The sequence below is a fragment of the Phyllobates terribilis genome, unplaced genomic scaffold (assembly GCF_046119375.1).
Source record: "Phyllobates terribilis strain yellow unplaced genomic scaffold, ASM4611937v1 Scaffold_5__5_contigs__length_657084704, whole genome shotgun sequence".
Classification (NCBI taxonomy): Eukaryota; Metazoa; Chordata; class Amphibia; order Anura; family Dendrobatidae; genus Phyllobates; species Phyllobates terribilis.
The window spans coordinates 60399066-60543244 of NW_027362765.1; the positions used below are offsets into that span (position 1 = coordinate 60399066).

Consider the following 144179-nt stretch of genomic DNA (forward strand, 5'->3'; position numbering starts at 1 on the left):
TAATGTGCGGATGGTACCCGAGTGTGGAGAAGATGAGACTCTCCTCCACACCCAGGTACCATTAAAAAAAGCTGTAAAAAAAAGAATAAAATAAAAAAATAAATGTATTCTTACCATCTGTCGGCCCGCGCAGCGCTCCCGCTTGGTTCCCGGCACTTGCAGTGAGTTGTAGGACCTGCGGTGACGTCAGAGTCATGTGACGGGTCACGTGACGCTGACGTCGGCAGGTCTTTCAATTCAAAGTTGCCGGCGAGGGAGAACGGAGTGAGCAGGACAGCGCGGGCCATCGGAGGTAAGTATATACACTCTCTCGGTTCACACTATATAAATCCATGCTGTTTGCATGAATTTATATAGTGTGACCTAGTTGTCAAGCACTTTCCAGGTGATACTAAAATCGCCTGGAAAGCGCTTGTCAATCTGCATGCGGAAACGCATGTGAATCTGCATGTGGATCCGCATGTATTCTGCAGGAAAAACGCATGCACAATCTGCATGCGTTTTTTCTGCCAGGGAGATGCAGAAATGATGCAGAAATTTTCTGCTTCATTTCTGCATCGTGTGCACATACCCTCATAGTTATATGTTTGGCAAAATAAAATCCATTGCTGCCATGCAACTGAATAATCAGTCCATGTTCTATCAGCTAGGGATTTTTGAATAAAATAAGGAATCATTCCCAAATTGTGTCCCAAAGATGTTGTGGACATGGTACTCCTTCCATATCTGCATCCGGCACCAGTTTGCGAAATTCTATTAACTGGCGATGACAAAGAATATTAGCGATAAAATTAGTCTTATTGTGCAATAAACCAGCTTTTAACCAAATGTTGTATTTTAAACAATTCAGAACCAGTTTTCTGACAATCCTCGCAACCCATATGTTTTTTGAAGACAAAGTGTTGATGGAAAAAACCGAAGCCTGTTTTTTTAGCAATACCAAAATTCTATTATCCCTCAACAATGGTCCCCAAAAAATCACAGAAAGCAGGACCGAAAAAACTTCAAGTATTGTTAAATTCTTGGTTCTATTATTTAAAACCCAAGAATCAGGCCAAATTTGAGATGACCAATGAGAAGAAACCATAACCCATGGTTTGGTCAATTGAGAAAAATAAAGATAAAGAATCAGAAGAGACAAAAGAGCATTGTCAACAAGACTTACCATTGAAATCCATTAAGAACTCACGCCATATTTGAAGATCATTTTTTATATCAGCTCCCAATCTAATATGAGATCCAGGCGCACTAAAGCCTTTTGTGGCATCATACAAGCGCCTTGAGAAAACTCTTGCCATGGGTATGATCCTTAGAGCAAAATTTAACATACCTGATAAAGATTGAAGCTCCTTTAAAGTAACTTTATCTCTGGAAAGAAAATTGAGAATTATCTTACACATACCCGAGATTTTTTCAGGAGGAAGGCTGCATTCCATGTTTGCAGAATCTATTTTTATACCAAGGAATTCCAAGGATAAGGAAGGATAAACTGTTTTCTCATACGCAATGGGAACGCCAAAATTATCACAAATAGAAATGAACTTGTTAAGTAAATCTAAGCAAACCTGGGATTCTGGAGCACCAATAAATAGAAAATCATCCAGGTAGTGTAGGACACCTCCCTCTTTATATTCGTATTCCACTACCCATTGTAAAAAAGAAGAAAATGATTCAAAGTAAAAACAAGAAAGGGAAAAACCAATGGGTAAGCATTTGTCAAAAAAGAACTCATTATCAAAATAAAAACCCAAAGAATTAAAACCAGAAGGGTTAACAGGAAGCAATCTAAAAGCAGATTTTATGTCAGATTTTGCCATTAAGGCATTCTGACCAAATTTTTTAAGAACCTCCACCGCCATATCAAAAGTATATTTTACAGAGGCTACAGATTTATGAACCTCATCATTTAGAGAAGAGCCCTGAGGGTATGATAAATGGTGGATGAGTCTAAAGGAACCAGATTCCTTTTTAGGGACAATTCCCAGAGGGGAAATTCGAAAATTTTCAAATGGAGGTTAATCAAAAGGACCAGCAATATGGTCTAATTCTAATTCCTTACTTAATTTTACTCTTACCACATCTTTAAAGTGATTAATAGAAGGTAAATTATGAACTATAATACAACCTGAACCCAGGAAAGGGGGATATAAAACCCATTGAGAAAACCTTGTTATAACCAAACCTTACTCTCCAGGTCTGGGTATATTTCTAGCCATGGTAACATTCTTTCCAGATTCACTGGAGTCATGGATTTTAAAATTATTTTCTTTTCCAGAATTCTGCTGTGTCTGAGACTGTTTTCTGAAACATTTACACTGTGTGCAGAATTATTAGGCAAATTAGTAGTTTGATTACTTCGATACTTTTTATACATGTTGTCCTACTCCAAGCTGCATAGGCTTGAGAGCCAACTATCAATTAAGTAAATCTGGTGAAGTGCATCTCTGTAATGAGGAGGGGTGTTGACTAATGACCTCAACACCCTATATAAGGTGTGCTTAATTATTAGGCAACTTCCTTTCCTTTGCCAAAATGGGTCAGAAGAGAGATTTGACAGGCTCTGAAAAGTCCAAAATTGTGAGATGTCTTGCAGAGGGATGCAGCAGTCTTGAAATTTCCAAACTTTTGAAGCGTGATCACCGAACAATCAAGCGTTTCATGACAAATAGCCAACAGGGTCACAAGAAGCGTGTTGGCCAAAAAAGGCACAAAATAACTGCCCATGAATTGAGGAAAATCAAGCGTGAAGCTGCCAAGATGCCATTCGCCACTAGTTTTGCCATAGAACATAGTTGTTGATCAATAATAAAAATAATCCTCTAAAATACAACTTGCCTAATAATTCTGCACACAGTGTAGACATGGGATGTGCACCTCCACAGAAGGAGCATTCATGCTGAAACCTGCAATTTTGAAGCCACTTGCAGGATGTCTCATTGAATGCAAAGCAAATTCCTTTTTTATTTAGATTATTAGCAGTTTGCTTAGAGAAAGAATGTCTTTGCCAGGGGCCCATGAAAACCTGGAGCTGGCCCTGACCCAAAGCATACTGCTAAGCACCACTTGAGTGGTTTAAGGGGAAACGTGTACAGATTGAGAATATGTGGTCAGACTTGAATATTGCTGTTCACCAGAGGAAACCATCTAACTTGAAGGAACTGGAGCAGTTTTGCCTTGAGGAATGGGCAAAAATCCCAGGGCAAGAAGTGGAAAGCTCATAGAGACTTATCCAAAGCAACATGCAGCTGTAATTTGTAAAAGGAGGCTCTACAAAATACTGACTTTAGGGAGAATAGTTATGCACACTAACGTTTTTTTTAATTATTTTGTCCTATTTGTTTGCTTCACAATAAAAAGAAAACCAAATGTTCACAGTTTTAGGCATGTTCTTTACATGAACGGATGCAAAAAAAACCCCTGAAATTCCAGGTTGTGAGGTAGCAAAATATGAAAAATGTCAAGTGGCTGAATACTTTCGCAAGCCACTGTACGCTCCCGTCCTGATATATGGCCCTCATCCTGGGCCCCATACAGGTATATGACCCCCATCCTGGTATATGTCCCCCATCCTGGTATATGTCCCTCATCCTGGTATATTTCCCCATCCTGGTATATGTACTTTCATCCTGGGCCCCACCCTGGTATATGTCCCCATCCTGGTATATGTAAAAGGTATATGGTATATGGCCCCCATCCTGGTATATGGCTCCACTGTTGTTCAATATACAGAAAAACACTCCTACTTACCTTCCCAGTGCTCCCACGCCGTGTGGCATCCATTTCTGAAGCTGGCAACTGACTTTGGCGTGCGATGGGATTGCATGACGACACTGCCATGCGCCCCTGGTCACGTGCATGCCGATATCATCTGCCTGCCTCTGATTGACCGGCAGCGTGTATTTCGGCGCACGGACCAGATGAGTTTGTATGCTGTAATACACTTCAGCTGAATGTGCGTCCGAGGACGCATATCCAGCTGAAGTGGGGTCTGGCGTCGGCGGGCCTCTCATCCGCCGGGCTCGGTCGCAGTGGCTACTGCTGCAACCGCGGTCATCACACCCCTGATTTGAGGACTTTGAGGGGTGCAGTTTTTTAAATAGTGTCACTTTTGAGTATTTTCAGTCACATAGGCCCCTCAAAGTCACTTCAAATGTGATGTGGTCCCCAAAAACATTGGTTTTGTAAATTTTGGTGGAAAAATGAAAAATTGCTGATTAACTTTTAACTCTTTTAACTTCCAAAAATACAAACAAAAATAAATTATGTTTCAAAAATGATGCTGATGTAAAGTAGACATGTGGCAAATGTTATTCATTAACTATTTTGAGTGGTATCTGATCTAAGGTCATAAAAATTCAAAGTTTGAAAATTGCTAAATTTTGATATTTTTGTCAAATTTTCGATATTTTTATAAATAAACACAAATCATATTGACCAAAATGTACCACTACCATGAAGTACAATGTGTCACGAAAAAACATTCTCAGAATTACTGGGATATGTTGGATTGTTCCAGAGTTATTTACTCATTATTTGACACTAGTCAAAATTGTAAAATTTGGCATGGTCAAAAAGGTGAAAACAGGCTTGAGGGTGATGGGGTTAAATAATCCACCTGATTTTGTGGTAATTTTGTTGCTTTTTTTTATTAACTAGTTCTTGTTTTGTTTTAAAAACACAGTGATAGTTTTATATTTTGATTGATATTGTCACAGTCAGTATGTTGGTCATACACTCTGAATCTGGTAATAAGAAAGTCTATGTCTTTACTAGTCTTAATAATCACTTTTTTTATCCTTTTCAATAATCCTTTGGAGCATTCTTCCTTACAAAAAGAGGCATCTTCCTTGACAAATCCATAGAACTCTAGGACAAATGTGTTCATTGTGGTATATTTGTAAAAATAAAGCATCTAAATGGTGAGGCAGTTGTTTTATTAGATACATTTTCAACTTCACTGAATGTCAGTCATGCATTTTGTTTCTCCACTGAAAAACAGTGAAGATTAAGTCTTTTTTAACTTATTTTTAAGATTGTTGTACAAATTCGAATGGCATTCATTATTAGGGACACATCATACTAAGAGAGCAATCACTGGAGAAGGACTTCATGGTCGGAAGAATAGAAGGATCAAGGAGAAGAGGAAGACCAGCAACCTGATGGCTTGATACTATCAAGAGAACGGCAGAGAAGACCCCGGTAGACCTATCTAGGCTTGCATAAGATTGATCTTCCTACAGAGTGTTCATCCATCAAGTCTCTATGGCTCGAGATAGCGAGCTGAAGGTCGTTAAATAATATAATAGTAATATTTTATCAGTATGATTTTGTTCACTGTGATTCCGCCCCCATTTTATCTTTGGCACCACTTTTTCTTTATAAATTATCCTTTTTAATTTCCATGGACATATACACCTGATGAAAGAGCCGGTTCGGCTCCAAAATGCATAGTGTTTATATGTCTGTTCTCTTTTAATAAATTGTCACCACCACTTCGAATTTTACCTCTTTGGTACTGGTTGCGTGATATTCAAACCAGATCTCATGTTCCTACATTGACAATGGTCATGCTCAGCTGCAGTGCCTATCATCAGATCAATTTTTCTTTTTTTATTGGATGTGACACTTAGTGACAGCCTGTTTAATAACACACTGCACTGATAGGCGTTTTATCCCTATTGAAATGTAAAAAAAACCCTTTAGAAATGAACACTTCTATCTGATGGAGAATGACTGAAATTTTCTGTGTTGGGGTCGACCAGCTTAAACATGCAGAGCTTCAATAAAGGATCTGTTCACAGATGATTTACCAGATGACCATCCATTTCTAATAGACTTCAGTATTTAAAAACTAAAATAAAAAACAAATCTAGTCTCTAATCATTTTTTTAAGCCATATAGAAAAGTTGTGAGGACTCCATTTTTTGATCCAGTTAAGACATTTCCATCCCCATTCAAATGAATAGATCCTAGCAGAAGCAAATTATAATGAGTGCAATCTGGGATACCCATGGCCAGATTGTCTTCATTATAGATTTTTTTTCAGCACCAATTGCTGATAGCCATTCGAAGCCATCCTTGGCATATTGCCAGATGCTTTCTTTATGACTCAGCTGGTGTAATTACATAATTTAAAACAGACCCGTCGGCCAGAAGTGGTTTATACCACTTGCTCACTCTTATCACCTACACCTCAAAAACATCTCTAGAATCTGACCTTTTCTTACCTTTCACTCTCCAAAATCTCTTACTGTTGCTCTAATTCATTTTAGCCTGGACTATTGCAACTCTCTATTAATCGGACTCCCTCTTACTAAACTCTCTTCTCTACAATCCATCCTGAATGCAGCCAGGATCATATTTCTGTACGGCTACAACAATGTCTCCAATCTATGCCAGTCATTGCACTGGTTACCCTTCTGCTACAGAGTACAATAAAAACTCCCTCTCACCTACAAAGCTCTTTACAGTTCTGCACCACCATACATCTCCTCCCTCACCTCCCACTGCCGTCTCCAGAACTTCTTTCATGCTGCGCCAGTTCTCTGGAATGAACTAACAAAGTCAACCTGGTTAATTCCCAGTATCCACAGTTTTAAGAGAGGCCTAAAAACACATTTTTTTAAACTTGCGTGTCACCTCACCTCACTAATCTAACTGATTCCATGTTTTCCATTTCAAGAACTTTGTCTATGTATTTTAGAGATACTAGCTGGTGATCGGTTCATGCAGAATTATTTGAATGCCACTATTTATTATACTCATGACTGGACCATACACAACAAGCACTTTTTTACCTTTCGTATCACCCCTATTTCCTCACAGGCTGCATGCTTGGGAGCAGGAGCCTCACTCTTCTTGATATGTGTTGTACTATATGTAACTGTGCAATGTCTTATCTTGTTTGTACAAATTCCCTCTGAATTGTAAAATGCTATAGAAATAAAAAATATTATTGTTTTTTAGGTTAGCCAATAAAGGTATACCCAATACTTTTATCTTTTTTTGGACATGAAATTGTTTACATAGAGTAAAAACATGAAAGGGCATCCTGTGCGTATCGTAAGTGTTAAGAATTGTTCTGATAAACAGGCAGTGCACATTTAAGCAAATTACAGCCAAAACCAACTAAAGTGTCCAAACATACAATTCAATGTTTCTTAGCACGAGTAGGCAAGAACAACAAATGTCCAGTTGCAGTGCCATTGGTGCCAAAGGGACAAATAAATCAAAGACTCAAGCATGGAGTGATCCAATTTTTCCAGCATATGCGAGAAGCGATTCTGTCTGCATGGGCAAATACTTCTGCATTGGAAGTCTATTTCATGACGAATCGTTGCAATTAAAAAGGCCAAAGCAGGTCTAACTAAAAAAGTTCCCAATCACTTTACAGGTGCTTTATTTGAATTCCAATTACTTTTTTGATAACAGATATTTAATGGTATTTGCATACATTTATAATTATCATTTAGTGCTTTAAATTGATCTTCCTTTTTCTTGTAGGACTTGTGACTTTACATAGACTGTAACTAATATATTTTGTTTTTCTCATATAAATTTGCCAAGAACCGTAAATGATTCAAAAAGAAAATGTCTCTCTCTGTGAATTCTCTGATGTGTAACAAGATTAAATGTGTAGGTAAAACTTTCCCTACATTCTGAACACAAAAAATGGCTTCTCCCTTGTGTAAGTTATCAGATGTATAGCAATGCTTGTTTTCCAAATAAAACATATGCCATACATTCAGCATGAGAATGGCTTCTCTCTTGTGTGAATACTCTGATGTCTAATAAGTTTGGATTTCTCTGTAAAACATTTTCCACATTCTGAACATGAAAATGGCTTCTCTCCTGTGTGAATTTTCTGGTGTGTAGTAAGATTTGTTTTGTGATTAAAGCATTTCCCACATTCTGAACATGAAAATGGCTTCTCCCCAGTGTGAATTCTTTGATGTCTAACAAGAGTTGATTTCTCTGTAAAACATTTCTCACATTCTGAGCATGAAAATGTCTTCTCCCCTGTGTGAAGTTTTTCATGTGTAACTAAGACTGATCTGTGTTTAAAACATTTCCCACACACTGAACATGAAAATGGCTTTTCCCCTGTGTGAATTCTCTGATGTTTATCAAGATCAGATTTTGTAGAACAATATTTCCCACAGAATGAACATGAAAATAACTTCTCCCCTGTGTGAAATATCTGATGTGTAACAAGATGTGATTTCACTGTAAAACACTTCCCACATTCTGAACATGAAAATGGCTTCTCGCCAGTGTGAATTCTCAGATGTGTAGCAAGATTTGTTCTTTGAGTAAAACATTTCCCACATTCTGAACATGAAAATGGCTTCTCCCCAGTATGAATTCTTTGATGTTTGGCAAGATCAGATTTTGTAGAACAACATTTCCCACATTCTGAACATGAAAATAGCTTTTTTCTTGTGTGGTCACTTTGATGTTCACCATCCCTTTTGTTACACTGATTTTGCTTAAGAGTCTGTGATGAATCAGTGCATAGAACCTGTTCAAAAGGATTAGATGAAAGATCTTTACTTTGAAGGGCTGTAGGTAGATCTAGGATACTGGCATGGTCTTCATATATATCTGGGGGAATACCATGATCATTTGCTTTAAAATTTGATCGTATCAGATGTTTCTCTGAGCTCATGGTCCAGTAATCTGCCAAAAAAAAAAGAAAATGAATTTTTTTTTTATTTTTCAATAACACTTCCTTGATAATATATTAATTCTAACATAGTATTAAATATAGCTTACAATTGTTGACAATTTGGAATAAAATTATATTTTCAAGTGACAAGGACAGTGATGGCAACAGTAGACCTTCTATCACCACTAGAAATGGATCTTGGCTTGCTTTTTTCTTCTGATTCCTGCCTCATCCCCTTTCTTGTTTAGCCTGTATCAATCTTTTTTCATGTTCTCCTCATAAACTAAAAATACCATCCCTGGGGTGACGTGTTCATTCCCTGCAGCGAAGTCCATATCCCTGTTAAAGGGATTCCTTAGACCCACTGTCTGTTTTAGCCACCATTGAGCTCTCCAAAGTTTGTTTCACTTTACTCGTAAGCATAATCCTAACAGGATAACTGATCAATACCATTAGGATGGACCGGCTGTAAATTGTGTTGGACCAAGTAATTGATTCTTCCAGATTGAGCATGAAGTGGCAAACTTTGGAAGTTTCCTTTAATTCTGCAACTTTAGCACCAGTGCCCGCTATTTAACCCAAGGAAAATTTATCTGATCACTTACCGGGAGATTACAGAAAAATTTTGTATTTTTCCATCATTTTAAGGTTCATCCTCTGCTCTGAACAACAACAAGCTAGACCAGGCTGTCACGGGTGTGTCAGATGTAACAGACAGTCGTTCTGCAGCTGGTTGCAGAAGGTCACTTCGTTTGGCATTTAATCTGTCTTACTTTAGGACCAACCGGCTACCTCCCTCCTGCTCTGATTGACACCCAGGCCTGGATGTTTAAATACTTTCAGTTTGCTGCAGGGAGGGGCCGGTGATATTCACATGTTCCCTTGTGAAGGCTTGGAGTTACTGCAGTCTGCTAACTTCCTCTCTGGTGCTTGGAGGACATTTGGTGTAAACTCTCTGATGTCGGCTCAAGCTAAGTTGCTTCCTCCTGTGTTTGACTCCCTTGTTGTCTTTAGTTGTTAGTGGGGACTAACCAGCACTCATCCCCCCTTCCCTATCCAGGGCCTAGCTCTAGGGAGATACAGGGCTTAGGTTTCCTGTTCGACAATTGGTGAGGAACCAATATAGGGACGGTAGGGGAGACAGGGTGATATTAGATCAGCCTAGGAGGTCTCCCTTCCCCTCATCCCTTTGTATTGCACTTTGTCTTTCCTACACTGTGAGTGACACAGGCCCACTTCTGTCATGAGATCAGATGAGCATCTTGCCTCAGGAGGCGACACTTTCCCTTCCCCTGGGAGCAGAGCCGGACTGACCATTGGGCAAATGTTAAATGACACATTTATTTTTACCTCCCCTTGTTCCCAGAGACATCATTTTTATTTTTTCTGTTGACATAGCTTTATCAGGGCTTGTATTTTTGTGGAACAAGTTGTAGTTTTGTATGTCAGCATTAATTTTACCAAATAATATACTGAAATACATGAAAAAAAATACTACTCAACTCACCTGTGTGATTATCTGTAGGAAACTCCTCTTTGCACTGCTCATTACCCCTCACATATGTCTCTGTAGTATTAATATAGGTCAGATCTTTACCCTGAAACAAATGTTGTAAAAGTCACAGACAGATGGAGAATTCACATCTATGATCAGCTCTAATCCTGCCATCTCCACAGTTCTCATTACACAAGTATAAAACATAATACTGGTGGATAAAACAAGACTGAACATAAGACCATCATAGCCATCATAAGGGAGATATCATAACACCTTCTCTCCATCTACCTGATGATCCTGAGGAACATTGGGATTTTCTTGTTTACAGTCCTGTGGGAGAAGAGGACTGGGACATCTCTCTGGTGTTGTCCTCTTACTGGATAGATCTGGAGGAAACACATACAGGGACTGAATTCATTCTTTACATACAGATAATTATAGGCCGTGTGTATTTAGTCCTGTCTATTACCTGGTGATGTGAGGGGCTGGGGAACCTCCATCATGACGTCCTTGTACAGATCTTTGTGTCCTTCTAAATACTCCCACTCCTCCATGGAGAAATAGACGGTGACATCCTGACACCTTATAGGAACCTGACACATACAATGATACCGTCATCCCCCGATCCCTTCATAGTGTCACTGTATAATGTCCCAGCATTCCCAGCAGTGTCACCTCTCCAGTCAGCAGCTCAATCATCTTGTAGGTGAGTTCTAGGATCTTCTGGTCAGTAATGTCCTCATGTATCAGGAGGTGAGGTCTTCTCCATCCCTTAGACACAGGGGCCTGACAGCGCTCACTAGAGGTCTTCTTCACTACTGTGTAATCCTGGTTATGGAGAGACACATTAATAAATCTCACTACAGTCATTTCCAGAGTCCTCACCTCTCCAGTTCTGTCCATCTGTTATTCCCATAGATAAGAATGATGTAATGTGACCTCTTCAGAATCTCTCACCTCTCCAGTAATCCGGAAGAGGATCTCTAGGGTGAGGTGTAATATCCTCTCTGCCATCTTGTCCCTGTCCCTATCCATCCTTGATGGGTCAATTAGGACAATTCTCTTGTACAGAAGATCTCCACTGAGAGGATCCGATATTGTAGGGACCTGAATGGGGAGAAGATGACGATGTAACATCATAAAGATCCCATGTAAGAAATCTCTGAAGCTTTACATGATCACTACATCCAGCCATGGGCCTCATCCTGCCCCCAGTATATCATACAATACAATACAATTTTATCATATCTAGCTTTCCGCTCCAGATGTCACCTCTCTGCTGACCGGAATCCCAGAGTGTCTATCAGCCATATCCTCCTTCTTCTCAGCACACTTCCTTAAATTCAATGTAGACAAATCTGAACTCATCATCTTTCCTCCGTCTCACGTATCTTCCCTACCAGATCTATCTATCACAATAAATGACATCACGCTTTCCCCTGTACTGGAAGTCCGCTGCCTCAGAGTAACCCTCGTCTCTGCCCTGTCCTTCATACCCCACATCCAAGCTCTCACCTACTGCCGCCTCCAACTCAAAAATATTTTCAGAATCCGTCCTTTCCTCAACCATGAATCTGTGTATGTCAGATCCGTGTATATCAATTTCGAGTAACGAGCACTGGCGCTCATCACTAATAGTGCCATACAGAGATTTATCACATGATATCTCTAATCCAGCACCAAAAATACAGAACAAATCTAAAAGAAGAATCTTATGTCATTTGGAATAGAGTAACACAAATACACCTAAACAGGGTCAGTACTGAGGGGGTTAATGTCCCCTACACCCAGTAATGGGGAATCTCCACATACCTCCACCTGCAGAGCCGCCACCACATATATGGCTGTTCTGTGAGCACAGGACCTGTGATGAGGTCACAGGAGGGGAGGAGTAAGGGGTCACATGATCAGGTATCATAGTGTGTACCATATATGTGGTGGCGGCTCTGCAGGTGGAGGTATGTGGAGATTCCCCATTACTATTAACCCCCTCAGTGCTGCAGTCACATTCCAGGAGACAGAACGTGTTCCCGTCTGTGTCGCTATATCAGGGTCTGTCTGTATTGGATTAGATTGGGTCACTTCCCTCCTGACGTCGCTCGCTGCTCTGTTACTGTACAGTCTCCATTATGGCCATCGCCCGCTCCATGTTGTCACTACCAGGAGATATTAATGTTCTATCATTATCTGTTACTGACGTCCCCGGTTCTGCCGTCCTGATCTCTGTGGATGTTCCCGGCACTTTATAACTTTACGTTTTGTTTTTATTAAATATTTAATAAAGATTCAGATATTCTAGATTTTTCCTTTAGATTTGTTCTGTGTTTTTGGTGCTGAATTGGAGATATTCTGTGATAAATCTCTGTATGTGACTATAATGTGATTGTGTGTTATACCGGGGGCAGGACGGGGCCATGACTGGATGTAGTGATCATGTGAAGCCGGTAACAGCTCCGGAGATTTCTTACATGGGATCTTTATGATGTTACATCGTCATCTTCTCCCCATTCAGGTCCCTACAATATCGGATCCTCTCAGTGGAGATCTTCTATATAAGAGAATTCTCCTGATTGACCATCAAGGATGGATAGAGACAGGGACAAGATGGTGGAAAGGATATTACACCTCACCCTAGAGATCCTCTTCCGGCTTACTGGAGAGGTGAGAGATTCTGATGACGTCACATTACATCATTCTTATCTATAGGAATAACAGATGGACAGAACTGGAGAGGTGAGGACTCTGGAAATGTCTGTAGTGAGATTTATTAATGTGTCTCTCCATAACCAGGATTACACAGTAGTGAAGAAGACCTCTAGTGAACGCTGTCAGGACCCTGTGTCTGAGGGATGGGGAAGATCCCTGAGCCCGATCACGGGGCCTCCACCTCCCCCCCTGATACATGAGGACATCAATGACCAGAAGATCCTAGAACTCACCTACAAGATGATTGAGCTGCTGACTGGAGAGGTGACACTGCTGGGAATGCTGGGACATTATACAGTAACGCTATGAAGGGATCGGGGGGATGACTGTATCATTGTCTTCGGTGCATGATCAGGGTCGAGTCTGGACCTTGCTGGTATGCACGGCTGTAGCAAACTGTCACTTCTGCTGGAGCTGCAGCAGGACCAACTGTCACTTCCCTTGGCGCCCTGGCATTTTGAATCCAAGGCTGGCTTCGTCGCCGTCACCTGACACGGCACACTAGCTAATTCTGTCCCTCCTGAAACTTCTCTCCTCCAGATAAATTCCAAAGGATTTTGTTCAGGCCTGTAAGCCGCATAACATTGCAGCGTTTTATCCCCTGTGCTCCGTTCTCCTATAATGGTAGGATTTGAGCTGATGTAACTTATTTATCTCTCTTTGTCTTTCACAATATTTCTTTCAGGGTGAAGATCTGCCCCATATTAATACTACAGAGACATATGTGAGAGGTGATGAGCGGTGTAAAGAGGAAATTCCTAGAAAATAACCGCACAAGCAAGTACTAACTTTTATATTCTACTTATTCACTGACTTTGTTTTTCTTACATGGATTTTTCTGGCACAACAATCTGATTTGTAAACCATGTAAGAAAAACTTTTTACATTTTTTTAATTAGCATGTTTTCAATAGGCAAAGGTGACATGAAACTTGTTTTCCAAACTGAAAAAAAATCAAAAGGTTTATTTCAATGGAAATGTGTTGGTCACCTCTGGTCAGTGATAAGCTGCAGCAGTCACACTTGTGACTGGAACAAGTACAGAGACCGGCGGGAGCATTTGAAAAAAAATGTAGAAGGATCAATAACTGCATGGTGAGCAGATTATTAAAAAAAAGATAACTAAGGGGCCCTGCGAGTCATCGCTGTGAGTTTTTTTCACCTGATTATGCTAAAACTTAAAAAAAGGCATTTTTATAGTTGAAGAAGGCAAATAAAATTCTGAGGGTATGTCTTGTTTGCCAAGGGTTTCCATATAGATTTTTCTAAAGGTCCAGGCCATTAACGATTGGGATCAATTCAAATCTCTGAAAACCTTGTAGCATTTTTTTGGACTCTCTAATTATTACCGTTAAGTTTATTAGTTAGAAATCTGAGGAAGTCTGTGCCAAATTAAAATAATGTTTCTCATCTGACCCTGTATTAGTCCAGCCTAAGTTAGAGCATTCTTTTTATTGTGACACTGAATGCCTCTAAGTTTGGAGTAGGAGAGGTGTTATCACAAGTTACCCTGTCTCTCACTCAATTTTATCCATGCACCTTCTGTGCATGAATGTTCATGTGCCAAGTGGAATTATGAAATTGGAAATTGAGAATTGTTGGCTACTTGAAAATGAAAAACATATTTATTCACTTATCACTGACCACAAAAACTTTACTTATATAGAATCAGTCAAGAAGCTAAACCTAGGCAAGTTAGATGGGCTTCATTTTACCATTTAGACCTGGTTTTAAAAACAATGTAGTTGATGCTCTATCATGAAGGTATAACTTTGTCTTCTGTTTCTCTAGATTTTGTGGAGAAAATCTATAGCTCATGCATTAGCTCCAGAGAATACTCTTACTCAAAAATTATTTGTTCTAACCCAGTTTCGTCTGCAAGGGACTCCGTACCTTTGTGACGTCACACACATCTCCAGCCCTGCCAGCCACTGTCCAGTATTTTAACCTTTTCTTCTTTGCACTTTGCAAATTGATTCACCTGGTTATTAACAGGTCTAGGTGATTACCCTCATTTATGGTTTCACCTTGTTAATCGCACAGGTTCAGTCAGTAGCACAGCAGTACCTTATTTATTTTTTATGATAGAAAGTTGTCAGTACACACAGAGCATCGCGACTATGCTAGAAATGTGTCAGAACACGCAGAGCACTGCCAGCTATGATAGAAAGGTCAGATCACGCAGAGCATCATCCGCTATGAGAGACATATGTCAGATCATGTAGAGCATCACAGCCATGATAGAAAGGTTTCAGAGCACACAAAGCATCTCAGTTAAGGTGTAAAGACACACAGAGCATGGCAGCTATAGTAGAAATGTGTATGGATGCCCAGAGGATCACAGTTACAATAGAAAGGTGTCAGAACATGCAGAGTTTGGCAGCCCTGAAAGGAAGGTAAATATTAGAGATGAGCGAACACTAAAATTCTCGGATGCTCGTTACTCGAATCGAGCAATTTCTAATGCTCGGATGCTCATTTCGAGTAACGAGTGTAATGAGAGCCAATGGGAAATCCGAGCATTATTCCGGCAGACCCTACAAGGAGGTCTGTGGGGCAGTGAAAATGTTGAAATGGATGGAAAAAGTGCTGAATGAAAGTAGAACAGCATGGGGAAGACCCCTGGATGCATCTCAGACTCCCAGATTGCTGCTGAGAACAATGGTGTCACAATTTTACTTCACTTTAAGGACTGATAATAAAACATTCAAAATTGATGAGAAATTGGAGTTTACAGGAAAAAAAATGTTAAGAAACATTTTTCCTGTAAAATGACTTGTATATAAGGATAAATTTAAAAAGGATTTTAAAAAAATTATAATTTAAGTAAATCAAAATGTAACTTTTTAGAAAACATTTCTGGAAATTTCAGATTAATTTATGAAGGAAGCAAAAAGTGCCAAAAATTAGGTACTCACATACACCCTGTATTAGATGTAAAGGAGGGCCTCATACACATTCTGTTCAAATTGAATTGTCATGTAGTGGAACTCCTAGACTTATAAAGGCTATGCACTAAGTGCAGATCCTGGACAAAATTAGAAGCAGGGTCATGCATACATCCTTGAAGTCACCAACTGTAGTGCCTCAATCAAATATTGTGAACAAAGTGTAGTTGCGGTACTCCTACATACATAAAATCTCTGTACATACTGCAAAGTCTGCCAATAAGTACAAGCAGGGTCATCCATAAACCCTTGAAGGCACTAACTGTAGTGCCTCATAAAAAAATTAAGAAAGTGCAGTTGTGGTACCTCTACACTCATAGAGGCTTCACAGGAAAGGCAGCAGTACATAAAGTCGACCATATGTGCCTACAGCAAACACTTCCCTGTCTCCACCATGAGGACTACTCTCCATCTTCTCCTTCTCATTGTCCATCTCTTCATCCTCGTTTTCCTTCTCAGCCCATCCACATAGGGGACGGGACGAAGCTTGTGTGAGTACTAGCCTCTTTTGAGCTATCAGACAGCTCCTGTTCTCCCTCCTCCACTTCCTCATTGTTACACAATCCGCGCTGAGCACAAGATGAGGCTGGGTAGTATCTCCCTGTCTCGTCTTCCTCCGTCTCCACCTGGTCTGCATGCAAAGCTTCATGTTTCATTGTCAGCAACGACTGTATTAGTAGCCACCGAAGCGGGATCGTTGCGCTGATGATGGCATCATTGCCGCTCACCATCTTTATGGAGTCTTCAACGTCGTGGAGAACCGCACAAACGTCAGACATCCATGCCCACTCTTCAGTTATGTGTGGAGGCTTGACAGCATGTGCATTGTGGAGTTCCAGCGCGTGGTCATGTCGCACACCAGTCAGTCACTTGAATGCGCTGCTGTAGCACTGCCAGAGCGGCGGCATCTGTAGCTGACTTGCGGAAATGGGCGCTGACACAGCGTAACTTGACCATAAGCTCTGGCAAATCTGGATAGGTTTTCAGACAAAGCTGAACTACCAAGTTGAACACGTGGGCCAAGCATGGTATGTATATGAGCTTGCCAAGCTTCACAGCCGTCACCGAGTTATGGCCATTATCACACACAATCGTACCTTTATGGAGGTTCAGCAGTGAGAGACACAGATCTGTCTGGTCTGTTATTCTTTCAATAACTCTGCCGTGGTGTGTGGTTTGTCTCCTAAACAAATTAGTTTCAGCAGAGCCTGTAGCCTCTTCGCTGAGGCAGTGCTGCAGAGCTTTCAGCTAATGTGGACAGCGTGCTCTGAGATACAACATCGGAGATGGAGGATGAGCAGGATGGGGTGCAGGAACTGGTGTTGGAGGTGGAGGAAACCCTGATAGAAGTAGGTACAGAAATCCACGGCATCGGTAGCACATGTGCTGTGCCAGGGTGAGACTCAGCCCCAGCTTCCACGAAGTTCACCCAGTGTGCGGTCAGGAAGAAGTAGCGTCCCTGACCACAAGTGCTTGTACACGTTGTAGCGTCGGCGTCCCTGCCTCCTGCTAGGCAGGGACGCTGTTCCCCTCACCTCTCCGCTCCGTGCCCGGCGTCCTCCTCCCGCTCTGCTGGCAGCGCGCGCTGCTTCCCGGCCACTGTGCTTAGGGCGCGCGCGCGCTCCCCCTCTCTTAAAGGGGCCGCGCGCGCAGTCCTAAGGAGTCCCCAGCCAATGGCCGGAGGACCTCACCATATATAAGGCACCTCCTCCAAAATGGAGGTGCCCGAGCAATGTTGTAGCATAGTTCATCACTCTGCTTCAGCCCTCAGGTCCCGTCTCCAGTTACCTGCCAGTTTCCTGCCAGTTTCCTGTCTGATACCTGCCTGACTCGTGTCTATCTGCTGTTATTCCTGCGGTCCGACAGTCTGCCTACTAGCCCTGCCAGTCTGTCTATGGATCCGGCTGCCCGCTCACCTGGGAGCGCTCACCTGCTACCTGCCTGCTAGCCTACCTGGAGGCTCTGCCGTCACGTGCTGTGACCACCTGCCTGTCCAGAGAATCTTGCCCGCTCACCTGGGAGCGCTCACCTGCTACCTGCCTGCTAGCCTACCTGGAGGCTCTGCCGTCACATGCTGTGACCACCTGCCTGTCCAGAGAATCTTACCCGCTCACCTGGGAGCGCTCACCTGCTACCTGCCCGCTAGCCTACCTGGAGGCTCTGCCGTCGCTTGCTGTGACCACCCGCTTGTCCAGAGACTCTCGCCCGCTCACCTGGGAGCGTCCACCCGCTACCTGCCTGCTTGCCTACCTGGAGGCTCTGCCATCACTTGCTGTGACCACCCGCTTGTCCAGAGACTCTCGCCCGCTCACCTGGGAGCATCCACCCGCTACCTGCCTGCTTGCCTACCTGGAGGCTCAGCCGTCACTTGCCGTGACCACCCGCCTGTCAAGAGACTGCCCCCGTCACTTGCCGTGACCTCCTGCCCTCTTACCCAGAGACTGTCCCCGTCACTTGCCGTGATCTCCTGCCCTCTTACCCAGAGACTGTCCCCGTCACTAGCCGTGACTGCCTGCCCGCCTTCCCTGGGTGTCACCCGCTTCCTTACAAGGACTGCTCCTTTGTATAGTTGCTCTGTGGTTCCACCTCCCAGACCCGTTACAGTTTGCTCGGGCCATGGAACCCGGTGGCACCCAAGCTCCCTCGCTCTCGGACCTATGTCATGAACTGTCCCATCAGAGGTCCCAACAGGAGTCCATCCTGAGTCATCTGCGGAATGTCAACTCTCGCCTGGACACTCTGACTGCTCCACCAGCAACCACCGCTAGTGTCATGACTCGCAGCCTGGCAGCGCCGCTGCCCACCAATACCATGGCATCCTGCCCCGGACCCCGGCTTTCTACACCTCCTCGCTTCGGAGGCGACCCCGCTCAAGGTCGGGGCTTCATAAACCAGTGCACCCTGCACTTTGCACTCCTGTCCCACCAGTTTATCTCCGACCGGGCCAAAGTAGCCTTCATCATGTCCCATCTCACGGGGGAGGCACTGGCTTGGCTAAATCCTCTATGGGAGAGAGGAGACCCCCTGGTGTCCAACCTGCCAGCCTTTCTCACGGCTTTCCGGAAAGTCTTCGACGGACCCGGACGGAAGACCTCATCCGCATCATCTCTGCTACGCCTCCATCAAGGAAATCTCACCGTGGGCCAATATGCCATACGGTTCCGTACCCTTGCTTCGGAGCTGGCCTGGGATAACGACGCCCTGGTGTCTGTCTTTTGGGTGGGTCTGTCCGGCCGTATTAAAGATGAACTCGCCGGTCGGGACATACCTACCACTCTCGACGACTTAATAACTCTTGCCACCCGGATTGACATCCGGTTCCAGGAACGCGCCAAAGAGGTCACCCGTGAGAGGAGGTTTCCACGTCTAGCCCCTTCCTTTCAGAAACCTGTCACTTCTCCCGCTACTCCCCAGGCGCACTCACCCGAGCCTATGCAGGTCGATCACACCAACATGGTCAAGACCCGTCAAGAGTTACGCCGAGCCGAGGGGAGCTGCTTCTACTGTGGCAGTAAGGAGCACCGGATCCGTTCCTGCCCGGAGAGGTCGGGAAACGCCTGTGTCTAGGATCGCTCAGAGAGGTCGTCCTAGACAAGAGTAAACCCTCTCCATCTCTGTTGCTGTCGGTCTCTATCATCTGCGGGGAGAACCGTTATTTTGAACTAGCCCAACTTGACTCTGGAGCTGCCGGAAATCTCATTTCTCAGTCCCTGGTAGAGAAATACCGCATTTCCACCAAACCTCTAGCTGTACCCTTGTCTGTCGCTGCCGTAGATAGGGGCCTCTTACCACATCCCATCCAACTCATCACCGAATCCATAACCCTGCAGGTGGGAATGCTGCACTCAGAGAGCATCTTCTTTCATGTTCTGCCTGGACTCTCTCACGCCCTCTTGCTAGGCCTACCTTGGCTTCAGAAACATGCACCCGTGCTTGATTGGCAGACCGGAGAAGTCCTTCGCTGGGGACAGGACTGCCATAAGACTTGTTTAGTTCCCGTCCATCCTGTCCGTCCTTCTCCTACCCCAGCCAATCTACCTGGTCTTCCGGTTCCCTATTGGTCTTATGCGGACGTCTTTAATAAAAAGGAGGCAGAGACATTACCCCCTCATAGACCATACGACTGCCCAATCGACCTGATGCCCGGCGCTACTTCTCCCCGTGGGCGTATTTACCCTTTGTCCGCTGCTGAGACCCGGTCCATGTCTGAATATATTGAGGAGAATCTGGCCCGGGGATTTATCCGGAAATCGACCTCCCCGGCGGGAGCAGGCTTCTTCTTCGTCAAAAAGAAGGACGGCTCACTCCGTCCCTGTATAGACTATAGAGGCCTTAACCAGATCACGGTGAAGAATAAATACCCCCTTCCGCTCATTCCGTAATTATTTGACCGTCTGAGGGGGGCTAGAATCTTCACCAAGCTGGACCTCCGTGGGGCGTATAACCTGGTCCGTATCCGTCAGGGGGATGAATGGAAGACGGCATTCAACACCCGGGACGGCCACTATGAATATCTGGTAATGTCCTTCGGTCTCTGTAACGCTCCCGCCGTCTTTCAAGAGTTGGTCAATGACATCTTCCGGGATCTTCTCTACTCCGGCGTAGTGGTGTACCTGGACGACATCTTGGTCTTCTCTCCGGATCTTCTCACTCACCGGAGGGATGTTCGTCAGGTCCTGCTCAGGCTCAGGCAGAACCACCTCTATGCTAAATATGAGAAGTGCCTCTTTGAGCAGACCTCACTTCCGTTCTTGGGCTACATAATCTCTCAGACCGGCCTACGAATGGATCCTGAGAAACTGTCTGCCATCCAGAAGTGGCCCCGACCAGAGGGGTTGAAGGCTATTCAGCGGTTCCTGGGCTTCGCCAACTACTACCGCCTCTTCATACCGCACTTCTCTTCCCGGATTGCCCCAATCTCTGCGCTCACCCGTAAGGGCACTAATCCCAGAGAATGGCCGCCCGAAGCAGAGGAAGCCTTTCTTTCCGTAAAACAGGCTTTCTCTTCCGCCCCGGTGCTGCATCGTCCGGACGGCAACAAACAGTTCTTCCTGGAAGTGGACGCCTCCTCCTCTGGAGCCGGAGCGGTACTTACCCAAAAGTCGTCTTCCGGAAGAATGGTAACTTGCGGCTTCTTCTCCAAACTCTTCTCCCCTTCTGAGCGCAATTATTCTATAGGAGACCGAGAGTTATTGGCCATTAAGCTGGCACTGGAGGAGTGGCGTTACCTGCTCGAGGGGGCTCTTCACCCGGTAATTATTTACACGGACCACAAGAACTTGGCTTACCTCCAGAGCGCCCAGAGACTTAACCCGCGCCAAGCCCGGTGGTCCTTGTTTTTTGCCCGCTTTGATTTCGTTCTTCATTTTTGCCCAGCAGACAAAAACATCAAAGCTGACGCCTTGTCCCGATCCTTCCTGGTGTGTGATCTAGAGGAAGAGCCTAAGCACATCATTGATCCCGCCAGAGTAATGCAGGTGGCCCCCGTGAATCTAAATCATCTCCCTCCCGGTAAGACGTTCGTAACAGTACCTGATCGGAAGAAGATCCTACACTGGGGTCACTCGTCTAAGCTAGCTGGCCACGCCGGTCAGAAAAAGACCCTCCAGCTTATTACCCGGCATTACTGGTGGCCTACCCTGCACAAGGACGTAATAGACTTTGTTTCAGCCTGTGTGTCCTGAACCCGCAACAAGGTTCCGAGACATCTGCCAGCCGGTCGCCTCCTTCCTCTTCCAGTACCTGCTGCCCCGTGGCAGCATATAGCTATGGACTTTATAACGGATCTCCCTGTCTCAGCCGGTTGTACGGTCATTTGGGTGGTCGCTGACCGCTTTTCCAAGATGGCTCACTTCATTCCCCTGCCGGGCCTCCCGTCTGCACCCGAGCTGGCTAAAGACTTTATCCGCCACATCTTCCGTCTCCATGGCCTGCCCCTCCACATCGTGTCGGATCGAGGGGTTCAGTTCACCTCACGCTTCTGGAGAGCCACATGTAAACTGCTGGACGTCACCCTGGACTTCTCCTCCGCTTACCACCCACAGTCCAATGGTCAAGTGGAGCGGATCAATCAGATCCTGACCAGTTACCTCCGGCACTTCATTAATGCCCACCATTCGGACTGGGTGGATCTCCTACCAAGGGCCGAGTTCTCTTACAATAATCACGAGAGCGAATCTTCCTCCAAATCCCCGTTTTTTGTAGTCTTCGGTCAGCATCCTCGGATCCCATTTCCCGTCTCCATCTCGGTGGACAATCCGGCTGCGGAATCTCTCGTTAGCGAATTCTCCTCCATTTGGGAGAGTACCCGATCCGCACTCCTTCTGTCGTCCGAGCGGATGAAAAAACACGCTGACAAAAAACGCCTGGATCCTCCACAATTCCGTCCTGGAGATAAAGTCTGGCTCTCGTCCAAGTATGTCCGGCTCAAGATTCCTTCCTACAAGTTAGGGCCTCGGTTCATCGGCCCACTGGAAGCTATCAAACAAATCAACCCAGTGGCCTATAAATTGAAACTCCCGGCCAACTTGCGGATCCCTAACTCCTTCCATGTATCTCTCCTCAAACCCGTGGTACTTAACTCTTTTTCCAAGTCTACAGGTACGCCTCCTGCTCCAGTTTCCGCTGAAAACGAGTTTGAGGTAGAGAACATTCTGGCCACCAAAAGGGTAAGAGGAAAGACCTTTTTTCTAGTGGATTGGAAGGGGTTTGGTCCTGAGGAGAGAACTTGGGAGCCCCGGGAGAACATCCATGCCCCTCTCATCCTTGATAAATTTCTGTCTGGCCTAAAAAAGGGGGGGCCTAAAGGGGGGGGTACTGTAGCGTCGGCGTCCCTGCCTTCTGCTAGGCAGGGACGCTGTTCCCCTCACCTCTCCGCTCCGTGCCCGGCGTCCTCCTCCCGCTCTGCTGGCAGCGCGCGCTGCTTCCCGGCCACTGTGCTTAGGGCGCGCGCGCTCCCCCTCTCTTAAAGGGGCCGCGCGCGCCGTCCTAAGGAGTCCCCGGCCAATGGCCGGAGGACCTCACCATATATAAGGCACCTCCTCCAAAATGGAGGTGCCCGAGCAATGTTGTAGCATAGTTCATCACTCTGCTTCAGCCCTCAGGTCCCGTCTCCAGTTAGCTGCCAGTTTCCTGCCAGTTTCCTGTCTGATACCTGCCTGACTCGTGTCTATCTGCTGTTATTCCTGCGGTCCGACAGTCTGCCTACCAGCCCTGCCAGTCTGTCTATGGATCCGACTGCCCGCTCACCTGGGAGCGCTCACCTGCTACCTGCCTGCTAGCCTACCTGGAGGCTCTGCCGTCACGTGCTGTGACCACCTGCCTGTCCAGAGAATCTTGCCCGCTCACCTGGGAGCTCTCACCTGCTACCTGCCTGCTAGCCTACCTGGAGGCTCTGCCGTCACGTGCTGTGACCACCTGCCTGTCCAGAGAATCTTACCCGCTCACCTGGGAGCGCTCACCTGCTACCTGCCTGCTAGCCTACCTGGAGGCTCTGCCGTCACGTGCTGTGACCACCCGCTTGTCCAGAGACTCTCGCCCGCTCACCTGGGAGCGTCCACCCGCTACCTGCCTGCTTGCCTACCTGGAGGCTCTGCCGTCACTTGCTGTGACCACCCGCTTGTCCAGAGACTCTCGCCCGCTCACCTGGGAGCATCCACCCGCTACCTGCCTGCTTGCCTACCTGGAGGCTCAGCCGTCACTTGCCATGACCACCCGCCTGTCAAGAGACTGCCCCCGTCATTTGCCGTGACCTCCTGCCCTCTTACCCAGAGACTGTCCCCGTCACTTGCCGAGATCTCCTGCCCTCTTACCCAGAGACTGTCCCCGTCACTAGCCGTGACTGCCTGCCCGCCTTCCCTGGGTGTCACCCGCTTCCTTACAAGGACTGCCCCTTTGTATAGTTGCTCTGTGGTTCCACCTCCCAGACCCGTTACACACGTGTCGGCCAATAAATGGACAATCCTAGTAACTGCGTTGAAAAGGGCAAAGGTTATATTTCTGGACATGTGCTGGTACAAGGTGGGGATGCCACAATGGGAAAAATAGTGGCGGCTGGGGACCGAGTACCATGGGACCAAATTTGTACATCTGTAGCAGGACAATTTTTGTTTTTATTTCAAACCAATGAAATTTCACACAAACCAAGCTATACAGTATATGTAGATTGTAAGTCCTCTCTCCTCCTGTATCAGTCGGTGAGTCATTTTTGTTCAGGATTATTGTACTTGTTGTTTGCTATGTATACCCCTTTTCACATCTAAAGCACCATGGAATAAATGGCACGATCATAATAAATAATAATAATGTGAAAATAGTGAATTTTTGAACAACCAAATTTCTACACCTGATTTTTTTTTCAAGCCAATGAAATTTCACACAAACCAAGTTCTAGAGTATGTGACAATAGTCAATTTTTGAACAAACAAATTTCTACACCTGTAGCCAGCCATTTGTTAAACCAAAGAAATTGCACACAAACCAAGTTCTATACGACAACTAACCCACCTTTTTTTTCTCCATTATTTAAATTTTTTTTTTACTGTACAGTTTTCAAGAAATGAAAAATCTTTTACTGAAAAGATTGTTAACTAAAAGAAAACTGTGTGACAAAATATCAATAAATAAAAAAAAAGGCATGATGGTAATAGTCAATTTTTGAACGACCAAATTTCTACACCTGTAGCAGGCCAATTTTTGCTTTTATTTCAAACCAACGAAATTTCAGGTTCTACAGTATATATAAAAATAATCAATTATTGGAACAAAAATATTTTGTGAACTGTACCAGGCCAGGCGTTTTTTAGGTGATGAACCCCAAGGACAGTACGATCTCTTGGGGGTGGTAGTCCCTTCTTGAGCCGCCTCGAGGAGTCTTTCCCAGGTCTATTCATTTCACCAATAGGGTTCGTCCTGCTCCCTTCCTTCTGGGATCACACCCACCGCATACTAGCGATATTGGCACTCCAATTTAAGGAACGTTACTCCGGTTCCAGCTGGCAGCTCTTGCAGCCTTCGAGGCAAGTGTTCCTTATCTACTTCCCGCTGGTTGAACGAGATGTGATGACGCGTCCCAAACTCTTCGATGAACCCCCTTCTCCTCTGCCTGTTGTATTTAACGACCTTCCCGCGGGATACCAACTGTCGGTACCTTGCGGCTAGCGGGCCTGCTGGAAATTCTCCAGCCCTGGTTCGCGTTCTCCTCTATCCCGACCAGTCCGCTCACTAGTTGCTGGTTCCTGGCTCTCCTGTCTACAGTCCGCAAAAGCCCCAGCGGTGAAGGCTGCGGCCTTGGTTCGGACCTTGGTGGTTCTGGGAAAGCGGCTGGTTCCGGACCACAGGCTACTGCCACCTCTGCTGTTACGCAAGCTTGGTCTGGCTCCAATATTCATCAGGTCGCTACCTCTGGAGTCTCGTGTGGGTTTCTGCCATCTTTGTTGCCTTGTCACCCATTAAGCACGTTACACTGTATGGCTTACTAATTCAATCCATACAATTTTTTAATGCTTTTTTGGATTGTTATATACCACCGAAATGTACCAGAGAACACGTTATACTTTATGGACGAGTAATTTAACCCAGCAAAATTTTTACATGCTTTTTTGGATTGTTATAAATCACAAAAATGTACCCCAGACTACGGAATACTGTATAGCTGAGTAATTGAATTTAGAAATATTTTTCAACGCTTTTTTGCAGTTTTACATAACTCTGTAATGTAACAATAACTTCGTTCAACTGTATGGATGACTAATTGAATCCAGAAAAATGTATTTAACGTAAATATTTTGAAAGTGTAGTTGATGTACTCCAACATTCATAAAGGCTGTGCAGAAAGCTAGGAAAAAATAAGGAGGGTCATCCATAGACCCCTGAACGGCAACAACTGGCAGGCCTCCTTCAAATATTTTTAAAGTGTAGTTGCTGTACTCCTACACTCATAAAGGATTTGCACAAAGTCAAAGCCAGGAAAAAATTATAACAAGGGTAATAAAGTAATCCTCTTCAGGTGTCCGCTTCTTCTTCCTCAGTATGCTGAGGGGACTGCCTCCACCTGCTTCAAGAAGCCCGATTCTCAGGTGCTTGGGCTGTAAGTAACCCATCTTCCGGTAGTGCTGGAACCCCCGACATATAAAAATGGGCGACAACCCCGTGTCACCTGCACCATCGCCTGCTCCCGCATAGGAGGTTGGGAACCAGAGGGAGAGTACGATCTCTTGGGGATGGTAGTAGCCCCATCTCGAGCTGGCTCAAGGAGCCTCTCCAGGTTTGTTCATTCCTCAAGTAGGGTTCATCTTGCTCCCTTCCTTATAGTATCACACCCACGGCATACCAGCAATGTTGACCCTCCATATTGAAGAACATGACCCTGGTTACCGCCGGCAACTATGGCAGCCTTCGAGACAAGTGTTCTGTTTCTACTGCCCGATGGTTGAACGAAATGTGATGACGGGTCCCAAACTTTTCAATGGACTCCTTCTCCGCTGTCAGTCATATGTAACGACCACCCACTCGGATGCCAATTGTCGGTACCTTGCGGTTAGAGGGCCCAATAGCATTTCTCCAGCCCTGGATCCTGGCTTTCCCATCCACAGTTCGCAAGAACCCCAATGGTGAAAGCTGCAGCCTGGGTTCGATACTTGGTTCCGGGAAAGCGGGTGAATCCGGACCACAGGCTACTGCCACCTCTGCTGTCGCGCCAGCTTTCTCTGGCTATAATATTTCTCTGGTCACTCCCTCAGGAGTCTCACATAGTTCTGCCATCTTTGTCGCCCACTAAGCACATTACATTGTATGAATGATTAATTGAAAAAAGAAATAAAAAATACGCTTTTTTGGAGTATTATAAATCACAGAAATGTACCCCGGACAACGGAATACTGTATGGTTGAGTAATTTCACCCCGTAAATTTTTTTAACGCTTTTTTAGACTTATATATCACAGAAATGTACCGCAGAACACAGAATACTGTATGGGTGAGTAATTTAATCCAGAAAAAAATTTCAACACTTTTTTGAAGTGTTATATAACAACAAAATGTACCACAAAGCACGTACTACTCGATGGATCACGATATATCCAGTTTTTTCACACACAAAAAGAAAAATGCTGCAGCGATATATCTTGCAAGGGCCTGCAAAGCCCTAATCTCTGCCTACAGACTCTATTCTGCCACTCTCCCTGCTCCTTCAATTCTGTCTCCCTGTCATGGGTGTGTCAGGTTTGACAGACAGTCATACGCGGTCCCGCTGTAGAAGGTCACTGCGCTTGGCCTTGCAAACATCTTCCTGATCCTTTCATTATCTCTCTCTCTCTCTCTCTCTCTCTCTAGGACCCAGCGATGATCCTCACCTTGCTGGCAGATTATACCTTTAGGACCCAGTGGTGATCCTCACCTTCTGCTGATAATTACCACACCCTTCCTTAAATACTATAAGGAGCCTATATAGGGTCCATAGGGGAGTCAGGGTTTGTTGTTTGAGCTGTTTAGGGTTCTACACTCCCTCTTTCCCCACCTGAAGGGCACCCTTCCTTTTTCCTGTCGTTACACGCTGGGTTCTCCCCATACCCAGCGTGACACTCCCTTCCTAGACTAAGTGCAGAGTGTATGTGATACAAACAGCAAAGCAAAGGATTAGCCCTGAGAAGGCCTCTTAGTATGATGGTTCAGCTTCTGCACCAGTATCAACACTACAGGACTCTGATTCATTATACTGTGCACACACAGACCTGGACAAGCAATCTCTCCCTCCAGTACGAACTGTTACAGAGCTGTCTAATGGCATCAGTGTGCCGAGCCTGGTGGCGCCTGTCCTTTTATAATCCCTGATGATGTCATATGGCCAGCCAGCTTCTAACAAGATGGCTACGGCATTACAGTTACTCACAGGCAATCCTCTCATGCTTATTGTCTGTGTAACAGGTGCCAAACATGTGGGGCGGGGATTCGAGTTTGAAATTGAGCACCGCCCAAGGCTCGCTGAGTAACCAGGGCTGTGGAGTCGGAGCCCATTTTGGTGGAGTCGGTATAAAATGGACCGACTCCTAAAATATATAATAAATTGGGTACAGTAGTTCAATGCAGTTTGTGGAGAATATTATTTTCATAAGAATTTGGGAAAGTTATGAAATGTCCTATAAATGTCTGTCCTATTCCTGATCTAAGGGTCTAGACTTTTAGCTGAGATTAATCTGTGCTACAGTAAATTTATCACTTAAACATGAGCCAAGTATGAGGAAGTCGGTGTCATGGACACCTTGTACACGCCTGCCTCCGCTCCGTACACCTCGTACACACCCGCCTCCGCTCCGTACGCCTCGTACGCGCGCGCCTCCACTCCGTACGCCTCGTACGCGCGCGGCTCCGCTCCGTACGCCTCGTACGCGCGCGGCTCCGCTCCGTACGCCTCGTACGCGCGCGGCTCCGCTCCGTACGCCTCGTACGCACGCGGCTCAGCTCCGTACGCCTCGTAAGCACGTGGTTCAGCTCCGTACACCTCGTACGCACGCGGCTCTGCTACATTCACACTGTAAACCCCTCCTGACCCCACACATAACCTTCACCTCATCCAGCACCATGACAACCAGCACAGCAGAGTCCTGCATCCACTGAGGCCCCTAATCATGTGACCCCTGACTCCTCCCCTCCTGTGACCTCATCACAGGTCCTGTGCGCACAGAACAGCCATATATGTGGTGGCGGCTCTGCAGGTGGAGGTATGTGGAGATTCCCCATTACTATTAACCCCCTCAGTGCTGCAGTCACATTACAGGAGACAGAACGTGTTCCCGTCTGTGTCTCTATATCAGGGTCTGTCTGTATTGGATTAGATTGGGTCACTTCCCTCCTGACGTCGCATCTGCTCTGTTACTGTACAGTCTCCATTATGGCCGTCGCCCGCTCCATGTTGTCACTATCAGGAGATATTAATGTTCTATCATTATCTGTTACTGACGTCCCCGATTTCTGTGGGTGACTTTATGAAATATTTATAGGTAGTCTTCCCACAATCACATTATTTTGCACAGAGAACAGTAAATCCATTCTTACTAAGATACAGACCTTTGTCTCTATGTTCTATTTCCCTGTGCATCCATAGTCACATAGCAGAATGTACAGATCTATTCTCATTTTCCAGCAGCACCCTGCTTTTCCTCAGTACTGCAGACCCTACACACACCCCTCTCTCCTGTGTACCCCTGATTAGCCCCACCTCTCTGAGTTATTGGCAACCTAATCTAGGTGTAGAATTCACCTTTGCGCCTCTCTACACTATCTGCTCTTTTACAGTTCTCTGCCTGGGCAATTTTATCTTCTGCCATCTACATCAAAATATCTGCAATGTGGTTTTCTATAATTTTAGCTGATTTCTAGCGAAGCTCAACTCTCCTGTACTATGCAGCTTGTAATAATTGGGCAGTGCATAGCTGAGCTGTTGCCTTCTGCTGAGAGGTCAGTGATGTAAAACTGAAAATGCTGATGCAAATGGCAGAGGAGCAGCATTCGCTATTTCACATCACTGATATATCAGCAGCAGGCAACAAACAGCTCAGCTCTGCACAGCCCACTTATTACAATATTTGTTGACACAGTAGAGTTGAACTCTGCTATAAACAATCTAACAATGATGTAAAAACACACAGGCAGCTATATTGATGTATTGTAGACAGCAAAAAATAAAAGTGGATAGGCAGGTTATTGTACAGGAGCAGAGAGTGTACTGTATAGGTAGAATCAGGGCTGTGGAGTCTGAGTCTGACCATTTTGGTGGCGTTTGAGTCAGTATAAAATGGACCGACTCCGACTGCTAAAATATATAATACATTGGGTGCAGTATGTGCTGTAAATGTTTTCATAACAATTTGGGAAAGTTATGAAATTTCCTATAAATATCTTTTATATTCCTGATCAAAGGATTTAGGCTTTTAGTTTAGATTAATCTATACTGCACTCTATGTACATGCTCAGAAGTGAAGCTCCTCCTACCGGTGCTGTGGAGTGGGAGTCGGAGTCGGTGGTTTGGCTTACCGACTCCACAGCCCTGGGTAGAATAAACTCTCTCAATGCTGGAGGCAAATTAGAGCTACGCTGGCAGGAAGTGAGCATAGAGAGATTGCATGGTCTACCAGGAGCACTGTAGCTACAGCTGGATAGATCCAATGGCAACTGGAGGAGCATAATTTGGGGGTTATGAGTGCAAAACAGATCAGATTTAAAAATGAGTAATATTAGCACAAATGAATAAATAAATGTTTATATTATTATGGGACCACATTGTAATTTTGGGAATAACCCTTTAAGAAAGATTCAGACATTTTTTAATGTTTTTATTTTAGATTTGTTTTGTGTTTTTGATGTTGGATTGAAGATATTAAGTGATAAATATCAATATGTGACTATTATTGGACTGTGTGCTATCACGGGGGCAAGACGGGGCCATGACTGGATGTAGTGATCATGTGAAGCCGGTAACTGCTCCGGAGATTTCTTACGTGGGATCTATACGATGTTACATCAACTTCTTCTCCCCATTCAGGTCCCTATAATATCGGATCCTCTCAGTGGAGATCTTCTATATAAGAATTTTCCTAATTGACCCGTCAAGGATGGCTAGGGAAAGGGACAAGATGGCGGAGAGAATATTACACCTCACCCTAGAAATCCTCTTCCGGATTACTGGAGAGGTGAGAGATTCTGATGACGTCACATTACGTCATTCTTATATATGAGAAAACAGATGGACAGAACTGGAGAGGTGAGGACTCTGGAAATGTCTGTAGTGAGATCTATTAATGTGTCTCTCTATAACCAGGATTACACAGTAGTGAAGAAGACCTCTAGTAAGTGCTGTCAGGCCCCTGTGTCTGAGGGATGGGGAAGACCTCTGAGCCCAATCACAGGGCCTCCACCTCACCCCCTGATACATGAGGACATCAATGAGCAGAAGATCCTAGAACTCACCTACAAGATGATTGAGATGCTGACTGGAGAGGTGACACTGCTGGGAATGCTGGGACATTATACAGTAACACTATGAAGGGATCGGGGGGTTGACTGTATCATTGTATGTGTCAGGTTCCTATACGGTGTCAGGATGTCACAGTCCATTTATCCATGGAGGAGTGGGAATATTTAGAAGGACACAAAGATCTGTACAAGGACGTCATGATGGAGGTTCCCCAGCCCCTCACATCACCAGGTAATAGACAGGACTAAATACACACGGCCTATTATTATCTGTATGTAAAGAATGAATTCAGTCCCTGTATGTGTTTCCTCCAGGTGTATCCAGTGAGAGGGCAACACCAGAGAGATGTCCCCGTCCTCTTTTTCCACAGGACTGTAAACAAGAAGATCCCGATGTTTCTCAGGATTATCAGGTAGATGGAGAGAAGGTGTCATGAGATCTCCTCTATGATGTGTAGAAGGCTGTAAAGGTCTTGAGTTCAGTCTTGTTTTATACACCAGTATTATACATTGAATGGCAAAATTATTAGAGACACTGGCCATACTGGAGCTTCTCTGTTTGGAAATTAGACCTCTGACCCCTTAGTGCATCATAAAATCAAGTGATCCATTTTCTGTGGATCAATGTCAGTCTGAATTCACATTAGAAATGACGCGCCCCTGGGCCTGTGTCGCGCTGCGGTGCGCACGCGGGAGCTTACCCGGAGCCGGATCCGTGGAGGGTTGTAGTCTCGTGGCGGTGACCCGGTCCGTGCCCAGGGAGTCAAACTGGACGGCAGTCTACTAGTAGTAAATAGTTGATGACTACGCCACCCGTTGAGTGCAGCCAGGGAGCTGCTGCTGCGGGGCAGACCGCTGAGGCCGATGGTAGGATTATGCAGCGTGATAGTATAACCCCCAACGGGAGGGGTATGGTCTCAGGGCAGCCGACGTGGATGATGGGGGTAGCAGGAACCACTCAGAGACGGTACGGTGTAGTTCAGGGTCTTTACTGGTGACAATGATAGACCCTCCCGGAGTACTTGCTAGCGAACGGGGCCTGGTCAGTCCTTGAGCAGATGGGATCTCCCCTGGCCAGGCGTAGTTGTAGGCCTCCCAAACTGACTGTACTCTTCTGGCTACCTTGCTAGAAGCTGATGTAAGTAGCCCACGTCCCTGAGTGTACCGTGTGGTGCTCACCCGTATGGCCGGTGACTCGGGGCCTTCTAATGGCTTCCGCTCCACGATGGCGGTGCTGGTCCCACGCGTGTGACCGTGCCTTCGGGCTTCTGGGCCAGAGGACCTGAAATCCCCTGCCTGACGGATTCTGCTGCTGGGTAGGAGTTAGTCCCCACAGCCTCGGACTCCGGGTCCGGAAAGAAGTCTTCTTAGTCAGGGCGAGCTCTGCGGCTGCCAGCCCCTGACTCCTTGTAACTCTGCTGTTTCCTATGCTGCTTCTTGTCTCTACTCCACTTGTCTGACTCACCCTGCCTCAGCCCCGGGTTTATACAGGGGAAGTTCTTCCCCTCCCAAGACTGGGCAGGAGGTGTGGCATGCACAGGATCCCTGACCAAAGGACCTCCCACCTGCTCTCAGACATAACATTACATTACTGTGGAAAACCAGACCCCTGGGGTGCCACATTCCCCCCTAGTGAAATTTAGTACTCCGGGACTAAACACATTTAGAAAAACATAACAAGGCAAAAACATTAATAATACAATAAGAAAACATATAAAGATGGTTACGGCGTGTCCGCAACCGGGTGCAGTCTCTGAAGAGAGCAAGGTGTCAATTTCACCAACACAGGGAGACGTAACCAGGTAGGGGTCTGTCCTACCCCGAGTCCTTAACAGTCTCTAGTCCATCCTGGGTTACGCTCCAACTATGTACAAGGATTCCCGGTAAATCCACCACCAAGGATTCCTAAAAATAACTAGAAACACAACATTATACACAAGCAACAAGACACAGAAAAACATAAATAAAACAATTTATACACTTTAAATTCTCCAGCGTGCGGGTAACTGGCCTCTAGTGGCCCGAGTGGACCTACGGAGCTGACTGTCTGGCCCTGAACTACAGGGTGTAGGAGCTGTCAAGGGTAAACTGGGCAGCTGTCTACCGGCTCTTTGTCTCACTAGGGGTACGGCAGGCTCACTATAAGCAGAGGGTTGATTCTCCTGTTCTGCTTGTGTGGAGTCTTCTGCCTCCTGGACCGGCTGTTCTTCCAGCTCTACCCGTTGCTCCGTAGGTTCTTGGGATGATGGTTGGAGGAAGGTGAGTACGGGTACCACAACTGCACCATTGACTTGAGTCCAAGACTGAGGGAAGTCCCCGAGCACGGTACTAACCATATCTTCCCTTTCTTCCACGGGTCGATGGTCTTCTTGTTCCTCTTCAGGGTTCCTCAGTTGTTCGGGACACTTCTTCAGGTGGTCCCGGGATACAATGGCTGTGGTTTCCCCTCCGTCTTTACTGATGGTACAGACCTTCGGGTTCTCGTGGCTTGAGGGCAGTACGGTGTACGGGTCCTTCTCCCACTGGTCGTCCAACTTGTGGAGCCGTCTCTTCCTCTTCAAGACCTGCTCTCCGGGTACCAGGGGAACAGCGGGAGCATACTGGTTGTAAGTTTTCTCTTGTCTTTCCCTAGCCTGACAGAGACTTCGCTCCACGCTCTCCTGTACTCTCCGGTACTGCTGCTGCCTCTCTGTGTCCCAGTCTGTTTCTGGTGAAGTGTCCTCGGGGGTCAGGACTCCCATTTCCAGGTCAACAGGTAACTTACCAGGTCTTGCCCTCATTAGGTAAGCCGGGGTACAGTTGGTGGAACCTACCGGGATGTGGTTGTATAGGTCCACCAGATCGGGCAACTTTTCAGGCCACAGACTGCGTTCTTCCAGGGGCAACGTTTTTAGAAGATCCATTACCACCTGGTTCATTTTTTCACAAAGTCCATTAGTCTGCGGATGGTAGGGTGTCGTCCTTATCTTCCGGCAGCCATACAGATTGCAGAATTCCTGAAAGACCTCCGCTTCAAAGGCAGGTCCCTGGTCCGTCAGCACTTGGTCCGGGTACCCGTGTGGACGGCAGAAGTGCTGCTGGAAGGCTCTAGCTGCTGTTTGAGCCGTTAAGTCCTTGACGGGGACGACAACCAAGAACCTGGAGTAATGATCCACGATGGTTAACGCGTAGACGTAGCCACTTCTGCTTGGGGTCAGTTTTACATGATCCAAGGCTACCAGTTCCAACGGTTGCCGGGTGACGATGGACTGCAGGGGAGTCTTCTGGCTGGCTCGGTCCTTCCTTCTCAGGTTGCACGGGCCACAATCTCTGCACCACTTCTCGATGGTTCCCCTCATGCCTACCCAGTGGAACTGCTCGCGCAGCAGGAACTCCAGCTTTTTCCACCCAAAGTGTCCAGCTCCGTCGTGGTATGCCTCCATCACCATGGCTGCGTCTCTTCGTGGCACCACTACTTGCCAGAGTAATTCATGCGTCCGGGAGTTAACCATTCTGCGGCACAACTTCCCTTTGTAAAGGAACAGTCGACTCTTCTCTGCCCATAGTTGTTTGGCTTCCTCCGGAGCGTCTGGTTCAAGGCGAGCCTCCGGCCGAGTCAGCATCTCCTTCACCAGTCGGACGGCAGGGTCGCTGTCTTGCGTTTCCGCCCAGTTGTAGTGGGGTAAGGGGTTCAACGTAGCAGCCTGCTTACTCCTTACCCGGTGGGAATACTGGATAGTCCCATGACGGTGGAACGCAGGGAGTTCAACTTCTTCCAGTCCCTCCGGATCTTCTCCTCCGTCCGGCAGGTTGGGCATCCTGGACAGGGCGTCCGCGTTGGTATTGGAGCGTCCTGCCCGGTATTTGATTGTGAACTCGTAGTTGGACAGACGGGCCATCCACCTCTGCTCCAGGGCACCGAGTCTTGCCGTGTCCAGGTGTGTCAACGGGTTGTTATCCGTGTACACGGTGAACCGGGAAGAAGCGAGGTAATGCTTAAAGCGCTCGGTGACTGCCCATACTACGGCCAGGAACTCTAACTTAAATGAGCTGTAATTCTCGGGGTTCCTTTCGGTGGGTCGCAGTTTTCGGCTGGCGTAGGCGATTACTCGTTCCTTCCCCTGCTGGATCTGGGACAGTACGGCTCCTAGCCCGATGTTACTGGCGTCGGTGTAGAGGATAAAGGGCTGGCTATAATCCGGGTACGCCAGGATTTCGTCCCCCGTGAGGGCCATCTTCAGCTGGCGGAAGGACTCTTCTTCCAGCTCCTCCCATTTGAAGGGCGGCTTCTGGTTCTTGGCCTTCTGGGACTGGCCTATCAGGAGGTCCTGCATAGGTGCTGCCTTTTTGGTGAAACTGGGAATAAACCTTCGGTAGTAGCCTACCAACCCGAGGAACTGCCGCACTTCTTTTACGCTGGAGGGGCTTGGCCATTCCTTAATTGCGGTGATCTTATCAGGGTCGGGAGCCACTCCGTCAGCGCTCACCACGTGTCCCAGGTACTGCACCTTTGGTTTCAGGAGGTGACACTTGGAGGGTTTCACCTTTAGGCCGTAACTTGCCAGAGCTTCGAACACTTCCGCCAGGTGTTTCAGGTGGTCCTCATACGTCTTGGAATATACGATGACATCGTCCAGGTACAACAGGACCGTCTCGAAGTTTCTGTGGCCCAGACAACACTCCATTAGTCGTTGGAAGGTTCCCGGTGCGTTGCAGAGTCCGAACGGCATGCAGGTGAACTCGCTAAGTCCCATCGGGGTGGTGAATGCGGTCTTCTCCCGGTCCGCCTCTGCTACAGGAACCTGCCAGTACCCGCTAGTGAGATCCAAGGTAGAGAAGAAGTTAGCAGATCTTAAAGCAGCCAATGACTCCTCTATCCTTGGTAAGGGGTACGCATCCTTGTGTGTGATACGATTGATTTTCCGGTAATCTACACACATCCTCATGGTGTTGTCTTTCTTTCGGACTAAGACTAGTGGAGCTGCCCAGGGGCTACAGCTATCCCTGATCACCCCAGCCTCCTTCATGTCTCTAAGCATCCCCTTGGCGTGTTGGTAGTGTGCAGGGGGTACGGGTCGATACCTCTCTTTTATGGGAGGATGGTCTCCCGTGGGGATGTGGTGTTCTACCCCCTTGACTCGCCCGAAGTCTAACGGGTGTTTACTAAACACTCTCTCGTACTCTTGAACCACCCGATAGACTCCCTGTTTCTGATGTGAGGGAGTGGAGTCAGTACCCAAATGTAGTTGCTGACACCAGTCCTCCTTTGTTTTCTTAGAGCCGTTACCTTCCTCCGGGTGAGATGGAGGCAAGGGTTCCACAGATTGTATAGAATTTTGATTAGTGATATATAATTTGGCTAGCGTGGCATACCGGGGCAGGTACACTTCCCTCTCCCCGATATTTATTATGCGAACGGGCACCCTCCCATGGCGTACATTGACGACCCCCCGTGCTGTCAAAATGGTGGGCCTACTGTCTGAGTAAACTGGTTCTACCATTGCCTGGTAATCTCTACCTCTCAGACCAATAGCTGCCCGGCACCAAATCATCATTTCACTTTTTGGGGGCATGGCAATAGGAAAAGGGTCACACATTCTTACGCTACCAATCTCACCGCCGGAGAGTTCCACTTGTTGCCGTTGCATCAGTGCCCGGATCTCTTTCTGGAGCACCCGCTGCTCGCCGGAGCTGGCATTCTTGGCAACCTGCTGTAAAAGGAAAATCACCTCTGCAAGACAATTTTCAATTACATTAGTTCCTAGAGTTATTTTTGGGTGACTCTCATGTTTATCAATATCTACAATGATCAGTCCCTGTGCGGCCAGTTCGACTCTACCAATTTTGATGGTCACCTCTTTAAATCCGATCTGTGGCACGGGCTGACCATTGCTGGCGATGATACTCAAGTCGTCGTCGGGGTAGCGGGTAATATCCGAGTCATTCCAGTACTGCTTGAAGAGCACGTACGGGATGGTGGTGACCTGTGACCCGGTGTCCAGTAGGGCACTCATGGGAATGCCATCCAGTACCACAGGCAAGACTGGACGTCCTCCCACATATCTGTCGCGCCAGTTCGATGGGCCTGGTGATCTTTTTCCTGGGGGTTGGCCCTCTACCCCAGGTTGTGCCCGTTTAAAGAACAGTACCTTGCCATATGTCCGGGTTGATTGCAGCGGCGGCAGATGGGTCGTCCGTCCTCACTGTATCGGTCACTGGGTCTTCCTCTGGCCGGTGGGGTCCTCCTTGGTCGACGCCACGGGATGTCCTCCGGTCCGGATGCCAGCTGGATCTTCCCTGGGGTGGAAACCTGTAAAGACTGCACAGTTCGGGTTAGCGCAGCAACGCTCTTAGCTAGCTCTTGGACCTGATGGTGTAGGTCTGGAGCCGGGTCATTGTCCAAAGCCTGCGCATCAGCTCCCACAGGCCCTGCTGACAAGGGCGCCGCCTCCTGGTAGTAAGTGGTAGTGGGGCGTCTGTGGGTCACAACGCCACCTGGTGCCGGTTCTCGGAGCACCCGGATGGCTCTGTCCTTGAACTGTGCAAAGTCCAGATGGGGATCCTGTAAGGCCATTGCCCGCAACTGGGTTCGGTGGGCATTGCAATATAAACCCTCTATAAATTGTTCAGTCAACAGCCTGTCCTCGTTTCCCACCCCATCAGGGTCGGTCTGCTTTATGGCCCTCAGGGCCTCTTGTAGGTTTAGTGCATAGTCCCTTATACTCTCATGCGCTCGCTGCTTGCACCCGTAGAATCTAAGCTTAATCTCGGCTGAGGTGCGGGTATCAAAGGTGTCCTTCAGCCGGGTTAGTATCCCTGCGACAGTCTTCCTCCCAGGTGGCCAGGATTTTACTTCCCTTTTGGCTGCCCCTGTTAGTTGGGCCACCAGGATGCTCACTTTTTGCTCTTCTGTGAGGGGGTACACCTGGAAGAGGCTATCCAGCTTTTCTCTAAAGTCATGCAGGGTATGTGACTCCCCTGAGTACTGGGGTAGCCAAGCTGCTCCCGGGATATAGGGCATGGTGAAGGGCATAACTGCAGCAGCGGTAGCGCTGGCGGGGGTTGAGGCAGTGAAGCTCTCCTCCGTATCCGACATCTTCCTCCCCCCTAGTGGACCGTGGCCTACCTTGCGATGATCCTCTTCCGTAGGCCGCGGCTCCGCAGTGGATCGTCAGGGTTGAGGACCTTCCGTCGCGCTCCTGTGACGTCGGCGTCTGCTGGGCTCCTTCCAGGACCTTACGCAACGTCCGGACGTGAGGCGGGGCTTCAGTTCTCGCGCGCTTTCGGAGTCCACGCCCCTCTTCTTCCCGCGCGGCGTCCTCAAGATGGCGTCCAATGGCGGGAAAACTCCACGGATGGCGGGAAGAAGGTCGAAGATGGCGCCGGATGGCGGGAAAACTTCGCGGATGGCGGGAAGAAGGTAGAAGATGGCGCCGGATGGCGGGAAACCTCCACGGATAGCGGGAATCTTCACCACTGGTAAGTTTGAACAGTCTTTGCTTTTCAGGCACGCAGTACCCGGTGGTTGCGGGCACGAAATCCTGCCGACTACGCCAATATTGACGCGCCCCTGGGCCTGTGTCGCGCTGCGGTGCGCACGCGGGAGCTTACCCGGAGCCGGATCCGTGGAGGGTTGTAGTCTCGTGGCGGTGACCCGGTCCGTGCCCAGGGAGTCAAACTGGACGGCAGTCTACTAGTAGTAAATAGTTGATGACTACGCCACCCGTTGAGTGCAGCCAGGGAGCTGCTGCTGCGGGGCAGACCGCTGAGGCCGATGGTAGGATTATGCAGCGTGATAGTATAACCCCCAACGGGAGGGGTATGGTCTCAGGGCAGCCGACGTGGATGATGGGGGTAGCAGGAACCACTCAGAGACGGTACGGTGTAGTTCAGGGTCTTTACTGGTGACAATGATAGACCCTCCCGGAGTACTTGCTAGCGAACGGGGCCTGGTCAGTCCTTGAGCAGATGGGATCTCCCCTGGCCAGGCGTAGTTGTAGGCCTCCCAAACTGACTGTACTCTTCTGGCTACCTTGCTAGAAGCTGATGTAAGTAGCCCACGTCCCTGAGTGTACCGTGTGGTGCTCACCCGTATGGCCGGTGACTCGGGGCCTTCTAATGGCTTCCGCTCCACGATGGCGGTGCTGGTCCCACGCGTGTGACCGTGCCTTCGGGCTTCTGGGCCAGAGGACCTGAAATCCCCTGCCTGACGGATTCTGCTGCTGGGTAGGAGTTAGTCCCCACAGCCTCGGACTCCGGGTCCGGAAAGAAGTCTTCTTAGTCAGGGCGAGCTCTGCGGCTGCCAGCCCCTGACTCCTTGTAACTCTGCTGTTTCCTATGCTGCTTCTTGTCTCTACTCCACTTGTCTGACTCACCCTGCCTCAGCCCCGGGTTTATACAGGGGAAGTTCTTCCCCTCCCAAGACTGGGCAGGAGGTGTGGCATGCACAGGATCCCTGACCAAAGGACCTCCCACCTGCTCTCAGACATAACATTACATTACTGTGGAAAACCAGACCCCTGGGGTGCCACAGAAATATCAAGCAATCAGACCTCTAACAAGACAGGATTATCTGTGCTGGTTCAGGGCCAATATTTCTAAAACTGCCAACCATATGGGGTTTTTACAAACAAAACTGTCAACAGTATACTAGTGATCAAATAAAATGTCCAATGAAAGAGGATCCTGTGGATGTAAACAACTCATTAGAGTTGAATAAATCTACCAGAATTTTTTTAAGGCAGATTTGCTCAATTCAGTGGGGAAATTCTATGCACATCAAATAAATTAATTGCAAATTAAATCAGCCAGAAAAGTGTTAAAAAGAATCTTGTACTCCTCTCCGGAACTCAGCTTGTACCTTTCCTTCTGCCACTGAACCTCCGATTGTCTCTTTTATTCCTTATCTTTCTTCTATCTTTTTCCGTTCCAGACTTTTCTTCATTCACTAGGCCCCATGTCATGCTGTTGGGCACGATAAACATTATTGACATGCCTCACGCCGTCTGCAGTCATTTTGAACATGACCTACGTGACGGCCTGAGACCTAGTGAATGACAGACCTGGCCCAGAAGGAGAATAGGGATAAAAGACAAAAGATACGACCAGAGAACCAGTGGCAGAAGGACAGCTAAGGGGAGGGCTGAGGGAAGGTGAGTATAAATTGTTTTGTTTTTGTTTTTTTTAAATTAACCTCTTCCTTGCCAAAAGCAAATTACAATAAAAATTTGGAATCTAGTGAATCCCATTTTTTTTACATTCAAATTAGATTCTTTTTTGAGATATTCAAATTAGATTCACTCATCTCTATAACTTGATGATAGGAGTCCAGAAAGGTGCACAAGGTTACAAGTTGCATCCAATCAGAATGCCGGTGACCAAGTAATTTGTGTTAAGGATGTGTGAATTTACCAATATTTGTTTTGGGTTCGATTAGTTAGAAAAATTTGATTCAGAATAAATTGAATTGATTGGGCACAAATTGAAATGCTTCAAACTTTCCAATTGACACTCTGAAGTCTCCTAGGACTATATCCAACTCCTTTCCAGCTCTTAAACACTAAGATAGCTTTATTAAAGCCGAAGTGTTATCAACACATTTGAGGGTCGCGCCTCACTAAATTGTCACAGACTGAACTAGAATAAATGATGGTGGTGTTTAACCTTTTACCATCATTGGATGTACTGGTACGCATGATGTGTATGTTGTTGGCTCAGGAGCTGAGCCTGCATAATACCTGGCCGATGATCACTGTTGATATAGCAGATTGGGGCCTGCTGACGAAGTTTGTGCCTGCCATAACGGTGCTCCGGTGCTGTGGCTGGTCTTCACAGATGACAGTGATTTTCTAGGCCTGAAGGGCCTAAAAAAAAACAAGGAAAATTAAAATATACAGTGCCTACAAGTAGTATTCAACCCCCTGCAGATTTAGCTGGTTTGATAAGATGCAAATAAGTTAGAGCCTTCAAACTGCAAACGAGAGTAGGTTTTATGAACAGAAGCATAAATCTTACAAACCAAAAAGTTATGTTGCTCAGTTGAATTTTATTAAATTTTAAACATAAAAGTGTGGGTCAATTATTATACAACCCCTATGTTTAATATTTTGTGGAATAACCCTTGTTTGCAATTACAGCTAATAATTGTCTTTTATAAGACCTGATCAGGCCGGCACAGGTCTGTGGAGTTATCTTGGCCCACTCCTCCATGCAGATCTTCTCCAAGTTATCTAGGTTCTTTGGGTGTCTCATGTGGACTTTATTCTTGAGCTCCTTCCACATGTTTTCAATTGGGTTAAGGTCATGAGACTGACTAGGCCACTCCAACACCTTGACTTTTTCCCTCTTGAACCAGGCCTTGGTTTTCTTGGCTGTGTGCTTTGGGTCGTTGTCTTGTTGGAAGATGAAATTACGACCCATCTTAAGATCCTTGATGGAGGAGCGGAGGTTCTTGGCCAAAATCTCCAGGTAGGCCGTGCTATCCATCTTCCCATGGATGCGGACCAGATGGCCAGGCCCCTTGGCAGAGAAACAGCCCCACAGCATGATGCTGCCACCACCATGCTTGACTGTAGGGATGGTATTCTTGGGGTCGTATGCAATGCCATCCAGTCTCCAAACGTCACGTGTGTGGTTGGCACCAAAGATCTCAATTTTGGTCTCATCAGACCATAGAACCTTGAACCAGTCTGTCTCAGAGTCCTCCAAGTGATCATGAGCAAACTGTAGACGAGCCTTGACATGACGCTTTGAAAGTAAAGGTACCTTACGGGCTCGTCTGGAACGGAGACCATTGCGGTGGAGTACGTTACTTATGGTATTGACTGAAACCAATGTCCCCACTGCCATGAGATCTTCCCGGAGCTCCTTCCTTGTTGTCCTTGGGTTAGCCTTGACTCTTCGGACAAGCCTGACCTCGGCATGGGAGGACACTTTCAAAGGCTGTCCTGGCCGTGGAAGGCTAACAGTAGTTCCATAAGCCTTCCACTTACGGATGATGCTCCCAACAGTGGAGAGAGGTAGGCCCAACTCCTTGGAAAGGGTTTTGTACCCCTTGCCAGCCTTGTGACCCTCCACGATCTTGTCTCTGATGGCCTTGGAATGCTCCTTTGTCTTTCCCATGTTGACCATGTCTGAGTGCTGTTCACAAGTTTGGGGAGGGTCTTAAATAGTCAGAAAAGGCTGGCAAAAGAGATCTTTAATCCACACATGTGAAGCTCATTATTCTTGGTGCCTGAACTACTTCTTAATACTTTAGGGGGACCAAACAGAATTCTTGTGGTTTGAGGGGTTGAATAATAAATGACACTCTGAATTAACTTTTAACGTTTTTAAAAAAAAAAAAAAAAAAAAAAAAAAAATTTGCTGCAGTGCATTTCCCACTTCCAGGCTGATCTACAGTACAAATGTCACAATGCCAAGTTAATTCCGCATGTGTCAACCAGCTAAATCTACAGGGGGTTGAATACTACTTGTAGGCACTGTATATACATACATATAAATTCAAATTACCCTCTTTTTTCTTTATGAGAGATAAAAAAATACACGTCTTATCGCTGCATCCATAAGTCTATACTATCAAAATATAAAATTAATTAACCCAATTGGTAAACACTGTAAAGACAAAAAAAATAAAAAATTGCCAGAATTGCCGATTTTTGAGTGCTGCAACTCTGCTAAACAATGCTGTAAGATGTAATCAAAACATTGTATCTACTCCACAATAGTATCAATAAAAGCATCAGTTAACCACGTGAAAAACAACCTATCACACAGCTCTATCCACTTAAAAATGAAAATGTTACAGGTCTTGGAAAATGGCTGCAGAAAGTAATTTTTTTTATATACCGTACATGCATTTTTTTTCCACTTAAGTATACTAAATTTGTATCATTTAATTTTTTATCTGTAATTCTACTGACCTGGAAAATCATACTGCCATGTGATTTTTACCACCCAATGAATGCAGTAAAAATTAAATCCCCCCCAAAAAACAGTTGCAGAAATGCGTTTTTTTTATCTGCAATTTCACTGCACTTGGGAGATTTTTTTCCCAGTTTTCCAGTAATTAGGATGGTTAAATGAATGTCATTCATTTCAGTTCGTCCTGGAAAAAAACAAGACCTCATTTCCTGCTGGCGATAGTTTCTTGTGGATGTTCAGTCATTCTGCTATAGCTTAAGGTCAGTCAGTGAAATTCCACCTAAAGGTTTATCTTCTTGCTGTTTCTGTTCTCTACCTTCTGTTTCTTTTTAGGAAGTAGGCAGCATATAATCTAACAGTACATACTTTTATTTAGAATTTTGCGGTTTATTTTACTCACTCAGGGATCTTTCATTTTTCCAGCACACTTTCCCTTTTGTAGGTAATTTACACTCTGCACTGCACTCCGGTTCTTTAGGAGGAACGTGAAGGGCTCAACAGCATTTCAGGCAGTTTAGGTCCTAGTTGTCATCTTCTTGTCTGTAGTTAGGGCTATCTCTGTTCACACAGGAACTATTAGGGACTGCGGGTCAGGATCTCTAGTTTGTACAGGAACCGGCAGGGTCAGTTACAGTTTTTAGTTTGTTACCTATTTTCCCTAGTGAGGTGCTCTACTCTAGCATAATAGCGGTATAAAAATGCTTGAAGTTTTACACTGAAGATACTGCAATATTAGGTGTGGCAAAAGCAGAGATTGTACAGGTGTACAACTATTGCTAACTTGTCACAGACTGAACTAGAATTAACTGTTGCTCATTTCTAGTCCTAAAGCACAACTTGATGTGCCTTAGCACAGATGAGATACAGTATATTAGAAGATGAACAGAGAAACAAAAAAGTCAAAAGCAAAGAGTGGAAGACCGCAGCAATTAGATCACTGATTAGTGGGAAACGCTACCTGGTCAGATGGATCTATATTTCTGTAGCACCATGATGAAAGAGCGGGAGGGTCAGAATTTGACACCAGCAGCATCAATCAATTACTCCAATCTCAGGATTGTATAAGTGAAGTAATGGTGTGTGTACTGTTTTCTTGGCACAGCCTGAGTCCTCTGATGTCTGTGGATGGATGTTTGGACCCTAAAGCTTACCTAAACCTTGTGGCCATGCAAATTTATCCCTTGACGGCATCTGTTTACCTTGATAGAAGGACAATGACCATGTCACAAGTCATGGATAGTCATGGATTGTTTCCAGGATTATGACCACAAGTTGTTTCCCTGCTTCCTCTGCCTTCACAGTACCCAGATCATAATCCGATAGAGCATCGATGTAGAATGGGTTGTTCAGAGCTTATCGGCACCTCCATCTAATTTGTGACAGCTGCAAGAAGTTATCTTGGCCTCATGGGACAACTATTTCATCACCTAGTGAAATCTATGATGTCATAAATTGCGGAGTTCTGAAGATCAAAGTAGAATCATAGAATCATGGAATGGTAGAGTTGGAGGGGACCTCCTGGGTCATCTGATCCAACCCCCTGCTCAAAGCAAGATTCACTAAATCATCTCAGACAGACATCTGTCCAGCCTCTGTTTGAAGACGTCCATTGAAGGGGAACTCACCACCTCTCGTGGCAGCCTGTTACACTCATTGATCACCCTAACTGTCAAAAAGCTTTTTCTAATATCTAATCTGTGTCTCCTCCCATTCAGTTTCATCCCATTGCTCCTATTCTTTCCTTGTGCAAATGAGAATAAAGATGATCCTTCTACAATGTGACAGCCCTTGAGTAAATCCAAAGTGCCACATGACTTCTCCATTTGTCTTTAACTTTTACAATATTTTGTTTCAGGGTGAAGATCTGACCCATATTAATAATACAGAGACATATGTGAGGGGTGATGAGTGGTGTAAAGAGGAGATTCTTACAGATAACCACACAGGTGAGTAGTAACCACTAAATGCAGATAATTCACAGGTTCTACAGATGATGTGTTTTTTTAGGGTTTGTTCACACAGGGTTTATTCATTTGGATGTTACTGATAGAAAGATTTGACGTGAGAACAAAAAATACCCTTTTGTTACTCTTTTTTTAACACATTTTAGTGGCAAAGTTTTATTGGGAAAAAAACTGAAATGGTGCTTTTTTTTCACAAATTAAAAAATATGGGGCTGATCTTCATACATTTTCTTTTGGTTGCTCAGACATGTGATTGCTGCAGCTAATCTCTGGCCTCAGCTAAGATGCCTTATTACCAGTGGGGTCAGTGATTGACAGTCACATGTTTGTCTGGAAATGGAAACATGGAGACTGGCGGGGGCACTTAGGCAGCATTGGAAGAAGAGCATTAGGTAAATGATAAGGGGAGTATACTTTATTATATTATTACACACTGGATCATAGTTTTTCCAATCCACAAGGTAAAGTAGTTTTACTCTTAGTATCCAAAATCTTTTTTACCCCAAATTCAGGACCAGGACTAGCAGGCTCTGAGAACTTCAGGAACCATAGGGAAATGATTTATAGTTAGCTGCTTATGATGAAATAAATGAGGATCCATAAAGATGTTGAAATATGCAGCTTGTAGCCCAGCGGTCAGTATGTTACAACCTATTCTGTAGAAAGGACTTTTACAGATACAGTGATACCAATTATGGTTATATTTAATTTCAATGGAGAAAAAAGGAGTTCATTTGAAAAAAATTTAACTTTTTTTTATTTTTAAAAACTTTCTTTTTTTCTTTTTAACTTTTTTAGTCCCCAATTTCATCTGCATGTAGCTGAATTTTGTCACCTTCTCCACCACAATCAAATCTAGGAATTTTTTTTATCCCGCCTGAATTTAATAGTAAGAGATTCGATAAATTAGTGAATAATAGGGGGATGAGGAGACTAACTTGCCTTATGCTTCTAATATGGGCTACATGGTCAGGCATTTAACCATTGATGCCCACCCTGGCATGGGGGACTGGTACAAAAGCTTAACACAGCTAAAAAAGTACTTTCCTATACCAAAACTAACCATTATTTTTCATAGGAATTTTCACTCCACCATGTCAAACACCTTGTTGTGTCTACTGACTGAATACCCGTAAATACTCTCCACAGGCTAATATGGGCCTCTCTTCTGGGTAGAAACCCATTTTGATTACTGTGAATAATTGTACTAATCACTTTCTTTAGCCTTTCTGCAATAACCTTCACCAATATTTTTATGTCTGCATATAAGAATGCAATAGGTCCGTATAACTCCCTTCTAGTGGGTCTTTTCCCTGTTTTAAGATTAGAGAAATAACTCCTGTTGTTGACTTCGGCAAATGACCGTTTACACAGGCTGTATTGAACATTTCCATCGATGGTGCCTGAATTTCCAACTCATATCTTCTGTAGACTTCAGATGTAATTCCATCCAAGCCCACGGTGTAATTATGTAAAAGAGATTTCAATGCTCCTCTAAGTTTTTCAACCAAAATCGAAGCTTCAAATAAGGATTTTTGAGATGTGGATGGTTTAGGACAGGGGGATTCCCTCCAAATATCCAGCAATTACCCTCTCTGATTTCTCTAAAGTAAAGGCATAGGTATTTCCAAAAAACGGTAAATTCTTAATTAATTCTCTATCTTCTAATATACCTCCTCCCCTTTACTCCTTTACTTTTATTATCTCTATGGGCTAACAATCTTGCTGTACTTTACTTCCACATTAATTCCACATTCTCTTGTGTTGGATTATCGCCATATTGTTTACTTTCTGTAAAATCAGCCCTCTTGATCTTGAATATATCTCTTACGCGTAGTCCCAATATTTTTTAACATAAGCCATCTAAGTTATGCCTCAAAACACCCAGACCATGAAGATGTAAGAAGAATCTGTATACTCTGTCCAGAGATCCACAATATTACCTATAATGTCGCCAAAGCTGTCCATGAACGAGAACCAATAGGGTTTAATCCTTTATGGTATTCTGAGTTGCTGCCCTTGCTTGGATTTAGACACAAGGTTCACAATCCAGGTGCAATCCGAGATCCCATTTGTCTTGTATCTAACCTTGGTGACCTGTTTTAGAAAAACATAATTTGCAAGAGACAGGACAATCCTTGACATGGAACCATGCTTCGTGTTAAAGCAAAACAAATCCTTTTATCTGGCTTTTTCTTCCTCCATGTATCTATCCATCCTACTTCAGCACAAAACTTACCTAGCACGGAGATATCCTGACTGAATGGGAAAACTGCAGCATTTTTTTAAATCTGCAACATGTCAATTCGTCAGTGTTTTTGCTGAACATTTCACCCATAGAAAAATATGATCCCTAGATGTCATGGCAACCCATCGACAACCCACGTTGGGTGGTTAGAATAGTGCATCCCTGGGACACATGCTGTAAATGGCGCTGTAACAGATTGACAGTGGCATTGAGAAATGTTAATAGGTACAGGTCGAGCTTCATTCCACAGCCATCATCTGCAGGCAAAGATGCACAAAGACAGAGGGCCAACATGGTAAGGAGTTAAGCATATAGGAGTAAAATTGTATTTATTTCTGTTGGGAGCGGAGTTACCATTCGGGGATTCGCACCTCTTTTGTACATTTTTAGATGCCAGTTGTTTGTTACATGTATTAGGATCTGAAGAAGCAACTGTATGCTTCGGAAATTTGATAATAAAATCCCTTGTGTACATTGAATCTGGTGGAGCTATTCAATTATCTCATTTTGACCCTGATAATTACTAAAGACTGAGTTATGTCATACACAGAAGGTGGACGTATAAACGGGATGAAGCACAATGCAGGTTAGGATCAAGGTCCGGATCAGTTGTACGAGGTCTACTGTGGCAAACTTTGTCCTAGTCAGATGAAAATTTTATTTAAATAGAAATTGTTTAAACATTTTTATACTGAAATGTTATAAAATAAAAAAGAGTAAATATACTTTTAGTAACGTATGTAAAAATCAGTTTTATTCTTTGCAGATGACTGTACCAGGAGCTCAGAGGGACTTCTGATATTTTCCGGTTTTGCTGCCGATGATTATGGTGTCACACCAGATACATATGCAGAAAATGCCATTATCCCAGATATAGCTCCATCTTTGCACAGCAAAAGTCTGTCCTCTGATTCTTTTCAACAGCTCCTATCTTCATCACAAATTGTTAAGGAAAAGAACAATTACAGAAAGGATGATGAACATCAAAGAGCTCACAAAAGAAAGAAGTCATACACATGTTCAGAATGTCTGAAATGTTTTACAAGGAAATCCACTCTTATTACACATGAAAGAACTCACACCGGGGAGAAGCCATTTTCATGTTCAGAATGTGGGAAATGTTTTACTGAGAAATCTAAACTTGTTCAACATCAGAGAATTCACACAGGGGAGAAGCCATTTTCATGTTCATTTTGTGGGAAATGTTTTACAAGGAAATCTACTCTTATAACACATGAGAGAAGTCACACGGGGGAGAAGCCATTTTCATGTACAGAATGTGGGAAATGTTTTACAGCTAAAGACAAACTTCTTAAACATCAGAGAATTCACACATGGGAGAAGTCATTTTCATGTTCAGAATGTGCTAAAAGTTTTCAGAGAAATCCAAACTTGTTATAGTTTCATAGTTTTAGGCTATGTTCCCACAAAAAGAATTTGGTGTTTTTTTTTTACACTGCGTTCTTTTGCTGCACAAAAAAAAAATACAGTGACTTACAGTTTTAGATCAAACCTTAGTGATCCATATGGCTTTATTGTGTCATAAAGAAAGTTATAAATCAAAGTTGTACCACTCAGTATTATTCCAAACCAAAGGGAACCAAGTAGTCAGTCATGGACACTTAAAGATATTGGTACAAAAATATATCCTTTATTGAACATAGTCAACATACGAACAATAAGATAAAAACAGATGCCTCTTGTGTGAGGAACGCTATAGAGTACAGACCCAGTACAAGAAATAATGGTGACCAGATATCTAAATATCAGGAATTGATAACCCACCAAATAATACTAATCAAGAGATGATTCAACTCAACAAAAAATTAATTGTGCTTCTGAAGTGCATGTGCATATCTGAAAAAGAGGACTACAATCCAGTTAAATAATATATCTTGCTTACGGATCAATCAATATAAGTAGAATACAATGCTAAACTGCTTGTGCATAATGACATTCGCAAAGTCTACTCAATCTGGCCCATGGCTGCTGGAATAAACTGGAGTATTACTCTTATGTGATTTCCCATGTCGCTACCACTACATTTAAAGACAGCACAAGTTATATAAGAGCAAGAGATCATCAATTAGATAGAAGGTAGGTAAGAAAATCTAATCTGTTTAGAAACTTGCTTACATAATACACTGTATTATGATACTTATATTGATTGATTCATAAGCAAGACATTATCTAATTGGATTGTATTCCCCTTTTTCTCCTTTTCTGATATGCCGTTACACTTTATCAGCACAATTAATTTCTTGTTGAGTTGAATCATCTCTTGATTAGTATTATTTGGTGGGTTATCAATTCCTGATATTTAGATATCTGGTCACCATTACTTCTTGTACTGGGTCTGTATCCTATAGCGTCCTTCACACAAGAGGCATCTGTTTTTATCTTATTGTTCGTATGTTGACTCTATGTTCAATAAAGGATATATTTTTGTACCAATATCTTTAATTGTCCATGACTGACTACCTAGTTCCCTTTGGTTTGGAATAATACTGAGTGGTACAGCTTTGATTTAAAAGAAAAAAAAATTTGGTGCAGCGTAAACTGACCTGCAATGCGTTTTTGAAGTCCACAAATTGTCAATTTCTCTTGCAGTAAATATGCGTTAAATTGCAGATTTTCCCATTAAACATGAATGAGATGAGGAAAATCAGCAGGTAAAAAATGCACGTTTTTAGCGTGTTTCTACAACGGAAATGCATGTTAACTGCACATGACTTTATCAATAAGGTTTTATCAAAGCTAAAGTAATGGGAAGTATCCAGTTTTTAAAAAAAAAAAAAAAAAACTGTGACATCAAAAAAGAGCGAAAACCACAGCAGAAAAAATGTGATAAAAATGCATGTGATAAAACGCAAATAACCTAATTTATCTAATAGATGTACAAAATCTGCAACATCACAAACTCACTAAATACTCCTCATGGGAACTTAGTCTTAATGTTGAAAGAAGACACAAGTTCAATATATAATCTAACATGTTTTTCCAGAGGAAGGTAAAAACCCCATGGGGCAGACACTAATAGCTCCATATTAGGGGAAAAATTCCTTCCCAACTCCATACTGCAATTAGACTAGTTCCCTGGATCAACGTCCCATCACGGGATCTAGTACTCAAACTGTAATAATATATTTTTCAAGAATTGCATCCAGGACCTCCTTGCACTTTTGTAGTGAATGAACCATTACAGCACCATGTGGCAGAGAGTTCCATAGTCTAACTGCTCTTACAGGAATTAATCGCCTTCTGTGATGATAAGTCTTCTTAACTATAGATGTAGACCGCGCCCCTTGTCCCCATTGCAGGACTAGGTGTAAAAAGGATTGCTAGAAAGATCTCTGTACTGTCTCTTCATATATTTGTACATTGTAATAAGATCATCCCTAAGCTTTCATTTTTCTAAAATGAATAACCCCAAGTTTGATAACCTATCTTAGTATTGTAGTCCACCCATTCCCTTAATAACTTTGGTCGCTCTTCTCTGCACAAGCTCTAGTTCAGCTATGTCCTCCTTTTACATTGGAGCCCAAAACTACACACTATTCGAAGTGTGGCCGCACTAGAGGCAAAACTATGTTCTTGTCATGAGCATCTCTGCTTCTTTTAATGCATCCCATTATTTTATTTGTCTTGGCAGCAGCTGCCTGGCACTGGTCACTAAAGTTGAGTTTACTGTCCACCAATAACCCAAGTCTTTTTCAGTGACAGTATTACCATTTAATACGTGATTATACATTTCATTTCCTCTGCCCAAGTCCATGACCTTATATTTATCTGGATGAAAGTTCAATTTTCATTTTTTAGCCTAAGATTCCAGCCTACACAACTCCCTCTTTAACACAAGCCTACAGATAAATTGGTTCAGTCAAAGAAGCAGTTGAACACAACTGATTTTGGGGTGCTGTAAATGACACTTAAATTTGCTTTAATTTTCAAGATACAGGGGTAGTAATTTATGACAGTCTTTGATTCAACTTTAGGGGAAGACTGCATCTTCATTATTGCATCAACAGTATGACATCATCAGGCGTGTATTGAGTCATCAGTACTGCATCATTTCAGAGTGACCAATAGAAACCTGCCATGTCAGCCCCGATGATGCAATCATAATTAAAAAAAGGTCATTAATAAATATATATATGTGAAAGAAGAGATCCCAATTCTGACCCCTGGGATCGAGTAACTGTTTTAGGATTCTCTTGTCTAAATACTGTAGAGAAGGTATTTAGTAGATTGGAGTTCCTGGTCTACAATTTCACCCAAATTATTTTTGAATAGGCCAACAATATCATTTTTAAGTTTCTTACTGTTTATGTAGTTGAATATTTTTGGATTATTTTTACTATCTTTGGCAATGAGGCTCCCTGTCTTAGTATTTGCTACCATAATTTTTTTTATACAATTTATTTTTTCTAGAATTTAATGCCTCGTCACTACCCTCTTGCTTTGTTTTTCTCTAAATGCTTCCTTTTTTTTGTCTTTTATTGTGCAACTTACAACTCTGTTTATCACTAGTGACTTTCTTCTATTTCTAGCTTGTCTATTTCCATAGGGTATATATTGTGAACATGTTCTATTCAGGATGTTTATAAAAGTGTCCCTTTACTTTGGAGGATCTTGTCCCAGTTTATGGCACTAAGATCATCCCTTAGCCATTAGAAATTTGCTTTCCTGAAGTTTAGTGCCCTTGTAGTCCCTCTACTGTACATTTTATTAAAGATATATGTGAAAACATTATTTTGTGAACACTATTACTTAAAGTCAACCTGTCATCAGAATATTACAAATCTAACTAATAGCATGTGAGTAGAGAGCCTTTAATCCTTATTAAATCCATACCTAGGGGAGTAATGATTGTTAAATGTAAACAAGGTCATAAGGGAGTTACCTACCACCATATCTATACAAGAGAGAGACTGGTATGTTGAAGAGGCACAAGAGAAAATCTTTTGATTAGAAGCGCTCACCTTCAAATGTCTATCAGGCCGAAGTCATTGACCAGGCAACTAAAGGGAGAAAGAGTATCCTCCCCTGTCGGGAACTTAACTCCTTAAAGGAGTTAAGTGTTATTAAAGTCGCCCATAATAATAAGAGGGATATTTGGCCACTCTGCTAGTTTCACTAGTATTTTCTTGAGCGGAATATTAGATTCTGAGGGGACATATACCACAATAGTAATGCATTCAAAATAGGACAATACGCAGCGGACCCCAACAAACCTGCCCCCTTCATCTCTAAATGTGTTTATGCGTTTGAAGGGAATACTCTACTATAATAGAAGACTGACTCCTTGAGCATAGTTAGAAAACACAGAATGAAGGCTATATCTCATCCAGGATTCTACAGTATGTAACAGGCTAAGGGAATCCTTGGTCAAGTGTGTTTCTTGCAGCCCTATGATAGCAGGGTTAATCTTTCTAATGAGGTCAAAAATTGCTTGCCTTTGGTGCCATCTTTAAGGTCCCGGATATTCCATGTCATGAATTTTATCGTTGGACCCATACTCTTGTGCCTGAGATAATTTTCAGTATTCCAACAAATATGTCGTATTTCAGGATTATTTTCCTAAACCAGAACAGAGTATTAACACATGTGTAGACTAAGAAAACCCAGCACCGTAACCCTGCCCCAAAACCTTCCCCGCACCCTAACCGACATAAACCTACCCTTAATTGTAAGGCATGGGGCTCAAACACAAATAGAACCATCTGTTATGCTCTCTTTCTGTAAGAACACCGAAAACTATTTTCCCGTGTGCAAGTGGCACGGGAACATAGCCCACTCCACTACTGCAAGGAAAAAGAACAAGATGCATGCACAGAAACTGAACTACAAATTTAAAACAAGAGTTCTTGGGTGGTTAAGATGACCCAGGCTCGGATCGAGCGTCTCAGTGATCCATTTTGCACCCCGATGGCTGAGTACATATATATTCTTCCATGGGCCCCTTCTAGCTCAGGCCTGACCAGCTCTTATCTCCTGTTGGATCTGATGTTCATGAGTGTCCAACCATGTAAGGGCATCCTTAGGGGTCTCAAAAAATGTAGTAGTACCTAAGGCAACCACTCTCAGCTTGGCATGATACATCATGGAATATTGTGGGCCCAATGCTCTCATTCTCCTTTTAATGTTCAGGAACATGACTCTTTTGCGCTGAAGAGCCACTGAAAAGTGATTATGATTAAGATTATGGAGATAGTGTCCTGAATGAAACCCACCTGACTGGCCAGTGTATCACGAGTGGTGTAGCACTTAATGACTGCATTGAGAACGTCCAGTAAGGGTATGTGCACACGATCAGTGTTCACTGCGGATTGGACACAGCGCAATCCGCAGTGACCAGATGTTACAGCATAGTGGATGGGATTTATACAAATCCCATGCCCACTATGTGTCTGTGGCACACCCGCGGAAACTGACATGCGGCACGTCTTTCCAGACCGCAGCATGTCAATTTCTCCTGTGGGTCTGCATGCGGGCTTTCCCCATAGACCTAATCTCTACGGGAAAGCCCGCTTGTGAAAAAAAAAAAAACAGCCGCCGCTCATTTGCATAATGAGCGGAAGCCGGAGGCGGCTCGTCAGCAGGCTAGGGGCCGCAGTCTGCTCCGGATCGTGTGAACGTAGCCTTAGGAAGGAAAGTCTCCCAAAGATGCATTTACAATAGTGCCTTTCCCCCTCCCCCCATTAGAAAACCTCCCTGCTTCGGGGAACCCTGTGACATGGGGGCTATTTCGAGACCACCATTTTCCTACTCCATAGCTAGGGCTGTTACCTGTTCCTGTTGGGAACATGTGTACGGACCCCTGAGTGTTCACTGCTGACCTCTGGCTCCAAGGTGCTGAACTTTGTGTCTTGTGTGCAAACTGTACTAGTCTGGCAGCCACCTGCCCACCGATATCCCGCTGTCGCTTTGCACGTGATGAACGTTTTTCTTTCAGAAGTACAGGCACTGCCGCTCCTTCTTCCCTGCCAGATCTTTTACTGCGGGTCATTTCGCCCCTTCAGCCAGAAATCAGCTCCCCTCGCACAAACCCCCCTGGCCTGACCAGGTAATCCTCCAGCCCAATATGGATATAGTGCCTGAGGTGAAGGACATTTTAAGAACGGCACAACTGCTGAAACATGGTGCCAAGTCTATTCACAGGGGTGGAAAGCAGAAAACAACCACCACACACTCACCCACTTCTTCTACAGGCTGATCAATTATTGGCTCTCTCCTTGCTCTCGGACAGAGGTGTTCTGGGCCCCAGTCCCCCTCCAGCATGTGCAATCACTGATCCTGCTTAATAGCCGTGTTGCCCACAGCTTCAGTGGTGTTCCTTCTTCCTGACCGTGATGAAAGCAGAAGGGCTGGCGGACCACAGATCCTAGTCCTGTAGACGCAAAACACTATGGGGGCACAGATGGATGTTGCGGTGAGCCTGTTCGCAACCCTCCTCTCCTTCTCTCAGCCGCTATCTTCCTACCGGTGTAAGGAGGGCTATATGATTATGCAGAGCGCCGGGGCAGATTTCCTACCCTAATGACAGCTTTACTTGGCCCAGCAGAGTCCTCTCACTCTTGGGAAGGCACAGCCTGGTGGAGAGATCGATAAACGCAGAGTTTCTAGTGGATTTTGAAATCAGGATGATGAGAGCTCTGCTCCACTGTGACCGCTCAGCTCTATGGCATGGCCAACAGGTCCAGATGGCTTCTGGTAAAAGTGATGAGGTCTAGCATCCAACATGCAGAAGTTAGGATTCTTTACTAGAGGATTCCAGGATAGTGGATTTCTGAGTTAGTTATAGGTGGCGGATTCAGATGAATTGACATAAATATTGTGATCTGAAAAAATAATATACCCCAGGTACCTGATTCTTGTAGACAATTGATAAGCCAGCCTGTATCTCAGAGGCGGCTGAGAGTCTGATGGCAATGCCTCTGAGGGACACTTGACTGTGAGAAACTCATGTCATGTACCTTATTCTGACTCCATAACTGGGCTGCAAGTGTGAGGCTCTTTAGACAGGGCTTCTATGAATGTCTGTATTGAACCAGAACTCACACAAAGAACTTTGTCACACAGTGTCCACTCCGCTGCAGAGACATGTATAGAGATTCCAGGACAGCTTTATTCTCAGGATGAATTCTTGTATTATGCACAAAATATCAGCAGGCGACGAGATGATTCTCAACCAGAGATGTACAAAGGATGAACATTAGAAAATGGTGTCCGACTCAATACTAACTACAAGAAGGGAATGGTTACATGCATCAGAACCAGATGGGACAATCTTCAAGACGCAAAATGATTGCATAGCAGTATAACAACAATAATACAATACTGATTTGATCCTGAAATACTTCTTAGGCCACAGCCCCACTATCAGTATTCGATCAGTATTTTTTCTCAGGAGTGGGAGCCAAAACCAGGAGTGGGTGATAAATGCAGAATTGCTGCACTTGTTTCTATTATACCTTTTCTCTGATTGTTCCTCACCTGGTTTTGTCTCCCACTCCTGTGAAAAAATACTGACCGAATACTGACCAAATACTGATAGTGGGGCTGTGGCCTTAGTTAAAAAAAATTTGGAAACAGATTTATGATCACCTGCTTCTCTGAGATGATTGAAGTCCTAGGAATGTCTGCCTCTTATCACCCTTGTGGGAGTCTCATAGATGGAGACTGTGTGTTGCAGTCTCTGCAGGTTGCAATCGTTCACAATTGCTTTATTCTCTTAGGTACTGATCAGAGGTGTATTTTTTTTTTTTTATTTGAACACACACAGTGTTACAGCTGTAATAGAGAGCTGTCAGGACATGCAGAGCATCACAGCTTGTTGCATAAAGATGTGCAGCTGACGAAAGGTCAGAGTGTCCATGACCATGATGACCACTGTCCACATCATCTACAAAGTACAAGTGAGCAACAGAACCAACCAAGGAGCAATGGAAAAAGCTGACTGGTCTGATAAATCAGTTGGGCGGTCACTCACCTGGAGGCACAGGATCCCCCCTATCAACAGTGCTCATGTCAGCAGAACAACCAGGTAACATATACATACCACATAATATAGTGATAGAGGTACACACAGCTCCGCTCCGTACACCTCGAACACACGTAGCTCCGCTCTTCACACGTCAAACGCACGTGGCTCCGCTCCGTGCACCTTGTATGCACGCGGCTCCGCTCCGTACACCTCGTACGCACGCGGCACCGCTCCGTACACCCGCGGCTCAGCTCCGTACACACGCGGCTCCTCTCCGCACACCTCGTACACACGCGGCTCCGCTCCGTGCACCTCGTGCGCACGCGGCTCCGCTCCGTACACCTCGAACACACGTGGCACCGCTCTTCACACGTCAAACGCACGTGGCTCCGCTCCGTGACCTTGTACGCACGTGGCTCCGCTCCGTACACCTTGTAAGCACGCGGCTCCGCTCCGTACACCTCGTACGCACGCGGCACCGCTCCGTACACCCGCGGCTCAGCTCCGTACACACGCGGCTCCTCTCCGCACACCTCGTACGCACGCGGCTCCGCTCCGTGCATCTCGTACGCACGCGGCTCCGCTCCGTACACCTCGTGCGCACGCGGCTCCGCTCCGTGTATCTCGTACGCACGCGGCTCCGCTCCGTTCGCCTCGTACACACTAGGCTCCGCTCCGTACACCTCGTACACACGCGGCTCCGCTCCGTGCACCTCGAACGCACGCGGCTCCGCTCCGTGCATCTCGTACACACGCGGCTCCGCTCCGTACACCTCGTACACACGCGGCTCTGCTACATCCACACTGTAAACCCCTCCTGACCCCACACATAACCTTCACCTCATCGAGCACCATGACAACCAGCACAGCAGAGTCCTGCATCCACTGAGGCCCCTGATCATGTGACCCCTGACTCCTCCCCTCCTGTGACCTCATCACAGGTCCTGTGCGCACAGAACAGCCATATATGTGGTGGCGGCTCTGCAGGTGGAGGTATGTGGAGATTCCCCATTACTATTAACCCCCTCAGTGCTGCGGTCACATTCCAGGAGACAGAACGTGTTCCCGTCTGTGTCGCTATATCAGGGTCTGTCTGTATTGGATTAGATTGGGTCACTTCCTTAACCCCTTTATGACCAGGCCAAATTTTTTAAATTTGACCAGTGTCACTTTATGAGGTAATAACTCTTGAACGCTTCATCGGACCCCAATGGTTCTCATATTGTTTTTTTCGTGATAGTGGTAAAATTGGTTCAATATGACTTGCGTTTATTTGTGAAAATTCCAGAATTTTTTATGCCCTTTAAACCGGGACGTACTAAACTGCATATTGGGATGATGGGATGATGGGCTGCAATGCTAGACTCGACCACTAGATGGCAGCACATTTTTCAAATGCAGACCAGGAAATGACTTCTGGCCTTGATACTGGATTAGAAGAAGCCGCAGTTTTTAACTCTTGACCTGTAATATAGAAAGAAATCAGAGGGAATTCAATGGAAATACTTAAATGAATCAGAACATCCACACGGCTGGATTAAAGTTTAATAATAGAACCAGGGAAAAAAGATTGGAACTATTTGGGATTATGTGTAGAATATCGGGGTTACACACGCCTGGTGATATATCTCATCAACATCTCATAGGAATATAGGTATAATTATTGTTCTGTATGGGGATTATGGCTAAAATATAACAAATACACATGCCCAGGAACATATTTCATCTACTTCTGATAGGACTATGGGTATAACTATTGTTCTGTATGGGGATTATGGCTAAAATATAACAAATACACATGCCCAGGAACATATTTCATCTACTTCTGATAGGAATATGGGTATAACTATTGTTCTGTATGGGGATTATGGGTGAAATATCACAAATACACATGCCCAGGAACATACTTCATCTACTTCTGATAGGAATATGGGTATAACTATTGTTCTGTATGGGGATTATGGGTGAAATATCACAAATACACATGCCCAGGAACATACTTCATCTACTTCTCATAAGAATATATGTATAACTATTGTTCTGTATGGGGATTATGGATGAAATATCACAAATACACATGCCCAGGAACATATTTCATCTACTTCTGATAGGAATATGGGTATAACTATTGTTTTGTATGGGGATTATGGGTGAAATATCACAAATACACATGCCCAGGAACATACTTTATCTACTTCTCATAGGAATATGGGTATAACTATTGTTCTGTATGGGAATTATGGGTGAAATATCACAAATGCACATGCCCAGGAACATATTTCATCTACTTCTGATAGGAATATGGGTATAACTATTGTTCTGTATGGGGATTATGGGTGAAATATCACAAATACACATGCCCAGGAACATATTTCATCTACATTCAATAGGAATATGGGTATAACTATTGTTCTGTATGGGGATTATGGGTGAAATATCACAAATACACATGCCCAGGAACATACTTCATCTACTTCTCATAGGAATATGGGTATAACTATTGTTCTGTATGGGGATTATGGGTGAAATATCACAAATACACATGCCCAGGAACATACTTCATCTACTTCTCATAGGAATATGGGTATAACTATTGTTCTGTATGGGGATTATGGGTGAAATATCACAAATACACATGCCCAGTAACATATTTTATCATTTATATATATATACAGTACAGACCAAAAGTTTGGACACACCTTCTCATTTAAAGATTTTTCTGTATTTTCATGACTATGAGAATTGTACATTCACACTGAAGGCATCAAAACTATGAATTAACACATGTGGAATTATATACTTAACAAAAAAGTGTGAAACAACTGAAAATATGTCTTATATTCTAGGTTCTTCAAAGTAGCCACCTTTTGCTTTGATGACTGCTTTGCACACTCTTGGCATTCTCTTGATGAGCTTCAAGTGGTAGTCACCGGAAATGGTTTTCACTTCACAGGTGTGCCCTGTCAGTTTTAATAAGTGGGATTTCTTGCCTTATAAATGGGGTTGGGACCATCAGTTGTGTTGTGCAGAAGTCTGGTGGATACACAGCTGATAGTCCTACTGAATAGACTGTTAGAATTTGTATTATGGCAAGAAAAAAGCAGCTAAGTAATGAAAAACGAGTGGCCATCATTACTTTAAGAAATGAAGGTCAGTCAGTGCGAAAAATTGGTAAAACTTTGAAAGTGTCCCCAAGTGCAGTTGCAAAAACCATCAAGCGCTACAAAGAAACTGGCTCACATGTGGACCGCCCCAGGAAAGGAAGACCAAGAGTCACCTCTGCTTCTGAGGATAAGTTTATCGGAGTCACCAGCCTCAGAAATCGCAGGTAACAGCAGTTCAGATTAGAGACCAGGTCAATGCCACACAGAGTTCTAGCAGCAGACACATCTCTACAACAACTGTTAAGAGGAGACTTTGTGCAGCAGGCCTTCATGGTAAAATAGCTGCTAGGAAACCACTGCTAAGGACAGGCAACAAGCAGAAGAGACTTGTTTGGGCTAAAGAACACAAGGAATGGACATTAGACCAGTGGAAATCTGTGCTATGGTCTGATGAGTCCAAATTTGAGATCTTTGGTTCCAACCACCGTGTCTTTGTGCGACGCAGAAAAGGTGAATGGATGGACTCTACATGCCTGGTTCCCACCGTGAAGCATGGAGGAGGTGGTGTGATGGTGTGGGGGTGCTTTGCTGGTGACACTGTTGGGGATTTATTCAAAATTGAAGGCATACTGAACCAGCATGGATACCACAGCATCTTGCAGCGGCATGCTATTCCATCCTGTTTGCGTTTAGTTGGACCATCATTTATTTTTCAAAAGGACAATGACCCCAAACACACCTCCAGGCTGTATAATGGCTATTTGACCAAGAAGGAGAGTAATGGGGTGCTACGCCAGATGACCTGGCCTACACAGTCACCAGACCTGAACCCAATCGAGATGGTTTGGGGTGAGCTGGACCGCAGAGTGAAGGCAAAAGGGCCAACAAGTGCTAAGCATCTCTGGGAACTCCTTCAAGATTGTTGGAAGACCATTTCCGGTGACTACCTCTTGAAGCTCATCAAGAGAATGCCAAGAGTGTGCAAAGCAGTCATCAAAGCAAAAGGTGGCTACTTTGAAGAACTTAGAATATAAGACATATTTTCAGTTGTTTCACACTTTTTGCTAAGTATATAATTCCACATGTGTTAATTCATAGTTTTGATGCCTTCAGTGTGAATGTACAATTTTCATAGTCAAGAAAATACCGAAAAATCTTTAAATGAGAAGGTGTGTCCAAACTTTTGGTCTGTACTGTATATCCCAAATAGTCATGCCCAATACCACATTTGATGAATTTCCCATAATAATATGCATATAATTATTCACCTACATGGTAATTCAATGTGAAATATTGTATTTACAGAGGCCAAATAATTTTGCAGCTTTTGTTTGAAAAAATATCTTTAAAAACTTGTGGGCACCTAAGCTCCATAATAAATGAATACCTATATGTACATTTATATTACAGCGTCAAATAGGCTAAGTAACTTCCTTTTAAAGCTTCGCAATTATGCATTCAATGGCACTGTAATAAGTCAGTATAGGCTGTTTATTGTCTCTATATGACGGCTTTTCATTAATATTGCGAAAACAGTTTGAACTATTAATTTGGAAATATCAGCATTGATTTCCTGGGCATATGCAGTGTTTATACGCTCAACGATGCTGAAACAGGCCTGTAAAGACTGGTTTAACAAAGTTTTTGCTTTTTTTTTTTCAAGATTGTGAAAACTGTCTGAAGCATTGACTTGAAAATAGCTTTTGTGACTTTATTGATATATTTTGTGGTTGTACGTCAATGTTGCTGAAATAAGCAAATAAAGGCTGATTTAAGAGACTTTTGACTGTTTATCTTCAGTACTGAAAAAATGGCTTAAAGCTGACCTGTCATCACATTCAATGCCACCAAGCCGCAGCTATGGTGGCATAGCTGACAGTTCCAGCAGTGTGGACAGCCCTCTATCCGCCTCCCTGGTGCCTCCTCACTAAAATATTAGACTTTAATCCCCTCGGCGGGCACCACTGGAAGCATGAAGTGTCTGTATCAGTCCGATAGTGCAGATTTGTTCACACTCCATCTACAATGCACTGCGTCATCAGTAGTGTTGAGCCACCCCCGTAGTGTTCGAGTTCGGTTCGGTTCGGTTCGTCGAACACCCTTGTGTTCGCCGAACTGTTCGTCGAACACCGTTAAAACCAATGGCAGGCAAACAAAAACACATAGAAACACATAGAAAACACCTTCAAAGGTGTCCAAAAGCTGACAAACTGCTCAGAAGACATAACTAACACATGGAAAAAGTGACAAGTACATCTAGTCATGCGAAAAGAAAAGAGGTGGAGGAGTAAAAGGAGGAGGAGACACAGATATAGTCATTTCATGCCCTTCTAAAATCCAAAAAGTGAGAAGCCGACACGGCCAGTCCGTTCCTGCCCGTGCCACCTCTGTGTCGCCGGGTTTGTGCCAGAGCCGCGGTGGACCCTGACGGCCAGCCCCCATCTCCCAATACTGGTGCCTGTCCGCTGGTGGGTCGAGCGAGCCCCCCTGTGGTGGAGGCAGCTCTAAGCTTTTTAATTTAAATTGTCCCTCTAATTTGAATGAATACACTTTAAATCCTTTTACAAGGATCTATTGAAGGGCAAGTCTCATGCCAGCAGCCGCGTAATTCCAGCTCCAGTAGCGTCCACTAAAGCTGCTGCAGTTAAAAAGCTTTTATAAGGATTGAGCTCGGCTGTCCACCGCAAGGAGTCCTACCGCCAGGCCCAGCCCCTATGCCTTGGGGTGCCTCCTCATGCTCTTCACTGAGTATCCCGTGGTCCCGAAGCATTTCCTTTGAAAAAATTAAGTGTCCAAACTACAGGTGGTGTAGCTTGCTTAACAGCCGGGATAATCCGCTGACTAGCAGACACTGCTACTAGGCACAAAGTATTTCCTGGGCTAAATGCAGTTAAAAATTTGTAATTAGATACTCTCGTTGGATGCTGAGAAAGCATTCCATAGAGTCTCCTGGCACGCCATATATTATTCTCTTAAAAAGCTTGGGGTAGGGGTCTAGGGGACCCTTTTATAGCCAAAATCACGGCCCTGTATCGCAATACGTCACCTAGGCTGATGATAAATGGAACTGTAGCACCCCGAGGGCTCGGTTGCTACAGAGTAATTGCACCTCACCCAGAGGTGTGATATCTCACTCTCAGGTAAGGATGGAGTGTGGATCAGGACCCGACACCTGCATGCATTACACCACATTGCCGTGGGGCAGAGCGACCAATATGCCCCTGAGATGGGCACGACAGTCCTTTTCCTTGGCTGGAGTGGGGGGAGGGAACACTGAGGAAGGGGAAGCCTGTAGTGCAGGAGCAGGGAGGAAGCAGTTCCTGGGTGCATTGAGAAGGGAGTATAAAAGGTGGGCACCATCTTAGTTCAGTGCAGAGAAGTCTGAGCAGAAGTGACAGGGAGCAGGGGCTCTGCATGAGCTCTGCTCCGGAGGCGGGCCTAGTAAGAGAGGCCCAGGCCTGGAAGAGGGAGAAGGAAGGAAGAGGAGCGGAGAAGGCTCCAGGAACGAGGAACGAAGGGATCCCAGGGGTGCGGTCGGGCGAGTCGCCACCGCACGCCCGAATCCACCTGCGTGGAGAGGTCAGGCCAAAGGGGGAGACCGTTCCCTGAAACTAGTGGAGGCGGGAAACGACCCTCAGCTAGAAACCGGAGGCTGTGACATTTTATGTGGCGCAGCCCCTCGCTACACCCGCTAGGAGGGCAGCACATAGGGTCAGGGAAACTGGCGCCAAGTTTACCAAGAGGAGGCCCGAGGCAGCCGGACAGATGGGTTGGTAAGAAAGGCCAGACAAAGGACACACAAAGGGGGTCCTGTGAAGCACTCCAAAGTTATCTGGGAGTTGTCTGAGCCCCTCACCTGGTGAGCACAGTATGACGTGGGCAGCCGTTACCTGCAGAAGTGGTCTGGATAATAAGAACTGTGAGTAAAGGCCCTGGACTGCATCACTGACTCCGTGTCGTTACTGCTGCTGCCCTGCACCATCACCCCCATCCTCCGCATGCACTGCCCTGAGGCTATACTCCTCCCGTGGGGAGTTATGCTACGCTCTGCTGCACCCACAACACCAGCCTCAGCGGTCTGCCCTGCAGCAGCGGTTCACTCTGACCGCAATCCACGGGTGGCGTAGTCGGACATTTAAACATCAAAACCACATAAATAGTTCCGCTACTGGTTTGACCGCCCTGAGCCACGGAACCGGGTCGCCACCACGGAGACTACAACCACCAGCATCCACCAAAAAGGGTCCGGCTCCGGATGTCCCAAGGCCCAGGGGGCGCGTCAGAACATTTTCATCACCTTTCATAATCACCAATGGGACAAGGCAGGGATGTCCTCTGTCCCCTCTCTTATACATCCTAGTGACAGAGCACCTGCTCTCATCAATTCGCCATAACCCCAATATTAGGTGGATTGAGGTGGGAGGCACCGAGTACAAGTGCTCTCTATTTGCTGATGATGTCCTAGTATATATCACTCAATCACATATATCCATCCCTGCTGTTATGGCTGAAATAGATCACTTTGTTACATGGTCAAATTTTAAAATCAATACAGCGAAGTCTGAGGCCCTTGATGTCTCCCTCCCCAAATCCATACAGGATTCCATCCAGTCCAACTTTCCCTTTGCCTGGCCAGGGTATCAAATTCTTAGGAATTCCTATTCATAGAGACCTCTCCCGTCTATGTTATCTTAATTTTGGGCCCTTTATTGAACAACTCCATACAGACCACGGTTGGCAAGTTAGAACTGTAAGATTCACTACGTGAACCACTGGTGTTTTGTGGAAAAGCACATGTACACTGTGTTCCAAATTATTATGCAAAAAGTGTTTAGGAGTGATAAGGGAAGAATTTGTTTGTCAGTTAAACTCATTGATGGTGATGTGTGTCAGGGCTCTTTATATCACTGTAAGCAATTGCAGACACCTGTGCTAATTAGTTTGGCAGGTGTGTCCAATGAACCGCAAGACTACTTAAGAAGGTTGTCCCACATTATTAAGCAGCCTACATTTTCTGCCAAAATGGGAAAGAAAAAGGATGTGTCGGCTGCTGAGAAGCAACAAATTGTGGAGTGTTTAGGTCAAGGCATGACTACAATCAACATTGTGCGATGATCAGGATGAAGTGTCTTGGCAATCAAGAAGTATGTAGCTGATTCACAGTACACACGTGTGCGTGCTGATAAGGGCAAATTGAGGACTCTTTCCTACAGGCAATTACGTCAGGTTAAAAGAGCAGCGGCAAAAAAGCCTTGTCATAGCAGCAGACAAGTTTTTGAAGCTGCTGGTGCCTCCAAAGTCCCCCGAACAACAAGATGCAGGGTCCTTCAGAGGTTTGCAGCTGTGCGCACGCCATCCTGTCGACCTCCTCTATCCACTGCACACAAGCAGAAACGGCTCCAGTGGGCCAAACAATACATGAAGACTGACTTCAAAACTGTTTTGTTCACGGATGAGTGCCGTGCAACGCTCGATGGTTCAGATGGATGGAGTGGAGGATGGCTGGTTGATGGACACCCCACGCAAACACGGCTACAGCGCCAACAAGGAGGAGGTGGAGTAATGTTTTGGGCTGGAATCATGGGGAGAGAGATTGTCGGCCCCTTTAGGATCCCTGAAGGGGTAAAGATGAACTCCATAATGTATGTGGAGTTTCTCAAACAGCACTTCCTGCCATGGTTCAAGAAGAAGAACCGTGTATTCCACAGCAACATCATTTTCATGCATGATAATGCACCGTCTCATGCTGCACATAACACATCTGCATCTCTGGCTGATATGGGCATAAAAGGGGACAAACTTATGGTGTGACCCCCATGCTCCCCTGACCTCTACCCCATTCAGAACCTCTGGAGCATCATCAAAAGAAGTGTCTATGATGGCGGGAGGCAGTTCACATCTAAGCAACAGCTCTGGGAGGGTATTCTGTCCTCATGCAAAACAATTGAAGCAGAAACCATCCAAAACCTGACAAATTCAATGGATGAGAGAGTTCAGAAGCTCCTTTCGAACAAGGGGTCCTATGTGCAAATGTAACATAACCTAGAATAAAGTTTTGAGTTGAAAACTGTTTGATTTCAGTTTCTAATAACCTGCTAATGCTTATAATTTCAAAAATGACCATTTTTTTGGTCTTTATTAAAATGAAAAGGTTGATCGAAGAGTGTGGGGGATCTAAGAGTGTGGCAACCCAGTAGTCAGGATTACTTCGAATTCTGACAATCTGAGGGTCATGTTGCAGATAGTGCAGCAAGAAGGCACTTATGTGTCTTGCGCATCTCGGAGCCCCAAAATTATTTTCCAGGCTAGATGCAGCTAAAAATTATTATTAATTTTAAATCTGGTGGAGCTTAGTATAGATGGCCTAATAGAATCAGTACTGCACACTGCTACAAAGCCCAAATTATTTTCCAGCCAAGATACAGATAAACATGATTAGTAATTTGAAAGCTTAAAACGGTTGGTGAGGTGATTTTAACCAATCATCAAGCTTTTACTCTCCCCAGGATGACACAGGGGTAGAAAAGTCGTTTCGGATCCATGATTTGTTCATCTTTATGAACGTGAGTCTGTCTACATTATCAGTGGAGAGCCGCGTGCGCTTATCTGTCAGCACACCACCAGCAGCGCTGAACACACGTTCAGACAGAACACTGGCTGCGGGGCATGACAAGATCTCCAAGGCGTAAGTGGCGAGCTCCGGCCATTTATCCAGATTGGAAGCCCAAAAAGAGCAAGGGTCCAGTGACACAGTCATGGCTTCAATGTTTACTTGGAGATACTCCTGTACCATCGTCTCTAGGCGTTGACTATGTGTCAGACTTCTTGTCTCCTGTGGCCTTGCAAAGGATGGGCTAAAAAAGTGGTGAAATGATTCCGCAAAATTGATGTTACCAGCAGATACTGTGTTTCTGTTACGGTTTGAGTGCTGAACACTCGACGGTCCCACGGTTGGCAAGTTGGAACTGTCAGATTCACTACGTGCACCACTGGTGTTTTGTGGAAAAGCACATGTAAGATTCTGCAACAGTCTCTGCTGATACTCCTGCATGCGTGCATCCCTTTCTATGGCAGGAATAATTTCTGAAAATTTACTTTTGTACCGGGGATCTAACAGTGTGGCAACCCAGTAGTCAGGATTATTTCTAATTCTCACAATTCGAGGGTCATGTTGCAGGTAGTGCAGCAAGAAGGCACTCATGTGTCTTGCGCATCCAGGAGCACCAAGTCCCTGTTGTGTTGGTGGCGAGGTAACAATCATGCTTCCTTCCTCTGTCCTCTCCCCCCAACCTCGCACAACAGAAATGTGATCAAGGTCTCCCTCATCTGATGAGTCTTCCATCAGTTCGTCCTCCACTTCTTCCTGGGCTCCTGCACCTTCCTCACTAGTTTGGCTGCTACCATGCGCCCTGGTAAAACCATCTCCCCCACCCTCACATGCCTGCCGCCTTGGTGCTGCCGACCGTCTGGACCTTGCAGATGTTAGCCCTTCCGCATACAACTCCTCCTCCTCTACTTCCTCCACCTCCTCTTGTGCCATCACCTGACTCCGAATTCTGTTTAACATGTGCTGCAGCATGTAAATCACCGGAATAGTCATGCTGATAATGGCATCGTCAGCACTAAACATGTTCGTCGCCATTTCAAAACTGTGCAGAAGGGTGCATAGGTCCCTGATCTGAGACCACTCCTCCAGCGTGATTTGCCCCACCTCTGGATCTCGTTGGCCCAGGCTATACGTCAGAACGTATTGCACCAGGGCTTGTCGGTGCTGCCACAGTCGCTGCAATATGTGAAGAGTTGAATTCCAGCGGGTAGGCACATCGCATTTTAGCCGGTGAAGTGGCAGGCCCAACGACTTCTGTAGAGATGTAAGTCGCTGAGCTGCGGGATGCGAACGGCGGAAGTGAGCACTCAGCGACCGTGCCCTCTGCAGAAGGCCATCTAGTCCGGGATAGTGAGCTAAAAATTGCTGGACAACCAGGTTCAACATGTGAGCCATACAAGGCACGTGTGTGACATTGCCCCGGCGAAGGGCCGCACCCAGGTTTGCAGCATTGTCGCACACGGCCTTCCCTGGTTTCAGGTCCAGTGGAGACAACCATTCATGAAATTGGTTCTCCAGAGCTGACCACAACTCCTCAGCTGTGTGACTCCCATTTCCCAGACATTTCAAAGTAAAAACCGCCTGATGACATTGAGCCCTACTGCCAGCATAGTAAGGAGGTGTGCAGGATCCCTTCTGCGCAGTTAGAAAGCTTGTGGCATGACCAGACAGGCTTTGGGTGCAGGTGGAGGACCGAGAGGAGGTTGAGGAGGCAGAAGCAGTGGAGGAACTTTGAGATAAAGAGGATTGACGCACGACTCGTGGGGACGGCAAGACTTGGACAGCAGCCCCTTGTCCTGCTGTCACCATAGTTACCCAGTGCCCAGTCAGCGACATGTGACGCCCCTGTCCATGCCTACTCGTCCAAGTGTCTGTGGTGAAATGCACCCTGTCACACACAGAGTTTCTCAAAGAAGCGGTGATGTTGTGTGCGACATGCTGGTGGAGCGCAGGCACACCTTTCTTTGAGAAGTAGTGCCGACTGGGCATCTGGTACTGGGGCACTGCGACGGACATAAGGTCTCGAAAATCCTCTGTGTCCACCAGGCGGAAAGGCAGCATTTCTGTAGCCAAGAGTTTGCAGATGGTGAAATTCAACCTCTTAGCTTTCTCATGGCTAGGAGGAAATGGTCTTTTACTTGTCCACATCTGAGGAACCGAGGGCTGGCTGTTGTGCTTAGACGGGGTTGATAAGGGTGTCCCCGGCAAACTGCCGGTCTGTGAGGAAGATGCAGGAGGACATGTTAGGTTGCCTTGATCCAAAGGTGGTGCTATCGATGTCGGACAGCGCTCAACACCAGCTGGTGTTACCACCTCCAAAGAAAATGATGACCTGCCAATCACGCTGGCTGTTGCGGGTAAAGAGGTGGCAGGTCTGCGTCCCAAAACAGGTGTGACTGCTGTCCCCCCAGTCACAGAGGATGAAGAGGCCGCAGATGCACAAGATGGGGCAGATGGTGGTTGGCCCGGGCCGGCTAGGCCACATTGTATCACAGTGAGCTTCCCACTGCAACTTATGCTTCATGTCCATGTGCCGGTTCATGCATGAAGTACTCAAACTATGTATTTTTTGGCCTCTACTTAGCTTTTGTTGACAAATGTTACAGATAACACGAGTTGGGTCATCTTTATCGATCTGAAAAAATGCCCAGGCTATGCAAGGCTTAGCACCCATGCGACCTGAAGAGCCACCACGACTTGTGGTCAGAGGCAGAGTTGTGTTTGAGGATGCAGTTGTTGACGTGCTTCCAGTACTACGTCTCTGTCCAGGAAGGCGCAACCTGACCTCGTCGTCACTAGCATCCTCCTCCACCTCCTCTGCTGACCTCATCTCTTGGCTGACTGTGGGTTGACAGTAAGTGGGATCTCCAACCTCATCATCATCACCCTGTGTGTTATCACACCCGTCGTCCTCAGAGCCAACCTGTTCCTGCCCTGACAAAAAACTAAAGTTGTCGCTCCAATCAGGTATTTGAGTCTCATCATCGTCTTCCTCATTGTCTCCACCAACAGGAGTTACTGTTTGGGAATGAGGGTCTACATTATGTTCAGAACCTTCTGCGTCTGGTCCTGGATCCGACTCATAAAGATTCTGGCCATCAGTGCAGATCATTTCCTCATCTGGATTCACAGAAGCGCTGGAGCCGACCTCTGATTCCCAGGCTATAGTATAAGTAAACAGCTCTGCAGACTCAACCATCTGTTCTACCTCATACTCAGACGGGCAGCTGGAGATTTGGGAGCTGTGAGGAAGCAAGTGCGATTGGGGTGACACCTCTGAGGACTGGAGTATTTGTGATGTTGAAGTTGATCTGGAGGAGAGCCCACTTAAAGGAGCACTTGATATCCGTTGAAGCACCTGCTGTTTTTGTGCCTCATCTGGAATTTGTAGCGATTGGCGTGCCCGTAAGAAAGAGATCTTATCACATTGTCCGCTAAAAGAAGTAGACATTTTAGTTTGGCTGGAAGATGGTCTTTCTTCTGCAGATGTTACTGTTGCTTTAACACCTACCCCACGGACACAACCTTTTTTCACCTTCCCAACACGCCTATTCCCCTTTCCACCAGCAGCAGGCCTTTTTCCACTCATTTTGGTGGTTAACTAATTCACAACTCTGGAGTTGTTTGCACAAAAAAACAATGGATGGGAACCGAGCAGAGCTGAGTGGCCAAACTGTGGTATTAGAGCAAAACTATCATCTGGGTTAGATGCAGAAAAAAAATATATTCAATTTGCAACCTGATGGAGGTCAGTATAGATGGACTAATAGAACAAATCCCACACACTGCTAGAAGGGCAAATATTTTTTCAGAGCTAGATGCAGATAAAAATTATTTTTAATTTGCAACCTGATGGAGGTCAGTATAGATGGACTAATAGAACAAGTCCCACACACTGCTAGAAGGGCAAATATTTTTTCAGAGCTAGATGCAGATAAAAATTATTTTTAATTTGCAACCTGATGGAGGTCAGTATAGATGGACTAATAGAACAAGTCCCACACACTGCTAGAAGGCCAAATATTTTTTCAGAGCTAGATGCAGATAAAAATTATTTTTAATTTGCAACCTGATGGAGGTCAGTATAGATGGACTAATAGAACAAGTCCCACACACTGCTAGAAGGGCAAATATTTTTTCAGAGCTAGATGCAGATAAAAATTATTTTTAATTTGCAACCTGATGGAGGTCAGTATAGATGGACTAATAGAACAAGTCCCACACACTGCTAGAAGGGCAAATATTTTTTCAGAGCTAGATGCAGACAAAAAATTATATTCAATTTGCAACCTGATGGAGGTCATTATAGATGGACTAATAGACCAAGTCCCACACACTGCTAGAAGGCCAAATATTTTTTCAGAGCTAGATGCAGAAAAAAATTATATTCAATTTGCAACCTGATGAAGGTCAGTATAGATGGACTAATAGACCAAGTCCCACACACTGCTAGAAGGCCAAATATTTTTTCAGAGCTAGATGCAGAAAAAAATTATATTCAATTTGCAAGCTGATGGAGGTCAGTATAGATGGACTAATAGACCAAGTACCACACACTGCTAGAAGCCCAAATATTTTTTCAGAGCTAGATGCAGAAAAAAATTATATTCAATTTGCAACCTGATGGAGGTCAGTATAGATGGACTAATAGAACAAGTCCCACACACTGCTAGAAGGCCAAATATTTTTTCAGAGCTAGATGCAGAAAAAAATTATATTCAATTTGCAACCTGATGAAGGTCAGTATAGATGGACTAATAGACCAAGTCCCACACACTGCTAGAAGGCCAAATATTTTTTCAGAGCTAGATGCAGAAAAAAATTATATTCAATTTGCAAGCTGATGGAGGTCAGTATAGATGGACTAATAGACCAAGTACCACACACTGCTAGAAGCCCAAATATTTTTTCAGAGCTAGATGCAGAAAAAAATTATATTCAATTTGCAACCTGATGGAGGTCAGTATAGATGGACTAATAGACCAAGTCCCACACACTGCTAGAAGCCCAAATATTTTTTGAGAGCTAGATGCCGAAAAAAATTATATTCAATTTGTAAACTGATGGAGGTCAGTATAGATGGACTAATAGAATGATGCTATGCCCAAAAGGTTTTACTTCACTAGGTGCAGTAAAAAAATTGGTATTCTATACACAGGTGGTGTAGCTTGCAACACAGATAGGCTATTCTACTGACTAACACACTCTGCAATAGGCCAAAAAGGATTAGCTTTGCTAGATTTAGCCAAATGCTGTGAAAAAAACTTGCACAGCACTGGCACAGACCTGCCTGGCAAAACTGATAGGAACTGATGTAACTTAGTCCTGAAAAGGACTCCAATTACAATTAGTCTTTACTCCCACAATCTATCTATTTAAGAGCACAGACCTGCCTGATAAAAGTCGTAGGAAATGCTGTAACCTAGTTCTTAAAAGGACTGCAATCACAACTATTCCCTACTCCCAAGCTATCTGTAGATTTGTGCGAAAATTGGCTTGAAATTAACAAGGTATAGCGCACACAGCAACAGCGGTGCCATCTAACATGCAGCTGCAGCAGTGAGAAAATGGTGGCGACGGGGAAAATGGCTGGGTCTTATAGGGCAAGGACATGTGACATACACTGCCAATGACACATGCCCTTGCTTGTGTGAAAAAAAGCAGTTCGCTCCGTGTGTGCTCTGCTGATAGGCTGACAGATTGCACCTCCTCACTGTAAATGCGGGAAAGAGAAAAAAAAAATGGAGATCTTCATTATTCCTGCAGAGATCCATCCCCTGTCCCTCCCCCCGCCCCGCTGTACACTCAAACTGCGTATTAACATTAATTTTCAGCATTACTGAGAAAAAATCCAGTTATGATTTTGGTGCACAAACAGTTATCGAACATAACCTCGAACAGCCGAATTTTTTTCAAATCGTTCGTGTTCGCCGAACGGCTGGAACACCGCCCAAAACAGCTCGAATTTGAGATTGGCGAACAGTTCGAGTCGAACAACGCTTATCTCTAGTCATCAGTTGTTGGGCAGGAATTTTTTTACTGCCCAGCGACTGATGACGCGACACAGCGCAGTGCTCAAGCACTGATTGGTTTACACTCCAAAACACCAACAGGACCACTTCCTGATTCCCGTTACGCGCGCCAAGGGGGCAATAAAGTTTAGTATTTCAGTGAGGAGGCACCCAGGGAGGTGGACAAAGGTCTCTCCACACTGCTGGACCTGTCAACTATGCCACCATAGCTGTGGCTTGGTGGCATTGAGTGTGATGACAGGTCCTCTTTAAAGCGTCGAGTTGAAAATAGCCAGTGTTTTCCTGGTGAAATTTTATGCTTAGCTGCTCAATCGTGCATAGCGTGTGCTGTCAACCAACAAACACCTTACCCCACTAATTTCACATAAAATGTAATGTGATATGATCATCAGATGTGGATGATTATATTATTGATTTCATCCACATCTGATGATCACATGGAGGGCTGTGCGGCCCTCCAAAGAAATGCCACCCCACACCATTACTGACCCACTGCTAAACCGGTCATGCTGAAGGATGTTTCAGGCAGCAGATCACTCTCCACGGCGTCTCCAGACTCTGTCAGGTCTGTCACATGTGCTCAGTGTGAACCTGCTTTCATCTGTGAAGAGCACAGGGCGCCAGTGGCAACTTTGCCAATTCTGGTATTCTGTGGCAAATGCCAAGCGTCCTGCATGGTGTTGGGCTGTGAGCACAACCCCCATCTGTGGACGTTGGGCCCTCATACCACCCTCATGGAGTCGGTTTCTAACCATTTGTGCAGACACATGCACATTTGTGGCCTGCTGGAGGTCATTTTGCAGGGCTCTGGCAGTGTTCCTTCTTGCACAAAGGCGGAGGTAGCGGTCCTGCTGCTGAGTTGTTGCCCTCCTATGGCCCCCTCCACGTCTCCTGGTGTACCGGCCTGTCTCCTGGTAGCGCCTCCAGCCTCTGGACACTACGCTGACAGACACAGCAAACCTTCTTGCCAAAGCTCGCATTGATGTGCCATCCTGGATGAGCTGCACTACCTGAGCAACTTCTGTGGGTTGTAGAGTCCGTCTCATGCTACCATGAGTGTAAAAGCACAACCAACATTCAAAAGTGACCAAAACATCAGCCAGAAAGCATTGGTACTGAGATGTGGTCTGTGGTCCCCACCTGCAGAACCACTCCTTTATTGATGGTGTCTTGATAATTGCCAATAATTTCCATCTATTGTCTATTCCATTTGCACAACAGCATGTGAAATTGATTGTCAATCAGTGTTGCTTCCTAAGTGCACAGTTTGATTTCACAGAAGTTTGACCTACTTGGAGTTATATTCTGTTGTTTAAGTGTTCCCTTTATTTTTTGAGCTGTGTATATATATGTATGTTCTTAAAATAAAATTATAAAATATGTTCCTGGGCATGTGTATTTGTGATATTTCACTCATAATCCCCATACAGAACAATAGTTATACCCATATTCCTATGAGAAGTAGATGAAGTATGTTCCTGGGCATGTGTATTTGTGATATTTCACCCATAATCCCCATACAGAACAATAGTTATACCCATATTCCCATGAGAAGTAGATGAAGTATGGTCCTGGGCATGTGTATTTGTGATATTTCACCCATAATCCCCATACAGAACAATAGTTATACCCATATTCCTATCAGAAGTAGGTGAAATATGTTCCTGGGCATGTGTATTTGTGATATTTTAGCCATAATCCTCATACAGAACAATAATTATACCTATATTGCTATGAGATGTTGATGAGATACATCACCAGGCGTGTGTAACCCCGATATTCTACACATAATCCCAAATAGTTACAATCTTTTTTTCCCTGGTTCTATTATTAAACTTTAATCCAGCCGTGTGGATGTTCTGATTCATTTAAGTATTTCCATTGAATTCCCTCTGATTTCTTTCTATATTACAGGTCAAGAGTAGTGTTGAGCATTCCGATACTGAAATATCGGGTATCGACCGATATTCACGGTATCGGAGTTCCGATACTTTTAGAATATCGAATACCGGAATCGGAAGTTCCCATAATGCAATGAGCCAGTTTCATTTTATTCAGCCAATGAGGATCCTAAGAAGTGTGGGCACATCCTGTTAGGCATGTTAGGCATGTTAACTAATGGCATGGCTGTGATTGGCTGCTGAAATGATGTCATGATGCACTATAAAAGCCGCCGCCGCCATTTTGGGTTCACTCTGCTGTGAATTCAGTTAGGGACAGGACGCTGCTGTTCTGAGGGACAGTTTTAGCTACCTATTTGCTTTATTGTGCTTTACCCAGGCTACTTTATAAAGCTTTCTTTTGCCTTGCAGCGCTAGTGCACAGTTCTCTGCACTGTTCACGGCTGTCTGCGAGGTCTCTGTGTGTGAGTGCAGCTCATGCTGTAGTGTGTGCTGCAGCCACGTCCGGTTGTAGTCCGCTCAGCGTGCGTCACTGCCTCATACATTGTGCTTTTTTGCATTAGTGCTGCTCATTTTTCCTGATTTCTCCTATTAGTGTGGTTCCATCCGTATCTAGATAGATTGCTTCCAAACACACTATATAGGAGTAGATAGAGAAGCTTTCTTTTGCCTTGCAGTGCTAGTGCACAGTTCTCTGCACTGTTCACGGCTGTCTGCGAGGTCTCTGTGTGTGAGTGCAGCTCACGCTGTAGTGTGTTCTGCAGCCACGTCTGGTTGTAGTCCGCTCAGCGTGCGTCACTGCCTCATACATTGTGCTTTTTTGCATTAGTGCTGCTCATTTTTCCTGATTTCTCCTATTAGTGTGGTTCCATTCGTATCCAGCTAGATTGCTTCGAAACACACTATATAGGAGTAGATAAAGGAGCCTTTCTGCAGCCTTGTGCCCTGCAGCCCCAGCCAGATTAGTATTAGCCTATTTTTTGTAGCCTCATCTATTGCATTGTAGGTTGCCTTCCTGCATTGTAATAGCTACAAAAAGTTTGTGATACTATCGGTTTTATATCTTTGGGCACATCCAGTGTCTTTTTGTGAAAAAAAAAACGTAAATAAAGTTCACCAAACTCTCCACTTTACAGTTGTGTAGGCCACATTAGCTCATATTAAAGTCTAGTCCACACTTTATAAAATTAGTGTTTCTTATACCTGTTAGCAGCTGTTCAGGAATAAGCACACTAAGCCCTTAGTACTTTTCTGCCTATCTTTATCAGTCTACCAAGAGGAAGGCAGGGAGTAAGGCATGTGGTCGTGGTCGTGGAGTTTCTGCAGGGAGAGAAGGTGGGGATTCTGTGCCTGCAGGGAGAGGACGTGGGGATTCTGTGCCTGCTGTGGGCACCAGTGACTCCGCATCCCCCAGTTTTACCAGGGAACAGTCCTTTAAGCGCAGCTTTGTAGCTGCCCGCCATACCCCACTGTTGCGTGAGGACCAAATTGAAGCCGTTGTCGGATGGATGGCAGCTAACGCATCGACTTCAATTAGTTCCAGATCCTCTCAGGTCCTGAGCACTGAAGAGCACCCATCTGTCTCTTCACCACCTGCCAAATTGCCGAGGCAGTCAGAGAGCCCTGGACTGGAGCCATCTCTACTTCTGTTCTCTGAATCTCTTGGCTTGGAAAGAGGGGGCCAGCCAAGCAGAATTGTATAATTTAAAGAAGGGGTAGTATGCAGTGATGCGCAACCGCTTTGTCTCTCTGAATCTGAAGAGGCGGGTGGGCCAGTGCCTATGGTCAGCACACCTCAGTACGCTTCTGATGATGAGACTCAGGTGCCACTTTCTGGTGCGTACTGTGCTCTTGAGACTACCCAGGAGAAGCAGTTGTTTGAAGATGGTAGTGTAGATGATGAGGTCCTTGACCCATCATGGCGTGAGGTACAGGAAGGTGGTGGGAGCAGCTCTGAGGAAGAGATTCCCCGAACGGCCCAAAAAGGAGGGAGAGGGAGGGGGCAGACTTGGTTGGCTGTAGCCTCCACTTCGGCACCCATTAGGAGCATGCCTCTTCCAAAACCCAAAACGGGCGCTCCCAAGACTTGCAGTGCCTGGTCCTTTTTTGACACAGTTGCAGATGACATTTGCTTTGTCAAATGCAAGCTGTGTAATCAGAAAGTGAAAAGAGGGAAAAGTGTCAGCAACCTCAATACCACAAATATGTGGAAACATGTGCGGACCAAGCACGTGGTGGATTTACAAAGACACACTGAAGACCTAGGCCAACCTACAGCGCCACCTACCACCTCTTCAGCTTGTGTTGTAGCCTCTTCCTCCAGCTCACACACAGCTGGTTCGGCTTCCTCACAGGATCGCCATGGAAGAACCTCTGGCACTGTTGTACAGAGACTCAGTGTCATTCCACCCACAGCACCACGTTCCCTGTCATCCTCACACTCCCAGGCCAGTCTACAGCCATCGTTAGCACAGGCATGGGAGAAAAGGCGCCCATACTCGGCAAACCACCCCTGAGCACAGGCTCTGAATGCTGGCATTGCAAAACTACTGGCCCTTGAAATGCTATCATTCAGGCTGGTGGAGACTGACACCTTCCGTAACTTGATGGCATTGGGAGTCCCACAATACAACGTGCCCAGCCGCTTTTATTTCAGCAGGCAAGCCGTCCCTGCCCTGCAACAGCATGTGGAGGGAAAAATTAAACATGCGCTACAGAACGCCGTCAGTAGCAAGGTCCACCTGACCACCGATGCGTGGACCAGTAAGCATGGACAGGGACGATACCTTTCCCTCACTGCCCATTGGGTAAATGTTGTGGAGCCGGGTACAGATCTTGAGAGTGGCACTGTACGTGTTCTGCCAACTCCAAGGTTTGCAGGAATCCAGTCTGTACACATTGACTCCTCTTCATACTCCAGTTCCTCTGAATCAGCGCTGCAGGAGCCGTCACGGTCTACCTCCACATCGACCCGTGAACGGGTTACCTGTTACGACCGATATGAGCACAGCCGTGGCCAAACGTCAACAGGCCGTATTGAAATTAATTTATTTGGGGAATCGAAGCCACACAGCGCAGGAGCTCTGGAATGCCATCAAGCAGCAGAGCGACGTGTGGTTTGTGCCAGCGAATCTCCAGCCAGGCATGGTAGTGTGTGACAATGGCCAAAATCTGGTGGCAGCTCTGGGCCTAGGCAACCTCACTCACATCCCATGTCTGGCACATGTGCTCAACTTGGTCGTGCAGAGTTTTTTGAGGGACTATCCGGATCTTGATGCACTGCTGCACAAGGTCCGCATAGAGTGCGCTCACTTGCGGCGTTCCAGCATCGCAAGATCGCGCATTGCAGCTCTGCATCGCTGATTACGCCTTCCGGAACATCGCATTATATGTGACCTACCCACCAGGTGGAATTCAACGTTACATATGTTGGAGAGGTTGTGTGAGCAGCAGGCAGCAGTAATGGAGTACCAGCTGCAGCAGACGCAAACAAGTCGCACTGTGCGCCGTTCACACTTCACCACCACTGAGTGGGCCTCTATGAAGGACATCTGCCACGTTTTGCGTGCCTTCGATTATTCCATGCGGATGGCGAGTGCAGATGATGCACTAGTCAGCATGACTATCCCCCTTATCTGCCTGCTTGAAAAAACACTGCAAGCACTAAGGGAGGAGGTTTTGGAAGAGGTGGAGGATGAGGAGTCACAAATGCCATCTGCTTCTGTACAGTCTGCGCAACGTGGTTCCTCACAAAGGCCTAGGCAGGGGACACTTTGTGAGGAGGATGAGGAAGAGTCAATGGAGGAGGAAGACATCTGTCCAGAGGAGGGAGGTACACAATGCTCTAGTAGTCAGTATCTAAAGCGAGGGTGGGGTGATGCAGAGCAGGCAGAGATCACGCCTCAAGCAGGGGACAGCGTTTCTTGGCCAGTTGGCAGTCTGCAGCACATGGTTGATTTCATACTGCAGTGCCTGAGAAGCGACCGCCGCATCACCCACATTCTCAACACGGCTGATTATTGGGTGTCCACCCTCCTAGATCCTCGCTACCGGGACAACTTACAAAGCCTCATAACACCGTTGAACCGGGAGCGGAAAATGCGGGAGTACCAAGACACACTGGTGCATTCCATCATGTTCTCCATTCCACGCGAGAGCAGTGCTGCTAGTGCTTTACAAAGCAGCTCAGTGTGTCGAGGCAGCTCTGCACAAAGAGGGAGCAGAATCAGCGCCTCAGCACAAGGCAAGACCAGTATGGCCCAAATGTGGCAAAGTTTTGTGTCCCCGCCACAAATGTCTACACCATCACAGACGGCTCCAGTCAGCAGGAGGCAACTTTTCCGTCAGATGGTGACAGACTACATGTCTTGCCCTGTCAGTGTACTCCCAGACGGCTCTTCCCCCTTCAAATTTTGGGTCTCTAAGCTGGATACATGGCCAGAGCTTAGCCAGTATGCATTGGAGGTGCTGGCTTGCCCTGCTGCTAGTGTATTATCGGAACGCGTCTTTAGTGCCGCAGGTGGTGTACTAACAGACCGTCGCATCCAACTATCCTCCGATAACGTTGACCGGCTTACTTTTCTGAAAATGAACAAGGCCTGGATCATGAATTTTCCAGTCCTCTACCAGATTAAATAATTGGTTGGCAACAGTATCCAGGTCTCCTGTTGTGTTCATGTTTCTACCACCTGAACTGTAATCCCTGGGCTCCAACACCGCCAGTTGCTGCTCAGAAGTGCCGTCTGCACAGTCAACACTTGCTCCAGTGTTATTAGGGTTCAGTAACGACAGCTGATCCCCTGCTGTGTGCCCTGCAATTTCTCAGGCTCTGTCCACATTCACACTACTACTGATTTTAAACTTGCTCCAATTAGGCCTCTGGCTCCACTCTGTTTTTAGTATTTACCCTGGGCTCCAACATTGCCAGTTGCTGCTCAGAAGTGCTGTCTGCGTAGTCAACACTTGCTCCAGTGTTATTGGGGTTCAGTAACGTCAGCTGATCCCCTGCTGTGTGCCCGGCAATTTCTCCTGCTCTGTCCACATTCACACTACTACTGATTTTAAACTTGCTCCAATTAGGCCTCTGTCTGGCTCCTCTCTGTTTTCAGTATTTACCCTGGGCTCCAACACCGCCAGTTGCTGCTCAGAAGTGCCGTCTGCACAGTCAACACTTGCTGCAGTGTTATTGGGGTTCAGTAACGTCAGCTGTTCCCCTGCTGTGTGCCCTGCAATTTCTCCTGCTCTGTCCATATTCACACTACTACTGATTTTAAACTTGCTCAAATTAGGCCTCTGGCTCCTCTCTGTTTTCAGTGTTTACCCTGGGCTCCAACACCGCCAGTTGCTGCTCAGAAGTGCTGTCTGCACAGTCAACACTTGCTCCAGTGTTATTGGGGTTCAGTAACGTCAGCTGATCCCCTGCTGTGTGCCCGGCAATTTCTCCTGCTCTGTCCACATTCACACTACTACTGATTTTAAACTTGCTCCAATTAGGCCTCTGGCTCCACTCTGTTTTCAGTATTTACCCTGGGCTCCAACACCGCCAGTTGCTGCTCAGAAGTGCCGTCTGCACAGTCAACACTTGCTCCAGTGTTATTGGGGTTCAGTAACGTCAGCTGATCCCCTGCTGTGTGCCTGGCAATTTCTCCTGCTTTGTCCACATTCACACTACTACTGATTTTAAACTTGCTCCAATTAGGCCTCTGGCTCCACTCTGTTTTCAGTATTTACCCTGGGCTCCAACACCGCCAGTTGCTGCTCAGAAGTGCCGTCTGCACAGTCAACACTTGCTCCAGTGTTATTGGGGTTCAGTAACGTCAGCTGATCCCCTGCTGTGTGCCCGGCAATTTCTCCTGCTCTGTCCACATTCACACTACTACTGATTTTAAACTTGCTCCAATTAGGCCTCTGGCTCCACTCTGTTTTTAGTATTTACCCTGGGTTCCAGCACCGCCAGCTGTTTCCCAGCAGTGTCTTGGGCATGGGTACTCCCTCCTGCCCAGCCTGGTTCCAGCACGCCAGCTGTTTCCGGGTAGTGTCAACTTCACTTTGCCTCCAATACGTTGTCCTGTCGTGTTGCGGTCAGGTTAGCCGACTCTATGGTGCCTGCAGTTTAGGTGACTCCTATGTGGGCTGCGGGATCTGGCAATGAAGGCTGGTTCCATAGTGCCAATAGGACAAGCACCCCCTGTAGGACTGTGGGTTTCGGTAACTCCGGCCGGCTCGTGGAATTTCCGCAGCGAAAACGCTTAAAAAACGCTTGGTAATACGTGCCCCATGGTCCGCAATGATAATCCGCATGTGCTATGCACATGCTGCGGAAATTTCCGCTGCGGATTATCATTGCAGAAAAATACGCAGCATGTCCATTAATTTTGCGGACACGCAGCGTAATCGCCGCCATTGACTTGCATTGGACCGCGTGACATCCGCATCACTGCATCTGCACATGCGGATATCACATGGTTCAATGTGCGGATGGTACCCAGGTCTCGAGGAGAGGAGACTCTTATCCAGACCTGGGTACCATAGAACCTGTTAAAAAAAGAATTTAAAATAAAAAATAAAGATTATACTTACCTTCCGATGTCCTCCCGGTGTGTTCTCCCCTCCGTCTGGTCTGCTGTATGGGTCGCGGTGTTGTGGAGGAACTGCCATGACATCATTGAGTCATGTGACCTGTCACATGACTCAATGACGTCACCGCAGGTCCTTCACAACACTGCGAGCCGCCCAAGACACCGGACGCAGCGGAGAAAACAGCGGGAGGACATCGGAAGGTAAGTATAATCTTTTTTTTTATTTTTATCATTCTTATTCTTATTCTTTTTTTTTTAACTAACTTGGTCACACTACTATAAATCCATGCCGGTTGCATGGATTTATATAGTGTGACCAAGTTGTCAAGCACTTTTCCAAGTGATGCTAAAATCGCTTGGAAAAGCGCTTGATAACCCGCATGCAGAAATGCATGCAAAAACGCTTGACAGACGCTTCTACCTGGCGGGAAAAACGCATGTAAAATGCACATGCGTTTTTCCTGCCAGGGAGAAGCGGAAAAAATATGCAGCATTTCTGCATCGTGGGCACTTAGCCTTAGCTGTGACAAAAATGGGTATAATAAAGGTAAAATTCCTATATAATCAGCCATTATTACCAAGATAGGATATAGTGTCCTCCCCATTCCCTTGTTTTGAATGTATGTGTCTCTCCTTTTGTAGAGGCTGTTACACTGTCTTTTTTAAACCGCTTTTTCATCTAGATAGCTACTTATTTGCTGATTTAGATTTGGGTTGTATGCCCCCATATATTGTAGCGTCCCCATACATTGTTCCTAGCTTGTCCTTCTGGAGGCATGCACCCCGTATATTGTTAATTCGGCTCTCCCTGCTACAATAATGTCAAACATGTGACCGCTTAGGGAATGTGCACACGATCCTTTTTGGCAGCGCTTTGAACGCTGTATACTCTGTGCTGCCTCCAAAGCGCTGCACCCAGGTGAAGCCGCATGTGTTTATTGAACACATGCGGCGTCACCGCATCCTATCCATTGCACTATAGAATTTCTCTTGCGGAGACTAGCGTCTCCGCAAGAGAAATTGACATGCTGCAGTCTGTGAAGACGTGCCGCATGTCCGTCTCCGCAAGTGAGCCGCAGGAGCACTGGAACGCATAGTGGGCATGGAATTTGTAATCCGCAGCGCTTACTGACCGTGTGCATGCACCCTAACTGTGGTTTAGGCACAGTGGAGCTCAGAAGAAGGGGGCATTTGGACTTGGGAGCGCAGATTTCACTGGATTTTATTTGAGGAGATGTGTCACTATTCCAGAGTCTTTGTTCTACCAGCAACGTAGGAACCCCCTATAGTTTCAGTAACAGATGATGGACCTCAGTGGGGGCTGGTTTTGTGGGGGATAAATTAGGGTTTTTAAGGTAACATTTTGGGGTACATAATATTTTTTGAAGCTTCCAGAATAAGACTGGGATCACATTCTTGTGTTCTACACTGAGTACTTACGTCGGGGTTTCCATGTAAATCTCACAAAAATGTGATTCAGACGAAACTCCCAACAGAACCACCCACCATAATGAGGCAGATGGAGACACTTTGGAGTCTGTTTGGCGTCTGCTTCGGTGGTATCCATAGTTTTAGGCATGCACAGATCTGTGGTCACCCACACTTGTGCACTAAAAAGATGGCTGAAATGATGGGACACTGCTGGAACGGAGACCAGTTCAAAGTGGTTCCATATGCCTTGTAAGTGAGTGGTTCCGTCCTGCGTTTTGTCTGTATCGCGGTTTCGGCGAATTTACACAGAAACCCCCGTGTAAGTGCTCAGCGGCGAGCGCAGGATAAATGTGACCTGAGCCTTGTTCAAATTTTTGTGATGTAGAATGAACAAATAAAGAGCAGCACAAGAATAGTCCTTATTTTTATGTGCGGTTCACCATGTGGTATAAGTGATAAAGCGGATTTATTCTTCGGGTCGGTGAGATTACAGTAATACCAGATTTATATAGTTTTTTTTAGGTTTTGCTGCTATTACACAGTCAAAATTACAGTTTTTATTTTTTTCACTGTGCAGTAAAAGTGATTGACTGAAAGACTGTTTTGTTCATCGGGTCAGTACGATTACAGCGATACCAGATTTATATTTTATTTTTAATGCTTTGCTATTTTTACACACTAAAAACAATATTTTACAAAAGTGTATTTGTTTTTGCATCGTTATATTCTGAGATCTGTAACTTTTTAATTTTTTTGCCGAATGAACCATATTAGGGCTTGTTTTTTGCGGGATGGTGTGGTGTTTTCATTTACACAATTTATTTTTACATACGACTTTTTGATCGCGTTTTATTCCCTATTTTTGTGAGTCAGTATGATGAAAAAGTGACATTTTTGGGGTTTATTATTCATTCGCCATACAGAATAAATAACATGCCAGTTTTATAGAGGGAGTCGTTCCGGACGCAGCAATACCAATAATGCGCACTTTTTTTTTGTTTGCTTTATCACAAAAGCTGTGTTTTGAGTGGCAAAATGTCTTTTAGGGATGTGTGTGCTTTTTTCCCCCTTTTTACATGTTTTATTTTATTGTTTTTTACTTTTTCATTAACTGTGCTTTTGCGACCCAGCTTATAGCTGGATCTCGCAGGCCACCGTACAGTGGGGTCATCACATGAACTCAGGGTACCATGGTAACCATTGGCGCCCGCGATACTCTTCGCGGGGGTCCGTCTGTTACAAGGGGGGTCTTGTAATCCCCTTTTAACCAATTAAATACCGCTGTCGTGATTGACAGTGGTATTTAAGGGATTAACTGGCCCCAGTCGGTTGCGGGGTAGCTCTATACTCTTATTCCTCAGTGCCGTTAAAAAGCGCCGCTGAGGAACAAGGCCCCTTAATAACCGCCGTTAAAAGACGTATCAGCTGTTGTTAAGCGGTTAAGCCTTCCCTGGTGGTATGAAGGGGTCAATATCACTTTTTTAACCCCTCTCCTCAGGAGACACCTTTTTTTTTTCTCCATTGCTTCCTAGAGCTATAACTTTTTTTATTACTCAATTATTATTTTGACATAGACGTACAAGGGCTTGTTTTTTGCAGGACGAGTTGTAGTTTTCAATGACACCATTAATTTTACCATATAATGTAATAGCATAAGCAAAAAAGGGATTCTTAAAACTTAACATTTAATGTTACCATTAAAAATGTATGAAAACAAAAGACAAGACACATAAAGCAAAGCCAAAAGACAGGCCTGCCTATTGATATAGGCTAAAGTAAATGTTTGCAGTGTAAAGTGCCCGATAGATTATATTTCATCACATCAGCACATACAGTAGTAATAGTTAATTGGGAATTAAAAAATAATTTAAACCATATCTAGCCGATTAGCCACAGTAATTACTGGAATGGTCTCACCCAATTGCAGGCAAAAGGGACAGCAGAGTTCTCTTCAATCTATCAGATATAGATCCTAATTTTGGAGGTGAAGGTCCGTTAACTGACCTAAAATTAAAAAGTAAAAGAATGCCTCCACAACAGAATGATTTGTCATCAATTGATATCTTCCTTAATCTAGTAACTAAGGACATGGAGAGTCTCAGACATTCGGACATGAGAATAAACTTTAATCTGTCTCGATTCGAGATGTCCTGCCTGTGTGGCAAGGAAAATGACCACCACATTATAATCAAATTGTCCGATAAGGGTGGTAATGTGGTGGTCATGGATATGACAGACTATAGGCAGATGTGTATGCAGATTTTGAAAGATAAGACCTGTTACCATGTGCTTCCATCAACCCCAAGGATCTTATTCTAGCAGAATTAGATGAAATTCTAAAGAGTGGATTTGCAGGTGCCGTTATTGACAAGAAGGAATTTGAGTTTCTACAACCTAGACACCCAGTGATGGCTACATTTTATTGTCTGCCCAAGATCCACAAGGGTCTTACACCACTTAAGGGCAGACCCATCGTCTCTGAAGTGAATGGCCTCACCCTAAATAAAGACAGAATGGTCAAACGTTTCATCATAGCGCTAAACTCCCATAGTTGAGATACAACTGACCTCCTAAGCAAAATTGAGGGATTAACTTTGGAGCAAGATACTATCCTTACTTCGACCAGCTCAGAGGAACTGCCATGGGCAGGTCCTGTGCCCCTTCGTATGCAAATTTGCTCCTGGGTTGGTGGGAGGAAACAATAGTCTTTGGGGACGACTGCAGCACAGGTAACGAGAATATTCTAATATGGCTTAGATATATCGATGAGGTTTTTCTTATCTGGAGAGGCACAGGTGACAGTTTCTCAAGATTTGTCATTTCTTTGAACAACAATAACCTTGGACTAACTTTTACCTCTGAATCAAATCCTAATAAACTTCCTTTTTTGGATGTGATGATTGAGAGGACATCAGATGGATGTATGGGCACCAGCACGTATAGAAAGCCCACTGCCACGAATTCCCTACTCAGATGGGAAAGCAGTTATCCGACTACACATAAAAAGGTTATCACTCAAGGCAAATTTCTGAGATGACGGAGAAACTGTACAAATATAAATAACTTTAAACAGCAAGCAGCAGTTCTACGTAACAGGATTCCTGGAGAGAGGTTATCCCGACAAAATTCTGAGAGTGGCATACCAAGAAGCTCTCAAGAAAAATAGGACTGATCTGCTTTCCCCTAAACCTAAAAAACCCGATAACAACCCAGTTCTCCACTTTATAACCACCTTTAACAACGATGCTACAAAAATGAGAGAAATACTCAATAGACGCTGGCTAATATTAAAGCTGGATAATGACACTGGAGACCTGTTAACAGCACATCCTCAGATTACGTATTCAAAAGGTAGGTCATTGAGAGATCGTATAGTACATAGTCATTTCACTTCACCCCAGAAAACAACATGGCTGCCAGAAAGGACGAATGGCTGTTATAAATGTTGCTGCTGTGTCGCCTGTAAGGCCATTGAGCTTGGGAAGACTTTCTCTGACCTGACTACTGGAAGGACGTACGACTTAAGATCATTTATTAACTGTAGAAGTGAGGGGATACAGGGCATCTTGTGTTTGTGGTTTGATTTATGTTGGAAAGATTAAAAGGGAATTTAGGAAACATATAGGAAAGCACCTGAGAGACATAGCCAAAAAAGAGCTACCCCTATAGCGAAACATGTTAATTCTGCAAATGGGGGGGGTTGATCTCTTTCATTACGTTCATGGGAATCGAAAAGGTAGACCAAACGGTACGAGGTGGTGACTGGGATAGATCCATCTTGCAACATGAGGCAAGGTGGATCTATCACTTGGGATCTATTTACCCAAAGGGTTTAAATGAGCAACTATCCTTTGGATGCTTCCTATAACTCGGGGTCTGCTTAGGGCTACCTTATGTAGGGTGAGCCCCCATGGAGCGAGGGCACCAGTGCGCAGATTTTAGGGTGCCAACCTCCGCTGTCAGGTAGAATCGTCAAAATAGTTTGGGACAGCGTACGGATAGTCCACTAGTTATGTCGCTCACCTCTGCCTCTATGCTGGTGTCTCAGGTCATCGGTGTCAAGCTCTCTCTTTTTCTCTTATTAATAATTTTTGTATGCAATTTTTCTAGATGTCTTTCGCACATTTTTGTTACACAATCCTTAAACTCTGTCCATGTGGTACTTATAGGAATTGTCCGAGAGTCATTTTATTTCTTATGCTGGGGTACTGTGATCTTCAACCAGCATGTTCGGTCCATATGAAGTGCTGTATTTATTAGGTTTATATGCAGCACCAATGGGCTTTCTAAGACACATTAAGTGTTTGTGTATGTATCTTCTGGTCACTATGACAATATCCTTCTCCTATAACAATGACTGGATAAAATGGCCACAGTTGGATCGCGCACTGTAGATGATGTGTGCGGGTCACTGCGATTACCGATGGTGCTCACTCATCGGAAGTAACGTTTGTTCACATGATTGCGCAATGACCACGTACTTATAGTGACGTGTGCGGGTCGCTGCGGGTGATCGGACATTGGAAATTACACATTCAGGTCACCGCATGTAGCGTGTCACCAGTTGATGATGCGGCGGAAGTGACACGACTGATGTGGTATCACTGTGACCCCATGTATCCACCAATCAACGCCTTATGGGGCAGGATTCAATCTGTATTTGTAGCGCCCTGAGGGTTCGGCCGCTACAGGGGTATTGCACCTCAGTCCAGAGGTGTGATATTCCACTCCCAGGTAAGGATGGAGTATGGACCAGGGCTCAGTTAGCTGCATGCAGCACACACACCCCATTTCCGAGGGACAGCTCAACGGTGCTCCCACTAGACATAAGTGCAGGCACGACCGACCATGTCCCTGCTGGAGTGGGGAGGGAGGGGTGGAACACCCAGTGCTGTAGGGGCAGATAAGGGGCGGTTCCTGAGCGTAGGTAGGAGCCCATTGGTTGCTGGTCACCTGGGCTCATGGCTAGAGGGAGGTATAAAAGGTGGGCACCATCTTAGATCTAGGTCAGTTCGTTCTGTGGAGAGGAGAAGACAGGGAGCAGCAGCTCAGGCTGAGTGCTGCTCCAGAGGCAGGCCTAGGGAAGAGGCCGGGGCCTGAGAGGAGAAGGAGAAGTGGGCCTGGAGAAGAGGCCGAGGAGGAGGTGAAGGGGAGCTGAGATTCTGGCTCATCTCAGCTCCAAGAGAAAGGAACAGAAACAGAAAGGAACTGCAAAGAAGGAGAGACAGAGAAACAGAAGGGCTCAGGAACAAGAAGGTGGAAGGGACCCTAAGAACCCACGAGAATCCAGGGTGCAGGGTCAGGCAGATTAAGGGTACCGGATCCCAAGTTGGTGGAGGAGAAACAACCCTCAGCCAAAGACCGGTCGTCGTGATCATATATTGGTGCGACACCTCATCAAACCTGCTAGGAAGGCACCATATAGGACAGCGGAGGACGGGGCCCACGTTTAACCGCACAAGTCCGCGGCGGCTGGACAAAAGTGGGTCACTGGTGAGGCAGGCCAGAGAAAGGATAAAAGGGGGTCCTGTGCCATGCTCCTGAACTGCCTGGGAGTTGACCGAGCCCCTCACCTGGTGGACGCAGCACGGCTCAGGCGGTCACTGCTGGCCGAAGTGACCTGGAGCAAACGAACTGTGAGTAAAGACCCTGGACTGTAACTTGTTGTCTGTGTGCTCCTTCGCGCCTCCAGCACTATCAGCACCGGGACCCGCACTACCATCACTCCCAACATCCACTACACTGCCCTGGGGCTGCACTCTTCCCGTGGGGAGTCACATCACCTCAGCTGCACCCATCATCAGCCCCAGCTTACTGCCTTGCAGCGGCGGTTCCTAATAACCGCAATCCACGGGTGGCGTAGTCGGACATTATTTGGAGCGCATAGCAGACTACCATTGGCCTGACCACCCTGAGCCGCGGGACCGGGCCGCCACTACTACTACCCCCATCGTTCCCCTATCGCCCGGATCCACGTGCCCCACAGCCCAGGGGGCGAGTCAGCTTTAAAACAGACTTTGGTTATGGGCATTTAACCGACAGGAGGCTGTGTTTGCTGTTTGGTACAGCTGAAACCTCCACTCTGGCTGCCACAGCGCCTGATGAGTCCCATACGGAATGAAATGCATCGGGAGGCAGTTTTTCTGTGAAGGGACATCATCATCCTTCCTGTCTTGTATGAGTGAAAGTTAGCACTGTATGTGCTCAAACCCACCCCCCACCTATGAAAATTGGAGGACAGATGTCATTGGCCCCTATCTTTGCCTGAAGTTGGGTGAAACCATTCCATTAATTACTGTGGCTAATGGTATTTTGATTCCCAATTATGATAACTATTGCTATGTGCTGAAATGATGAAATCTATAGGCCCACATTTGCTTTAGCTTATATCAATAGGCAGGCCTGTCTTTTGGCTTTGTTTTATGTGTCTTGTCTTTTTATACATTTTTAATGGTAATATTAAATGTTAAGTTTTAAGAATCTCTTTTTTGCTTATGCTATTGCTATATCCTTGGGTGATTGATATCTTCTTTGATTTATTTTCCTGGTGAAAATTGAATACGCTATGTCTGTATACCATATAATGTAGTAAAATGCAAAGAAAAAAATCCAAATGAGATGAAATGATGAAAAAAATGTAATTTTCATAATTGTTTCTTAAACTACCTGGCAATGTGATTCTCCAGGTCAGTACGATTACAAAGATACCAGACTTGGATCTCTTTCAAATGGTTAAAAAAAAAAATAGAATTGTGTTTAAAAAAATACTTGGTGGACACAAACACAAATACATACAATAACACATTTTGAAGTTCCTTCCAGGCATGTGATTGATTACATGACCTGAAAGGTCGTTCAGCTAGTCAGAACCTGCCGATTTAGTGATGTGCATCTCCTGGCAGCTTTCTCTCCTGCCCTGCACCGATCAGATAGATCAGTGTTGAGCTATAGAAGAGAGGGAAGTTCTCTCAGTGTTGCCCTCGATTATAGGAAGTTGCCTGCAGACTATTAAAATGCAGATACTTTTTAGCAAGATTTTTTTTGTTACCAAAAAGTACATTTAGTAGTAAAAAAAAAAATACAACATTAGCTGATAAATCTCTGTATGTGACGATTGGATTGTTTGTTATACCGGGGGCAGGATGGGGACATGACTGGATGTAGTGATCATGTGAAGCCGGTAACAGCTCCAGAGATTTCTTACATAGGATCTTTATGATTTTACATTGTCATCTTATCCCCATTCAGGTCCCTACAATATTGGATCCAGTTAGTGGAGATCTTGCATATAGGAGAATTTTCCTGATTGACCATCAAGGATGGTTAGGGACAGGGACAAGATGGTGGAGAGGATATTACACCTCACCCTAGAGATCCTTTTCCGGCTTACTGGAGAGGTGAGAGATTCTGATGACGTCACATTACATCATTCTTATCTATGAGAATAACAGATGGACAGAACTGGAGAGGTGAGGACTCTGGAAATGTCTGTAGTGAGATTTATTAATGTGTCTTTCCATAACCAGGATTACATAGTAGTGAAGAAGACCTCTAGTGAGCGCTGTCAGGCCCCTGTGTCTGAGGGATGGGGAAGAACCCTGAGCCCGATCGCAGGGCCTCCACCTCACCCCTTGAAACATGAGGACATCAATGATCAGAAGATTCTAGAACTCACCTACAAGATGATTGAGCTGCTGACTGGAGAGGTGACACTGCTGGGGATGCTGGGACATTATATAGTAGTGCTATGAAGGCATTGGGTGATGACAATATCATTGTATGTGTCAGGTTCCTATAAGGTGTCAGGATGTCACTGTCTATTTCTCCATGGAGGAGTGGGAGTATTTAGAAGGACACAAAGAAATTTACAAGGACGTCATGATGGAGGTTCCCCAGCCCCTCAAATCACCAGGTAATAAACACGATTAAATACACATGGCCTATAATTATCTGTATGTAAAGAATGAATTCAGACCCAGTATGTGTTTCCTACAGTTCTATCCAGTAAGAGGACAGCACCAGAGAGATGTCTCCATCCTCCTCTTCCACAGGACTGTAAACAAGAAAGACCCAATGTTCCTCGGGATAATCAGGTAGATAGAATCATAGAAGAAAAGGTGTCATGAGATCTTCCCTATGATGTGTAGAAGGCTGTGAATGTCTTGTGTTCAGTCTTGTTTTATCCACCAGTATTGTACTGTACACTGAACTGCCATTTATTAGAGATACCGCCCCTTTCCTGATTGAAACTTTCAAGAAATAGATCTCTGTGGAGTCGACAAAAGAAATGATCCATTTTCAGTGGGAATTTTTCTTGCTTCCCTGCCCTTCACAGTCTCCAGATCTTAATCCTATAAAACATCTCTGTGAGGAGGTTGAACAGGTTGTTACGGAAATGAAATAAATGATTTAATATTAGTGATGAGCGAGCACTAAAATGCTCGTTGCTCGGGCCGAACAAATCGTAATGCTCGGAGATCTGGAGGGGGCCTAAAAATTGGTCAAATCGATGGGAACAGCATGGGGAAGACCCCTGGAAGCATCTCTGACTCCCAGGTCACTGCTATTACACAACTTTTACGGACTGACAATAAAACATACAAAAACAGAGCTAAAATGGATTTTCCTGGAAAAAAATGTTAAAAAACATTCTGTCCAGGGTAATGACTTATATGTAAGGCAAAATAAATAACCAAAAACAAAAATGCTCCTTCACACCTTGGGCTATGTTCACATGTTGTATTTTTGATGCGTTTTTGCACTTTTGAATTTCTTTCAACGGTGAAAAATACATTCACCAGTAAATGTAATTTTAACATTTTACTACCTTATCTAGCCATGTGGTGTGTGAGACATGAGCAGACACATCCAGAATGAACACTCATATCCAGCTTATAATACCATCTAGCACTTGTCCCTATTTTAAAAGCAGCTAACAGCATTATCAGTAGGGAATAGATTTTTTTAATACTATAATCCCTGACTAGATACCTGTAAGACGCTATCTCAACTGCTATAGGTCACCCGTATACGAATCTCAGGTACGAGAGGTAATATAGTTCAATAAAAAATAGAGTTTAACCATCTCCAAAGAGGTCTTTTTGGTACGTTGCACCAAGAAACTGTGAATGAACGCAAGCAACCCTGCCTGCTTTCATGAATTTATGAGTAAAGGTCACCATTAAAAAATATGAATTGGTCAACGAGTGCATGGAAAATATCAAACAAGTAATGCACTGTGGAAGAGATGTATTAGACGACAATGAACAACACTCATCTCCAGCTGATGATACCTTGCACCTGTCCCTATTGTAAATACAGCTAACATTGGTATCAATAGGGAATAGATTAGATTTGAATTTTTTTTTTGCAGCAGTACGCAGTATAAGGCAATAATACCTGGCTTGATTGGTGTAATACGCTATCCATACTGCGATAGCTCATCCGTAAACGAATTTCAGATAACAGAGGTAATGTTGTAGAATATAGAATCGATTTGAATTGGTCTTCCGATTATTAAGGAGTGGGCCTCCAATACTGTTATTGCATATATGTTATAATACCCCCAGCGGCACTAAAAACCATCTCTGACAAAACACTAGAGTCCAGTATCTACAAGGCGTTGGGAGACAGTTCATGCTACGTGTCTAGCTTGGATACCTATTAGTTGTAAGGCACAGAGGAATCACGGAGGACGCTGGTACGGTCGCCAAGGTACTCCTTTAGCATCTTCTGAAACTTCCCTCTTTGTCAGAGTACCCTGCTCATCAGGGCTTGGGAACTGGGAGGGTCTGAGAAAACTGTCCCAGACCTTTGACAGCATTGACTCTGCTGCATCTACTTTGTTTCTCCCTTGTCCGTACTCCTTGGTTGTCCAAGAAACTGTGACCTCTGCCACCAGCATTGTCAAATGGGAATTTCTATAATAATTGTTAGAACCTTGCTGTTAGGTTTTTTTTCCTTTGCTGGTCACGTGACTTTGTTGGCCTATTTAATCCTGCTCCGCCCTTCTGGCTTTGCTGGACTTCATTGTATATCTACTTTCTAGCTAGCCTGTGCTCTGTATCTACTCTGTTAGTTTGCTTGGTCTACGGACCTCTATGTTCTATCTATTTTGTTTGTTCGTCTGTCTGCTACTATTTCTGTTAGGAGGTGTCCCATATTCCTCCCAGTCCTTAGTACTTGTAGGGATTCCCTCCCCACATCTATAGGTCTTCGTACAGACTAGATTAGGACTTTAGCAGGTCTGATCGCAGGATCAGGTTCCCTGTTACATCGTAGGGATTCAGCTGAGTCTTATAGTAGGGACAGATCTCCTCTCTTTCCTTAGCTTTGGTAGCAGAACATAACAGTAAGTCCAGCCTGCAAATTCTCTAAGGAAAGATTTTTCTGTTCCATCATGGTGTCGGTTCAGGATTTGGCTCATCGCCTGCAGGGACTCTCTCTGGAAGTGGCCGAGCTCCGTCAGCACGTGAGTAACTGTCCTGGAGCACATTTCTTGGAGCCTAAGGTATGTTTGCCGGATTTATTTTTTGGTGAACACCGAGAATTTTTTTCATTTAAAAATGCTTGCTTATTGTATTTTCGTTTGAGACCTAAGTCCTCTGGGGATGAATCCCAGCGCGTAGGGTTCATAATGTCACTTTTGCGCAAAGAGCCTCAGGAGTGGGCCTTTTCTTTGCAACCTAGTGATTCATGCTTCAGATCAGTGGATAGTTTTTTTTCTGCTTTGGGACTATTATATGATGATCCTGACCGTGTCGCATCAGCTGAGACTGAGTTGAGACGTCTAAAACAAGGATCGGGTAATGTGGAAAAATATTGTACACATTTTCGTCGTTGGTCCACTCAAACAGGGTGGAACGATTCTGCTCTGAAAAGTCTATTTCTTGCTGGGCTCAGTGAAAGGGTTAAAGACCTGCTAATTGCTTATCCTACACCTGAGGATTTGCAACAGGCTATGCAATTAGCTATACGGGTGGATAGAAGACTGCGTGCTAGGGTTAATGAGAGCAAATCCTCTGCTATGTCAGTTTCTGGTTATGATAATGTGTGTACTAACAGTGGTGAACCGATGGAGATTGGATCGGTGGCACCTCGCTCTCAAGAAAAAGACCGTCGTTTTTCGGAAGGCTTGTGCTTCTATTGTGGAAAATCTGGTCATTTGATTAAAGGCTGTGAGCTTCGGATGAAGAAAGAAAAAAAAAATGGTCAGTCACGCCCGTATTGCCTGTTTAAATTCCAAGGGTATATTTTTAGCTGCTTCCACGATTGCTCAGGAAAAATTAATGGAATTTCGGGTGTTTGTTGATTGCGGGTCTACACTGAATGTAATTGATGGGGGATTCGTGGAAAAACTCAATTTAAAACCTGAACCTTTATCATCCCCCATTGCTGTGGTTTCTGTGGATGGCTCCCCTTTGAAGAATATTACTCTCAAGGTCAGTGAATTTCCTCTCACTATTAATGGTGTTCACCATGAGAAATTGGATTTGGTAGTGTTGAATAACTTGCCTTCTCCAGTAATATTGGGTTTGCCCTGGTTAAAATTTCACAATCCTGTACTGGATTGGTCTACCAGTGAAATTAAATCCTGGAGCCATAAATGTTATGACAAGTGTTGTAATGGGCGTATTGCAGCTTTGGATAGGGGAGAATTGCCTGTTCCTATTCAGGATTTTTGGAGAGTTTTTTCTGAGAAGGAATCGCAGGTTTTGCCTCCCCATAGAGACTATGATTGTTCTATTGAATTTGTCCCTGGAGCGACTCTTCCTAAAAGTCGTTTATTTAACCTTACTATTCCTGAGAGGAAGGCTTTGGAGGAATACATACAGACAAGTTTGGCCGCCGGTCACATTAGGCCCTCTAAGTCTCCTGTGGCGGTTGGATTTTTTTTTGTAAAAAAAAAGGACGGCGGTTTACGTCCTTGTCTGGATTTTCGTGAGATTAACAAAATTACGGTACGCAATCCTTACCCACTGCCATTGATTCCTGATCTGTTTAACCAGTTATTGGGGGCCAAGTGGTTCTCTAAAATTGACCTTAAGGGGGCATACAATCTGTTGCGCATGAAGGAGGGTGATGAATGGAAGACTGCTTTTAACACTCCTGTGGGTCATTTTGAGAATCTGGTTATGCCTTTTGGTCTTACTAATGCTCCTGCATTTTTTCAGAATCTGATTAATGACATCCTTAGACCTTTGATCGGTAAAAATGTGGTTGTGTATTTGGATGACATTTTGATTTATTCGCCAGATCTGGAGTCTCATTGGCGGAGCGTGCGTGAGGTATTACAGTTATTAATGGACAATTCGCTTTTTGCTAAGCTGGAGAAATGTGAGTTCGCTGTACAGAGAATTAGTTTTTTGGGCTACATTATCTCCAGCAAAGGTTTTGAGATGGATCCGGTTAAGGTTCAGGCTGTGCAGGAATGGCCTAGGCCTATTGGTTTGAAATCGATACAGAGGTTTTTGGGTTTCGCCAATTACTACAGAAAATTCATAAAAAATTTTTCTAGTATTGTCAAACCTCTGACTGATCTCACCAGGAAAGGTGCTGATGCGGTTCAGTGGTCTTCTGAGGCCATTGAAGCTTTTGTGTATCTCAAGGAGAGGTTCACCTCTGCTCCCATCCTTATGCAGCCTGATGTTACTAGGCCGTTTTTGGTTGAGGTTGATGCTTCCTCTGTGGGGGTTGGCGCAGTATTGTCTCAGGATAACGGGGATGGATTACATCCCTGTGCCTTTTTTTCAAAAAAATTTTCGGAGACTGAACTGAATTACGATATTGGTAATCGGGAATTATTGGCTATTAAACTCGCATTTGAACACTGGCGCCACTTCTTGGAAGGTGCGGAATTTCCCGTTCAGGTTCTTACGAATCATAAAAATCTGATATATCTTGATGCTGCCAAGCGCCTGAATGCCCGTCAGGCTAGGTGGGCACTGTTTTTCTCGCGGTTTAATTTCTCCGTTACTTACATCCCTGGTACTAAGAATGTTAAGGCGGATGCCTTATCTCGCAGTTTTTCTCCCATAGTCGGTGCTGAGAAAGAGGAAAACATTTTACAAGAAGGTGTTGTGATAGCTGCTTTAGACTCCGTTTTGGAAGATGAGATTCTTAAAGCTCAGGAGAATGCCCCATCTAACACTCCTCATGGGAGGTTGTTTGTGCCTGGGACCTTTAGGAGAGATTTGTTTGTTGAGTGTCACGAATCTCGGTTGGCAGGTCATCCCGGAATCTCTGAGACCAAGAGACTGGTGGGTCGCAGTTTTTGGTGGCCTGGATGGCAGAAGGAAGTCATTAAGTGGGTGCGCCAATGTACTATATGTGCTAGATCTAAGTCCTCACATACTCCTGCTGCGGGGTTGCTTTGTCCTTTGGAGGTCCCCAGTGCTCCTTGGACACATTTGGCTATGGACTTTATAACTGACCTTCCCCCCTCTGAGGGTTTTACTGTCATCTGGGTGGTCGTGGACCGTTTTAGCAAGATGTGTCACTTGGTTCCCTTCGTCAAACTGCCCTGCGCTAAAACTCTCGCTAAGGCCTTTGTCAAGGAAATTGTCAGACTTCATGGCGTTCCTACTGACATTGTTTCTGATAGGGGTCCTCAGTTCGTGGCTCGTTTTTGGCGTGCCTTTTGTGACAGGTTGGGAATTCATTTGTCGTTTTCGTCCGGATATCATCCTGAATCTAATGGCCAGACAGAAAGGAAAAACCAGGATGTTGAGCAGTTCTTGCGTTGTTTTGTGGCAGACAATCAAGAGGGGTGGTCTGAGTTTCTGCCACTTGCCGAATTTGCTCTGAACAATCATACATCTTCTTCTGCTTGTTGTTCGCCTTTTTTTTGTTGTTCTGGGAGACATCTGTCGTTTGGGTCGTTCTCCAAGTTGGGATCTGCCGTGCCTGAGGAGGAGAATTTTTCCGGTGATTTGGAAAGAGTTTGGACGGATGTGCGTGGTAATCTTCAGGAGGCCAACAGAAAATCTAAAGACTACTTTGATAGGAAGCGACAGGAGATTTTGTTCGCTGTTGGTGACATGGTTTGGTTGTCCTCTAGGAATCTGCGGTTGAGGATTCCTTCTAAGAAATTGGGTCCCAAGTTTGTAGGGCCCTTTAAGGTGCTTCAGGTTGTCAACCAATCTGCTGTTAGGTTGGAGGTTCCTACCTCCTGGAGAATTAATCCGGTCTTTCATGTCTCTCTGTTAAAAAAAGCTGTTGTGTCGGATGGTGACGCCTCTGCCTCTGTTCCTCCGGTGGTGGAGGACGGGGAATATGAAATTTCTCGCATCCTTGACTCTAGACGGTATAGAGGTAGTTTGCAGTATCTTGTGGCCTGGAAAGGTTTCGGACCCGAGGATAACTCTTGGGTGAGGTCAGATGATGTTTCCGCGTCCAGACTTATCAGAGCATTTCACAGGAGATTTCCTGATAAGCCTGGTCCTAGGGGATCCGGAGGATCCTCTTAGAAGGGGGGGTACTGTTAGAACCTTGCTGTTAGGTTTTTTTTCCTTTGCTGGTCACGTGACTTTGTTGGCCTATTTAATCCTGCTCCGCCCTTCTGGCTTTGCTGGACTTCATTGTATATCTACTTTCTAGCTAGCCTGTGCTCTGTATCTACTCTGTTAGTTTGCTTGGTCTACGGACCTCTATGTTCTATCTATTTTGTTTGTTCGTCTGTCTGCTACTATTTCTGTTAGGAGGTGTCCCATATTCCTCCCAGTCCTTAGTACTTGTAGGGATTCCCTCCCCACATCTATAGGTCTTCGTACAGACTAGATTAGGACTTTAGCAGGTCTGATCGCAGGATCAGGTTCCCTGTTACATCGTAGGGATTCAGCTGAGTCTTATAGTAGGGACAGATCTCCTCTCTTTCCTTAGCTTTGGTAGCAGAACATAACAATAATTCTTCAACAAGGGCCATCTGGTACTGCAACATACAATATAGGAGTGGGTCTTCTATACTGATATTGCATATGCAGTGATTGCAAGGGCTCCCAAAAATTAGGACGCATTCCAACACCCCTTTGAAGAGACGTAGAGGAAGATCTCATTTAAAAAAATGTTCCCATTATTAAGGAGTGGGTCTCCCATACTAGTAATTCCGATGCACTAAGTGCATGGGCTAAAAAACATTTACCCCTGGGTGTATACATGAACATACTGTATAACATATAGAATGTTAGCGGTAGGCCTCTAAAAATAGTTCCTACGGGCATCATAAACACCCTTAAAAAAATATGTGGGTGTTGAATGATGGTCACCCTGTTGCTGTTGTGGTGGAGGATGAGGAGAAGGATGAGGGTGACATAAAATATACGAAATCAGGAAGCGTATAACCATGTCTGGGTGTGAAGGGGTGGATGGGAATAGACTTCCCCCAACAACAAAAAAAGTCACAAGATTTGAGTTTATGTTCCGCTGCCATCATCCGGTGGTGTTGAGAAGTCTGGCCCAATCCAGCCCTTGTTCATTTTGATAAGAGTCAATCTGTCAGCATTTTCAGTTGACAGGTGGCTAAGTCTATTAGTTATAATACCCCTGGCAGCACTAAAAACCCACAGGAAAGGCAGCGGAACACAAAGTCGGCCATGTGTGCCAGATTGCCAAAACTTCCCTGTACTGACCAAGAGGACGAATGTCCATGCTCTCCTCCACTTGGTCCTCCTCCTCGTTCTCCCTCTCCTCAGGCCATCCACGCTGAACAGGCGGTATGAATGTTGTGTGGGTAATACCGTCTGTAGCGCAGGAAGCCAGATCCTGTTCCTCCTCCTCTTCCTCCTCCTCCTCATTATCACTCAATCCATGTTGAGATGAAGCTGGGCTGTGTAGCATAACCCTGGATAGTTTCTTGCTCTGCCTGCATTGCCTCCGCTCTTTAATTGTGAGCAGCGAGCGTTTCAGGAAACAGGGATGGTGACGCTAATTTTGGCATCATCGCTGCTCACCATTTTAGTGGAGTCCTCAAAGTTTTGGAGGACTGCACAGATGTCAAGCATCCATGCCCACTCATCAGCTCTTATGTGTGGAGGCTGATCTGAATACTGACGGGTGTGTTGAAGCTGGTACTCAACAACTGCCCTCTGCTGCTCACAAATCCTTCTCAACATATGCAACGTTGAGTTCCAACGCGTGGTGACATCGCACACCAGTCGGTGAGCTGGAAGCTGCAAACGCTGCTGAATCACTGTCAGGACGGCAGAAGCTGTAGCTGACTTTCTGAAATACGCACACACGTGGCGTACTTTTACAAATAGCTCAGGCAGATCCGGGTAGGTTTTGAGAAACCGCTGAACTACTAGGTTGAGCACATAGGCCAGGCATAGTATGTGTGCGAGGTTGCCAAGCTTCAGAGCCACCACCAGGTTGCGGCAATTGTCACACACGACCATGCCTGGCTGTAGGTTCAGAGGTGAGAGCCACTGATCTGCCTGCTCTGTTACAGCTTTCAACAACTCTGCAGCGGTGTGCGGTTTGTCACCTAAGTAGATAAGCTTCAGCAGAGCCTGTTGCCGCTTGGCCGAGGCAGTACTGCAGTGCTTCCCGCTTGTGACTGATGTGGCTATTTCAGAGATGGAGGCTGAAGAGGTGCAGGAGCTGTAGAATGTGGGGGCAACCCTGATTGACCCAGGGCCCGCAATCCACGGCGTTGGGAGGACGTGTTCCGTCCCTGGGTTCGACTGGGTCCCGGCTTCCACAATATTAACTCAGTGTGCCGTCTGTGAGATGTACCATCCCTGGCCACAAGCACTTGTCCACGTGTCCGTGGATAGGTGAACCTTCCCAGTAACTGCATTGGTGAGGACACAGGTAATGTTCTGGGACACGTGCTTGTGTAAGGTGGGGACGGCACACCAGGAGAAATAGTGGCAGTTGGGGACCGAGAACTGAGGGACAGCCGCCATGAGGTTGCAGAAAGCTTCCGTCTCCGCAAGCCTAAAGGCAACATTTCCAGTGCAAGCGGTCAAGAAATGTGACAGTTTAGTGTTTTGGCGTGTGGGTTGGTGGCTGCATATTTGCGCTTGCGTTCCAAGGATCGGGGTAGGGACAACTGAATGCTGCGCTGGGACAAAGACATAGTTGCTGAAAGTGATGGCGGCAAGTGTGCAACGACAGGTGTAGAGTGGGAGGCATCTTCGCCTCCGCCATGGACAAGGGATTGGCGTACACGCACAACAGCGGAACAGGCAGTTGTGTCACCCGCAGACACTGTTTCTGGACCCTGGCGTTCGGCCCAACTAGTCGGTTGCTTTGCTGTCATGTGCCTGAGCAAGCTGGTGGTGGTCAGGCTGGTAGTTTTGCTGCACCTGCTAATGCTGGCATGGCAGATGTTGCAAATGGCCTTTTTGAGGTTAACTGGACAGTCTTTAAAAAAGAGCCAGACTCGGGAAGACCTAACAGTTGGACTGGCAACTTCCCTTGTGTTGGTGTTCTGGGGAACAGTTGCCCCGCCTTGTGTCTGTGGCCACCCCACTGCTTGTTCCTGCCTGTTGTGGTGCTATGGCTCCCTCCCCCTCTGTGCTGCTGTCCTCACTATGCATGTCACCTTGCAAGGTTGGGTCAGTGACTTCATCATCCAGCACCTCATCTTCCACGTATGCACCCTGAGCCTCCTCCTGACTTGATGGCAATTGTGTCTCATCATCATCCACCTCTTGCGACAGTAATTGCACTTTCCCACCGTCGCTTTCGTGTGACCGTGGCTGCTCAAATATTTTGGCATCGCTACATGCGATCACCTCATGCCCCGCTTCAAGCGGGCTGGGAGAGAGGCCCGAATCTATAAATGGGAAAGTGAACAGCCCTTCGGAGTCTCCAAGTGTGGGATCACTTGTCTCGGGGCACTAGGCATGATGGGAGGAAGGAGGGTCAGGGTGAGGAATATGTGGTTCAGACTCACGGCTACTGAGATTGGACCGTGTGAAAGACAGGGTGGTGGTGGTGGTGGCAAACTGACTGGAAGAATTATCTGCTATCCAACCAACAACCTTTTCACACTGCTCTGGCTTCAATAGTGGTGTTCAGCGGCCCCATACAAAATGGGACAGGAAGGTAGTTCGACATGATGTGGGTGCTTGTTGTGCTCCCTCAGCAGGCTCAATTTCAGCTTGCCCACGGCCTCGGCCTCTGCGTGCACCATCACGTCCACTTCCCCGTCCCTTGCCACGCGCCTTGCCCATTTTAAATGGAGTATAATATTTGTCACGGTCTCAAAAATGTCAGGATTATTACCGCAGTAATATAGGATCAAGTCTGATGACCACGGTTTTAGGCATTTTAGGTAGTAGCCTAATAGTATGGTATTGGTCAGTGACCAAGTGTGAATAGGTTTGAACAACACACAACTGTCAGATTTTAAATGGAGTATAATATTTGTCACGTTCCCAAAAATGTCAGGATTATTACAGCACTAATATAGGATCACGTCTGATGATGGACATGTTTCTCTGCTTCCACAATACAGCGATGCTATTAAAATCAACCAAATCAGGCTGTATGCTGCTAACAAGCAAATGGAGCAGTGAAAATGGTGTATTATACTGTTTTCACCAAAACAGTCAGGATTAAGAGCAAAAAGCCCTGATATCTAGGGCTATGGATATGAGTAACAGCAGCAGAAAGAACGTGCAATGGACCCTATTCTGTAGTACACACTCTCCACAAACTTTGCCAGCCTAACTACTGCTATCATCAGGATTAATATTCAGCAGAATTAGTCCTTAGAAGGACTGTTAGTGTAGATTTGTAATGCTGTGGAATACCTCACTAAAACAACCGCCAATTCTCTCCCTCGCTCAGCAGCACCTCTCCCTACTCTGCCTGTCTGACGGGTAGACTATGACAAGCAAAGGGTCCCGGGTCTTATATAGACTCTATGACGCTATGCAGTCAGCCAATCACTGTAATGCCACAACCAACATGGCTGCGGCATTATAGTGACTGGCAGGCAATCCCCACATGTTAATTGACTGCCTAAAAAGCGCTAACATGCATGAGCGGGGACTCGAGCTCCCTCCTGAGCATTCCAAAAATACTCACCGAGCATCTTGAGCACTGAAGTACCAAATAGTGGCGAGCATGCTCGCTCATCACTATTTAATATGCAATCCAACTATAAAGGTTCACAAACGTTTCAGTCTACATTCAACCTTCCTCAGTGTGCTTATTGTCCAATTGAAAAGTTATGAGATTGCGTTTTATCCCCTCGGTCACTAGGAAGCACTGAATGCGGTGTCCACCGTTGGTTCAAACAGATGTTTTGAACCAGCGGTGGACACCGCGTTCAGCACTTCCTAGTGACCCAGGGGATAAAACGCAATGTCATATTTTTTCAATTTGACAATGAGGAAAGTCTAATGTAGACTGAAACGTTTGTGAACCTTTATTGTTGGATTGCATATTAAATAATTTCATCTACTTTGAGTGCCAAGTTTTCTTACGTATCATTGAAGGGGATTGGATCCTACTTGTGCATCATTTTACATTAGTTTTGTGGTCACCTTTATACTGAACAGGTTTTTACTAGCATGTTAATATCTCCATCTAATTTGTGGCAACTACCAGAAGCTATTTTGCAGAATTATTTCCAAATTCTTGTAGAACTATTTCATCACCTAGTTGAATCTTTGAAAATGCTAATTTGTTGAGGTTATATAAGCCAAAGAAGATCCTCCGTGCTGCTACATAGGTGTCTCTAATAAAGTGGCCATTTAGTGTATGTTTTATACTTGGTGAAGATGACAGGATAAAGCTGATCATAGACATTAGATGTTGTCTGGATCTTCTCACAATTTTCTGGTTATGGAGAATGTTGGATGCAATTAGGAGCTGACAGGTTGGATTTATACCAGAGACCTGTAGCTATGTAACTACTGCCATCAAGTAATTTTGATATTTTCTTTTCTTGTGACTTCTCCATCTGTCTATGACTTTTACTATATTTATTTCAGGGTAAAGATCTGCCCCATATTAATACTACAGAGACATATGTGAGGGGTGATGAGCGGTGTAAAGAGGAGATTCCTACAGATAACTGCATAGGTGAGTAGTGACCACTAAATGCAGAGAAGTCACAGATTTTACTAAGTCACTGGTTGGTGCAATTATGTGGTGATTTTTTAGGTATATTGCACAGAGTTTTGATGTGGATTTTACCTGCCAAAAAAATGATACATAAATAGAAATGGCTCTTTTTTCCACATAAAAAAAAAATTCAGGGCTTAATTGTAGACCATCATGTTCCCTAAATACTGAACAAGCAATAGCAAGATTTTTTTGTTCACCTTTTAAACAAGAAAACAAACTACATTTTTTTAACAAGTTTGAAGTTGTTATAATCGTTCTTACCTGGAGAATTATTTTGCCATGTCATTTTTTTAAGCAATGAACACCGTAAAAGCAAAACCCATAAAATAATGGAGGAAATGCATTTTTGTTTTCACTCTTTAACGCACTCTGATTTTTTTCACATCTTTCAGTACATTTATTAACCGAAAACCCGCAAAGTATGACGCCTGCATAATAAGAGGGTCAGCTTGAGGCACATGCCTCATTTGATGCTACTCTAAAGCCACTCCACAAGGAATTTGTAACATGAAGGAGAAAGTTTGGAGTTTGGTTGCTTCAAAATATAATAATCTTTATTAAATACAAATATTTAAAAATGTACACAAATGACAAAAGATGAATCACTTTAAAAATGCATGATAGACAAACAATACAATTAGAGGCATGCTGACTGAGGTTACCATTCACTACTATCAGCTATTTTAGTACTGTGACCCATACACCACTCTCTGTAGTAGGTCATTACTGTGTATAGGTAGTTGTTTTGTGGGAGTCAGATCTCACCGTACCATTCTGGCGCAACAGCTAATCCTCCAAATTAGATTTTCTTTAAATTTAAATGCTTAGCATTATGCACCAGATCATTTTGTTGTGATTCCTGATAGTGTGAGCACCAGATTGAGCTGTCGGCATCATGGTCTATCATGCATTTTTAAAAGTGATTCATCTTTTGTGATTTGTTAAAATATTTTAATATTTGCATTTAATAAAGATTATTTTGAAGCAACCAAACTCCAAACTTTCTCCTTTTATGTTACATTTTTCAGTACATTGTATAGTAAAGTGAATGGTGTCATTTAAAATGCCTTGAAAAATTATTAGGTTTCCACTTTTTTTCATGTTACACCCACAAACTTAAATGTATTTTATTTGGATTTTATGTGATATAGCAAGTATTTGTGAAGTATAAAGGAAATGATACATGGTTTTCTAATTAGATAGCATGTGGAAGGAGGTGCTCTTGTCAGATGACACCAAAGGAGAACTTTTTGGGCTAAATGCAAAACGCTATGAGTGGCAGAAAGCTAACACTGCACATCACCCTAAAAATACAATTTCCACCAATAAACATGGTGATGGCAGCATCATGCTGTGGGGAGGCTTTTCTTCAGCAGGGGCAGAATTGATGGGGAGGAGGCTGGAGCTAAATACAGGGCAATCCTAGAGGAAAACCTGTTAGAGGCTGCAAAATACTCGAGACTGGGGCATAGGTTCACTTTCTAGCAGGACAACGACCCTAAACATACTGCCAGAGCTGCAATGGATGGTTTAGATGAAAGCATATTCATGTGTGTGAATGACCCAGTCACAGTCCATCCAATCTCACTTAGCTAGAGCGAGTTTGCAAAGAAGAATGGGCAAACATTTCAGCCTCAAGATGTGCAAAGCTGGTAGATACAGACTCCTAAAGATTTACAGCAGTAATTGCAGCAAAATGTGGTCCTACAAAGTATTGATTCCGAGTGCCAGAAAGCAAAGTCATGTCACAATTTTCAGATTTGTATTTTTTAATTATTTAGAAAACCATTTATCATTTCCTTTGCACTTAACAAATACTTGTTACTTAGTGTTGGCATATCACATAAAATACATTTAAGTCTGTGGGTATAACATGAAAAAATGTGGAAAAGTTCAAGTGGTATGAATATTTTTTCTAGGCACTATAAAACAACTTGTTACACAAAAATGATGGCATCATTCGGCTATGTGGACAGAAAAATAATACATTAATGGCTATTGAAAGAAGAGAAGGTGAAAAATAAAAACTCAAAAAAAAAGGTCTGCGTCTTTATGGGTTATTCTCTATATATTTTATTGTGCTGCATTTAGAACATACTTTGCTGATAGGAGCCTAAGTCATTTTGTATATTTAAGTGGTTAGGCCATGTGTTGCATTCGTCTTTCATTCAACTCTACTTCAACGTTGCTATATGTGTCAACAATTTTTATAAATAACTAGCTGTACCCAGCCACGCGTTGTTGTGGCTCAGTCTGGTTAAATAGAAAAGAAAGGAAAGACAAAGTTCTCGTTTCTAAAACATGTAATTTCACAATGCTTGTGGGTATACAATATTTTTTTTTGTTCCATTGTCTGTGTAACATATAGAGTATAGACTATAGAGATTGTCTGGTTTGCCGACTCTAGAACATGCAAATAGAGATATATATATATATATATCAGATGGGGCAATGCTGGCACTGTTGATAGTTGTGCCCATCAGGCAGGCATGGTGGCAGCCTGTACTCTGCACAGGTCACTAAAGAGGTCAGTACTTGCTGTCAGGTGTCACAATGGAGCCGGTCGTGTCAGGGATTGCTAGTTATGCAGCTCCCAGTGACAGGAGGGGGGCAGAGATGAAGGCAGGCGGCAGCAGAGGAGGAAGGGGTGATCTGCTTGACATGTCCCGGGTCGGTACCGGCCAGATCACAGCACCGCTCCCGCCGGTGGCACCGTGGGATTTGCAATCGCTTGCTATCCACCCACTGCTGCGAGGCTCGGGCCTAGCTCAGCGCCCAGAGCAGAGGCCACAGCCTGCGCCTCTCCGTGCAGCCTCCCTCTCTACTTCCCTCCCTCCCTCGCTTGTTGTTGCGCAGTCGGAAATATTACTCACATGCCGGAGAAACAGCGGTACCGGAAAACAGAGGCAGCCACCTCTCAGATGGTGGTGGTGATGAGCAGCAGCGTCTTTCGGCCTCGAACAGACGGTCTCGTCATTCCCCTTATCCCCAACCACCACAGGGGTCACGAAAGAAGCAGAGTACAGGCAGCGGCTGGGCGAATGAGGGAGAGGGAGAAGGGTTTATGAATGAGATGTCTCTAAGGGGGGAGAGAATGCCAGGCGGCCGGGGAGAGTCAGCCTGGGACTGAGCTCGTAACACCCCTCTCTCACTGCTGCTTTTACGTCCAACAGCTGGTATATAAAAACATAGTAAATAAGACTGGCTTGCCGGAGAAGAAGAAGCCGCAGCAGTAAATAATTAATGAAGCCTTCTTTTATACTGTTACATAAAAGCTTTCTCCAGTTGTTCTTTGTTGGTTCCATAGTTATATGGAAAGTGAATGTAGTGGATGGTTTCAAAGCCTTTCTGTAGGTTGACCTCAATAAGTCTCCACTGAATATTTCAGTGAATATGTAATAGTTCTCAAAAGTTTGATGACTGGCACACTAAAACATGAATGCATGTAATAGTTGGCTTCCATAGCAAAGTAAATAATGACAAGAACACAAACCTTCTGTTCTAACATCATAATCTTTTAGACCCTGCTTTGACTTTTATTGTCTCTGCCACTTTACTAATTAGTTGACAATTGAATGTTAGCAAAAGTTGTATAGGAATGTTATAAAATGTATAAATATTATAATTATTAATATAATTTCAAGCTTGCATAAGTGAAAAATAATAGTCTCTGTTTTTCTTGGCAGATGACTATACTCGAAGATCAGAGGAGAATCTAATATTTTCAAAATCAGATGATCATGATATCACGCCAAATAGACATGAAGAACATGCCATTATCCCAGATACACATCCAGCCCATCACAGCAAAGATCTGTTGTCTGATCCTTTTCAACAGCTGCTATCTTTTCACTCATCACAGACTATTCATCAAAACAGAAATATCAGAAGGGACGTTGAACATCAAAGAGCGCATGCAAAAATAAAGGCCTATTCATGTTCAGAATGTGGGAAATGTTGTGCTTTGAAATCTAATCTTATTAAACACCTGAGAATTCACACAGGGGAAAAGCCATTTTCATGTCCAGAATGTGGAAAATGTTTTATAGGAAAAGAAACACTTGTTAGACATTTGAGGGTTCACACAGGGGAGAAGCCATTTTTATGTTCAGAATGTGGGAAATGTTTTACACAGAAAGAACATCTTAGCAGACATGAGCGAATTCACACAGGGGAGAAGCCATTTTTATGTTCTGAATGTGGAAAATGTTTTATTGAAAAAGGAAATCTTATTACACACCAGAGAAAACACAGAGGGGAGAAGTCATTTTCTTGTTCAGAAAGTGGAAAATATTTTACAGAGAAGTCAAGTCTTGCTAAACATCAGAAAGGACACACAGGATAGATTCAGTTTTCATGTTCAGACTGTAATAAAATGTGATTTCTCATTAAAAGATTTATCTCGTATCAGAGAAATCACACAGGGGAGAAGCTGTTTTCATGTTCCAAATGTGGGAAATGTTTTAAAGAGAAATCAAGTCTTGTTATACATCAGAGAAATCACACAGGTGAGAAGCCATTTTCGTGCTTAGAATGTGGGAAACGTTTTACAGATAAATCAGGTTTTTGTAGACATCAGAGAACTCATTAAGGGAGAAGCCACATTCATGTTCAGAATGTGAGAAATGTTTTACAAGGAAATACCACCTTGTTAGACATTATAGAAGTCATACTGGGGAGAAGTCTTTTCCTGTTCAGATTGTGGTTAATGTTTCCCCAATAAATCAGATTTTCATAAACATCAGAAAATGCTCACAGGGGAGAAGCCATATTGATGTTCAAAATGAGGGAAATATTTTACACAAAAATACCATCTTGTCATTCATCATAAAAGTCACACAAGGGAGAAGCCGTTTTTATGTGTAGATTATGTGAAATAACTTAATCATATAAATCTAATTTTTATGAAAACATTGACAAATTGTACAAGAAAAAACACTACAGTTATAGTCAGCAAGCGAAATGGAAAACAATTATGAGCACTAACTGATTATTAGGAAATTATCAATAGACAAGTTATCGAAAAGTAAAGAGATTCCAAAAAGCACCGACATTTCAATTATGTGTATTATATATTTGACATTTTTTTATATAGTATAACTGCATCTTTTTGTGTTTGTTGGATGCCTTTATCTTTCACCAGACACTGGTCATGGAGAGACACTGTTATATGTGATCATTACACTTGCTGAGTTTACAATCCAATGCCTAATTTATCTTATTAAGGATCAATTAATGACAACAGCTGATAATTGTATGGTTACTTTAGTAATTGTCCTTATCTCAAACTGCATTGTCTACCCACTCCCGATATCAGATCAGGTTGGGTGGAGATGTCTAAAAACACCATTTAATCTTGTTATGAACCATTATTAAACATTTACTTTTAAAACATATCATGGTGTTTGGATCTACCGTATATTCTTTTATTCTTTAAGTTGTCCATATAGATTAGATGGCTGTTGGAGGAACGATCGTTCAGCCGACTGCCATCTCAGCTGATTCCCCAAACACACGAGAGCACTCGCTCGGCTGAGCGCTCCTGTGTTCTTTATGAGAGAACCGCTGACTGACGTCATCTGGCGTCTTATTTCAGGTAAAACAAAGTGATCAACATCTCTCCCGACTATCAGTCAGCCGGCACCCCCATACACATTAGACATTCAGCCAGGCCTATTAATATCAGCTGATTCAGCCGATTTTAGTCTAATGTGTATGGGGGTCCTTAAAGGGAAGGTGCAGCAATTTTTATTTTTGTAGTGATAATTATTGATTATATAATCAATTATATTTAACACAAAACTAAATTCACTGCTTTAATAGTTTTTTTTATTATTATTATTTTCTGCAGCCACCGAGGGTTGCCATTTGCATTTGCTGTTGTGTAATGACTGTTACACACCACAAATACATCAGTTCCTGTACATAGGAGTTTGCAGTCGCCATCTGACCACATCTCTTGTATTGTGACTGCCTCCTGCTATGACCTGGGCATGCCCCCTGGGTTGTCCAGGTCATAGCTGTGGGAGGAGATTGGCGCCATCTTTGTGAAGCCCGAAGTGTTTGCTGTGGGCTGCACTTTCCCCCTGTCACGGCTCAGCATGAGCCAAACCGTGTCAGGAGCTGCCAGGGAGTGGAGGTCCGAGGTGAGGTGAGTATCGGCGGATAGGAGAGGTGATTGCAGCCTGTCATCAGTAGTACTACAGGCTGCAGATCACCGCTCATCACCGACATGTTCAGAGCAACAAATAACCATGTTGCTGTGCTCTGATCACTGACTCAGCTCTGCTATATCAGTGTAAACTAATATAGCAGAGCCATATACTATGTTGAGCACTATGTGAGGCCATTATACTGTGGGGCACATTATACTCTGGAACACTATGGGGCCATTATACTGTGGGGCACATTATACTCTGGGGCACTATATGGGGCCATTATACTGTGAAGCACTATATGGGGCCATTATACTGTGGGGCACATTATACTGTGGAGCACTGTATGGGGCCATTATACTGTGGAGCACTACATGGGGTCATTATACTGTGGGACCCACTATACTGTGGAGCAGTATATGGGGCCCTTATACTGTTTGGCACATTATACTGTGGAGCAGTATATTGGGGCATTATACCGTGGAGCACTATATTGGGCCATTATACTGTAGGGCACATTATACTGTTGTCACAGGTGTGTCAGCTGTAATAGACAGTCACTCTGGATCTGTTTGTAGAAGGTCACTGCGTCTGGCATTGCCGACGCCTTCTTAATCTGTCTGCTTTTAGGACCCAACGGCTACCTCCCTTCTGCTCTGATTGACACACCCTGGTCTGGGTGTTTAAAAAATCTCAGTCTGCTTCAGGGACTCACCGGTGATATTTCTATGTTCCTTGGCTCTGGCTTGGAGTACTACCAGTCGGCTAGTTTCTTCTCTTGTGCCCTTGGAGGACTGTTGGCGTTTCTCCTCTGGTGTCTGCTCAAGCTAAGTTATCTCCTTTGTTTGTCTACCAGTGCTCACCCCCTACCCCTCCCTATCTAGGGCCAAGCTTTAGGGATATACAGGGCTTAGGTTTCCTGCTCGGCGATTGGTTTGGAACCAATATAGGGATGGTAGGGTAGGCAGGGTGTTATTAGATCTGCCTAGGGGTTTCAGTTCCCCCTTTCCCTAGTGTTTGGGCTTCATTCCCCACTTCCCTTCTTGTTGCACTTAGTCTTCCCTCACGTGCATGACAACTGTGGAGCACTATATGGGACCATTATAGTGTGGGGAACATTATACTGTGGAGCACTATATGGGACCATTATACTGTGGAGCAGTATATGGGGCCGTTATACTATGGAGCACTATATGGGACCATTATACTGTAAGGCATTTTTTATCGGATTGCACTCGTCCATTTTTCACACATATGAGTATGAGCCCTTAGCAACACACTGCGCCATCATGGATTAAAATCCTGAAGGGCACTTAAGGTCCCCCTCCTCACGCCAGCACATGTCCAGGCCCATTTGAAGTTTGCCAATGACCATCTGAATGATCCAGAGGAGGCATGGGAGAAGGTCATGTGGTCAGATTAGACCAATATAGAACTTTTTGGTATCTACTCCACTAGAAAAAGGAGGATGAGTACAACTCCAAGAACATCATCCCTACCATGAAGCATGGTGGGGGAAACATCATGCTTTGCGGGTGGGTTTCTGCAAAGGGGTCAGGACGACTGCACTGTATTGAATGGAATATGGATGGGGTCATGTATCGCAAGATTTTGGCCAACAATCTCCTTCCCTCAGTAAGAGGATTGAAATAGGTTCGTGGCTGGGTCTTCCTGCATGACAATGATCCAAAACACATAGCCAGGGTAACTATTGAGTGGTTCCGTAAGAAGCATTTCAAGGTCCTAGGGTGGCCTAACCAGTTTCCAGACCTGAAGTCAATAGAAAATCTTTGGAGGGAGCTAAAACTCAATGTTGACCAGCGACAGCCCCAAAACCTGAAAGATCTGAAGAAGATCTGTGTTGAGTGGGCCAAAATCCCTGCTGCAGTGTCAGAGGAAACGTCTGACCTCTGTAATTGCAAAGAGGTCTGGTTTTTCAAAGGTTACATGGACTGGTGAGTGACTCGGAGACCAGATTGATGGGCCCGTGGCTGGATAGGAACAGGCACCGACCTCTAATTTGACTCAAATGCCAGTAAGATGGAGGTGGGATATTGCTATGGCATGGTATTATTAAAGATGAAATGCGGCACTTACATTGAATTCAAAATCACTAACACTGCAGGTACCTGGTTCACAAAGATCTACTACACAATGAGGACATATTTGTATCAATAAATAAAGCGCAGTCATGTTACTGTCTGTCACCATAAACTAATTTGTAAGGTAAAAGACATACAAACCTGCACAATTTTGTTATAGTCGTGTCTCTAACAATCGGTACTTTAAAACTATCAAGATATAAATGGTGAAAAGAAAGAAAAACAATGTCTAAATTGCATTTTTTAATCCATTTTTCTGTAAACCCTACTGTGGAGCTGCCAGACTATAGGAGGCTGACGAAAGGGGATGAAGACCACATACTCCAGCTCAGAGCCTGTTACTGTATACCAGCAGAAAGTACGTGACTGGGATCCTGTCAGTAACATTCAGTGGAGGGAAAACTTCTTATCTCTATATATAATCCTGCATGGAGAAAGAACTACATCTCCCATCAACCCCCGGGAGTGAAACAGGAATGGAGAGGAGCCAGAAAGGTGAGGAGAGAGAGTAAGATGGAGTGATGTCAGTCCTGTCAGGAAGATAATGGAGAGAAGAGGATCCACTATAGTCTGACTGAGAGTCTTCTGTTTTATCTGAGGAAGGAACATACTCCATTATCGGCAGAGAGAGAGCATCTTCCAATATATCTGAGATACACTTGAAAACAGCCTCCTCCATTATATCTGAGGTCACTGCAAGAGATAGAGCCTCCTCCATTATATCTGAGGTCACTGACAGAGATAGAGCATTCTCCATTATATCTGAGGTAACAGAGACAAGGCCTCCTCCATTATATCTGAGATCACTGACAGAGATAAACCCTCTTCCATTATATCGGAGGTCACTGACAGAGATAGAGCCTCCTCCATTATATCTGAGGTCACTGATAGAGATAGAGCCTCCTCCATTATATCTGAGGTCAGTGACAGAGATAGAGCCTCCTCCATTATATCTGAGGTCACTGACAGAGATAGAGCCTCCTCCATTATATCTGAGGTCAGTGACAGAGATATAGCCTCCTCCATTATATCTGAGGTCACTGACAGAGATAGAGCCTCCTCCATTATATCTGAGGTCACTGACAGAGATAGAGCCTCCTCCATTATATCTGAGGTCACTGACAGAGATAGAGCCTCCTCCATTATATCTGAGGTCCGTGACAGAGATAGAGCCTCCTCCATTATATCTGAGGTCACTGACAGAGATAGATCCTCCTCCATTATATCTGAGGTCACTGACAGAGATAGATCCTCCTCCATTATATCTGAGGTCACTGACAGAGATAGAGCCTCCTCCATTATATCTGAGGACACTGACAGAGATAGAGCCTCCTCCATTATATCTGAGGTCACTGACAGAGACAGAGCCTCCTCCATTATATCTGAGGTCACTGCAAGACATACAGCCTCCTCCATTACATCTGAGGTCACTGACAGAGATAGAGCCTCCTCCATTATATCTGAGGTCACTGACAGAGATAGAGCCTCCTCCATTATATCTGAGGTCACTGAAAGAGATAGAGCCTCCTCCATTATATCTGAGGTCAGTGACAGAGATAGAGCCTCCTCCATTATATCTGAGGTCACTGACAGAGACAGAGCCTCCTCCATTATATCTGAGGTCACTGACAGAGATAGAGCCTCCTCCATTACATATGAGGTAACTAACAGAGATAGAGCTTCCTCCATTATATCTGAGGTCACTGACAGAGACAGAGCCTCCTCCATTATATCTGAGGCAACTGACAGAGATAGAGCCTCCTCCATTATATCTGAGTTCACTGACAGAGATAGAGCCACTTCCATTACATCTGAGGTCAGTGACAGAGATAGAGCCTCCTCCATTATATCTGAAGTCACTGACAGAGATAGAGCCTCCTCCATTATATCTGAGGTCACTGACAAACATAGAGCCTCCTCCATTATATCTGAGATCACTGACAGAGATAGAGCCTCCTCCATTATATCAGAGGTCACTGACAGAGATAGAGCCTCCTCCATTATATCTGAGGTAACTGACAGAGATAGAGCCTCCTCCATAATATGAGGTAACTGATAGAGATAAAGCCTCCTCCATTATATGTGAGGTAACTGACAGAGATAGAGCCTCCTCCATTATATGATGTCACTGACAGAGATAGAGCCTCCTCCATTATATCTGGGGTCAGTGACAGAGATAAAGCCTCCTCCATTATATCTGAGCTAACTGACAGAGATAGAGCGTCCTCCATTATATGAGGTAACTGATAGAGATAGAGCCTCCTCCATTATATCTGAGGTCACTGACAGAGAAAGAGCCTCCTCCATTATATCTGAGGTCAGTGACAGAGATAGAGCCTCCTCCATTATATCTGAGGTCACTGACAGAGATAGAGCCTCCTCCATTATATCTGAGGTAATAGAGATAGAGCCTCCTCCATTATATATGAGGTCACTGACAGAGATAGAGCCTCCTCCATTATATCTGAGGTCACTGACAGAGACAGAGCCTCCTCCATTATATCTGAGGTCACTGACAGAGATAGAGCCTCCTCCATTACATATGAGGTAACTAACAGAGATAGAGCTTCCTCCATTATATCTGAGGTCACTGACAGAGACAGAGCCTCCTCCATTATATCTGATGCAACTGACAGAGATAGAGCCTCCTCCATTATATCTGAGTTCGCTGACAGAGATAGAGCCACTTTCATTACATCTGAGGTCAGTGACAGAGATAGAGCCTCCTCCATTATATCTGAAGTCACTGACAGAGATAGAGCCTCCTCCATTATATCTGAGGTCACTGACAAACATAGAGCCTCCTCCATTATATCTGAGATCACTGACAGAGATAGAGCCTCCTCCATTATATCTGAGGTCACTGACAGAGATAGAGCCTCCTCCATTATATCTGAGGTAACTGACAGAGATAGAGCCTCCTCCATAATATGAGGTAACTGATAGAGATAAAGCCTCCTCCATTATATGTGAGGTAACTGACAGAGATAGAGCCTCCTCCATTATATGATGTCACTGACAGAGATAGAGCCTCCTCCATTATATCTGGGGTCAGTGACAGAGATAAAGCCTCCTCCATTATATCTGAGCTAACTGACAGAGATAGAGCGTCCTCCATTATATGAGGTAACTGATAGAGATAGAGCCTCCTCCATTATATCTGAGGTCACTGACAGAGAAAGAGCCTCCTCCATTATATCTGAGGTCAGTGACAGAGATAGAGCCTCCTCCATTATATCTGAGGTCACTGACAGAGATAGAGCCTCCTCCATTATATCTGAGGTAATAGAGATAGAGCCTCCTCCATTATATATGAGGTCACTGACAGAGATAGAGCCTCCTCCATTATATCTGAGGTCACTGACAGAGATAGAGACTCCTCCATTATATCTGAGGTCAGTGACAGAGATAGAGCCTCCTCCATTATAACTGAGGTAACTGACAGAGATAGAGCGTCCTCCAATATATGAGGTAACTGATAGAGATAGAGCCTCCTCCATTATATCTGAAGTCACTGACAGAGATAGAGCCTCCTCCATTATATCTGAGGTCACTGACAGAGATAGCGCCTCCTCCATTATATCTGAGGTAACTGACAGAGATAGAGCCTCCTCCATTATATCTGAGGTCACTGACAGGGATAGAGCCTCCTCCATTATATCTGAGGTAACTGACAGAGATAGAGCCTCCTCCATTATATCTGAGGTCACTGACAGAGAAAGAGCCTCCTCCATTATATCTGAGGTCAGTGATAGAGATAGAGCCTACTCCATTATATCTGAGGTCACTGACAGAGATAGAGCCTCCTCCATTATATCTGAGGTAATAGAGATAGAGCCTCCTCCATTATATATGAGGTCACTGACAGAGATAGAACCTCCTCCATTATATCTGAGGTCACTGACAGAGATAGAGCCTCCTCCATTATATCTGAGGTCAGTGACAGAGATAGAGCCTCCTCCATTATAACTGAGGTAACTGACAGAGATAGAGCGTCCTCCATTATATGAGGAAACTGATAGAGATAGAGCCTCCTCCATTATATGTGAGGTAACTGACAGAGATAGAGCCTCCTCCATTATATGAGGTTACTGACAGAGATAGAGCCCCCTCCATTATATCTGAGGTCACTAACAGAGATAGAGCCTCCTACATTATATCTGAGGTAACTGACAGAGATAGAGCGTCCTCCATTATATGAGGTAACTGATAGAGATAAAGCCTCCTCCATTATATGTGAGGTAACTGACAGAGATAGAGCCTCCTCCATTATATCTGAGGTCACTGACAGAGACAGAGCCTCCTCCATTATATCTGAGGCAACTGACAGAGATAGAGCCTCCTCCATTATATCTGAGGTCGCTGACAGAGATAGAGCCACCTCCATTACATCTGAGGTCAGTGACAGATATAGAGCCTCCTCCATTATAACTGAAGTCACTGACAGAGATAGAGCCTTCTCCATTATATCTGAGGTCACTGACAGAGATAGAGCCTCCTCCATTATATCTGAGGTCACTGACAGAGATAGAGCCTCCTCCATTATATCTGAGGTCACTGACAGAGATAGAGCCTCCTCCATTATATCTGAGGTCACTGACAGAGATAGAGCCTCCTCCATTATATTTGAGGTCACTGAAAGAGATACAGCCTCCTCCATTACATCTGAATTCACTGACAGAGATAGTGCCTCCTCCATTATATCTGAGCTCAGTGACAGAGATAGAGCCTCCTCCATTATAGCTGAGGTCACTGAAAAAGATACAGCCTCCTCCATTATATCTGAAGTCACTGACAGAGATACAGCCTCCTCTATTATATCTGAGGTGACTGACAAACATAGAGCCTCCTCCATTATATCTGAGATCACTGACAGAGATAGAGCCTCCTCCATTATATCTGAGGTCACTGACAGAGATAGAGCCTCCTCCATTATATGAGGTAACTGATAGAGATAAAGCCTCCTCCATTATATGTGAGGTAACTGACAGAGATAGAGCCTCCTCCATTACATCTGAGGTCAGTGACAGAGATAGAGCCTCCTCCATTATATCTGAAGTCACTCACAGAGATAGAGCCTCCTCTATGATACCTGAAGTCACTGACAGAGATAGAGCCTCCTCCATTATATCTGAGGTCACTGACAGAGATAGAGCCTCCTCCATTATATCTGAGGTCACTGACAGAGATAGAGCCTCCTCCATTATATCTGAGGTCACTGACAGAGATAGAGCCTCCTCCATTATATCTGAGGTCACTGACAGAGATACAGCCTCCTCCATTACATCTGAAGTCACTGACAGAGATAGAGCCTCCTCCATTATATCTGAGGTCAGCGACAGAGATAGAGCTTCCTCCATTATATCTGAGGTCACTGAAAGAGATACAGCCTCCTCCATTATATCTGAAGGCACTGACAGAGATAGAGCCTCCTCCATTATATCTTAGGTCACTGACAGAGATAGAGCCTCCTCCATTACATCTGAGGTCAGTGACAGAGATAGCGCCTCCTCCATTATATCTGAGGTCACTGAAAGAAATACAGCCTCCTACATTACATCTGAGGTCAGTGACAGAGATAGAGCCTCCTCCATTATATCTGAGGTCACTGAAAGAGATACAGCCTCCTCCATTACATCTGAAGTCACTGACAGAGATAGAGCCTCCTCCATTATATCTGAGGTCAGTGACAGAGATAGAGCTTCATCCATTCTATCTGAGGTCACTGAAAGAGATACAGCCTCCTCCATTATATCTGAAGGCACTGACAGAGATAGAGCCTCCTACATTATATCTGAGGTCACTGACAGAGATAGAGTCTCCTTCATTATATCTGAATTCAGTGACAGAGATAGAGTCTCCTCCATTATATCTGAGATCACTGACAGAGATAGAGCCTCCTCCATTATATCTGAGGTCACGGACCAAGATAGATCCTCCTCCATTATATCTGAGGTCACTGACAGAGATAGAGCCTCCTTCATTATATCTGAGGTCACTGACCGAGATAGAGCCGCCTCCATTATATCTGAGGCAACTGACAGAGATAGAGCCTCCTCCATTATATCTGAGGCAACTGACAGAGATAGAGCCTCCTCCATTATATCTGAGGTCACTGACAGAGATAGAGCCTCCTCCATTATATCTGAGGTCACTGACAGAGATAGAGCCTCCTCCATTGTATCTGAGGTAACTGACAGAGATAGAGCGTCCTCCATTATGTGAGGTAACTGATAGAGATAAAGCCTCCTCCATTATATGTGAGGTAACTGACAGAGATAGAGCCTCCTCCATTATATGAGGTCACTGACAGAGATAGAGCCTCCTCCATTATATCTGAGGTCACTGACAGAGATAGAGCCTCCTACATTATATCTGAGGTAACTGACAGAGATAGAGCGTCCTCCATTATATGAGGTAACTGATAGAGATAAAGCCTCCTCCATTATATGTGAGGTAACTGACAGAGATAGAGCCTCCTCCATTATATGAGGTCACTGGCAGAGATAGAGCCCCCTCCATTACATCTGAGGTCAGTGACAGAGACAGAGCCTCCTCCATTATATCTGAGGTCACTGACAAAGATAGAGCCTCCTCCATTATACCTGAGGTCACTGACAGAGATAGAGCCTACTCCATTATATCTTAGGTCACTGACAGAGATAGAGGCTCCTCCATTATATCTGAGGTCACTGACAGAGATAGAGCCTCCTCCATTACATCTGAGGTCAGTGACAGAGATAGAGCCTCCTCCATTATATCTGAGGTCACTGAAAGAGATACAGCCTCCTCCATTACATCTGAGGTCAGTGACAGAGATTGAGCCTCCTCCATTATATCTGAGGTCACTGAAAGAGATACAGCCTCCTCCATTACATCTGAAGTCACAGACAGAGATAGAGCCTCCTCCATTATATCTGAGGTCACTGACAGAGATAGAGATTCCTCCATTATATCTGAGGTCACTGACCGAGATAGATCCTCTTCCATTATATCTGAGGTCAGTGACAGAGATAGAGCCTCCTCCATTATATCTGAGGACACTGACAGAGATAGAGCCTCCTTCATTATATCTGAGGACACAGACCGAGATAGAGCCGCCTCCATTATATCTGAGGCAACTGACCGAGATAGAGCCTCCTCCATTATATTTCAGGTCACTGACAGAGATAGAGCCTCCTCCATTATATCTGAGGTCACTGACAGAGATAGAGCCTCCTCCATTATATCTGAGGTCACTCACAGAGATAGAGCCTCCTCCATTATATTTGAGGTAATAGAGATACAGCCTCCTCCATTATATCTGAGGTCACTGACAGATAGAGCCTCCTCCATTATATCTGAGGTAACTGACGGAGATAGAGCGTCCTCCATTATATGAGGTAACTGACAGAGATAGAGCCTCCTCCATTATATCTGAGGTACACTGACAGAGATAGAGCGTCCCTCCATTATATCTGAGGTCACTGACAGAGATAGAGCCTCCCGCATTATATCTGAGGTCACTGACAGATGGAGCCTCCTCCATTATATCTGAGGTCACTGACAGAGATAGAGCCTCCTCCATTATATCTGAGGTCTTTGACAGAGATGGAGCCTCCTCCATTATATCTGAGGTCACTGACAGAGATAGAGCCTCCTCCATTATATCTGAGGTCACTGATGGAGATAGAGTCTCCTCCATTATATCTGAGGTCACTGACAGAGATCGAGCCTCCTCCATTATATCTGAGGTCACTGACAGAGATAGAGCCTCCTCCATTATATCTGTGGTCACTGACAGAGATAGAGCTTCCTCCATTATATCTGAGTACACTGACAGGGATAGAGCCTCCTCTATTATATCTGAGGTCACTGACAGAGATAGAGCCTCCTCCATTACATCTGAGGTCACTGATGGAGATAGAGCCTCCTCCATTATATCTGCGGTCACTGACATAGATAGAGCCTCCTCCATTATATCTGAGGTCACTGACAGAGATAGAGCCTCCTCCATTATATCTGAGGTCACTGACAGAGATAGAGCCTCCTCCATTATATCTGAGGTCACTGACAGAGATAGAGCCTCCTCCATTATATCTGAGGTCACTGACAGAGATAGAGCGTCCTCCATTATATATGAGGTCACTGACAGAGATAGAGCCTCCTCCATTATATCTGAGGTCACTGAAAGAGATACAGCCTCCTCCATTACATCTGAAGTCACTGACAGAGATAGAACCTCATCCATTATATCTGAGGTCACTGACAGAGATAGAGCCTCCTCCATTATATCTGAGGTCACTGACCGAGATAGATCCTCCTCCATTATATCTGAGGTCACTGACAGAGATAGAGCCTCCTCCATTATATTTGAGGTCACTGACAGAGATAGAACCTCCTCCATTATATCTGAGGTCACTGACAGAGATAGAGCCCCCTCCATTATATCTGAGGTCACTGAAAGAGATACAGCCTCCTCCATTACATCTGAAGTCACTGACAGAGATAGTGCCTCCTCCATTATATCTGAGGTCACTGACAGAGATACAGCCTCCTCCATTATATCTGAGGTCACTGAAAAAGATACAGCCTCCTCCATTATATCTGAGGTCACTGACCGAGATAGATCCTCCTCCATTATATCTGAGGTCACTGACAGAGATAGAGCCTCCTCCATTATATTTGAGGTCACTGACAGAGATAGAACCTCCTCCATTATATCTGAGGTCACTGACAGAGATAGAGCCCCCTCCATTATATCTGAGGTCACTGAAAGAGATACAGCCTCCTCCATTACATCTGAAGTCACTGACAGAGATAGTGCCTCCTCCATTATATCTGAGGTCACTGACAGAGATACAGCCTCCTCCATTATATCTGAGGTCACTGAAAAAGATACAGCCTCCTCCATTATATCTGAAGTCACTGACAGAGATAGAGCCTCCTCCATAATATCTGAGGTCACTGACAAACATAGAGCCTCCTCCATTATATCTGAGATCACTGACAGAGATAGAGCCTCCTCCATTATATCTGAGGTCACTGACAGAGATAGAGCCTCCTCCATTATATCTGAGGTAACTGACAGAGATAGAGCCTCCTCCATAATATGAGGTAACTGATAGAGATAAAGCCTCCTCCATTATATGTGAGGTAACTGACAGAGATAGAGCCTCCTCCATTATATGATGTCACTGACAGAGATAGAGCCTCCTCCATTATATTTGAGGTCAGTGACAGAGATAAAGCCTCCTCCATTATATCTGAGCTAACTGACAGAGATAGAGCGTCCTCCATTATATGAGGTAACTGATAGAGATAGAGCCTCCTCCATTATATCTGAGGTCACTGACAGAGAAAGAGCCTCCTCCATTATATCTGAGGTCAGTGACAGAGATAGAGCCTCCTCCATTATATCTGAGGTCACTGACAGAGATAGTGTAGCACCCTGAGGATTCGGCTGCTACAGGGGTATTGCACCTCAACCCAGAGGTGTGATATTCCACTCCCGGGTAAGGATGGAGTGTGGAACTGAGCTAGTAGGCTGCATGCACTACACACATCCCATTTCCGGGGAACAGACCGATGGTACTCCCACTAGAGAAATGTGCAGGTACGACAGTGTCTGTTCCTGGCTGGAGTGGGAGGGGGGTGGAACATCCCAGTAGTGTAGGGGCAGATAGGGGGAGCAGTCTGGGTAATGCTAGGAGCTCATTGGGTGCTGGTCACCTGAGCTCACACATAGAGGGAGTATATAAGGTGGGAACCATCTTAGATCAGGGTCAGTCAGCCAGTCAGTAGTCTGTCTGAGAGCCTGAGAAGCAGAGCAGAGGAGAAGAGAGAGAGACCCAGAGGCGCAGAGGGGACCCCAAGATCCCAAAATAAGGACAAAAGGGTGAAGGGTCGGCAACAGGGTACCGGATCCCAAGCTGGCAGAGGCTACAGCACACCTTAGCCAGGAACCGGAGGTCGTGGGCAGGATCTGCCACGATCACCCACTAAATCCACCCGGAAGGCAGACCAAGAATAGGGTCAGGGAGCCCAGAGGAGGCTTGACCAACAAGAGGCCCGAGGGAGCCGGACTTAGGTGGATCCCTGGTGGGAACGGCCAGAAGAAGGGAGAGACAGAAAGGAGCTCAGGACCACACTCCGGAGTTGCCTGGGAGTTGACCGAGTCCAGGACCTGGTGGACGCAGCACGGCTTGGGTGGTCACTGCTGTACACAGTGACCCGAGCAACACCAGTAAGTAAAACCCTGGAACTGCATTTTATGTCTCTGAGTCTCCTTGCTGCACCTTCACAACCACCATCCTCCACGGCTGACCCCCTGAGGCTATACCCCTCCCGTTGGGGGTTATACTACCAAAGCTGCACTCACATCATCAGCCTCAGTGGACTCTGCTGCAGCGGCGGCCGTATTGACCGCAAATCAACGGGTGGCGTAGTCGACACAAAAGAACATCTAGTAACATTATAAGGACTGCCACACACTGAGTTTGACACCCTGGGCACGGACCGGGTCACAGCCACTCGGAGACTACAACCCCCATCTGATCCGGCTCCGGGTATCCCCAACAGCACTGGCCCAGGGGGCGCGTCAACTTTGGCGTAGTCGGCAGGATAACGTGCCCGCAACAACCGGGTACTGCGTGCCTGAAGAAAAGTACACTGTTACCTCAAAAAGAAGTCTCCTGCCGGTTCCGGAGGGTCCCTGCCATCGGGCCCCATCACAGGTCGTTTCCCGCCGGTTGTCCGCCATTTGCAGCTTTTTCCCGCCATCCATGGAGTTTCCCGCCACTGGGAGACGATTCCCGCCATTTCCGAAGATTTCCCGCCTTGGAAGAGCGGACGCCATTATGGGCGTGCCAGAGGGTGGCAAAAGGCCACCTCCCATCGTGGGCCAGGTCGAAGAATGGCGCCAAAAGCGGAAACCGCGCCCACCAACAGAGACTGTGATGCTGGAAGTGTCCATCAGCGTAAGAGAACTGCCCCTGGAACTGACAATCACAAAGTTGCCCCGGGACCACCCTCGATGTGGGCGGAGACAGGACAAGAGAGCAAAGATGGGTGTCGCCTGGAGCAGTCTGGAGAGAGCGCACCCGGAGACAAGACGTCTGGAAGAGAGTCCAGAGAAAGCCTACCCGGAGATGGAGGGAGAGTCAGGCAGCACCGACCCAGTGGTCAGGAGCCTGTTGCAGGTCGCCACTCCAGAAGGCCTGCTGGAGATCCTAACACAGCTCCCCCGAGACCGGGAGTGTGCACAGACCGCGCTGGAGGGCCTCGCACGGAGGATGGCCCGGGTGCAGCGGGAGACGTTGACGGAGTGGAGCCGAGAGATGGCCCAGCAGACCGGCACCCGTCAGCGGAGCACGCCACCCGAGACGAGGAGACAGACCGCCTCTGAGGATGGCGCAGGAGGAATGAAGGCAGGAGACGGCGCCGAGAAGGGAGCTGAACGGACGGAGGCAGGTAAAGGGGACGTCTCTACCCCGAGCCGGGAAACCGCGTGCCTGCCCCAGCTCCCCGTCGCAGAGCCCGAAATTCCCCCTGCCGTGCCCGTCGCTGCATCGTCACCGCCGCCGACTAGGCCTCAACCGGAAACCGCGGCCGCGACCCCTGTGACGTCACACGCCTCGACCTCGAGCGTGGCCAAGCAGGAAATACCACCGGCCTGGTCGCAAGGCCTAGTACCTCCGGGCGCCGCAATACCAACAGCGCCCCCTACCTCCGCGGAGCCACCGGCCTGGCCGCAGGGCCGAGTAACCACGGGCGCCGCCGTTCTTACGGTGCCCTTTGCCTTTAGGGTGCCCCAAGCCTGGTCGCAAGGCCTGGTCGACCCGGGCGCCACTACCATCAACGCGCCCTCAACATCTAGAATGCCGCACCTGGGTGAAAATCTATTTGCCCAGCATACGTGCCCGGATGGGCAGCCCTTCATATGGCCCCAGGAGTACATTCAGCTGGAACTCCAGAGAGCAAGGCCCATGTGCGAGCCCCTGATTCCGGCTCCGAAGCCTGTAAAGAGGACCTCGCCCCCGCTAGAGGAGGCACAGTTCGAGTGGGACCCCACCGGAGAAGACCTCATGGGGTTCACTCAGGAGACTCGGGCGGCCGCAGCGGAGCGTGCAGAGTGCTGCCGCCAGCAGCTCGAGGTCTTCGAGAGGGAGCGGAGAGAGAGGCGGGTCCGGGAACAGCAAGCGCAGATAAGGAGCGCGGAGCAGAAGAGCCGGACCAGGAGGAATCCCCGTGCAGCTCATGGTCCCCCTTCCACCGGGACTGTGATAAAATTCAACATGCAGCACGGATGGGGCTTTATTAGAGACCATCAGACCCCCGGCGACGTCTTTGTAACCCGCAGAGACGTAGAAAGCCATCTGCCGGAGGGCCACAGAGGTCGTGACCTTTACCTGGGTGATGAGGTCACCTTCACCCGGCACAAGTGTGCCAAAGGACCCTACGCCCTCCATGTGCATCGCCTGACGGAGGAGGAGCTGCGGTGTGAGGAGGAGCAAGAGGACCCGGACGGGTCTGAAACAGAAACTGAATCCAAAGAAAGAGCAGGAGGACGCCGTCGTTGAAGTACGGTAGAGAGAGACTGTACATAGTTACCCGTCAGGGTATAAGAACTGTTCTAGTTAAAATATAGTCCCCGTTGGGACCAGCAGATTGAACTGTTAACCCCGTGTGTCCCTATTCCCATTACCTGGCCGAGGACTGAGAGCGGCCTTACCTTCCCTTTGTAGATAGTTGCGCTTCCTAAAGCGCCCCCTACTGGTTTTATAGGAAAACCGTGTTTCTTCAAGAGACTGTCGCACTTTACCCGGTCACAAGTTGCACCGTGACCGGAGGAACCAGAGACAGGAATGTTTACAAAAATGTTATTTATATGAAAAGTTTATTGCTGATAATATATGTGATGTTTTATATGTTTATATGTTGATGTTTTATGAAAAAAATTTTGTATGTTTTGGATGTTTATATTTTACAGCCCGAGGACGTGCTGTGATTTACCAGGGGGGAATGTAGCACCCTGAGGATTCGGCTGCTACAGGGGTATTGCACCTCAACCCAGAGGTGTGATATTCCACTCCCGGGTAAGGATGGAGTGTGGAACTGAGCTAGTAGGCTGCATGCACTACACACATCCCATTTCCGGGGAACAGACCGATGGTACTCCCACTAGAGAAATGTGCAGGTACGACAGTGTCTGTTCCTGGCTGGAGTGGGAGGGGGGTGGAACATCCCAGTAGTGTAGGGGCAGATAGGGGGAGCAGTCTGGGTAATGCTAGGAGCTCATTGGGTGCTGGTCACCTGAGCTCACACATAGAGGGAGTATATAAGGTGGGAACCATCTTAGATCAGGGTCAGTCAGCCAGTCAGTAGTCTGTCTGAGAGCCTGAGAAGCAGAGCAGAGGAGAAGAGAGAGAGACCCAGAGGCGCAGAGGGGACCCCAAGATCCCAAAATAAGGACAAAAGGGTGAAGGGTCGGCAACAGGGTACCGGATCCCAAGCTGGCAGAGGCTACAGCACACCTTAGCCAGGAACCGGAGGTCGTGGGCAGGATCTGCCACGATCACCCACTAAATCCACCCGGAAGGCAGACCAAGAATAGGGTCAGGGAGCCCAGAGGAGGCTTGACCAACAAGAGGCCCGAGGGAGCCGGACTTAGGTGGATCCCTGGTGGGAACGGCCAGAAGAAGGGAGAGACAGAAAGGAGCTCAGGACCACACTCCGGAGTTGCCTGGGAGTTGACCGAGTCCAGGACCTGGTGGACGCAGCACGGCTTGGGTGGTCACTGCTGTACACAGTGACCCGAGCAACACCAGTAAGTAAAACCCTGGAACTGCATTTTATGTCTCTGAGTCTCCTTGCTGCACCTTCACAACCACCATCCTCCACGGCTGACCCCCTGAGGCTATACCCCTCCCGTTGGGGGTTATACTACCAAAGCTGCACTCACATCATCAGCCTCAGTGGACTCTGCTGCAGCGGCGGCCGTATTGACCGCAAATCAACGGGTGGCGTAGTCGACACAAAAGAACATCTAGTAACATCATAAGGACTGCCACACACTGAGTTTGACACCCTGGGCACGGACCGGGTCACAGCCACTCGGAGACTACAACCCCCATCTGATCCGGCTCCGGGTATCCCTAACAGCACTGGCCCAGGGGGTGCGTCAACTTAGCCTCCTCCATTATATCTGAGGTAATAGAGATAGAGCCTCCTCCATTATATATGAGGTCACTGACAGAGATAGAGCCTCCTCCATTATATCTGAGGTCACTGACAGAGATAGAGCCTCCTCCATTATATCTGAGGTCAGTGACAGAGATAGAGCCTTCTCCATTATATCTGAGATCACTGACAGAGATAGAGCCTCCTCCATTATATGAGGTAACTGATAGAGAGGGAGCCTCCTCCATTATATCTGAGGTCACTGACAGAGATAGAGCCTCCTCCATTATATCTGAGGTCACTGACAGAGATAGAGCCTCCTCCATTATATCTGAGGTCACTGACAGAGAGAGAGCCTCCTCCATTATATCTGAGGTCACTGACAGAGATAGAGCCTCCTGCATTATATCTGAGGTCACTGACAGAGATAGAGCCTCCTCCATTATATCTGAGGTCACTGAAAGAGATACAGCTTCCTCCATTACATCTGAAGTCACTGACAGAGATAGTGCCTCCTCCATTATATCTGAGGTCAGTGACAGAGATAGAGCCTCCTCCATTATATGATGTCACTGACAGAGATAGAGCCTCCTCCATTATATCTGAAGTCAATGACAGAGATAGAGCCTCCTCCATTATATCTCAAGTCACTGACAGAGATAGAGCATCCTCCATTATATCTGAGGTCACTGACAGAGATAGAGCCTCCTCCATTATATCTGAGGTCAGTGACAGAGATAAAGCCTCCTCCATTATATCTGAGCTAACTGACAGAGATAGAGCGTCCTCCATTATATGAGGTAACTGATAGAGATAGAGCCTCCTCCATTATATCTGAGGTCACTGACAGAGAAAGAGCCTCCTCCATTATATCTGAGGTCACTGACAGAGATAGAGCCTCCTCCATTATATCTGAGGTCACTGACAGAGATAGAGCCTCCTCCATTATATCTGAGGTAATAGAGATAGAGCCTCCTCCATTATATATGAGGTCACTGACAGAGATAGAGCCTCCTCCATTATATCTGAGGTCACTGACAGAGATAGAGCCTCCTCCATTATATCTGAGGTCAGTGACAGAGATAGAGCCTCCTCCATTATAACTGAGGTAACTGACAGAGATAGAGCGTCCTCCATTATATGAGGTAACTGATAGAGATAGAGCCTCCTCCATTATATGTGAGGTAACTGACAGAGATAGAGCCTCCTCCATTATATGAGGTTACTGACAAAGATAGAGCCTCCTCCATTATATCTGAGGTCACTAACAGAGATAGAGCCTCCTCCATTATATCTGAGCTAACTGACAGAGATAGAGCGTCCTCCATTATATGAGGTAACTGATAGAGATAGAGCCTCCTCCATTATATCTGAGGTCACTGACAGAGAAAGAGCCTCCTCCATTATATCTGAGGTCACTGACAGAGATAGAGCCTCCTCCATTATATCTGAGGTCACTGACAGAGATAGAGCCTCCTCCATTATATCTGAGGTAATAGAGATAGAGCCTCCTCCATTATATATGAGGTCACTGACAGAGATAGAGCCTCCTCCATTATATCTGAGGTAATAGAGATAGAGCCTCCTCCATTATATCTGAGGTCACTGACAGAGATAGAGCCTCCTCCATTATATCTGAGGTCAGTGACAGAGATAGAGCCTCCTCCATTATAACTGAGGTAACTGACAGAGATAGAGCGTCCTCCATTATATGAGGTAACTGATAGAGATAGAGCCTCCTCCATTATATGTGAGGTAACTGACAGAGATAGAGCCTCCTCCATTATATGAGGTTACTGACAGAGATAGAGCCTCCTCCATTATATCTGAGGTCACTAACAGAGATAGAGCCTCCTCCATTATATCTGAGGTAACTGACAGAGATAGAGCGTCCTCCATTATATGAGGTAACTGATAGAGATAAAGCCTCCTCCATTATATGAGAGGTAACTGACAGAGATAGAGCTTCCTCCATTATATCTGAGGTCACTGACAGAGATAGAGCCTCCTCCATTATATCTGAGGTCGCTGACAGAGATAGAGACACCTCCATTACATCTGAGGTCAGTGACAGAGATAGAGCCTTCTCCATTATATCTGAGATCACTGACAGAGATAGAGCCTCCTCCATTATATCTGAGGTCACTGACAGAGATAGAGCCTCCTCCATTATATCTGAGGTCACTGACAGAGATAGAGCCTCCTCCATTATATCTGAGGTCACTGACAGAGATAGAGCCTCCTCCATTATATCTGAGGTCACTGACAGAGAGAGAGCCTCCTCCATTATATCTGAGGTCACTGACAGAGATAGAGCCTCCTGCATTATATCTGAGGTCACTGACAGAGATAGAGCCTCCTCCATTATATCTGAGGTCACTGAAAGAGATACAGCTTCCTCCATTACATCTGAAGTCACTGACAGAGATAGTGCCTCCTCCATTATATCTGAGGTCAGTGACAGAGATAGAGCCTCCTCCATTATATGATGTCACTGACAGAGATAGAGCCTCCTCCATTATATCTGAAGTCAATGACAGAGATAGAGCCTCCTCCATTATATCTCAAGTCACTGACAGAGATAGAGCATCCTCCATTATATCTGAGGTCACTGACAGAGATAGAGCCTCCTCCATTATATCTGAGGTCAGTGACAGAGATAAAGCCTCCTCCATTATATCTGAGCTAACTGACAGAGATAGAGCGTCCTCCATTATATGAGGTAACTGATAGAGATAGAGCCTCCTCCATTATATCTGAGGTCACTGACAGAGAAAGAGCCTCCTCCATTATATCTGAGGTCACTGACAGAGATAGAGCCTCCTCCATTATATCTGAGGTCACTGACAGAGATAGAGCCTCCTCCATTATATCTGAGGTAATAGAGATAGAGCCTCCTCCATTATATATGAGGTCACTGACAGAGATAGAGCCTCCTCCATTATATCTGAGGTCACTGACAGAGATAGAGCCTCCTCCATTATATCTGAGGTCAGTGACAGAGATAGAGCCTCCTCCATTATAACTGAGGTAACTGACAGAGATAGAGCGTCCTCCATTATATGAGGTAACTGATAGAGATAGAGCCTCCTCCATTATATGTGAGGTAACTGACAGAGATAGAGCCTCCTCCATTATATGAGGTTACTGACAAAGATAGAGCCTCCTCCATTATATCTGAGGTCACTAACAGAGATAGAGCCTCCTCCATTATATCTGAGCTAACTGACAGAGATAGAGCGTCCTCCATTATATGAGGTAACTGATAGAGATAGAGCCTCCTCCATTATATCTGAGGTCACTGACAGAGAAAGAGCCTCCTCCATTATATCTGAGGTCACTGACAGAGATAGAGCCTCCTCCATTATATCTGAGGTCACTGACAGAGATAGAGCCTCCTCCATTATATCTGAGGTAATAGAGATAGAGCCTCCTCCATTATATATGAGGTCACTGACAGAGATAGAGCCTCCTCCATTATATCTGAGGTCACTGACAGAGATAGAGCCTCCTCCATTATATCTGAGGTCAGTGACAGAGATAGAGCCTCCTCCATTATAACTGAGGTAACTGACAGAGATAGAGCGTCCTCCATTATATGAGGTAACTGATAGAGATAGAGCCTCCTCCATTATATGTGAGGTAACTGACAGAGATAGAGCCTCCTCCATTATATGAGGTTACTGACAGAGATAGAGCCTCCTCCATTATATCTGAGGTCACTAACAGAGATAGAGCCTCCTCCATTATATCTGAGGTAACTGACAGAGATAGAGCGTCCTCCATTATATGAGGTAACTGATAGAGATAAAGCCTCCTCCATTATATGTGAGGTAACTGACAGAGATAGAGCCTCCTCCATTATATGAGGTCACTGACAGAGATAGAGCCTCCTCCATTATATCTGAGGTCACTGACAGAGATAGAGCCTCCTCCATTATATCTGAGGTCACTGACAGAGATAGAGCCTCTTCCATTATATTTGAGGTAACTGACAGAGACAGAGCCTCCTCCATTATATGAGGTCACTGAAGGTCACTGACAGAGATAGAGCCTCCTCCATTATATCTGAGGTCACTGACAGAGATAGAGCCTCCTCTATTATATCTGAGGTCACTGACAGAGATAGAGCCTCCTCCATTATATGTGAGGTAACTGACAGAGATAGAGCCTCCTCCATTATATGAGGTCACTGATAGAGATAGAGCCTCCTCCATTATATCTGAGGTCACTGACAGAGATAGAGCCTCCTCTATTATATCTGAGGTCACTGACAGAGATAGAGCCTCCTCTATTATATCTGAGGTCACTGACAGAGATAGAGCGTCCTCCATTATATGAGGTAACTGATAGAGATAAAGCCTCCTCCATTATATGTGAGGTAACTGACAGAGATAGAGCCTCCTCCATTATATGAGGTCACTGACAGAGATAGAGCCTCCTCCATTATATCTGAGGTCACTGACAGAGATACAGCCTCCTCCATTATATCTGAGGTCACTGACAGAGATAGAGCCTCTTCCATTATATGTGAGGTAACTGACAGAGATAGAGCCTCCTCCATTATATGAGGTCACTGAAGGTCACTGACAGAGATAGAGCCTCCTCCATTATATCTGAGGTCACTGACAGAGATAGAGCCTCCTCTATTATATCTGAGGTCACTGACAGAGATAGAGCCTCCTCCATTATATGTGAGGTAACTGACAGAGATAGAGCCTCCTCCATTATATGAGGTCACTGATAGAGATAGAGCCTCCTCCATTATATCTGAGGTCACTGACAGAGATAGAGCCTCCTCTATTATATCTGAGGTCACTGACAGAGATAGAGCCTCCTCTATTATATCTGAGGTCACTGACAGAGATAGAGCGTCCTCCATTATATGAGGTAACTGATAGAGATAAAGCCTCCTCCATTATATGTGAGGTAACTGACAGAGATAGAGCCTCCTCCATTACATCTGAGGTCAGTGACAGAGATAGAGCCTCCTCCATTACATCTGAAGTCACTGACAATAGTAGAGCCTCCTCCATGATACCTGAGGTCACTGACAGAGAAAGAGCCTCCTCCTTTATATCTGAGGTCACTGACAGAGAGAGAGCCTCCTCCATTATATCTGAGGTCACTGACAGAGATAGAGCCTCCTGCATTATATCTGAGGTCACTGACAGAGATAGAGCCTCCTCAATTATATCTGAGGTCACTGAAAGAGATACAGCCTCCTCCATTACATCTGAAGTCACTGACAGAGATAGTGCCTCCTCCATTATATCTGAGGTCAGTGACAGAGATAGAGCCTCCTCCATTATATGATGTCACTGACAGAGATAGAGCCTCCTCCATTATATCTGAAGTCAATGACAGAGATATAGCCTCCTCCATTATATCTCAAGTCACTGACAGAGATAGAGCATCCTCCATTATATCTGAGGTCACTGACAGAGATAGAGCCTCCTCCATTATATCTGAGGTCAGTGACAGAGATAAAGCCTCCTCCATTATATCTGAGCTAACTGACAGAGATAGAGCGTCCTCCATTATATGAGGTAGCTGACAGAGATAGAGCCTCCTCCATTATATCTGAGGTCACTGACAGAGAAAGAGCCTCCTCCATTATATCTGAGGTCACTGGTCACTGACAGAGATAGAGCCTCCTCCATTATATCTGAGGTCACTGACAGAGATAGAGCCTCCTCCATTATATCTGAGGTAATAGAGATAGAGCCTCCTCCATTATATATGAGGTCACTGACAGAGATAGAGCCTCCTCCATTATATCTGAGGTCACTGACAGAGATAGAGCCTCCTCCATTATATCTGAGGTCAGTGACAGAGATAGAGCCTCCTCCATTATAACTGAGGTAACTGACAGAGATAGAGCGTCCTCCATTATATGAGGTAACTGATAGAGATAGAGCCTCCTCCATTATATGTGAGGTAACTGACAGAGATAGAGCCTCCTCCATTATATGAGGTTACTGACAAAGATAGAGCCTCCTCCATTATATCTGAGGTCACTAACAGAGATAGAGCCTCCTCCATTATATCTGAGCTAACTGACAGAGATAGAGCGTCCTCCATTATATGAGGTAACTGATAGAGATAGAGCCTCCTCCATTATATCTGAGGTCACTGACAGAGAAAGAGCCTCCTCCATTATATCTGAGGTCACTGACAGAGATAGAGCCTCCTCCATTATATATGAGGTCACTGACAGAGATAGAGCTTTCTCCATTATATCTGAGGTAATAGAGATAGAGCCTCCTCCATTATATATGAGGTCACTGACAGAGATAGAGCCTCCTCCATTATATCTGAGGTCACTGACAGAGATAGAGCGTCCTCCATTATATGAGGTAACTGATAGAGATCAAGCCTCCTCCATTATATCTGAGGTAATAGAGATAGAGCCTCCTCCATTATATATGAGGTCACTGACAGAGATAGAGCCTCCTCCATTATATCTGAGGTCACTGACAGAGATAGAGCGTCCTCCATTATATGAGGTAACTGATAGAGATCAAGCCTCCTCCATTATATGTGAGGTAACTGACAGAGATAGAGCCTCCTCCATTATATGAGGTCACTGACAGAGATAGAGCCTCCTCCATTATATCTGAGGTCACTGACAGAGATACAGCCTCCTCCATTATATCTGAGGTCACTGACAGAGATAGAGCCTCTTCCATTATATGTGAGGTAACTGACAGAGATAGAGCCTCCTCCATTATATGAGGTCACTGAAGGTCACTGACAGAGATAGAGCCTCCTCCATTATATCTGAGGTCACTGACAGAGATAGAGCCTACTCTATTATATCTGAGGTCACTGACAGAGATAGAGCCTCCTCCATTATATGTGAGGTAACTGACAGAGATAGAGCCTCCTCCATTATATGAGGTCACTGATAGAGATAGAGCCTCCTCCATTATATCTGAGGTCACTGACAGAGATAGAGCCTCCTCTATTATATCTGAGGTCACTGACAGAGATAGAGCCTCCTCTATTATATCTGAGGTCACTGACAGAGATAGAGCATCCTCCATTATATGAGATAACTGATAGAGATAAAGCCTCCTCCATTATATGTGAGGTAACTGACAGAGATAGAGCCTCCTCCATTACATGTGAGGTCAGTGACAGAGATAGAGCCTCCTCCATTACATCTGAAGTCACTGACAATAGTAGAGCCTCCTCCATGATACCTGAGGTCACTGACAGAGATAGAGCCTCCTCCTTTATATCTGAGGTCACTGACAGAGATAGAGCCTCCTCCATTATATCTGAAGTCACTGACAGAGATAGAGCCTCCTCCATTATATCTGAGATCACTGACAGAGATAGAGCCTCCTCCATTATATCTGAGGTCACTGAAAGAGATACAGCCTCCTCCATTATATCTGAAGGCACTGACAGAGATAGAGCCTCCTCCATTATATCTGAAGTCACTGACAGAGATAGAGCCTCCTCCATTACATCTGAGGTCAGTGACAGAGATAGAGCCTCCTCCATTATATCTGAGGTCACTGAAAGAGATACAGCCTCCTACATTACATCTGAGGTCAGTGACAGATATAGAGCCTCCTCCATTATATCTGAGGTCACTGAAAGAGATACAGCCTCCTCCATTACATCTGAAGTCACTGACAGAGATAGAGCCTCCTCCATTATATCTGAGGTCAGTGACAGAGATAGAGCTTCCTCCATTATATCTGAGTTCACTGAAAGAGATACAACCTCCTCCATTATATCTGAAGGCACTGACAGAGATAGAGCCTCCTCCATTACATCTGAAGTCACTGACAGAGATAGAGCCTCCTCCATTATATCTGAGGTCAGTGACAGAGATAGAGCCTCCTCCATTATATCTGAGGTCACGGACCGAGATAGATCCTCCTCCCTTATATCTGAGGTCACTGACAGAGATAGAGCCTCCTTCATTATATCTGAGGTCACTGACCGAGATAGAGCCTCCTCCATTATATCTGAGGCAACTGACAGAGATAGAGCCTCCTCAATTATATCTGAGGTCACTGACAGAGATAGAGCCTCCTCCATTATATCTGAGGTCACTGACAGAGATAGAGCCTCCTCCATTATATCTGAGGTTACTGACAGAGAGAGAGCGTCCTCCATTATATGAGGTAACTGATAGAAATAAAGCCTCCTCCATTATATGTGAGGTAACAGACAGAGATAGAGCCTCCTCCATTATATGAGGTCACTGACAGAGATAGAGCCTCCTCCATTATATCTGAGGTCACTGACAGAGACAGAGCCTCCTCCATTATATCTGAAGTCACTGACAGAGATAGAGCCTCCTCCATTATATCTGAGGTCACTGACAGAGATAGAGCCTCCTCCATTATATCTGAAGTCACTGACAGAGATAGAGCCTCCTCCATTATATCTGAGGTCACTGACAAAGATAGAGCCTCCTCCATTATACTTGAGGTCACTGACAGAGATAGAGCCTCCTCCATTATATCTTAGGTCACTGACAGAGATAGAGGCTCCTCCATTATATCTGAGGTCACTGACAGAGATAGAGCCTCCTCCATTACATCTGAGGTCAGTGACAGAGATAGAGCCTCCTCCATTATATGTGAGGTCACTGAAAGAGATACAGCCTCCTCCATTACATCTGAGGTCACTGACAGAGATAGAGCCTCCTCCATTATATCTGAGGTCACTGAAAGAGATACAGCCTCCTCCATTACATCTGAAGTCACAGACAGAGATAGAGCCTCCTCCATTATATCTGAGGTCACTGACCGAGATAGATCCTCCTCCATTATATCTGAGGTCAGTGACAGAGATAGAGCCTCCTCCATTATATCTGAGGTCACTGACAGAGATAGAGCCTCCTTCATTACATCTGAGGTTACAGACCGAGATAGAGCCGCCTCCATTATATCTGAGGCAACTGACCGAGATAGAGCCTCCTCCATTATATTTGAGGTCACTGACAGAGATAGAGCCTCCTCCATTATATCTGAGGTCACTGACAGAGATAGAGCCTCCTCCATTATATCTGAGGTCACTCACAGAGATAGAGCCTCCTACATTATATCTGAGGTAATAGAGATACAGCCTCCTCCATTATATCTGAGGTCACTGACAGATAGAGCCTCCTCAATTATATCTGAGGTAACTGACGGAGATAGAGCGTCCTCCATTATATGAGGTAACTGACAGAGATAGAGCCTCCTCCATTATATCTGAGGTACACTGACAGAGATCGAGCGTCCCTCCATTATATCTGAGGTCACCGACAGAGATAGAGCCTCCCGCATTATATCTGAGGTCACTGACAGATGGAGCCTCCTCCATTATATCTGAGGTCACTGACAGAGATAGAGCCTCCTCCATTATATCTGAGGTCTCTGACAGAGATGGAGCCTCCTCCATTGTATCTGAGGTCACTGACAGAGATAGAGCCTCCTCCATTATATCTGAGGTCACTAATGGAGATAGAGCCTCCTCCATTATATCTGAGGTCACTGACAGAGATAGAGCCTCCTCCATTATATCTGAGGTCACTGACAGAGATAGAGCCTCCTCCATTATATCTGAGGTCACTGACAGAGATAAAACTTCCTCCATTATATCTGAGGACACTGACAGGGATAGAGCCTCCTCTATTATATCTGAGGTCACTGACAGATATAGAGCCTCCTCCATTACATCTGAGGTCACTGATGGAGATAGAGCCTCCTCCATTATATCTGCGGTCACTGACATAGATAGAGCCTCCTCCATTATATCTGAGGTCACTGACAGAGATAGCGCCTCCTCCATTATATCTGACGTCACTGACAGACATAGAGCCTCCTCCATTATATCTGAGGTCACTTACAGAGATAGAGCCTCCTCCATTATATCTGAGGTCACTGACAGAGATAGAGCCTCCTCCATTATATATGAGGTCACTGACAGAGATAGAGCCTCCTCCATTATATCTGAGGTCACTGAAAGAGATACAGCCTCCTCCATTACATCTGAAGTCACTGACAGAGATAGAACCTCCTCCATTATATCTGAGGTCACTGACAGAGATAGAGCCTCCTCCATTATATCTGAGGTCACTGACCGAGATAGATCCTCCTCCATTATATCTGAGGTCACTGACAGAGATAGAGCCTCCTCCATTATATCTGAGGTCACTGAAAGAGATACAGCCTCCTCCATTACATCTGAAGTCACTGACAGGGATAGAGCCTCCTCCATTATATCTGAGGTCACTGACAGAGATAGAGCCTCCTCCATTATATCTGAGGTCACTGACAGAGATAGATCCTCCTCCATTATATCTGAGGTCAGTGACAGACATAGAGCCTCCTCCATTATATCTGAGGTCACTGACAGAGATAGAGCCTCCTTCATTATATCTGAGGTCACTGACCGAGATAGAGCCGCCTCCATTATATCTGAGGCAACTGACCGAGATAGAGCCTCCTTCATTATATCTGAGGTCACTGACAGAGATAGAGCCTCCTCCATTATATCTGATGTCACTGACAGAGATAGAGCTTCCTCCATTGTATCTGAGGTCACTGACAGAGATACAGCCTCCTCCATTACATCTGAAGTCACTGACAGAGATAGAGCCTCCTCCATTATCTCTGAGGTCAGTGACAGAGATAGAGCTTCCTCCATTATATCTGAGGTCACTGAAAGAGATACAGCCTCCTCCATTATATCTGATGTCACTGACAGAGATAGAGCTTCCTCCATTGTATCTGAGGTCACTGACAGAGATACAGCCTCCTCCATTACATCTGAAGTCACTGACAGAGATAGAGCCTCCTCCATTATCTCTGAGGTCAGTGACAGAGATAGAGCTTCCTCCATTATATCTGAGGTCACTGAAAGAGATACAGCCTCCTCCATTATATCTGAAGGCACTGACAGAGATAGAGCCTCCTCCATTATATCTGAAGTCACTGACAGAGATAGAGCCTCCTCAATTACATCTGAGGTCAGTGACAGATAGAGCCTCCTCCATTATATCTGAGGTCACTGAAAGAGATACAGCCTCCTACATTACATCTGAGGTCAGTGACAGAGATAGAGCCTCCTCCATTATATCTGAGGTCACTGAAAGAGATACAGCCTCCTCCATTACATCTGAAGTCACTGACAGAGATAGAGCCTCCTCCATTATATATGAGGTCAGTGACAGAGATAGAGCCTCCTCCATTATATCTGAGATCACTGACAGAGATAGAGTCTCCTCCATTATATCTGAAGGCACTGACAGAGATAGAGTCTCCTTCATTATATCTGAGGTCAGTGACAGAGATAGAGCCTCCTCCATTATATCTGAGGTAACTGACAGAGATAGAGCGTCCTCCATTATATGAGGTAACTGACAGAGATAGAGCGTCCCTCCATTATATCTGAGGTCACTGACAGAGATAGAGCCTCCTCCATTATATCTGAGGTCACTTATGGAGATAGAGCCTCCTCCATTATATCTGCGGTCACTGACAGAGATAGAGCCTCCTCTATTATATCTGAGGTCACTGACTGAGATAGAGCCTCCTCCATTATATCTGAGGTCACTTACAGAGATAGAGCCTCCTCCATTATATCTGAGGTCACTGACAGAGATAGAGCCTCCTCCATTATATATGAGGTCACTGACAAACATAGAGCCTCCTCCATTATATCTGAGGTACACTGGCAGAGATAGAGCCTCCTCCATTATATCTGAGGTCACTGACAGAGATAGAGCCTCCTCCATTATATCTGAGGTCACTGACAGAGATAGAGCCTCCTCCATTATATCTGAGGTCACTGACAGAGATAGAGCCTCCTTCATTATATCTGAGGTCACTGACAGAGATAGAGCCTCCTCCATTATATCTGAGGTTACTGACAGAGATAGAGCCTCCTCCATTATATCTGAGGTCACTGACAGAGATAGAGCCTCCTCCATTATATCTGAGGTACACTGGCAGAGATAGAGTCTCCTCCATTATATCTGAGGTCACTTACAGAGATAGAGCCTCCTCCATTATATCTGAGGTCACTGACAGAGATAGAGCCTCCTCCATTATATCTGAGGTCAGTGACAGAGATAGAGCCTCCTCCACTATATCTGAGGTCACTGACAGAGATAGAGCCTCCTCCATTATATCTGAGGTCACTGACAGATATAGCCTTGCTCATTTTGTTTTTATCTTAGGTTTTCCAAAACATAAAATTAAAAAAATGATTCTTATTACTTTCTTCCTCTCCCATGACGTGCGGTGTCCTCTTTCTGTAGCCGACTTCAGTGTCCCAGCACCAACAGCGCATAACATCACTGTCATGCGCCACTAGTGACTGACATGCCGATGTCAGCTGTCGGACTCTAATTCGCTGGCGACGTGTATTGCAGTGTAAGGAGCTCGATGGTCGCTGCACTGAAATACACTTCAGGTAGTGTAAAAAACTAGGCAGAATACAGAAACATCGAGGGGCATGGCTGAAAGGTGCATGCGGTGATATGTGCTCCCGTGGCACTCATCCTGAACGGACCATTTAAAGGCAGAAAAATGGAACAGCGATAGACTCAACAACTTCCTTAAAGGAAATTTGTCACCACATTTGACCTATCTAAACGATTAATTTGGGCATACAGGTTATAGACTGCTGAAAAACTTGTACCTGTATGTCTCATATCAGATGCCTTGTTGAAAAATCATCTTTTATCACTTCATATAAATGACCTGTTCTCCAGGCTATGGGGAAGGCGCTGCCTGGATGATAACTCAGGAAAGGGACATGGTTGTTTATTTATTTTTATTTTTTTTACAATGGATTAGGCTTCAATGGATTAGGCCTAAAGGCGAGTATAACTGTGTTTTTTATTTTTTAACAAATGTGTAAAACAGGGAGTTTAGTTTTATTTCAAACAAAAGATTTTATTATTTTATTCTATGTGTTTATCTCAAATCTTGCTATTGGGTCAGTAATGGGGGCGTCTTATAGACACCTCTCCATTACTAACCCCTGGGCTTGATGTCAGCTGGCAATATAAAGCTGACATCAACCCCAACCCTATTACCCCTCTTGCCACTGCACCAGGGTAAGGGGGAAGAGCGAGGCTAAGCACCAGAATTGGGGACCCTACATCAATTTTTTTCTGGGGTCCCCCTGTAATCTAGCCAGTAAACTCTAATCAAACAGCGGTGAACTATTATTAATAGCCAAGGAACATTTTGGGCTAATGGCCCCTTTCCCTGGCCAGTAATATCAGCTCCCAGCGGGCAGCTTTCCCTCTGCTGGTTATGAAAATTATGTTGGAGCCCACGCCATTTTTTTTATTTAAGTCTTAATTTAACACAGGATGTACACAGCGGGTGCTGAATACAACTCACATCATTGTCTCCTGGTCGTGCTGATGAGAGCAGCCTTCAGCAGCCAACGCCTGGGATCAGCGCAATCTGTACCGTTTTTCTGGCAAAAATCTTAGCCAAAAGGTTGAGCTCTGTGATAACCTCGGTAATACACCAGGATCAAGCAGGCTTCATGCGAAAGTCAACTGCAATTAACCTACAAGGGCTATTTTTGAATTTGCAAGAAGTATAGCCTGATCCCAAGAATAAGGCCATTCTCTTCCAAGATGCCACAAGTGATTTTGATAGTGTGGAAATATATGTGGGCAGTGCTAAAGGAAATGGGATTTGTTCCTAATTTTATCAAATGTGTAAGGCTACTGTACAAGACCTTGACAGCTAGACTAAGAGCTAATATAGATAGATCGGAGAGTTTTGATCTTTTCAGGGGAACAAGGCAAGACCCCTGCTTTTCGCTATTGGAGTAGAACCTTTAGCCTGTAGCATTAGACAACACCCGGTATTAGGGTCTTTAAATATGGTGGCAAAGAGGAACAGATCGCACTGTATGCAGGTGATTTGTTGTTATTTGTTGATAACTTGAATATCTCTTCCCCATTAATAATGGATACCATTTCTAAATTTGGGGTCTTTTCTGGTCTAAATATTAATTGGTTGAAGTCAGCTTCGTTCCCCCTGGATAATAATGTACATTTTCGACCAAAGTAATCTTTAGCACTTCCGGTTGTGCAAAAGTTCAAATGCCTAGGCATTTATATTACCAGGAGGTTAATGACTACATCCATTTAAACCTAGTCAAGAAATCAAGTTGGAGCATGGGGGAACTTACCCCTATCTGCCCTTAGCAGAACAAACCTCATTAAAGTGTGCTTCATGCCCGCTGTACTGTATGTCCTACATTATTCTATCCTTTGGATCCCAAAGCACTGGTTTAAAAAAATGCATAACTTCTTCCGAGACCTGTTCTGGAAAAAGAGTGTTCCTAGAATGAAGCTGGAAAAATTACAGTTGCCTGATGATCAGGGAGGCTTAGCCCTTCCTAATCCATTGGGTATTTTCTGGCCTCTGAGCTCCAACATTTCTGGGGATAAGCACTGGAGAAGGCTATGGATGCAGGGACTCTGGTACTTAAACACCTGCGGGGAAGGTATAATATTTTGGAAGTCATAGAGTCAAATATACTCAAAGCCAAATCCAGTGATGCCCCAACCCTGTCTCTTAAACATAAAGTGTGGTGAACCTGTAAAAAGCTGTGGCGTATGGGGGCCTATTCTAAATATACTCCTATATCGAATAATCCAGGCTTGAGGGAGCTCTGTCATCTGGAAGGGTTTGGAGAATGAACGAAACAAGGGATGAAATATTTATATCAGTTATATGTAGATGGACACTGCTGTACATTTGATCACCAAAAACACCAAAAACAGACGTTCTGATTTCTATAAATATCTACAGTTAAGGCACGCCCATGAAAGTATAACTGATCTCACTATTCCTTCCAACGGTCTTCTGGACTCTGTTGTACAAGCAAAAGCAACTAGAGTTCTGATTTCATTAATGTAAAAATCTTTGCTGTGCAATATTTTGGAGGATTCTATAGTTCTGATCAGGTTTAGATGGGAAAGGGATATAAAGCACATTTCCCCAGAAGAAAGGGAAGGTATTTTGGAATCCCTTGGAAAGGTGTCTATTAATGTGGTGCAGAGAAGATCCCTATTATTTCTTATTTAAAGAGCATATAGAACTTTGAAACTTATGCTGAAAGTGAATCTCAGATTGGATGATCAATGTCCAAGATGTAGTGAAGAAGCGGCAGGCTTGGTTCATATGTTCTGGTTATGTCCCAGACTTGGGGAACTATGAGACAATGTGGTTAGGCTGGTTAGAGAGGTATACTGTACAACATTTGACTGCCTCTGAATGTCAAATCTTGTGTTTTAGGGCTGTTTCACATGTTACTGTCTCCAGTACATGTGGTGACTAGTTTACACACATACTGGAGACACTGACACACATAGACCCATTCAAATGAATGGGTCTGTGTACATGGCAGCGTGTTTCCATGGACAGTGTGTCCGTGGGCAAAACATGTTGACATGTCCGTTTTTTACCCACTGCACTGGCTGCAAAATGTCCCACACTGATGACACACGGGTAACATCCGTGTGTCATCCGTGTGACACTTACCGGCGTTTGGGAATCAGTGGTACAAAATCCATAGACTCACCTGTCCTAAATGTCCCCCATTGTAATCCATTCGACTGCTCACGCAGATGAGGCTGGGCGAATGACGCGCTGCAGCGAACGGCACCGAAGCTGTGCTCAGCAAGCGGTGTCCTGTCACTCACTGAGCGCAGCTCCAGGGCTCGCTTGCTGCAGCGCGTCATTTTCCCCGGGGAACACTTAAGACAGGTGAGTATATAGATTTTTTTATTTTATTATTATTTTTACAGGTGGAGACAGTGGGAGCAGACTACTACTCTCATCATGGCCCCCTGCTGGTGCTGATCGCAGCTCTGGCAGGAGACAATGATGAGAGTAGGGTTCCGCACCTGGCGCTTGGGAACAGCGCTAACTGTACCACTGATTCCCAAGCACCGTTATGTGTAATCCTGATGCGGCTCATGGGCGGCACACAGACACGGATATCTCTGGTACTATTTTTTCTAGTATTGGAAATATCCGGACGTGTGAAAGAGGCCTTAGGGTGTGTGGGAAGTATTGGAGTTTCTCCTCCACTACAATTGGCCATAGAAAAAATTGCCATACAAGAAAGTCCATTGCTAAACATTGGCTGTCCAATACTCCATCTATAATAGAGGAAGTGGTTCAGTGTCTAAATACTACTATTCTAATGGAGAAAAAGGTCCACATTAAGAGGGGTGCCATAGCCAAATTTGGAAAGCAGTGGGGAGACTGGATTAAATAACCTACAGTGGTATCTGAAGCAGTCACTAGGGATGTGATCTTTAATATGCTTATTCTCGAATAATCCTGGTACCGCCAGAGAGACAACTTCTCTATTCTTGAGCACTGAAAAATTGGTCCTTATTTGTATGTATTTATATTGGTTTGCCTTCCAAACAAGGGTGGGGTGTTGTTGGGTGGGAATAAGCAGGTTGGGGTAAGGGGTTGTTTTATATGCAAGATCTGAAGTAAATGCCCTTTTCATGTGCTGTATACTAATGTGCCTTCTAACTTTTTGTAAACATCACTGTATTCGTGTGATCTGGTACTGTCTATATTGTTATGATTGTACGTGTCACGGGTGTGTCAGAGGTGACAGTCGTCCAGCAGTGGTTTGCAGGAGATCTCCACGTTTGGCAATGCAGACAGCTGCCTAGATAGGAGGCTGTTTTTAGTACCCAGCGACTACCTCCCTCTGGGTGTATATATACCTGATCTTTCCAGGTGGGTGTGCTGCCCCGGCAGGGCCGCTGCAGCCACGGTACTGGTGCACAGCGGTCCGAGTGCTGGTATGGTCCGACCGGGGGTGCGCGCCAGTCTTTATCAATTGTGGGGGGTAGGGGGGTAATAAAATAATAAAAAGGTTCGTGATGCCAGTTGGGATGTTCGGCCTGGTATGGCCGGGCACTGATGAGGGCCCCTGGGAGTTTGGTGGTGATGGTAATGGTGGTGATAATGTCACGGGTGTGTCGCCACGAAGATCGTCACGATTACACAGCCTGACTTCTCGCAGCTGACTTTTTGGTGCTTTGTGTTTTTCGGCAGTGAGGGAGTTAATTCTCTCTCTCTCTGTGCTAGACGAGGTCCAGCCTCGCCCAGCTGCAATCAATGCTGCTGTAGTGAGACTCCTTCAAATGCCTGCTGGTCTGTTAGGGAAGTGTCGGTGAAAGCATTTCATGCAGACTAACAGAGCGGATCGTGGTATTTGGAGTTTCAGAGATAAGTGTATTTGGAGTGTTTTTTCCCTTCCTCGCTTTATCATTTATCTCCTTTCCCGTTGGTGTTCCCTCTGTTGTAGTTGTGTAGTTTTTGTATGCAAGGTGGTTTTGGTTTTTCCCTTGTACTGTCTCGTTCGTCTAAGTACTGTGTGTGGGCATATTATTACTTGTCCCCTTTTGTTGTGATCGGGGTCCTTCTCAGGACTAGATTACTTAGGTGCAGGGATCCTCAGGAGGTAGGGGTTACGCTGGCGGCCTGGACCTCTGTACCTTTAACAGTACCTCCAGGTTGAGGGATTAGTCAGGGCCCCAGCTTAGGGTCAGCTTAGGCCCCCTACCTCCAGTATACAGAGACAGCGTGACATTTTCACCGACCACTTAGTTTTTCTCCAGCTACCATGGATCCAGTAGCCGGTCTAGCTCGGCAGTTGCAGAGTTTGTCCATGGAGCTGGCGGACGTTAGGTCCAAGGTTTTGTATCCTCAGGAGCAAGCCGGACCAGAACCTAAAGTAGCTCTCCCTGACAGGTTCACTGGGGGGCGGGACAAGTTTTTTGTTTTCCGGGAGGCATGCAAGTTGTACTTTCGGCTGCGGCCTCGGTCATCGGGGAGTGAAGAACAAAGGGTGGGAATTGTCATCTCGCTCCTACAAGGGGACCCACAATCTTGGCGTTCTCTCTTCCCCCGGGCTCCCCGGCTCTCCAGTCAGTGGATAGGTTTTTCGCTGCTCTGGGACTCGTATATGATGACCCAGATCGGATCTCCCTTGCTGAGTCTAAGTTACGTAGGATCCAGCAGGGAGATCGTCCGGCGGAGGAATTCTGTTCGGAGTTCCGTAGGTGGGCCACGGACACCCAGTGGAATGACCCGGCTCTTAGGAGCCAGGTTTGTCAAGGTTTATCCGACAAATTACAGGATGTGTTGGCAGAGTATGACTCTCCCGCGTCACTGGAAGCCGCTATGGCCCTTGCTATTCGCGTTGACAGACGGCTTCGGGAGAGGTGCGGGATAACTCTACCCCCTGTGATGACTCCACCTCCTACAAGGTCCCCTCATATGGTGGTTCCCCTGGTCAGTCCAGAGGAGCCTATGCAATTAGGAGGGACATCATTTCGGGGGAGGGGACCGGTGGTGCGCCATAAGACAGGAAGGTGTTTCTTCTGCGGGAGAAAGGGACATTTTATTGGGGGGTGTCCATCCCGTCCCTTGCAGAGTGAAGAGTCGTCGGAAAACTGTTGATCCCAGGTTGTGTGGTGGACGGCAATCTGGGAGTAGGTATTTCGTCCCTAGGTTCGTCTCAGTTTCTCGTACCTGCGGAGGTGGTGGTGGGTACGAGAACTGAGAGGATATCTGTTCTTCTGGATAGTGGGGCCGGGGCTAATCTGGTTGATGCTCGGTTTGCCCGGGTTCAAGGTATGCGATTGAGTGAGTTGGCTAAACCCATCCCCATATTCTCGATCGATGCCAGGCCTCTCGGTCAGGGAAGTTTTTTGCAAGCTGTGCATGACGTAAAACTTCAAGTGGGGGCGATACATAAAGAACTGTTGTCTTGCTACGTGTTGGAGGGTCTTCCCACTCCTATAGTGTTGGGCCTTCCTTGGTTAACTAAGCATAACCCGGTTATTAATTGGCAAACCAGAGAGATAAGCCAATGGAGTAAATTCTGTAATAAAAACTGCATGAACACGGTCATCGGTGCGGTTACTCCTTGGGTCTTACCTCCATTTCTGGCGGACTTTGAGGATGTATTCTCGGAGAAAGGGTGTCAGGAACTACCTCCTCATCGCGAGTATGACTGTTCTGTAAAACTGCTCCCTGAGGCCAAGTTACCTAAAGCTAGGTTGTATAACCTTTCTGGTCCTGAGAGGCAGGCCATGAAGGATTATATTTCAGAAAGTCTGGCTAAGGGGCATATTAGACCTTCATCTTCACCGGTGGCTGCGGGGTTCTTCTTTGTTAAGAAGAAAGATGGAGGCCTACGCCCTTGCCTGGATTTCCGTGAACTTAATCGGATTACGGTCCGAGATCCGTATCCGCTCCCACTTATTCCCGATCTCTTTAATCAAATCGTGGGCGCCAAATGGTTCTCTAAGTTGGATCTCAGGGGGGCGTACAATCTGATTAGGATGAAGGAGGGGGATGAGTGGAAGACGGCGTTTAACACTCCGGAGGGGCATTATGAGAACCTTGTCATGCCATTCGGTCTGACTAATGCCCCGGCGGTGTTCCAACACTTTGTTAATGACATTTTTCGCCGCCTGGTGGGACAGTTTGTTGTCATATATCTGGATGATATCTTAATTTACTCGCCGGATCTGGTGTCTCATCAGGAGCACGTTAGGCAGGTGTTACAGATCTTGCGGGATAATAAACTGTATGCCAAATGGGAAAAGTGTGTGTTCGCCGTACAGGAACTCCAGTTTTTAGGCTTCCTGGTTTCAGCGTCCGGTTTTCGTATGGACCCTGGGAAAGTGCGGGCAGTTCTTGAGTGGGATCGGCCAGAGAATCTTAAGGCACTACAACGTTTCTTGGGGTTTGCTAATTATTACCGGAAGTTCATTCGTAATTTCTCGTCCATGGTTAAGCCTCTCACAGACATGACTAAAAAGGGGACGGATTTTTCTAGGTGGTCTGACAAGGCTTGTCAAGCATTCTCCTCCTTGAAAAAATGTTTTGCCTCGGCACCCATACTCATTCAACCTGATGCGTCACAGCCATTCATTGTAGAGGTAGACGCTTCCGAGGTAGGGGTGGGAGCAGTATTGTCACAAGGTTCGTCCCCTGGTAAGTGGCATCCGTGCGCCTTTTTCTCTAAAAAATTGTCGTCCGCTGAGAGGAATTACGATGTCGGCAATAGGGAACTCTTGGCCATTAAGTTAGCTTTT

At 45.4% G+C, this 144179-nt stretch overlaps 3 protein-coding genes across 4 annotated transcripts; 2 read left to right on the forward strand and 1 right to left on the reverse strand.

Annotated features, from left to right (window-relative positions):
- Positions 1–7682: 7682 nt before the first annotated feature.
- LOC141272006 (oocyte zinc finger protein XlCOF7.1-like) lies at positions 7683–12039 on the reverse strand. The gene is made up of 7 exons (XM_073682285.1): positions 11979–12039; positions 11124–11273; positions 10842–10994; positions 10636–10759; positions 10455–10552; positions 10176–10266; positions 7683–8679 (listed from the first exon to the last, which is right to left on the reverse strand). The coding sequence occupies exons 2-7, from the start codon at positions 11199–11201 to the stop codon at positions 7745–7747; spliced, it is 1479 nt and encodes a 492-aa protein (XP_073538386.1). The 5' UTR covers positions 11202–11273; positions 11979–12039; the 3' UTR covers positions 7683–7744.
- Positions 12040–12682: 643 nt separating this feature from the next.
- Positions 12683–106987, forward strand: LOC141272018 (gastrula zinc finger protein XlCGF66.1-like). Of its 2 annotated transcripts, XM_073682299.1 has the most exons (7): positions 56813–56877; positions 88786–88934; positions 89064–89243; positions 89326–89449; positions 89533–89630; positions 101487–101577; positions 105309–106985. In XM_073682299.1, the coding sequence occupies exons 2-7, from the start codon at positions 88857–88859 to the stop codon at positions 105965–105967; spliced, it is 1230 nt and encodes a 409-aa protein (XP_073538400.1). In that variant the 5' UTR covers positions 56813–56877; positions 88786–88856; the 3' UTR covers positions 105968–106985. The 2 variants fall into 2 exon arrangements, with proteins under 2 accessions (XP_073538401.1, XP_073538400.1); XM_073682300.1 differs by lacking the exons at positions 56813–56877; positions 88786–88934; positions 89064–89243 and adding exons at positions 12683–12827; positions 12957–13136 and having other exon boundaries at positions 105309–106987.
- LOC141272019 (gastrula zinc finger protein XlCGF66.1-like) lies at positions 28461–48514 on the forward strand. The gene is made up of 7 exons (XM_073682301.1): positions 28461–28534; positions 30355–30502; positions 30631–30810; positions 30894–31017; positions 31101–31198; positions 44542–44632; positions 47665–48514. The coding sequence occupies exons 2-7, from the start codon at positions 30425–30427 to the stop codon at positions 48297–48299; spliced, it is 1206 nt and encodes a 401-aa protein (XP_073538402.1). The 5' UTR covers positions 28461–28534; positions 30355–30424; the 3' UTR covers positions 48300–48514.
- Positions 106988–144179: the final 37192 nt, after the last annotated feature.

Coding starts and splice junctions, on each gene's coding strand:
- LOC141272006 (XM_073682285.1), bottom strand. CDS start 11,201: ATGGATAGGGACAGGGACAAGATGGCAGAGAGGATATTACACCTCACC. Junction 10,267..10,454: donor ATGTTCCTCAGGATCATCAG/GTAGATGGAGAG, acceptor CATTTGTTTCAG/GGTAAAGATCTGACCTATAT. Junction 8,680..10,175: donor TCCTACAGATAATCACACAG/GTGAGTTGAGTA, acceptor TTTTTTTGGCAG/ATTACTGGACCATGAGCTCA.
- LOC141272018 (XM_073682300.1), top strand. CDS start 12,750: ATGGATAGAGACAGGGACAAGATGGTGGAAAGGATATTACACCTCACC. Junction 13,137..89,325: donor TTGAGCTGCTGACTGGAGAG/GTGACACTGCTG, acceptor TGTATGTGTCAG/GTTCCTATAAGGTGTCAGGA. Junction 101,578..105,308: donor TCCTACAGATAACTGCATAG/GTGAGTAGTGAC, acceptor TTTTCTTGGCAG/ATGACTATACTCGAAGATCA.
- LOC141272019 (XM_073682301.1), top strand. CDS start 30,425: ATGGCTAGGGAAAGGGACAAGATGGCGGAGAGAATATTACACCTCACC. Junction 30,811..30,893: donor TTGAGATGCTGACTGGAGAG/GTGACACTGCTG, acceptor TGTATGTGTCAG/GTTCCTATACGGTGTCAGGA. Junction 44,633..47,664: donor TCTTACAGATAACCACACAG/GTGAGTAGTAAC, acceptor TATTCTTTGCAG/ATGACTGTACCAGGAGCTCA.